General features: G+C 35.5%; 2 protein-coding genes across 2 annotated transcripts; both read right to left on the bottom strand.

Annotated features, from left to right (window-relative positions):
- Nucleotides 1–58,198: 58,198 nt before the first annotated feature.
- On the bottom strand, nucleotides 58,199–129,934 carry LOC136031467 (uncharacterized). Its single transcript, XM_065711089.1, has 4 exons — nucleotides 129,846–129,934; nucleotides 118,787–118,867; nucleotides 113,758–113,984; nucleotides 58,199–61,745 (listed from the first exon to the last, which is right to left on the bottom strand). Exons 2-4 carry the CDS (start codon nucleotides 118,823–118,825, stop codon nucleotides 61,622–61,624), a joined length of 390 nt encoding a protein of 129 aa, XP_065567161.1. The 5' UTR covers nucleotides 118,826–118,867; nucleotides 129,846–129,934; the 3' UTR covers nucleotides 58,199–61,621.
- LOC136031466 (uncharacterized) lies at nucleotides 102,945–104,481 on the bottom strand. Its single transcript, XM_065711088.1, has one exon. It carries the CDS (start codon nucleotides 104,470–104,472, stop codon nucleotides 103,036–103,038), a length of 1,437 nt encoding a protein of 478 aa, XP_065567160.1. The 5' UTR covers nucleotides 104,473–104,481; the 3' UTR covers nucleotides 102,945–103,035.
- Nucleotides 129,935–144,179: the final 14,245 nt, after the last annotated feature.

Genomic DNA, 144,179 nt, shown 5'->3' with positions numbered 1-144,179 from the left:
CTCAGTTCAAAAACAAAACAATTTTATAACAAATACGCAAGAGCAATTCGATCACAAATTTTAAGACGTTGTGCCCTCTGAAATGACAAAACCGATCAGATGGAATCCAGCTATCATTTACCTACTCTTTCTGCCCTAATGCCCTCCTGTAGGTCCATATTGCATCAAATCAAGATGTCAGGATATCCATTTATTCAGAAAAGACAAGAATACCAAAAGATGTGACTTCAGGAAAAAAACAATGGACGGATCACAACAGGTAAGGAGGCAAATTTATTCAAATTGGCACTCAAAACAGAAGTTTTTTCGGTCATTCAAACTCTATCCCCCCCTCCGCCAAAACCTGGTACAAACATATATGTTGCTCACTTTCAATCCATGATCATTTAAGGAATACTGCTAAATTATTATATTTAATTCACTAATGTTTATTAAAATTGCAAGATGACTGTTAGCATTCAGGGTTTTAAAGTTATTAACAACAAATTAGAGGATAAAATTGTATTTTGGGCGTACTATAACAAAAAGCATAGCACCTAGATTTTTAACATTATTTAACGCCGGCTACAAAATTTAACACGGTTTTTATCCAGCAACTGGTTTCCCTCCTTGATTAAAAGCCCAATTTTGCAATACAGAAGTTCAAAAGAAAATCAGAGCCAGTGAATGGATTTTGATTTCCTCAAAAGTTGGAGGACTGCCAGCCACCATTTGTACAACGTAACCCTAAATGGTAAGATAAGATTCAATCGGGTTCATTAACATAAATAGAAATAGATAAACATATATTATGCTTTTTATGCAAAAAAACGTCCCTTAAACTTAACAATTCCTCATAATTACACGCTACGGCTCTCGCTTCACTCTTTAAGACAACCACATCCCTCATAAAAAAAATAAACATCTAAAATAAAATTACCTCTAACCTCCCCGAAAGCAAAGCCACCTTAATCTTATAGCAATAATAATAATTAATTAAATAAACAAATTAAAAAAAACGCTTAATTATTAATTAACTCTATTTATTGATAATTAATTAGATAATTTTAAAATTATTTTTAAATGGCCCAAGGGAATTCCTACATCTCAGCTCTTGTGGAAGCATGTTCCACACTTTCGCACATGCCACATCCGGAGAAAAATCCGATCGTACTGTTGGTGTTCGTCTCACTAAAACGTTAGATCTAGATCTCGTATTCCTATGATATTGTTCCGATACCAAATGAAGGACCTAATCCGGAAAAAAAAATAGAAAAAGGTAACTGAGCACGATAAATGATAAAGCGAAGCAAGAGAAAGAAACTCGTCAACATTTCCAATCATTTTCAGGGCACGATTGTGGATTAAATCAAGCCTTTTCAGGTGGGATGTGAATGTTGACTTCTAAATTGACACACAATATTGCAGGTTGGGTTTGATAAGTCCATTGTAAAATAAAAGAAGAGTTTTTTTTAGGGAATGTTTGCCTCAGTTTCCTGATAACGCCAAGATTACAGGAACCTTCAGGTCAACTGCAAGGATCTGATGTAGGTGGGAATGCTTATCATTAAGGAGTACACCAAGGTACCGCGCATAAGCCGTTTCGGTCGCCTAATCGTTCCTCGAAAAGTCGTTAGTCCTGATATTTCTGGATGAAAAGCTCCAATCCTCGAGAAAAAGAGAACGCACGATTTGTCCAAATTTATTAAAAATCGATTGGCATCAATCCAGACGTAAGTCTCTTCTAAGATGACGTTAAATTTACTCTAGAGTGCTGACATGTCAAAGTCACGAAGTCTATTGTAGTGTCATCTGCAAAAGCCACAAGTTGATTCATTGCTTGAAGTCCCCACAATTTGCAGCATCATGAAGTGTTGAACAAAAAATGCAGAGCACAACTTAGATCATTCACGTAAACCAGGAATAAATGTGGACCCAGGACTGGGTTCAAGTACCAACGATTACTAGTCGTTGGTATGTAGGCTACTAATCACTGGTACGTTGGATGGTAATCGTAAGTAATCTAACGGTTACTAAGCTTAGATCAGAACCATAGCAGCGCCTCTAAAATTGGACAGATATTCAATTATAGCTATTTTAGTCTAATCAGAAGGCTTGAATAAATACCACTAGGGTCGACATGATGAGCATTACACGAACAAGATCATACGAAACCACGTTGAAAGCAGAATTATGGAAGAATTTTTAGTCAGTATAATTGGAGGGCTCTAAGTAAGCCCTAGGGCCGAAAATTCCTCTCCACGCTTGAACTTCGTCATTTTGACAAATTTCTGAATTTCTCCTGATATATTTCACATTTCTTCGTACATTTCTACTGAATCATAATCATTCAAGTGTAATTTACAATATGGTTATAAAAAACTAAATGTCGAATATATAAAAATTAATTCCAACAATATATTTACTTCAACGACACCTACTCATGCTTTGGCGGTTTGTACTAAGGAAAATTTTTACCAAGGCTATTGTGCCACTGAAGATCCCCTGTCACCCCAACTCAACACCTCGCTCTTTACGATAATTTTTGACTTTTTGTTCCAATTTTTTAAGAATGACTCCTGACACACAAGGGCCGTTTAACTAGATTAATAAACTTTTTAGAAAGTTCCTTACTTTCAACTGTTTTTTTTTTTATTATTATTATTTAACTACCATTTTGACCAGGACTGTCCCAAAGACGACCACTCTTTTGACGGCTGTTCATACCATGACTTCTGCTATAACGACTACTCCTACCATAACTACAACTGCTATTGATACTACCACCATTGCTATTACCACAATTACTTTTGCCACCACAACTAATACACCTACGACGGCTACACCTGCCACGACTACTCCACCAAAGAGATGACTGAGGTTAACACGGCTACTGTTACTACCACCGCTCTTACTATGATCATTCCAACAACAACTACTACTACCCTGTTTCCACTGTTGAAATGAACTATTGAATTAATAAAAAGTATTAACCATTGCTATTAAATATACACATATAAACTATGCCGATTAAAAAACAAACAAAAGTCAAAGTAAAAAGCCAAAGTTTTCTCATGAAAAGTAAGTGAACTGGAACACATAAAACGAGCAGGAATTAAGTTATGCAAGATTTCAAACGTAAAACGACAGAAATTACCAAGAATGACGAAATGAAATATAGTAAGAACAAAGATTACAGCGAACAATACGAACTTAAATCGCCACATCCATATGAAACGATGTATGTAGCCTATATGGAGACTATTTGACAAGGCAGTGACAAGACTAAAACAATAAGCGAATACTTCTGCTTTATGTTCATCAGCCGTCCTCGGTAAAGAGTAAAAACTGAACAATTACCATTACCATATCTAATCTTTCTTCTCATCCTTTTTGCTATTAATTAAAAAAAAACTTTCCGAAAAAGAAGTTCGTCAAAGAAAAGTAAACGCTATATTAAACTTAAGATCAGCAGAAATATAAACCTATAATAATTTAAACTTTAAACGACCGAACATTACTATTAAGGTATAAATGAAACCCAAAACGAACAAATAAGATAAACAATCACAAGAAACATACAGCAGTTGCTGATATAAATGAGTGAATAAATCATAGAATAACTAAAACTTGAATTGAATGTGTAAATCAAGCTCAGAACGAACAAAAAATGACTACCAACAAGTGTTTGGATAATGCCCCTTCCCTAACAGTAAATGCCTAAAGCCAACTGAGTCGTTGACTCTACTGAAAAATTTATGTTCCTTGAACAGTCTTGGAAATAACTAATAAAATGAAAATGAATATTTGATATATAATAATAATAATTGCTGAAAGCTCGTCAATTGAAGATTTTATTTCACTGTAATTTTTATTTTTATTTTCAATGTTGTAATAAGTACAAAAGAAAATATTTGTAATATAATTCGTTTTCAGTAAAGCACCAATAACACTGTCGGCTTTATATTTTTGCAGTTAAGGAAGTGGACAGTAGCCAAATTGTTGTTTGAGTGATTTTTTATTCGTGTGAGCATGATTTGCATATTCAAACTGAAGTTTTACTTATTCTAAGATTTGTTTACTCATTTATATTAGTGCCTGTTGTATGTTTGTTTGCTATGTTGTTTATTTAATTTGTTCGGTTTGGGTTTCATTTATACTTTAATAATAATTTTCGGTCGTTTAAAATATAGATTACTATAGGCTTATATTTCTGCTGATATTAAGTTTAATAATAAAGCCTTTACTTTTCTTTGAAGGACTTCTTTTTCGGAAAGTTTTCTTTAACTAATTGAAAGAAACAATTGACGGAAACGCTTCGAGAAACCTGACGGAAAAACCAAAATTCTAATGCACTGAAAAGTAATAGTGATCTTTCTCCCTGCTACTTTGAATTTACGACATTACTGCCCCAGGCTTTTATTTTTTGTCAAGGAAACTCTAATTTTTCAGGGTAACAAAAACAAAATTGTTTTTGGTTTTGTGCATTTGGAGATGAAACGTTTTTGTCAAAAATTACATAAAAAAAACTAGTTTTTTTAACTGAAAGTAAGGAGCGACATTAAAACTTAAAACGAACAGAAATTACTCCGTATATGAAATGGGTTGTCCCCTCCGCAATCCCTCGCTCTTTACGCTAAAGTTTTTAATTGTTTTAAAAAGCAGAATTGTGGCAAAGAGTCAAACTTTAGCGTAAAGAGCGAGGGATTGCAGAGGGGACAACCCATTTCATATACGGAGTAATTTCTGTTCATTTTAAGTTTTAATGTCGCTCCTTACTTTCAGCTAAAAAAAATTAGCTTTTTTTTATTTAATTTCTGAACGTTTTTGAATTAATGCATGTTTGATTTTGGCTCTCCACACATAAATTATTAAAATGAAATTTGCATATTAATTCCTTTTTTGGCTAAATGTCTTTCTCTTAGTTTTGATCAGACGATTTTGAGAAATAAGGGATGGGGAAGGAGGCCTAGTTGCCATGCATTTTTCGGTTACATAAAAAGGCAACTATAAATTTTAATTTTTGACGAATTTTTTTTATTAGTAAAAAATATAAGTAACTTAAGAATTAACTTACGTAACAGACTTTTATATTCTTTAATTTTTAAAAGAGCGAGGTACTCCTCCTAAATACCTCGCTCTTTATGCTAAAGTATTTTTAGAATCCCTCATATGCGTAATAATCTCTGTTCGTTTTAAGTTTCAATGCTACTCCTTACTTTCAATTGAAAAAACTTTTCTATGTTTATTTTTTCATTGTTTTTTTTATAGTAATCTTAGAAAATCCTGCACCCTTTTCATTGAATTTCTGTTCCCCCATGACATATCTCTCTAAGGAAAGATCCTCCCACATGGCCCCCTCCCCTCAACACCACCCCCAAAACCCAAAAAAATCCTCTGAAAACGACTGTACACTTCCCAATAATCATTATTATATGTAAACACTGGTCAAAGTTTGTAACTTGCAGCTCCTCCCCCAGGGACTGTGGGGGAGTAAGTCATTCCCAAAGACATAGTTATTATGGTTTTTGACTATCCGGAACAAAATTTTGATCTGTTGACTTTGGAGAAAAAATAAGCGTGGGTGGGGGCCTAGGTGCCCTCCGATTTTTTTTGTCACTTAAAAAGGGCACTAAAACTTTTCATTTCCGTTAGAATGAGCCATCTTGCGACATTCTAGGACCACTTGGTCGATACAATGACCCCTGGGGAAAAGAAAAAAAAACAAACAAACAAATAAACACGCACCCGTGATTTGTCTTCTGGCAAAAAATACGAAATTCCACATTTTTGTAGATAGGAGGTTGAAAATTTTGCTATAGGGTTCTCTGATACGCCGAATGCGATGGTGTGATTTTCGCTAAGATTCTGTGACTTTTAAGGAGTGTTTTCCCCTATTTTCCAAAATAAGGCAATTTTTTCAGGCTCGTAAGTTTTGATTACAAAGACTAAATTTGATGAAACTTATATATTTAAAATCAGCATGAAAATCTGATTCTTTTGATGTATATTTTAGCATCAAAATTCCGTTTTTTAGAGTTTCGTTCACTATTGAGCCAGGTCGCTCCTTACTACAGTTCGTTACCACGATCTGTTTGATTTAATTTTGCTTTTTATTTCTCTATAGCCTGTGTTATGAAATTCGAATTGACATTTGCACAAACAAAAATATATTTCCACGTCAAAGGTTCTGACAACCAATTTAGTATTATCCATAATTTTTGCTCTCTGATATACAGAAGAAAAAATAGAAAACATCGGCATCAATTTGAGGGTAGGGGGCGCATAACTTCTAGATGCCCTCCCTCCCGTAGACTTTGAAAAATATATTTTTGGCTATTTTCGTTGAAGGATGCCTTTTTTGGGTATTTTAACTGAAAAAATTGAAAAAAAGATTTGTCCCTAGATTTTGAAAAATACATTTTGCCCCCTCCTCTAAATTTTAGTGAATCGACGCCACTGCTAGAAAGTCAATGCTTTAGGTTCGTGTCTGGTTTCCCTTAGGAGAGGGTTCAAGAACCTTGGATTCAAAACATTTAGAATAAAAACACAGTATAAGGTATTTTTTGTTTATTACTACGACATTGCTGTTTATAAACAATGCATTTCACCCCCACCCCTAAGTCGATTCTTTACTATAGATTTTCTGGAAGTTGACCGAGTGATACAGCCTTTTGTTAACGGGATTTAACCATTCCCTAAAACACTTCAAAAAAGGGACGTACGCAGAGGAGGGGGTTCGGATATCCCCCCCCCCCCGGAATCCTACCTTTTCTTGGATTTACTGGCGATTCTAATTCAAACTATCAAATAAAATTAGTCTTCTTTTTTCGCATCCCAAACAAGAAATTTATGACATAAAAACTGCGTTCGTGCCTGAACAAAAGAGGTATAATTGAACATTAAAATCTACAATGGAAACTGGGGCTAAAGATAAAACTTAAAAAGCACTGGCCACTTCCGCGTGAAAAAGAAATAATGAAGACATGGCTTTAATTTTACATTTTATTCTGCTTGAAAAAATACACATTCGCCCCTAGCCAATTAACAGACACTGACTAAATACCGGAAAATGCTTCAGAATCTGTTGCTGCTAATTGCATCCTTTGTTACTAATGGAAAGAAAACAAGAAGATGCTCTCAGGAATCGAGGTCTTAGAATGATTTCATTTTTATGTCCACTAGATAGCTCATCTATTGACGTACACTCAGCGGACGGGGCACTTTTTCTGGAATATTTCTTAAAAGAAGTGTTGATAACAAAATCCGTTCAACGTCAGGACCGCCATTTGTGCACTGAGGGGTTTTTCTAAGGGGAAGTCATTTTAAAATGAAATAATAAACGAGACAAATTGTGAATATACAGAGATCAGGTTCTCAACTATTTCATATTGTCGTGAACCCACAACAAATTCAATGCATAAAAAAGAGAGAAAAGGATCAGCTGAATTACACAAAAAAACAACCAAAATCCCTCTTGTACAAGTGTCCCAAATTTGCCCTTGAAGGAGGTAAATGAGGGCGGGAAATCTATTTTTGTGTATATGAATGTTTTGGAGCTTAAATAGCCGTTTCCTATCAAATCAAGCTTGACAAATCCGAATACGACGTCATAAATCCAGTTTCTGTATCAGGGTATCAATTTCAACGTTCATGGAATTGGGAGAGGGGTGGATAAAGTGCGCAGAACATTATTTGACAGTAGTGTCCCTTATACTATTTCTGACACCTGTACTTCGTCGATGGTATCTCCTTCAATTAGCAAATCGTACGCCTGTTTTGTCTTTTCAAGAGGTTCTGGTAACATGTCAATGGCCTCAGACACTCTGTTATTCAATTCTGATGATAAAAGGTTCGCATAAAGGGACACCTCCAACAGACCATGACATCACACAGCACGAGAGACAGCGTGGCCTTGTAACATACTTAGCCAGTGTTGGGCGGTATACTTGACTTACGATTTCCATAAGTCCCTGTGTCAGCCAAAAGGAAGGCAATGGGTCCTAGGAAACTCATCTTCGTGTGAAATCCACCAAGGGCAACAATAGCATTTCTCAAAGCACTTGTGGCAGGCTCTGCATTGACAATACACTTTGGCTTCCAGTCAAGCATTTGGTCAAAGGTTTTTCCAGCTCGACTAGCGCGCTTGCTGGTTTTATTCTTCTGTCCTTTTTTTCGAAAGTAAATAAAACGGCACAAACCTTTTATATAGTCTTGAACCCAGTCATGTAGCAAATACTATGGTAGATGGCCCAACTGATTAGATCTGCTAAAGAATGGCAGGAAAACCGCAAACTGAAGGGAGGAGAGAATTCTAGAATACTCGTTTGAAATTAAACTGTCTGAGCCTCATATTCTAAGGCACCATTACTAGCTTGATAGGAAATGGTGAACCGACGAAAAATGATTAAAATAACTAGTTCACATAGGTCAATTTTCACAACCGTCTTAGGCAAAAGGAGGTATTGACTACGGAAAAACAAGTTATTCACTTCATTTTCGAATTCGCCACCGCTTACAGGAAACAATCAAAAAATACGACAGCCTCTTAATTTCGAGTTTTAAAACCCTCCCCATCCTTTTAGGGGAAATTAGGCATATGGACACGGAAAAATTGGAATCTAAATTCAGATTTGGAGTCAACATGCTTGATTTGATTGGAAACGACTATTTAGAGTCCTAAATATTCATAAAACAAAAAATCAGTTTTCCCCCTTAATTCCCCCTTCAAGGGCAAACTTGGGAAACTTGTGTAAGGGGGTAATTGTTGGATATTTTTTGTGTAATTAAACTGATTTTTCTAAGCATTTCGATGTAAAAAAGAATTCCGTTGCAATTTCCCGAGGTTTGACCATTTTTTCCCGTATCTTTCCAACACTATAGGGGATTTTAGCTTCCGAGCCAATAAAAAAAAAGGAACTTAACATTCAAAGAGCAATCAAACAGTTCGTGGTAACGAAATGTAGTAAGGAGCGACCCGGCTCAATAGTAACCAAAACTCTAAAATATGGAATTTTGATACCAATAGCTACATCAAAAGAATCACATTTTAATGCTGATTTTAAATATATAAGTTTCATCAAGTTAAGTCTTACCCATCAAAAGTTACGAGCCTGAGAAAATTTGCGTTATTTTAGAAAATAAGGGGGAAACACCCCCTAAAAGTCATAGAATCTTAACGAAAATCACACCATCAGATTCAGCGTATACGAGAACCCTACTGAAGAAGTTTCAAGTTCCTATCTACAAAAATGTGGAATTTCGTATTTTTTGCCAGAAGGCAGATCACGGATGCGTGTTTTTTTTTTTTTTTTTTTTTTTTTTTCAGGGGTGATTGTATCGACCTAGTTGTCCTAGAATGTTGCGAGAGGGCTCATTCTAACGGAAATGAAAAGTTCTAATGCCCTTTTTAAGTGATCAAAAAATTGGAGGGCACCTAGGCCCCCTCCCACGCTAATTATTTTCCCAAAGTCAACGGATCGAAATTCTGAGATAGCCATTTTATTCAGCGTAGTCGAAAAACCTTATAACTATGTCTTTGGGGACAACTTACACTCCCACAGTCCCCGTGGGAGGGGCCACAAGTTACAAACTTTGACTTGTGCTTAGATATAGTAATGGTTATTGGGAAGTGTACAGGCATTTTCAGGAGGATTTTTTGGTTGGAGGCAGGGTTTGAGAAGATGGGGATATGCTGGGGGAACTTTCCATCGAGGAATTGGTCATGGGGGAAGGAAATTTCCATGAAGGGAGCGCAGGATTTACTAGCATTTCTTAAAAAAAAAACAATGAAAAAATAAATATGAAAAGTTTTTTTTCCGCTGGAAGTAAAAAGCAGCATTAAAACTTAAAACGAATAGAAATTATTACCCATATTAGGGGCTCACTTCCTCCTAATACCTCGCTCTTTACGCTAAAGTATTTTTAGTAATTTCAACTATTTTTTCTAAGGCTTTTGTGATCCAGGGTCATTCTTGATGAATTGAGACAAAATTTAAGTTTTAGTGTAAAGAGCGAGGTACTGACGAGGGGGCGAACCCCCTCATACATGTAATAAAAACATGAGAATATAAAAGTTCTTTACGTAAGCTAATTTATAAGTTACGTATGTCTTTTACTTATAAAAAGATTCGTAAAAAAATAAAAGTTCTAGTTGCCTTTTTAATTAACCGAAAATCGGAGGGCAACTAGGCTTCCTCCCCCGCTCTTTTTTTCTCAAAATCATTCGACCAAAATTAAGAGAAAGCCATTTAGCCAAAAAAAAAATAAATATACCAATTTCGTTTTAATTATTCCTCTGCGGAGAGCCAAAATCAAAATATGCATTGATTCAAAAACGTTCAGAAGTTAAATAAAAAAAACAAGTTTTTTTGAATGAAAGTAAGGAGCGACATTAAAACTTAAAACGAACAGAAATTACTTCGTATATGAAAGGGGCTGCTTCTTCATCAACGCCCCGCTCTTTACGCTAAAGTTTTTTACTGTTTTAAAAAGAAGAATTGAGAGAAAGAGTCAAACTATAGCGTAAAGAGCGGGGTGTTGATGAGGAAGCAGCCCCTTTCATATACGAAGTAATTTCTGTTCGTTTTAAGTTTTAATGTCGCTTCTTACTTTCATTCAAAAAAACTTTTTTTTTTATTTAATCATAATAAAAAATTAAAATGAGAATAGTTAGCAGACCAGAGAAAAACAACTTGACAATAGCAAAAAGTAGAAGAGTAAGTAAACATAGAGAAATTCTTGCCAATAGAGAAACATACATTTAAGTTGGCCATAACGACTAAAAAGAATTCTCACGATAACAACTGTTTCAATTAAACGGTTCAAATGCCAAACTGACCACGTCCACAAAGCAAACAGTGGAAAAAACTTCTTAAGTCCATTTTAGACTAGACTTGGCCAAAGTGGCTTCTAAAAAAGGATTCACAATTCAATACAAAAAAAAACTGTTGGTGTTTTTTATCTTTTAATGATTATTTTAAACAAAATATCCTTATCACTGTAAAAAGCCAAGAGGCAACGTGTTCGATACTATGCTTCCAGAAACGTAAAAAGTAGAGTCGTTGAGGCTGACTTCTGCAGAATTCAATCAATATTTTTGTGAAACCCCAAAGAAGCTCTTAATTTTCTCAGTCAACGAAACTTTACTTTTTTAGTTAAAATGAACAAATAAAATAGTTTTAGCTATTGTTATAACCAAGAAACTTAAAGGATAAGGACAAACTCAGGATAAAGTTCATGTGAGATTATCTAGATCTGAAATAGGTGTAGGAAAAGTTGATTCCAAGAAAAGAGAGCCAGGGGAAATTAAGAAGTGAGATGTCAACGGCAGCACATCTAAAGGTCAGAAGCATACCTAGGAGTAGGGAAAGAGAGAGGTGGAATTCCCCAGGATCCAAAGAGGTCCTGCAAACGAAGTTAGCAGGACCTCTCAAGGCTAAGCCAAAGAGGTTAGCATAACAAAGTGTATCGTTTCGTGTTTCCTCCCCATCCAAAAGCTTATTACTTCTCCAAGGGCAAAACCCACATACATCATGAGCTACTAGTTCAGACAGGCACACGCATAAACCTTTCAGGGGACAGGGCAAAATTTTGAAAAAAAAAAACTTAAGCGAAGGGTATAATTTATTCAAACGTGGACAATTATGGATTTTTGTACATTTTCGGTATTCCAACGCCAGGATGCACTTCTTTTCAGCCTTCCTAATGGGAGATAATTTGTAACTCAACTAAAACCCGTCTTGTAGTTCTAATAATTTGTGTAAGTAGATAATGAGCTCTGCAACGGTGATAATGATATATTTTAAATTTTCACAAGCCAATTAATCCACTTAAAATAAATGCTAATCATCAAAAAAATATAGAGATCAGCTTAAAGATCGGCTTTAATTAAAGAGATCAGCTTTAAGTGGAAACCTGCCTTCCAAACTTCCAAAAGCTTTTGGGGACAATCATCCCGCGATGTTCACAAAACTGAAGAATTAATTGTCAAAGAGTGCTGTCACATGGACCAGTGCATAGGACCTGCTGTCGGGCAAACGCAAGGACCTGTCGGGCAAAGGACTGCATAGGACCTGCTGTCGGGCAAACGCAAGGACCTTTGTAGCCAAGAATGAAAGGTGGATCAGGAGTCAGTTCCAATGGTTATTTAAATATAATATTGTTAACTTTTTTGGGGGAGAGAGAGGGGTTGGGACACGAAGCGAGGCCTAGTGGTCAGTTCTCATATTTTTTGGAAAAAATATCGTATCGTTAATACGTTTTTGAGGGTGGGGGAGTCGGGCCATGGAGGGAGGGACAGGGGTCAGCTCCCATGATTCTTAGAATAAGATATATTTTATAAGGTTTTTTGGGAATGGGGCTTTGGACCATGGAGGGACCACCAGGTGTCAACTCCCATGATTAATCAATTAATGAATGAATAACGATTATCAGCTAATGTCATATAATCAATCATCAATTAAATATTAATTAATGAATGTCAGATAATTAATTCCGGATACGGAAAAGACCGACAAGTTGATTTGCCACTTACCCCCTACCTATCCACAATATGCTCAGGGTGGTGTTCCTACTTCCTCTAAAAAGTAAATTTGAGAAACCTGTATAACGAGGTTAAAATCTAGTGGTCAACATAGCAACTTTCCATTTCCAAATCAGTTTAAACCAAATCTGACCTATGCAACAGTTTTATTGACCTACACCAGGACTAAATACTCACTCTAACAATCAATATCGGTCTTTATCAGTTATTAAAAAATCCTTCTGTTTAATAACTGATAATAAGGTCTGATAGCTCATTTCGTTATTAAAGAAGTTTAGTCGATATGCATATCAATAACAGCAGATAGTAAGAGGCTGCTTACAGCAGAAACACTACACATTAACAACTGAAGCATTTGTCACTTCACGATTAATCAGCACCGCTCTAGCCTCCAATAGAACTGCTTCCGGAACCACAAGATCATGACTAAGGCGACCAAAGTGAGAAATTTCAAACTCAGCCTTAGTCTGTTTGAAGCTTCCCTCAAGCCAGCTCCCAAGAGCTCACTACACCTACTACTACCACAATTAACAGCTCATCGCAGCACCAATTCCCCTGAGGCCAACACAGCTGAGCACGTTCTTCTTCCACCCATAACCTATTATAAACTCCCTTTCGTGAAGTTCCGATTTCCTTTAAATCCTTTCTTATAATCTTTTGCCACTCCATTCGGAAACAACCTGCTTTTCGTTTCCCCAAGATGGATGGTCAATGAACAAAATTTTTGGCAATCTGTTAACCCTCATCCACAAAACATTGACTAGTCATCTTAAAATTTGTTCTATTAAATAAAAAAAAACAAGTTTTTTTGAAATGAAAGTAAGGAGCGGCATTAAAACTTAAAACGAACAGAAATTACTCCGTATATGAAAGGGGCTTTTCCTCCTCGACACCCCGCTCCTTACGGTAAAGTTTTTTATTGTTTTAAAAAGTAGAGTTGCGAGAAAGAATCAAAATTTAGCGCAAGGAGCGGGGTGTCGAGGAGGAAAAGCCCCTTTCATATACGGAGTAATTTCTGTTTGTTTTAAGTTTTAATGTCGCTCCTTACTTTCATTTCAAAAAACTTGTTTTTTTTATTTAATTTCTGAAAGTTTTTGAATTAATGCATGTCTGATTTTGGCTCTCCGTACATAAATTATTAAAATGAAATTTGCATATTAATTCTTTTTTTGGCTAAATGGCTTTTTCTTAGTTTTGATCAGACGATTTTGAGAAATAAGGGGTGGGGAAGGAGGCCTAGTTGCCCTCCAATTTTTCTGTTACTTAAAAAAGGCAACTAGATCTTTTAATTTTTAACGAACGTTTTTATTAGTAAAAAAAATACGTAACTTAAGAATTAACTTACGTAACAAACTTTTATATTCTTATATTTTTGATTATATATATGAGAGGGTTGGTCCCCTCGTTAATACCTCACTCTTCACACTAAATCTTGTTTTGTCCCAATTCTTTAAGAATGACCCCTGGATCAGAAAGGCCGTAGAATAGATAGTTGAAATTACTTAAAAATTTTTTAGCATAAAGAGCGAAGTATTTATCTCCTCCTAAATACTTCGCTCTTTATGCTGAAGTATTTTTAGAACCCCTCATATAAGTAATAATCTCTGTTCGTTTTAAGTTTTAATGCTTCTCCTTACTTTCAATTGAAAAAACTTTTTCATGTTTATATTTTCATTGTTTTTTTTTATAGTAATGCTAGAAAGTCCTGCGACCTTTTCATTGAATTTCTCTTCCCCCATGAAATATTCCTCCAAGGAAAGATCCTCCCATATAGCCCCCTCCCCTGAACCCCACACCCAAACCAAAAAAATCCCCCTGATAACGTCGGTACACTTCCCAGTAACCATTACTGTATGTAAACATTGGTCAAAGTTTGTAACTTGCAGCCCCTCCCCCAGGGACTGTGGGGGGTAAGTCATCCCCAAAGACATAGTTATTATGGTTTTCGACTATGCGGAACAAAATGGCTATCTCAAAATTTTGATCTGTTGACTTTGGGAAAAAAATGAGCGTGGGAGGGGGCCTAGGTGCCCTCCAATTTTTTTGGTCACTTAAAAAGGGCACTAGAACTTTTCATTTCCGTTAGAATGAGCCCTCTTGCAACACTCTAGGACCACTTGGTCGATACGATGACCCCTGGGGAAAAAAAACAAAAAACAAATAAACACGCACCCGTGATTTGTCTTCTGGCAAAAAATACGAAATTCCACATTTTTGTAGATTGGACCTTGAAATTTTTTCTAAAGGGTTCTCTGATACGCTGAATGCGATGGTGCGATTTTCGTTCAGATCCTATGACTTTTGGGGGTGTTACCCCCTATTTTCCCAAATAAGGCAAATTTTCTCAGGCTCGTAACTTTTGATGACAAAGACTAAATTTGATGAAACTTATATATTAAATATCAGCATAAAAATCCGATTCTTTTGATATATCTTTTAGCATCGAAATTCCGGTTTTTAGAGTTTCGTTTACTATTGAGCCGGGTCGCTCCTTACTACAGTTCGTTACCACGAACTGTTTGATTACGGCCCAAAACAACTTAATGTTTAATGCTCAATACAAGACCAGTCAATTTATTACCTAAAAGTATTCTTGAAACATCTTACTTACATTCTTCGATGACATTGCAATCTAAGTTATTTTAGGTAATTTTCATGACCATACTTGTGGACTCTGTATAGAACTATCCTATGGCGAAGTGACACTGATTTCCCGCCACCGGGTGTACATCTCGGAATGCAACGTGTGCCATATAATTCCACCAAGCTTCGAACACTCTCCAAAACACTTGGCAGACCCCTCCCCCTGGCTAACATGATTCATTTCATTTGTTCAATAAAGGTAACTTTGCTACATTCATTATTGCATTACTAGAACTTCAAAACATTACCGCCCAATTCGAACTGGTGCCAGCCCCCCTCCCCAAAAAATCTCATTGGGGGCTGAACTAAAGACAACTTTTTTTCTTTTTTTTTTAATCCAAAAATAGACTACTTGATTGATTTTTTCGTACTGAGACCTGGTAAAAAAAAAAAAAAAAGATCCTGAGCCGCAGTCCTCGTCAGAAAATCAAAATTCGGCATAATGTCTGAAGTCACATAGAAGTATCATTAATAACAATATGTATATAAACAAAGGCACTTAATATTAATATCTGCTCGTCTCTTGCGTGACTGAGCACAATAAATATTCATTTTGTGTATCGCTAAAGCTGGGATACTATATTTCTTCAGGATCAATCGAAACATTATTGTCACTGACTCGAAAATTCCTAGAACCCGATCTTTCATTTTCTTTATCGTTTTTTTTTTTTTTTTTTTTTTAACTGCAGCTACATTTGCAGAATTTGAATGCACCATAAGCGGAATTTTGTCAGCTCGTTAAAAAACTGAATAATCAGGCTTAAATTTCATCCCCGTTTGCAAAACAAAACGTATTATTTAATCAAACAGTTCGTGGTAACGAACTGTAGTAGGGAGTGACCCGGCTCAATAGTAACCGAAACTCTAAAAAATAGAATTTTGATACCAATAGTTACATCAAAATAATCGCATTTTAATGCTGATTTTAAATATATAAGTTTCATCAAGATTTGTCTTACCCATCAAAAGTTACGAGCCTGAGAAAATTTGCCTCATTTTAGAAAATAAGAGGAAACACCCCCTAAAAGTCGTACGATCTTAATGAAACTCACATCATCAGAATCAGCGTATCAGAGAACCTTATTGTAGACGTTTCAAGCTCCTATCTACGAAAATGTGGAATTTCGCATTTTTGCCAGAAGACAAATCACGGATGCATGTTTATTTTTTATTATTTTTTTCCCCAGGGGTGATCGTATCGACTCAGTGGTCCTAGAGTATCGCAAGAAGGCTCATTCTAACGGAAATTAAAAGTTCTAGTGCCCTTTTTAAGTGACCGAAAAATTGGAGGGCACATAGACCCCCTCCCACGCTCATTTTTCCCCAAAGTCACCGGATCAAAATTCTGAGATAGCCATTTTATTCACCAAAGTCGAAAAACCTAATAACTATGTCTTAGGACTTACTTCCACGCAGTCCCCGTGGAAGGGGCTGCAAGTTACAAACTTTGACCTGTGTTTACATATAGTAATGGTTACTGGGAAGTGTACAGACGTTTTCAGGGGGATTTTTATGGTTGGGGGGGGGAGTTGAGGAGAGGGGTTACGTGGGAGGATCTTTCCATGGAGGAACTTCTCATGGGGGAAGAGACTTTCAACGGAGGGGGCGCAGGATTTTCTAGCATTTATTTAAAAAAAAAACAATGAAAAAATAAGTATGAAAAGTTTTTTCTACTGAAAGTGAGGAGCAGCAGTAAAACTGAAAACGAACAGACATTATAACGCATATGAGGGGTTTACCTCCTCGTAATACCTCGCTCTTCACGCTAAAGTATTTTTAGTAATTACAACTACTTACTCTACGGCCTTTGTGATTCAGGGGTCATTCTTAAGGAATTTGGACAGAATTTAAGCTTTAGTGTAAAGAGCGAGGTATCGACGAGGGGCGAGCCCCCTCATATACGCAATAAAAACATACGAATACAGAAGTTCGCTACGTAAGTTAATTCGTAAGTTACGTATATTTTTTACTTATGAAAACGTTCGTAAAAAATTTAAAGTTAATGTCTTTTTAAGTAATCAAAAAATTGGAGGGCAACTAGGCCTCCTCCCTCGCTCCTTTTTTCTCAAAATCTTCCAATTAAAACTATGAAAAAGACATTTAGCCAAAAAAAAATTAATATGCAAATTTCGTTTTGATTATTTATGTGCGGAGAGCCAAAATCAAAACATGCATTAATTCAAAAACGTTCAGAAATTAAACAAAAAAAACAAGGTTTTTTAAATGAAAGTAAGGAGCGACATTAAAACTTAAAACGAACAGAAATTACTCCGTATACGAAATGGGTTGTCCCTTCCACAATCCCTCGCTCTTTACGCTAAAGTTTTTAATTGTTTTAAAAGTAGAATTGTGGCAAAGAGTCAAACTTTAGCGTAAAGAGCGAGGGATGGTGGAGGGGACAACCCATTTCGAATACGGAGTAATTTCTGTTCGTTTTAAGTTTTAATGTCGCTCCTTACTTTCATTTAAAAAAAACTTGTTTTTTTTGTTTAATAAAGAAAATAGGATCGAACAGACTAAACGACATTTAAGTCTCGCATGAGTTTCATCAATATTCTTCATATGTGCCTCTTACCGATATGGCGGCCTCCCATTGTAATTATCTTATCTGTGCTATTTTTGGCAATTTATTTTAGAAATCGTGAAGACTTTCTAGATTTTAAATGAATTCATGGCAGTTTCCGGTAATTTTTCAGGGTGGGGGGTGGTACGTGGTTCGATAGTGACATTTACTTGCGATAATTAAAATAATAGATGGCGCTATTATATATGGAAATTTTTGAATTTAAAAACCTCCGATATGTTCACTTTATAATAGTATATACTTCTTAGTTAAAAATTTCAGAAATTTTATACTTACCTTTTTGGACTTGAGGATAGCAAATGCAGCAGCAATATTAACATTTTTCCTCTCTTTTAATGGACAGGCTACGCAATACATGGATTTTTCGAATTGCTACCAACTTATTATTATAAAAAAGATGAGGGGCAAATTGACATTCCCATTAGGAATATACCGATTTTGTTTTCTCTCTGTTTTTCCCCGTTGCCCTGTTTCCCAATCATTCCAAAATAATGCCATTATTCTCAGGAAGTTCTTTTTGGTCTTTTCCATGTTTAACTGGTTGTATTTGCCGTTTCCAGTGATATATAAAAGTCTTAATATCTCGTGTACTTTCTTAAATAGTTTTTGTTTTTGGAAACAAAAATTAGTTAGCTTTGTGATATTCCGTGAGAGAGTATTATATTACAAAGGCAACAAACATAATAAAGACAAAGGAGGCAATCAATACGATCAGCTCAGTCCAATTTCCTACCCTAATTGCATTGACTAACGTTTGGAAAATGTAATTTTTACAAGGAAAGAAAAAAAGATTTTTAATCAGCCTATGAACACAGATATAGATCGTCAAACTTTTTTTCAAAGGGAGATAACGGTCCTAGAAGATCGCGAGAAACATAATTCAAGCGGAAATCAAAAGTTCTAGTGTCCTGTTTAAATTATCAAAGAGATTGGAGGACAACTAGCCCCCCTAGCACATCCATTTTTCTCCAAGGAAATCAAACAGAAAAATTGAGACAGCCAATTCGTTCAGAATAGTAGAAACAGAGGCGCCATTTGGGCCAAATCTTGGGGTGGGCATGAACTCCATCTGCCCCCCCCCCCCTGATTCACTTTGTGTCGCGTAAGAAAAATTTGGGTTTTGGCAGCACATTGATCGAATATTCTAAGTAAAAATGCATTTTCAGCACCCGTGTGTTGCTTGGAAATGTACTGCAACCAAATGTGGAACTCAGGCACACTGACCCCTAAGATTAACTATAACAACGAAAAATACAATCAACGAGGTTAAGTGATTAAACTGAAAGTGGAAATTCAACCAGACTACAGGCTGGCATTCCTCAGCGAGAAACTTTCTTATTTAAGTAAACAATACGTCGGTGAAAGTGAGCTTCATTGTTATGCTGAGGGTTGTAACCAAAATCTCAGTGTCCCTTCAGCAGAAATCTTCCAGATCAAATATATTTACAAAAAGGAAAAACATAACAAGAAAAAAAAATATAACAACATTCAAGGTAACAAGGGGAACCGCCGAGCTTTCATCTTTGCAAAATCGTCAACAAGCTGGTTGTAGTCCAGATTTTTTACTAAATCCTTCTCTGCAAATATCAAAAGGAGGTGACTGAGACGATCGTTTCCTGTTATAGACCGCAGGTAGTTTTTCACTATTTCTAGACTAGAAAACAAACGCTCATTGCTCGCTGTTGTCTCAGGAAGTGTGGCAGCAATACGAAGTACTTTAATTACCTCTGAGTAAGCCACGGGTAATGCCTGAAGATGGTCGACAATGTCTAGGAAGTTTTCCAGCTTTTTCTCCTCATTGAGCAAGAAACGCTTGGCAATACCAGCTTGAGATTCGAGAAGAATGCTGTTGACATCCAGCTCGTCGTAAAGAGAAGAGAAAAGCTTTAGCAGCTCTGTGTCCATAAACTTGGTTGAACTTGGATCCAAGGCTTAGAGCGTACTCAACACTGGCAAGATATTTGTGAACCTTCTGTCAAATTCGGCTAGTAGACGGTCAAAAGTTTTGAAGTATTCTTGCTTCATTTCATCCGCCAAAGTAGTAGTCCAATTTCCAGATTCGATTAAATTCTTTCCTAGCGTCAAAGTTGTCACAAATTGTTTCCGATGCTTGGTGATCTTTTGAATTCTTCAAGGTCGTCCTTTCTGGCCAACAGAGGAGGGTCTAGTCGCGGGTCCATTCACAGCAGGTACTTCAATTTCGAGTTCTGTTGCAAATTCTTTAGCCTTCTTGAAAAGCGATACAAATGAAGCATCTGAACGCAGGTTGGTGAGTTTGCTTCTTGTGGCCTGAATCAGGGTGCGCGATCGAGAAATAACCAAGTCGACGGCAACGGCATGGAGTTGCTGAGACAGTGATTTCGTCGGTCGCGTAATTGCTTCTATGTAGTGCAATTGGAAGATAACAAGGAACGATTCCATCAAGAAATGATAGGCCAGGAACTGACCTATTTTAGTCTATCAGCTTAGGGGAATTACTGCAAATATTCAGAATTTATAATATTAATATAATCATCTAGGAAACGGGCATTTGACAGAACTTGAGAATTAGATTATGTATCTAACCCGCTTTCAAAGTTTACAATGGTTAATAGCAAATACTGTTATTATTATGGCCGGCAAAGAACCCTTTTTGGTGGAAGCTTGGGCCCCCTGGAAAATCTGGGGTGGGCATCTGCCCACCCCTGCCCCCCCCCCCCAAATGGTGCTTCTGAGTAGAAATGTCCCATAACTCTGCCTCTAAAGATGACATGATCTCTCCCGCAGCCCCTGGGACGAGGGCTGTAAGATGTGATTTTTGCCCGTTGTTTATATACAGCATTTGTTATTGCGAAATATACGGACACTTTTCGCGAGTGGGTGAATTTTCTGCGGGAGGGAGACGCTCAGGGGGTAGTTTTCCGTGGAGGAGCAGAGGGAATTCCCGGCCTAATTTGAAAAACAATCAGAAATTCACCGATCAGAAACGGCGATTTTTTCAATTAAAAATAATTAGCGAAATTAAAACGTAAAACGGACAGAAAGTATTCCATATATAAGTGGGGATGTCCCCTCCTCAATCCCTTGCTCTTTATGTAAAAACGGACTTTGTGTCCCAAATCTTCATGAACAACTGCTCAAACACAAGAATCGTTAATTTTGAACAAGAAGCTTTTTAAAGCCTTAAAGTACTTTATCGTATCGATCGAGGGATATACGGAATAATTTCTGTTCGTTTTATATTTGATTGTTGCTCCTTACTTTCAGTTGAAAACACTGTTTTTTTTTGCCATTTAAAATTTCAACTTCGGTATGAAGGATTGCAAGGAGCTAAATTTTTCTTCTTTTAGAGAGATATGACTTGAATCTTTTTAACGCTGAAAAGGATCTTTTTGCTGAAAAGTTACTATTGGCTGTTCAGAGGTACTCCTGAGAGTAAAATTAAAATTTAAGAACGTTGTCTGAACAATTTGTTGAAATTCACGGATGTATCTCCCACTTTAACCCTTGGACAATCCTCCTCCGCTCTCCCTGCCTTTTTGTTGCTGAAAGGCAGGTATGTAGCATCTTTTTTTGAAACCGAATAATGCAAAAACTAAAAGTGGACCCGTCACTCCTCTAATATTCCCTCACCCTGCTCCTACAAGCTTTCTGCCAGAAAGGAGCACCCTTTTGGCAAGGGAATCATGCAAAAAAAATTCATCTTCTTTGGTTTATTTAAACTACCCTTACTCTATACCTATATACCTTCGTTCTAACCTAAGATGGATGATAGACTATCTATCAACAAGTAAAATCGATATTTATTTACTTTTTCAATCAATCAATATTTAATAATTCAAATTAAAAATGTAAAAAAACAATATTATGCCCCAACAGAGAGCAGAGCTCGTAAGTCAGGGGCAGTACAAATGCATAGAAAAACAAGAGCTAAAAGCTCATATGGCACTCGTGACGAGGCATGAAGAGCTAAGAGCCAAGAGATCATATGGTATGAGCTCTAACAAAATTCTATGTAAATTTATCTGCAAGTCTTGTCGAATTAAAAAGACTAATTAAAAAGAAGATTAATCAAAATTAATTAAAACAAGAGCTAAGAGCTCATATGGCACTTGTGACGAGACAAGAAGAGCTAAGAGCCAAGAGATCATATGGTATGAGCTCTAACAAAATTCTATGAATCAATAGATTGATTTAAAAGGAAAATAAGAGGCTTAATGCCGGTCAGGATTTAAAATAAGAGCTCTGAGTCACGATGTCCTTCTAAATATCAAAATTTATTAAGATCCGATCACCCACTCATATGTTATAAATACCTAATTTTTTCTAATTTTTCCTCTCCCTTTAGCCCCCCAGATGGTCGAATCGGGGAAAATGACTTTATCAAGTCAATTTGTGCAGCTCCCTGACACGCCTACCAATTTTCATCGTCCTAGCACGTCCAGAAGCACCAAACTCGCCAAATCACTGAACCCCTCCCCCCAACTCCCCCAAAGAGAGCGAATCCAGTACGGTTCCGTCAATCACAAATCAAGGACATTTGGTTAAAAAAAAACACAACTCAATCTTTGTTGAAAAGACTTTTATTTGAAGTTCCGCAATTGGCAGTAGTGGGCGTCAAATAAAAAAAAAGAAGAAAAAATAAAAAATAAATGAAGGCAAAAAATTATCAAAATCAAACTAAAAACATACGGCATTAAGAAGTTTAAAAACGTTTAACTTTCCTTTGAAAGCATTTGGAAACCAACAAATTCGTTTTGTTTAATTTCTTACGGACAAAAGCGTTGTCAAATTCTATGAGTTAGTTATTCTTATCTCATAAGCGTAAAACTACCACAAATCACCATTAATAAGTAAACGAAACTCAAAAAGAACAGAAATTACGACAAATAAACTAGTCAAACTCAAAACGAACAACAATTAACAGGAGTAGGACTGACAACACCCATGCCATCTCAAGACCAGAACATAATTTGCACTGTACTAAAACAAAAAACAATTAACTGTAGATTGCCAGTTTAATATATATATATATATATATATATATATATATATATATATATATATATATATATATATATATATATATATATATATATATATATATATTATATATATATATATATATATATATATATATATATATATATATATATATATATCATGAAAAGAGAAATCACCAATGCAACAAACTCGTAAAAAAAAAAAAAAAAAAAAAAAAAAGACAGAAGGAGAAAAGGAAGACTGTTTTCCTAATTGATTAATATAGACCAGCACTTGAATGAGGCCTTAACCCTACTCATCCATACAATCACATAGGTTAAACAGCATAGCCAAACACAATCAACCATAAAGAATAATCCATGGACAGGTAGTCATGTCGTCAATAAGTATAAGTCGTCATTTACCAAACAATAGAAAAAATAATAAAGACAAATAATTCAGAGGCAACAACCCAACACAAGGGCTCATAAGGAGAATACACTGGCCTATAGGGTTTCGCCATTTTAAATTCTCTACCCAGCCAAGTGTTGTGGCTACCACAGATTATCCATGGCATCCCCGTGTCAGGTATCCCCCCCCAAAATACATGCCTATGAAAAAAAAACAGCAAACGTAAAACAACCAAGTAACACCAAAACAAGCTTATCCTGTTAATATATCCCTCTTTTTAGCAATAATAGGTAAACTAAATATGATAAAATTTACCAAATCACAAATATTAACACATAGCAAAAAAAAAAAAAAAAAAAAAAAAAATTTAACGAACTAAACAACTATAGAATTCATCTTTACCATGTGGTTATTTTTTTAAAAAAATCCGCTCTACTAGAAACACAATTCAAAATAAATGGCGCTGCATCATCATTTGTCGAAATTAGTAACCTCCGAAATTAGTTAAAAATTTCTTTAAGTATTTCCAGATAATTCTTTTGATATTTATTTAAAAGTTCGTTATAATGAAAACTAAATTTTTTAAATTGCCAAATTAATTTATTTGCAGAAAAACCTCTTGATATCAATTTTTGGCTTAAGATTTTACATCTATTTTTAAAATCAATATAATTACTACAAATCCTTGCATAACGAAGTAACTATGAGAAAAACGCAGAATATGTGATATTTCAGTGTATATTACTTTCAGGGAATGGGAAACTAATCACTTCAAAATCAAAATCATCCGTTTTATTATACATTTTAAAACTTAATTTATTATTATCACAAATATTTACATTTAAATCTAAGAAATGATCTTCATGACCAGCGCCATTACTAGGTTCAAGAGTAAGCTCTGACGGATATATATTTTTAGAAATATCAATAAAATCCTTACAATTTAAGACCAAAATATCATCTAAATATCTTTTATTATTTGACAAAACATGTTTTAAATTATTTGGATTATTCTTATCCATCATATATTTATATTCTAGTTGACTTAAAAACAAGTCAGCTATAAATGGGCTGGCATTCCCCCCATGGGAATTCCCACGATTTGCTTGTACAAATCACCACCAAATCTTATATAAGTATTGTATAAAACAAATTCTAATAACTCAATAATCATATCCAAGCTGTAACATCTTAAGTTAACTGTGGTATTAAAGCAATTTGTCCATACAGCTTTTTTATTATAAGTGTCTATTTTTAAGAACCTTTTACTAGATAAGAGGAAAGATTTCTTGATAACAGTTTTTAAATTATCTAACACTACATTAAATGATAAATTAGTATACATTGTCGCAAAATCGAAAGAATCAATTCTTTTAGCTGAAACCATTGTTAAAGACTCTATCACCTGCAGTGAATTATTAACACTCCAATATGGATTAAAATTCGAAAACTTTTTAATACCAGAACAATAGGTTTTAAGTTTATTTACAATTTCCTTTAAAATTAAAGAGAGGTCAGTAGCAGCAATGCGGGTTGGACATTTAGCTGCTCCAGCAATAAACCGTGGTTTAGGGGGATTCTTATGAAATTTTACAGTCCAATATAGGAAAGGGAACTTTTTATCATTGTCATTTATTTTAATATTAAAATTTTTAAAAAGTATTTCTTCAGTCTTTTCAATTAAATTCTCATCCTCTAAATTTACCTTTTCGTAAACATTAGTTGTGCATAACTCCCTTTTTAAGATATCACAGTACAGCTTCTGACAAATTATGGCAAAATTATTATTAGCTTTATCCACTGGCACAATTACAAATTCATTCTGTAGATTAGCAATTGCTTGTTTAATCTTCGCATTATAAAATAATGATTAAGTGTTACTATTTTTTAAATTAGAATATATTTTATTTCTTATTCTATTAATAATTAAATTCTTCCAACTTTGAAAACTCTCTTTACTTTTATTCTCTTTCTTACACCACTTATCAATAAATAAATCAAAATCATTTTCCAAGCCATCAAGAACACTCGAAGGTTTCAGATGATGAGAAAGACGGATATTAGCCCCTTTATTCATTATAATTTGAAGATCATCTTGCTTTATTATTGACAAGTCCCCTGTTATAACATGTTTGTAAGTAGGATTTACAAATGGGCCAAGTTGCTTACAATTACAAACCGGTTTCCAATTTATATCACTGTCTAATCTTTTAAGTATTAAATTATAATTAAAAATAATTTGCCCAATAGTTTTTGAAAATTTATAAGTTAAAACTGGACTATCATTATAATTCAAATTACTAGCAAGGGCCTGTTTCACATGCCGCTGATTTAAAATTTCTGGTAAATTAATATCTTCAATCTGCTTACAAGTAAAATTAATAGGTAAATATAATCTGTTATCCTTATTACCAATCTTATCAAACTTTTTCTTTTTTGAAATAAATTTCGTTTTAGTTAGAATGCAAATTGTATCACATATTACTTTAAAATTATATTCAAGAGCTGTATTATTCTTAACAATCCAGAAAAGTTTGATTAAATTCCTCTTAGATAAATTATTTAGACATTTTATATATATATATATATATATATATATATATATATATATATATATATATATATATATATATATATATGTATATATATATAACATATATATATATAACATATATATATATATATATATATATATATATATATATATATGTATATATATAACATATATATATATATATATATATATATATATATATATATATATATATATATATATATATATATATATATATATATATATATATATATATATATATATATATATATATGGATATATATATGCTGATATTTATTCCTTAAAGTTTTAATAATCATTTATAAAAAGGCACAAACTTCTACAATGGTGTTCTCTGAATTTTTTGTACTTATGAAGGGAGGGGCGTGCCTCAAAGGGTGCATTTTAATGCCAAAATAACCTAGCCATCATACAGTCCTCAGATAAATGCAGAATTAGCTCTAAGGGAGTGACAAGGGGAGGGTGAGTTTGAAGTTGATATACAATCCACAAGGCCGTATCCAGGATTTTTGTTTGGAGGAGGGTATTTTTTCGGGGGAAGCACAAAGGAACTTTAAAAACGCATCAAAAATGTGGTATTGATATCTAATCCCTTATGATTTCTGGGAATATCTAGGGTCTGCGCTGTTATAATGTAGGTAAAGAGTAACATTAAACCCCCGACTGAACATCGTTTATTCCCTATAGGATGGGGACTCCCCCCTTCACGGGATACTTCATTCCTTTCCTCATCAATCCACGTCATGGTCACAGAAACTTCGGAGTGCATTCATAGACCAGAAATTGAGAGTTCTAGTCTTTCTTTTAAGTCCAAAGTGATTGGAGACCTACAAACCATGTAGAGTGGTATTTTCCAGGGGGTACTTTCCACGGGGAGGGGGGTTTCCAGGGGGTAGTTTCCGGGTGGTTCATAATCATAACTCACCATAAATAGAAAAACTATTATGTTTGTATAAAAAAAAATAATTTATTCACGCAACATGAGCTGCATGATTACCATTATGTTTGAAACACATTTCAGTATGTTTCTTCCACTCTTGATGAACATAAATGAGCAAACAAAAGATCTACTGAAAAAAATACGCATATGTTATATTTATGACGATTTTTATTCCTTCTCAATTTTTCCTCAAAGGGGGATTAGTCATCAAGGATATAATGGTCAAAATATATAAAATATTAACTATATATGCCAGTTTTAGTGTATTCAGGTGTAGTAGGGTCAAACTGTTCTTAACACCAACGTTAACAGTGCATGAAAGATATGTTCTAGTTAGTTTCAAAAATTGTATCCTTGATGTCGAATATTTTTCAGGTTAGCATGAGAGATAGTAATAGTGAAGAATCCAACTCTAGTGGTTTACCCTCCTCAGATTATACAACTCCTCCAAAGAAAAACAGATGAACTGTGAACCTTCACGAAGTTCAACCACCCAGATTCAATACTCCCAAAAGTTCGTTGACTCATGATGAGTCAACCAAAATTGAAGGGATGGTTGAAAAAAAAGAACTCATATCTTGGATATTGTGGAGTATGCGATACTGATCTCAAGCTAGAAAAAGTGGAAAATCAGAACTTATCAAGCACTCCAACACAAAGAAGCATACGACAAGCATTGAGACAGTAAGATCCACTTTGAATACTCTTGATCACTTTTTGCAAGGGTGATTCACTAGCCAGACAAAGGTTCTTGAGGCAAGAATCTGCAGTTTTTTGGTTGAAAACGACTTGACTATTTCTAAGATCAAGTATTTCGTAGTTTTTTTTTAATTACCTTCAAAGAAAGTAGTGAAGAATGTGCAGCTCAAGAAACAGAAAGCAACCAATGTTCTACGAGCAAGACTAAGCGATTTTTATGAAGATCGTTTTATCAAAGTCTTACGACATCGCTGCTTCTCTGTTATTACCGATGAATCCACTGACGTATTTTCTAAAAAGCTTCTAGCAGTTGGAGTAATATTTTGTAATGATGACCTTTCAGTTGAAGTTGATGTACTCTACCTTATCGAGTGTCCTGACTCTTCAACTAGGGCGAAATCTGAGGAGTTGAAAAAGTGCATAATAGAAACACACAAGCTTTCACCCTGTTAATTTCATAGGGTTTTGCTCTGAGATCACAAATTCTATGAAGGGAGCTAATCAAAACGGAGCTAACCAAGCTCAGCCACGATAAAACAAGCGTTCCCGTTGGTAGTCATAGTGAAGTGCTCTTGCCACATGGCTCATCTTGTTGCTTCGTATGCATGCAAGAAATAGCCAAAATCCATGGAGGACATCTGTCGCTCCACATATAGTCACTTCACACCTAGTCACAAGATGCAAAATGCTTTCTTTGACTTTCAAAAGTTCTACCAAGTTGACAGCATAAGATTCTGCAGGCTGGACAGACTCGATGGGTTTCAGTAAAAGTTGCTGGAGACAGAATTTTGCAACAATTGGATGCTCTTATTCCCTACAACAGACTTCTACTAGTTGAGGATCCAACAAAGCTCAATGAGCTTGCATACACAAATCTGAACCCAGTCATGAAGTGCATATTTTAATTTGTTGCCTTTGCATTGGAATTGCTTACTGAACCTAATGTAGCTTTTCAAGCTGACAAACCACTGTTCTATCGCCTGAAACTAGAGACTGAATCTATTATCAAGGAACTGTCTATGAGCTCCATGAAGAAGGACTATGTGAAGTAAACAAATGCGTTTCAACTTAATCTGGATAACCCAAATCTTTAATTTCCCCTCGAAAGTATTTATTTAGGTCCAAAAGGGCAGGACTCTCTCTCTTGACACTAGAATCAGATCTAGGTGTGTCCCATGACGCAGTTGAAAAGATACTTAGATCTACAAAATCTTATTACATTGAAGCTGTGCAGCAGATCCAAACTCGATTTCGTTTCGATGATGACATTTACAAATATGGGACTCCCTCTCTTGACACTAGAATCAGATCGAGGTGTGTCCCATGACCCAGTTGGAAAGATCCTCAGAGCTGCAAAATCTTATTACATTGAAGCTGTGCAGCAGATCCAAACTCGATTTCGTTTCGATGATGACATTTACAAATATGCAGAAATGGTCGACCCTGTATCAGGTGAGTCACAACGGCCTGATTCCCCCCAACCCTTTGTTCAAAAATATGGGAAAGTATCATGGGATTAAAACAGAATCGAACAGGAGTGGAGGAAGCAAAGTCTCATCAACGTTGAAAATATTGAAAATATGAATGCGGTTACCTACTGGCATTTGTTTTTTTTCGAAAAAACGCTTCCGGAACCTAGATATACATAAATCTAAAATTGGCAATTATATTTGTACTTTCTCTTCCTTTCTCCAGCGTTGTCGTCGATAGTTTTTTAGTGCAGTGAAAATCATAAAGACAGACAGACGGAACAAGCTTAAGACTGAAACATTATATAGAATTCTTATAACAGAATATGGTATGAAGCAGGCCCAAGAGAGTGCCCTATGCATTCGTGAAGACGAGCAGCTACTGCTGCACATGAAAAGAGTCAATGCTTCAGCTACCACCGGGAAAAATAACAAAGGTGATGAAGCTAATTATTACCAAATATTAATTATTCTTGATGTTTTATTATCAATATAACCTTATTTTGAGTCTGAGACAACTAATGGGGTTTTTCAAATTGGTGTGATAAACACTGTGCTCTTATAACCCAAATTAACCAAAATTACCATATAAAACAAATATATATTTATTTATACCACCATATCTACTGACCTACTGACACAACAAATTAAGCACTCTGATTGGTCATGCGCAACAGAAAACAGAATTGAAATCTATTTCTCTTATTAAATCTACTTCGCCTTACTATACGAATTTAGGCAAAAATGCCTAAGTATTGTTTTATATTTTACCGTTTCTGTCTTACTCAAAGTACATTTTAAGCAACTTTCTATGCTTATATCTCATATTTTCAGTAACCTTCTACAGATCCTTCAACAAATAACTTTTTCCTTTTATGAAGAAATTTTTATTGACTCAACAATTTAATAGGAAAAGAAAGACAAAACAATTTTTTTTTTCAAACTCGACTGGGTCCGTTGATTTTTGAATTGAAAAGGGAATAGTTGTGGGAAAAGTCACACATTGTCGATTTTGCGACAATGTATACTAATTTATCACTTAATGTAGTGTTAGATAATTTAAAAACTATTATCAAGAAATCTTTCCTCTTATCTAGTAAAAGGTTCTTAAAAATAGACACTTATAATAAAAAAGCTATATGGACAAATTGCTTTAATACTACAGTTAACTTGAGATGTTACAGCTTGGATATGATTTTTGAGTTATTAGAATTTGTTTTATTCAATACTTATATAAGATTTGGTGGTGATTTGTACAAGCAAATCGTGGGAATTCCCATGGGGGGGGGAATGCCAGCCCATTTATAGCTGACTTGTTTTTAAGTCAACTAGAATATAAATATATGATGGATAAGAATAATCCAAATAATTTAAAACATGTTATGTCAAATAATAAAAGATATTTAGATAATATTTTGGTCGTAAATTGTAAGGATTTTATTGATATTTCTAAAAATATATATCCATCAGAGCTTATTCTTGAACCTAGTCATGGCGCTGGTCATGAAGATCATTTCTTAGATTTAAATATTAATATTTGTGATAATAATAAATTAAGTTTTAAAATGTATAATAAAACAGATGATTTTGATTTTGAAGTGATTAGTTTCCCATTCCCTGAAAGTAATATACACTCAAATATCACATATTTGGCGTTTTTCTCACAGTTACTTCGTTATGCAAGGATTTGTAGTAATTGTATTGATTTTAAAAATAGATGTAAAATCTTAAGCCAAAAATTGATATCAAGAGGTTATTCTGCAAATAAATTAACTTGGCAATTTAAAAAATTTAGTTTTCATTATAACGAACTTTTAAATAAATATCAAAAGAATTATCTGGAAATACTTAAAGAAATTTTCAACTAATTTCGGAGGTTCGACAAATGATAATGCAGCGCCATTTATTTTGAATTATGTTTCTAATAGAGCGGATTTTTCTAAAAAATAGCCACATGGTAAAGATGAATTCTATAATTGTTTAGTTCATGCAGGTTTTTTGCAATGTGTTAATATTTGAGATTTGGTAAAATTTATCATATTTAGTTTACCTATTGTTGCTAAAGAGGGATATATTAACAGGATAAGCTTATTTTGGTGTTACTTGATTGTTTTATATTTGCTGGTTTTTTTGTTGTTTTTTTTCATAGGCATGTATTTTGGGGGTGATACCTGAAACGGGGATGCCATGGATATTCTGCGGTAGCCACAACACTTGACTGGGTAGAGAATTTAATGTGGCGAAACCCTATAGGCAAGTGTATTCTCCTGATGACCCCTTGTGTTGGGTTGTTGCCTCTGAATTATTTGTCTTTATTGTTTCTATTGTTTGGTAAACGACGACTTATACTTATTGACAACATGACTGCATGTCCATGGATTATTCTTTATGGTTGATTGTGTATGGCTATGCTGTTTGACCTATGTGATTGTATGGATGAGTAGGGTTAAGGCCTCATTCAAGTGCTGGTCTATATTAATCACTAATTTAGGAAAACAGTCTTCCTTTTCTCCTTCTGTCTCTTTTTTTATGTGTTTGTGCTGTTGCATTGGTGATTTCTCTTTTCATAATATCATTCATGCCAATCCTTCGAACCAACTCAAATAAAAACGAGGGTGCAGCAAAAAAAGTAATAGAAAAGGAAAAAATAATGGCAAAGAAAAACAAATAAATCAAGTATATTCATATGGTCCAGAATCTGAGATCTGGCACGGGAATCAATAAATCATAACCGAACTTAACTAGTGATAAATACAAAGCATTGTTTTAAATGAAGATATAAAAAAGAAAATATTTTGGTACAAGTAAAGGTTCTTGAGTTGCAAAATAGGTCGTCTTGAAAAAATGCTATTAAAAGTCAGCATAACAAGGCTTAACTTGTGATTTTGAAAGAAGTAAGAAAGTGGGGAAACCTTTAAGGATTAGGAATCTTCTGCCAGTATTTTAGGGATTTGAAAAAAATTTGAAGTGGAAACACCGGGTGTTCCCCCTTTTTTTTAAGAAAAATAAGGCAAATTTTCTCAGGCTCTTAACCCTTGATGGATTAGACTAAACTTGATAAAGGTTATTTATTTGAAATCAGCATAAAAATCCAATTCTTTTGACAAATCTCTTGGAATCAAAATTTCGTTTTTTAGAGTTTCGGTTACTATTGAGCTGGGTCGCTCCTTGCTTATAGTTCGTTACCACGAACTTTCTAATAATTTCTGTTCGTTTTAAGTTTTAGTGTTGCTCCTTACTTTCAGATGAAAAACTTGTTTTTTATTTAATTTATGATCATTATTCGATCGGAAAAATCCCTCCTCCTCACGGATTTATTCTCTAGACGCTTCAATCCTGGTGAAAATTTATCCCGAAAAAATTACCTTTAACACCTCCACGCGTAAAATTGAGTCGGCAAAGAGAAAGCAAGACATTAGAAGAATTTCTTTCAGGAATTCTGGCACATTCTCCCGTGTAAAAGTTTTCCTGAAAAATCCACTCCCTAGAAACCCCCCCATGGAAAATCCCAACAGAAGAAAACTCGCCTCCCTCCCACCCAAAAAATGTAAGCATACTTCCCAATAACAAACATTATACGTAAACAATGCGCGAATTTTGTAACTAAAAGACCTTTCCCAGGGGCAGTAGGGGGTCATGACATCTCCAAAGGAGGGGACCTAGTCACCCTCCAATTTTTTGTAACCTACAAAGGGCACTAGAACTTTTAATTTCCAATCGAATGCGCCCTCTCTATGACCAATGGTTGATACTATCACCCCTGGAAAGAAAATGAATAAAGAAACACACATCCGTGATCTTTCTTCTGGCCAAAAAATAAAAACTTCCACATTCTTGACGATGGAGCTTGAAACCTCTACACCAGGGTTCTCTGATACGCTGAATTTGATAGTTTAATTTTCACTAAGATTCTATGACTTTTAGGGGGTGTTACCTCCTTTTTTTGAAGATAAGACAAATTTTCTCAGGCTCGTAACCTTTAATGGGTAAGACTAAACTTAATGAAAGTTATATATTTGAAATCAGCGTAAAAATCTGCTTCACCCCGTTTTGGGGTGTCATGAACCATTTAGTCTTTCAGTCTGGACTTATCAAAACATTCAAAGCTCGGTATCTCTACTTGACCTGGGCTAAACAAAATTTAAGGAGTCCTGGCAGATCGAAGAAAAGTTTTTTGGCCATTTTCGGGCAAAAAAAAAAATACTTTTCAAGTTTTTTTTTTTGCATGTCCATACTCCTCTACGCTACTGAGTACTGGGAAATGAACCAGCAGCTTGAAAAGAGAATTCTTGCATTCCAAAATATATGCCTGAGGAGAATTTTAACTATAAGCTGGCAACAGAGAGAGTCACTAAATCAACAGCGGAACGGCCTAGCATCTTATTACTGTCGTTCTCAGGAAGAAGAGGTGGGAATATTTAAGACATGTATTGCAATGAAAGAAGGCTGCCTTCCTCGGACGGTTTGCAATAAGACGAGGTTGTCCAATAAACACCTTGCGGCAAACTGTTGAACGAGAATTGAGAACGTTTGAATCCTCGTTATTACCTGAATGGGAAGATGCCATCGCTGCAGCACCGCTTCGGGACAAATAGAGAGGCCTCGCTGACGCCCTGTCTACCGATGGCTCCGGAGGAATTAAGGTAAGGTCTGCTTGAAAATGGTAGAAAGGGTATAGTTTTTAATTATCTAAGCTTTACGAGGAAAGCCTATTAATATCATCGAAATTATCGAAAAGTATTTATTAAGCTTTTCAATTTCAGGATAAAATAGTCCTAGATATTTTAAGAGCGACTGCTCAATATAAGGGAAATCGAAATGGGATAAACAGAATTCTTCACAATACATCAAGAATGGAAGAGCTTATTAATGTGAATTCGCTCTAAACAATAAAATGTTCAGCACTATGTGTTTTAGGGAAGAAAGTTAGGACTGCAGCTAGGAATATTAATGAGAAAGCTATATTTTTGATAAAGAGGAGAAGAGGCTTATACAAGAATTATCAGAGTGATAGATCATATGAAAACAAAACGTATGTAAAGAAAGTCGAGAAAGCATTAAAATATGAACTAAGGAGGTGTGAACTGGAGGCCATGGATAAAAGTGCCAAGGATCTGGAAGATGCAGCTAAACGGCATAATAGGAAAATATAGTACTGGCATGTTAATAAATTGAGGGGGAGTGTGTCAATCCGGACTTGTCCCCGTTAAAGAAAAAACGGGGCTACAATTAGTGATAAGGACTGAGTTAAAAAGAGATGGGCAGAAAATCTTGAGAATGTGCTACACCGAGACAGAGTTGCAGAAAAAGATACAGAGGAAAATGAAAAAACTTGTGACACCATGGATGTGACGGACGATTTGTTTTGGGAGGAAGACTTAGAGGCAGTACTAAAAGGATTAAAAAATAATAAGGCTGTAGTTTCTGATAGTGTGATAAATGAGTTTCTTAAATATGGTGGAACTGAAGTTAGAAATAAGTTACTGATGATAATGAATATGATTTTTGAAAAAGAGGAAGCACCTAATGATTTTAGAAAAACCTTAATTAAGCCACCGTATAAGAAAGGTGATACGAGTGAGTGTGGTAATTATCGAGGCATTAGTCTGGTCTCTGAAGGTGACAAATTACTTAGTAATATGATACTTTTTAGACTGAGAGGTGCTGCAGACAAAGTTTTGAGAGAAGAACAGTGCGGTTTAGAAAAGGTAGAGGATGTGACGACCAAATTTTCGCTCTTGGGTTAATAATTGAGTGTCTGAGTTGTCAAACACCTTTGGTGCTCTGTGTTATAGATTAGAGCAAGTGTTCGATTCTGTTGACACAAGAGCTTTAGCAAAGGCCTTAACCTTGTAAGGTATACCAGACAAATATATTTAAGTGATTAGTGGCAGCTGGTTTTGTATTAAGTCAGGAGTTAAGCAGGGTTTTGTTCTATCCCCCTTTATATGGACCATTTTGATGAATTTTGTCTTAAGGAGCACAGGAAAGGCAATGGGAGACCACGGTATCAAACAGGGAAGAAAAACCCTCCTGGACTTAGATTATGCTCATGATTTAAGCATCCTAGATGGAAGAATGAGCAAAATGAATGAACTTCTAGAGGTTTTGCGATTTCGGGGTGCTAGAATAGGTTTGAAAATTAATGTTATGAAGACTAAGTCACTAAGGCTAGGAATCAGAGAAGATGAAAATGTGACGTTGGACAAGGAAAAGATTGATTAGGGTGGGCAGCTTCACTTATCTTGGTAGTATTATTAGCGAAGACAGTGGGAGCAGTGAAGATACTAAAAGTAGAATAGCGAAGACTCAGAACCAAAGGTCCAACAGGTTGAACCCACCGTGAATTAGCATAAGAGGGTTGACTCTAGTTCAGCATTGTGGAGTAACATGCATGAGAGGAAAATTGTCAAGTAAGTCAACCCGTAGTCAACCTGCGTGTGTTCCCCAGGGAGAACCTCCAACAGGTACGACTCTAGTTCGGCATTTTGAAGGGACATGCATGCACGGAGAGGTGTAGCCTAAATGGGAGACAGTAACAACGGCAATCAAAGGGGTAAAATTAACCTTGACTGGGCTGCCCACTTAATTGGACAATCTGTCTTGGCTTTTTTCTACAATTGGCCATGACTTTGACTTTTCCCACAACTATTCCTTTTTTTTAAATTCAAGTGAGTAAGTCTGCAAACCAAGATTAGAATTTTGGAAGCTGCAGTTATGACGGTGGTCAAATACGGCTCTGAAGCATGGGTGCTCCGAAAAGCAGATGAACACTCGATGTTTTCCAGAGAAATTGCCTACGAATTGTTCTCAATACCCGGCTGACTGACCGTATTTCAAACAGTAGGCTCTAGGAAAAGTGTGGTTCAATCCCACTTTCTAGAGCTGTAAGGAACAAAAGGTTGGGATGGCTAGGGTACGTTCTACGTTCTATGGATGAAGGATGACAGATTGCCAAAGGTTGTCCTTTTCAGCCAACCGTCTAGAGCTAAGCAGGAAGCAGGCCGTCCTCGTCTGGGATGGAAGGATGTCACAGAGAAAGATTTAAAGGAAATGGGGCACTTCCTAAGAGGGTGTAACAAGGGAGGCTTTGAACAGATTTGGGTGGAGGAGGAGCATGCACGACTGTGTTGGCCACATGCTGTTTGGTGCTGCGATGAGTTGTTAGTAGTAGTAGTAGTGCATTTGTTTCACTCATAAATGCTTTCAGAATAGCACAATATAATATTAGTATAAAAAGAGGAGGGTAAAGGATGGGGCAGCCCCATCCATATACTGAATCGTTCCTGTTTGTTTTAAGTTTTAATGTCGCTCTTTACTTTCGTCTAAAAAAACTTTTTCTTATTATTTAGTATTATACTACATCACATTCTCAATCTATTGTCTCCTGCAGCAAAACCATAATTCTTCTTGGACTCAAAGACCTTGATAAAATTAAAAATATTATAAGGAATGAGGTTAATAGAATTTTTTCTCTTCTTTTCTAAGGACGTAATACTGGATGGAATGGCAAAACAACAAAGGAAAGCGTACAAGATGTCTCTTGTTGGAGTATCAAGAAACAACATCTACTTTAAGGGGACAATTGAGGGGCTTATTTCAAGTGGTAGTCCCGATGAAACGTTAACCGTTTGGAATTTCATCGGAGATAGAAGGAAGTTTTGTCTTAACCTGTATATAAAGTTATTCCAAACTTGCAAATCTCTCCGTGCCTCCGAAAACCTATGCTGTGGTGCTTTCTCCTACGACAGGTGAACATTGACTAGGTGAAGTCTTTTTTTATGACGGAGGAATTCTTATATATTTACTTGCAGATTTTTAAACCAGATTCGTTACATGTAATGGTGTCATAAAGGAATGACGCAATTACCAGTTTCAGGACTTTAAAACAAAACAAAAAAAAACAGTTTTAGACGCAAACAATTTTATTTCAAAAATTTAAATGAACAAAATTCATATATTTATACGTGTATATATATATATATATATATATATATATATATATATATATATATATATATATATATATATATATATATATATTATTAAAAGTATATATTTAATATATTAAACATATAAAAATATATTTATTAAAAAATATTTTTTTCCAGTCCCTCCAATTTCATATGAGGTATTTTCATTATGGTAAATAACAAATAGTAAATAACTAAATCAAAAAGGTAAAAAATACAAACAAGGTATAGTCTAATTCTTCTTATATTCTCTTTCCCATGCCAAAGAGAAGAAAAACTATGAACAAATAACAAATAAAGATCATTTCAACCTTGAAAACTCCATCAAGGTTGAAAAAAAAAAAACATATTTAACAAGAACAATCTTGATGAATACTATAATTTATATCTCATAAATCGAATGCTTCAAAGTTAATGACAACTGCAGCAAATGAAGGGATTCATGCTTATTAAGGTCTTTGTTATGCTCCAATTTCTAGATATTGCTAAGATACAGAATTTGAAGCAGAACTGATCTTGTTAATTTAGTAAAGAGCTAGCAGCAAACTAGTAGATAGCCTACAAACTTTCCTTCAAAAGAAATAACTGATATAAAATCAATATAATATAAAAGAAATAATAAATATAAACACATAAAACAATAACAAAAGAATACATAAAAGAATAACGAAAGAATAACAATATACGAGAATGACGAAAAAAAAAATTCTACTTCAATTCGCGTGAACGGGATCATGCGCTACCCTTAACAGCTAATAGCTTTTAGCCATTACGTCGCAGCTTGATAGCTAAAAGTAGAGGCTATCAAAGGGCTTACCTCTCGACAGAAGGCATAATAAAGAATTATTGACAGAGTATGGATGGGGGGGGGTTGAAAACGAAATTTTTCGACCAAATTTATTCAAAGTTTCTTAAGGGTTAATTCGAGCTATTAGGCTCTAGGCTGAGGGGAATCTGATTCATCCTCAGAAATACTTGCGTGTCGAGATGTAACTAAATCGAGAAAAAATTCGCTTTCTTTGATTGTCATGATATTATTAATGTACTATATTATATGATTCTATATTCTTTTTTCGCTTTAAAGCTTATTTTTAGAAATTCATTGATTTGTTGTGTGAGTACTTTTTTCTTGGTTTATAGTTTATTCACAAAACCAGCTGAATTACACATTTAGCTTTTCATTTCTTTTTTTTTTAGGGTTTCAATATTTTGTTATCTTGATCACTGTTTTCTTGTTTATGATTAAATAAAAAAAAAACAAGTTTTTCAACTGGAAGTAAGGAGCGACATTAAAAAAACAAACAGAAATTATTCCGTATATGAAACGGACTTTCCCCTCCTCAACACCCCGCTCTTTAAGCTAAAGTTTGACTCTTTCTCATAACTATATTTTTTTAAACAATAAAAAACTTTAGCGTAAAGAGCGGGGCGTTGAGGAGGGAACAGCCCCTTTTATATACGGTACATTATTCTGGAATAATTCGTTTTTGAATTAAAGCATGTTTTGATTCTGGCTCACCGCAAATGAATAATTAAAACGAAATTTGTATATTAATTTTTTTTTGGCTAAATGACTTTCTTATGGTTTTGATTGGACGATTTTGATAAGAAAAGGTGGAGGAGGAGGCCTAGTTGCCCTCTAATTTTTTGTTACTTAAAAAGGCACCTAAAACTTTTATTTATTTTTTTACGTACTTTTTATTAGTAATAAATATACATAACTTACGAATTAAATTACTACACGAAATAAAGTAATATTTTTATTACGTGCATGAGGGAGTTCTCCTCCTCGTCAATACCTTGCTCTGTACACTAAAGCTTGAATTTTGTCCCAATTCTTTAAGAATGACCCCTGAATCACAAATGCCGTAGAATAAATAGTTGAAATTACTAAAAATAATTTAGCGTAACGAACGAGGTATTGAGGAAGAGACCAACCCCCTTATATACGTAATAATTTATGTTCGTTTTAAGTTTTAATGCTGCTCCTTACTTCCAACTGAATTTTTTTATGTTTATTTTCTCATTCTTTTTTTGAATAATGCTAGCGAATTCTGCGCCCCCTTCATGGAAATTCTCTTCCCTCGTGATAAATTCCTCCATGGAAAGATCTTCCCACGTAACTCCCCTCCTCAACGTCCCGCTCTTTACGCTAAAGGTAGGTAAAAAACGTTTTAAAAAGTAGGACTGTGACAAAGGGTCAAACTTTAGAATGAAAACCAGGACGTAGAAGAGGGGACAGCCCCTTTCATATACGGAATAACTTCTGTTCGTTTTAAGTCACTCCTTACTTTCAACTGAAAAAAACTTACTTTTTTTATTTAATTTTAAGTCACAAGACCAACTACATTGAACATGAGTATGATTTAGTTATGAGGTCAACGAAATTGATATAAAAGTAGTCGTTTGTTTTTTTGTTTTGCTTTTTAGGGTGTAATTTTTTTGTTGTTTGATTACTGTTTTCTTGTTTATGATTTAGTTACAAGGCAAACTGATCTAAACTGACATATAAATGATTCTTTAAATGTTTTTTCTTTACTTAGTATTTCCTTCTGGGGTTATTTGAATAATATGACCTTGTTTACCACGCAAATGGGATTGAACTAATGCACAAATAAAGCTTTTTCGAAACTTCGGAGTCTCTACATCTCACAGCGACAGCACTACACTTCAAGCATAGCACATCTGTGCTATCATAATCATGTGCATAATCATGTGATTATGGTATATTCAGACAATATTGCCAAAAGAGCATCGAAATGCAAGCATAGATGTGTAATCTTCTTCAAAATTTGGTTTTTTTTTCAAAACTGCCGATAGCAAGTCATGAATAATGCTTAGATTAGAAGGAATATTTCCTCTGCTCTTTTCTTTCTGTTCAGGAAGTCTACCTCTATACCTAATTAAAGCTGCTAATCACGAACTAAAGTCAGAAGTGCAATGCTTCAGATTTAATTATTCGTCAAAACTTAAATGAAATATTTTGTGACAATATAAAAGGGCAAAAATTTAATCTCCCATTTCCAAAAATCTACAAATCTTTCCATTTTTAGTAAAAAAAAAAAAAAAAAAAAAAAACGATCTTCGTATCGTAAGACTTAATAATTTATAGAACTTGAATTAGAGAATTTTGACAATAAGAAGATAAAATTTAATGTCAGTCTAGGGAGCAGTTGTCATAAAAAAAATACCAGCAACAGGTCGTAAGCCCTGACGTCAAACCCTCGCATTTTAAAAGAAATATCATAACTTACATTTTGTTATAACTTAAACGGTCAATATAATTTAGAGTTTTTTGTGTTTTTTGTAAGGCCTTAAGAATCCAAATAGCGACCCCGCCCCCTCTCGCCATAAATTACTTCGTACAAGCCTATACTTATCCATTAAAACCTACTAATCGTAAATCATTGAAAACCAAGAGGATGAAATGGCGTCTTTCGTCAATTGTTCATGCTTTTCAACCTATTTTTTCCAAGTCATATTTTTCAGAATCATTTTTCCTATCTCATAAACCTCAGGAGAACTCCCTAGACATTCGCTCTTTTAATTCTTATTATAAATAGAACTAAAAAGAAGATCTTCTCTTCAGATTCCACTGTAATCTTAATCCAGTAAGATCCAGTAAGATCTCCTAATAGATCTCCCGTACTTCTGCTATGTAAAAAAAAAAAAACAAACAATAACAAAATAATTTTGTTTAATAAAATCCTGATCCATCTTATTTAGCTGATATCAAAACAAGTAGGACAAGGGATCTTTGCAATAGAAGGGGGTGAGTTTGTTTTAGACCCATGCTTTTTGTTCATTTCTTTCAAAGAAATAGTACCCTTATGGTACTATAGATAGATAGATAAGTGTATTTCAAAAACCCGTGGGCCATATACACAAAAATATAAATAAATAACAAACAAGCAAGGAAATTAACAACAGTACGAACACGCACAAAAAACAGAATTCAACGCAAAAAGTACCTAATCTAACTACAAAAGAAATTAATCATATAAAACTTTTTCTTCTTATTAAAGATTTATCTATATATACTCCCACTCGAAATATTGTGGTTGGGTTACTATTTTGTAGAATACCCGGAAGCATCAAATTAACCCCATGCAAATAAATTTCCCGTAAATCCAAGAGCACCGGGCATTTCCGGAGAAAATGATCCAAGTCTTCATCATCATCTTTACAAAGGGGACAAACATACCGCCTATCAGGACCAACTATCATTTTATTTTTGTCGAACGTTTTTTGCCTGTTCTGGATTGGAAGACAATTTGCCCTCTATATGGCTCTTTTTTCAGTTTTCAGTGTTATTTTCAGTTCATTTGGGAAAATTGGCTCCAAGTTCCCAACCCCCCAGGGTAATTCTACAGACACTCGTAGCCTTATTAATTGTATACTTTTAATGAAGAAGAACTCTGCATGTACCAAATAAAACGAATATTTTACTTAATATTTATTTAAAATAAATAGTTTTCCAAATAAAATATTAAAAAAATAGCATGGGTGGAAATAAAAACGAAATTTAAAGTTTGAATTTTTGCAGACGAATAGCGCAACATAAATTTAGCTAATTCCACTTTTGACGTTTTTTAACGAAAGCAATTTTAGCTTAATCCCACTTTTAACGTTCAACGCAACAACACTGAGGAAAATAGGAAATTGCATCTGGGAAATAGGAAATTTTGAAACAACCATAAGATTAATCTTAGGTAGCCGAGTACATTAATTATCACAGTCAAACAGTTCGTGGTAACGAAAGTAAGGAGCAATCCTGCTCAATAGTAACCGAAACTCTAAAAAAATGAATTTGATACCAATATACACATCAAAAGAATCAGATTTTCATGCTGATTTCAAACATATAAGTTTCATCAAGTTTAGCTTGATTTGCCTTATTTTTGAAAAAATGGGGAAACAAACCCTAAAGGCCATAGAATCTTAATGAAAATCACACCATCAGATTCACTGTATCAGAAAACCCAATTGTAGAGGTTTCAAGCTTTTATCTGCAAAAATGTTGAATTTTGTTTTCTGTTTTGTTTTGTTTTTCCAGAAGAAAGATCATGGATGCGTATTTATTTGTTTATTTTTCCCAGAGGTGACCGTATAGATCCAGTGGTCCTAGGACATCGCAAGAGGGCTCATTTGGACGGAAATTAAAAGTTATGGTGCACTTTTTAAGTGACTAAAAAATTTGGAGTGCAACTAGGCCCCTCCCACTCTCATTTTTCCCAAAGTCATCCGATCAAAATTTTGAGATAGCCATTTTTTAGCATAATCAAAAATATAATTACTATGTCTTTGAGGATGACTTAACCCTCAACAGTCCCCGGGGATGGGTTGCAAGTTATGAGCTTTGCCCATTGTTTATATATAGTATACTATTGGTTATTGGGAAGAATACATACGTTTTCAGGAGCGATTGCTTCTTGGGGGGAGTCGGTGGAGGGGATTCGTGGGAGGATCTTACCATGGAGGATGTCTTCATGGGAGAAGGGACATTTCCATAAATGGGGCGACTGATTTTCCAGCATGATTTAAAATACGATCAGAAATTAAATTTAAAAAACCAGTTTTTTCAACTGAAAGTAAGCAGCAATATTAGACTTAAAACGAACAGAAATTATAACGTACATAAGGGGGTTCACCTCTTTGTCACTACCTCGCTCTTTACGCTAATGTTTTTTTTTAGTACTTTCAAAAGAGCTATCTATTCTGATTAAACAACCTTTGTGATTCAGGGATCATTCTTAAAGAATTGGAGCCAAATTCAAGCTTTAGAGTAAAGAGCGAAGCATTGACTAGGGTGCAAACCCCCTCATATATTTAATAATTTCTGTTCGCTTTAAGTTTTTTATATTGCTCCTTACTTTCAGTAGAAAAAACTTACTTTTTATAATTTAATTCTTACACGAGTCGTCATCAGGTTATTTGAGTGAGCTTTAATTCTTATATCGTTTGTAAATTTTCTACAGCTTTTCCTTTGAGAAGAAAAATTTTGTCCTTCAAAATTGTAAAACAGGCTTGAGTCGTGAAGAAACGAGCAAGCTTACTATTAAAACCAAGCTGATATTCATTAATCAAAATTTTTGTCAGGAATTATGGGTTAACAACCAGAAATTCAATCTCCATTAATTTAGTAAAAACAATTGTTATGATTAGTGAAGCACAAATTGCACTAATTATTTTCATTATTATCTTATTCACTTAATAATCACAGTTATTACATGAGTCGCCAACGGGATTCTCATGGCAAGTTCTACGGCGGCATTATGTATAATCATGAGCAAAATCAGAATTTATTACTTTCTCGTTCGTGTAGGGAAAAATCGAATTGGAGGCGTCGTGCAAAGGGTTGCACACTGCCTGTCAAAAATGTATTTGGTGCCAACGACCCAGCTTAGTCCTACCTCGTAACTCCAACCCTACCCCAACTCCCCTAACTTACATTAACGCTCTGATGTGGAAACCCTTAATGGACACAAGACAAATTTGTAGTGAATTTGGATACAAGATCCCCGTTTGAAATTTTATACTGTTAGATTTTCAATGAAGTTTCAAATCGCTTTTACAGCAAATAAGCTTAAATTGAATAATAAACTTAAAAATAAGATTGGCCGATCTCTTTAAAGGAAAAACTGAAAAGAATACGGTATATTATTAATCTTTGATGACAGGGCGATCTTATTTTATTTATTTTTTCTTTGGTGCAAAGTAATGTGAATCTGCCACGACGGGGTAGCCTCCTTTGCAGTAGTGGTTCTGGCTTTTTTTGGGTCCAGGACAAAATTTTGATTAGAACCCCCTCCCCTGTATTCCAGAATTTGTCGGGCCAAATTTTTATAAAATTTTCATTTATGAACAAAATGTTTACTTAATAACAAAATTTTTAATTGCTTAAATCTGACTTTTCTTACTTTAGCCTCTAAAAAATTATTAATTATCTCGACATCCTCTAAAACACGAAAAGGTTTGAGTACAAAACATAAGAAAAGACACATTGAATTCGGCCTACTTATTTTTCAAATAGTTCACGGTACCGAACTGCAAGTAAGGAGCGATGCGGCTCAATAGTAACCGAAACTCTAAAAAATGGAATTTGGATATCAATAGATATATCAAAAGAATCGGCTTATTGAGCTGATTCCAAGTATATAAGATTCATTATACTTAGTCTCACCCATCAAAGGTTCCAAGCCGGAGAAAATTTCCCCAATTTTCGAAAAGAAGAGGAAAACACCCAATAAAGTCAATGAATTTTAATAAATCATATCATCGGATTCAACATATCAGAAAACACTACAGTAAAAATTAAAAGCTACCATCTTAAAAATGGGGATTTTTTTTTCTGCCAAAAGTAAGATCACGGATGTGTGTTTATTTGGGTTTTTTCCAGGGGTGACTGTATCGAACCAGCAGTCCTATAATATCGAGACAGGGATCATCTGAACAAAAATTAAAAGTTCTTGTGCCCTTTTTAAGTGAACAAAGAGATTGGAAGGCGGCTAGCTTCCCTCCCATGCCCCTTTTTCATCAAAATAGGTCGATCAAAAATTTTGAGATGGCCATTGTGTTCAGCATAGCTGAAAGGTCCAATAGCTGTGACTTTGGAGATAACATAAGTTATGAAATTAGTACAGTGTTTGCGTGCAATATTTGTTATTGGGAGCGTGAAATTCCAGCTGGGGGATTTTCCACGAGGAGAATTTTCCATAGGGAGTGAACTTTTCAAGAAAATTTCGTATTGGGGGAATTTGGCAGAATTCCTATACGGCATTCTTTTTATTTGCCTTACTTTCTCTTTTCCGACTCAATTTTACGTGTGGAAATGTTAGTGGTAAATGTCCGGGGTAAATTTCCACCGGGATAGAATTCTCTAGAGAATCTTTCCGTGGAGGTGAAGCCGGATTCCTCGGTATTATTTAAAAAAAACGGTCAGAAATTAAATATAAAAAAACAAGCTTCTTCAACTGAAAGTAAGGAACAACATTAAAACTTAAAACAAATGTAAATTATTACGCATATAAGGGGAGTTGCCCCCTCCTCAGTGCCTCGCTCTTTCTACTGAAGTTTGACTTTTTGTCCCAGTTTTTCAAGAATAACTCGAGAAAAAAAAGGATCGGCTAATTAGAATAATAAGAAGCTTTTTTTAAGTACTAAGAAACTTCAGTGTGAAAAGCAAGGTATTGAGGAGGGGGCAGGGCCTCCTCCATATGCGTAATAATTTTTGTTCGTCTTAAGTTTTAAGTTGCTCCTTACAAATGTACGTATTGAATTCCTTATGCTTACTCTTACTGCCAATTGCACCTTCTACTTTGTCAAAAAAAAAAAAAAAAAAAAAAAAAAAAAAAAAAAAAAAAGATTATATACCAGTAGATTATTAATTTGATATTTTGCACCCCTAAAATTTCTGCCTCTATGCTCCCTCTATCCTCCCCTAAAACCACATCTTCTCCTTTGTCCCTCTCCAGCTTAAATTTGTCACATTTCGGGCTTTTTATTTTATTTGTGTTTGAAGTTTATTTTAAGTTTTAATGTCGCTCTTTACTTTCATTTGGAATTTAATGTTCTGATAAAACAAGATACTTGCTCTGCATTAAAAAACCCGGCAGTGGCAATTGAAAAGGAGTTAGTTTATTTGTGTTTTTAATTTTATGTGTCACTCTTAACGTTCATTTGAAAAAAAATAGTTTTTAATGTACTGATAAAACACGATGCTTACTCTGTATTAAATAAAAAAAACAAGTTTTTTTAAATGAAAGTAAGGAGCAACATTAAAACTTAAAACGAACAGAAATTACTCCGTATATGAAAGGGGCTTTTCCTCCTCGACACCCCGCTCTTTACGCTAAAGTTTTTTATTGTTTTAAAAAGTAGGGTTGCGAGAAAGAATCAAACTTTAGCGCAAGGAGCGGGGTGTCGAGGAGGAAAAGCCCCTTTCATATACGGAGTAATTTCTGTTCGTTTTAAGTTTTAATGTCGCTCCTTACTTTCATTTAAAAAAACTTGTTTTTTTTTTATTTAATTTCTGAAAGTTTTTTTATTAATGCATGACTGATTTTGGCTCTCCGTACATAATTTATTAAAATGAAATTTGCATATTAATTCTTTTTTTGGCTAAATGGCTTTCTCTTAGTTTTGATCAGACGATTTTGAGAAATAAGGGGTGGGGAAGGAGGTCTTGTTGCCCTCCAATTTTTCGGTTACTTAAAAAGGCAACTAGATCTTTTATTTTTAACGAACGTTTTTATTAGTAAAAAAAAATACGTAACTTAAGAATTAACTTACGTAACAAACTTTTATATTCTTATATTTTTGATTATACATATGAGGGGGTTGGTCCCCTCGTTAATACCTCGCTCTTCACACTAAATCTTGTTTTATCCCAATTCTTTAAGAATGACCCCTGAATCAGAAAGGCCGTAGAATAAATAGTTGAAATTATTTAAAAAAATTTTAGCATAAAGAGTGAAGTGTTTATCTCCTCCTAAATACCTTCATGTTTTTTTTCATGTTTATATTTTCATTGTTTTTTTTTTATAGTAATGCTAGAAAGTCCTGCGCCCTTTTCATTGAATTTCTCTTCCCCCATGAAATATTCCTCCAAGGAAAGATCCTCCCATATAGCCCCCTCCCCTGAACCCCACACCCAAACCAAAAAAATCCCCCTGATAACGTCGGTACACTTCCCAGTAACCATTACTGTATGTAAACATTGGTCAAAGTTTGTAACTTGCAGCCCCTCCCCCAGGGACTGTGGGGGGTAAGTCATCCCCAAAGACATAGTTCTTGTGGTTTTCGACTATGCGGAACAAAATGGCTATCTCAAAATTTTGATCCGTTGACTTTGGGAAAAAAATGAGCGTGGGAGGGGGCCTAGGTGCCCTCCAATTTTTTTGGTCACTTAAAAAGGGCACTAGAACTTTTCATTTCCGTTAGAATGAGTCCTCTTGCAACACTCTAGGACCACTTGGTCGATACGATGACCCCTGGGAAAAAAAAAAAAACAAAAAACAAAAAACAAATAAACACGCACCCGTGATTTTTCTTCTGGCAAAAAATACAAAATTCCACATTTTTGTAGATTAGACCTTGAAATTTTTCTATAGGGTTCTCTGATACGCTGAATGCGATGGTGTAATTTTCGTTAAGATCATATGACTTTTAGGGGGTGTTACCCCCTATTTTCCAAAATAAGGCAATTTTTCTCAGGCTCGTAACTTTTGATGACAATAACTAAATTTGATGAAACTTATATATTTGAAATCAGCATAAAAATCCGATTCTTTTGATATATCCTTTAGCATCGAAATTCCGTTTTTTAGAGTTTCGTTTACTATTGAGCCGGGTCGCTCCTTACTACAGTTCGTTACCACGAACTGTTTGATTACAAAAACTGGCTGTGATAATTCAAAAGGAGGTATGTTTACAAGACGTCACGGAAATGTTTGTGACTTTCTTTTAACTTCTACTAATAACTAGTCAACTTTAATAATAAGATTTTTGCTTATTTTTGTTCATTTATTCATATCGAGCAGTAACTGCTATCTTTGTGTTTCACATGATTTTTTTTCTAATTCCTGTTCGTTTAAATTTGAATTGTTATAGGACTATATTCTGCTTTTATTAAGTTTTAATATGTCTTTTTTTCTTAAAAAATAATTTCCCTGAATTATTTTCTAATTAAATTTTGTTTGTCTTTCATTGACATAGTTTTATTGTTGATTGATATTTTTTGGTCATCAGAGATGCAGCAAAAATAATTTGGAAATTCAAAATTTTATTTTATACCTAATCTTGCGAGTATCCTCTCCTAAAAAAAAAACAAGAGCTAAGAGCTCATATGGCACTTGTGACGAGGCCAGAAGAGCTAAGAGCCAAGAGCTCATATGGTATGGGCTCAAACAAAATTCTAAGAATCAGTAGATTAATTTAAAAGGAAAATCAGAGGCTTAATGCCGGTCGGAATTTAAAATAAGAGCTCTGAGTCGCGATGTCCTTCTAAATATCAAAATTCATTAAGATCCGATCACCCACTCGTAAGTTATAAATACTTCATTTTTTCTACTTTTCCCTCTCCCTTCAACCCCCCAGATCGTCGAATCTGGGAAAACGACTTTAACAAGTCAATTTGTGCAGCTTCCTGACACGCCTACCAATTTTCCTCGTCCTATTACGTCCAGAAGCAACAAACTCATCAAAGCACTGAACCCCTCCCCCCATAAAGAGCGAATCCAGTGCGGTTAAGTCAATCACGTATCTATGACATTTGGTTATTCTATCCACCAAGCTTCATCCTGATTCCTCCATTCTAAGCGTTTTCCAAGATTTCTGATATCCCCCTCCAACTCCCCCCAATGTCAACAGACCTGGTCGGGATTTGAAATAAGAGCTCTGAGACACGAATTCCTTCTAAATATGAAATTTTTTAAATGGAACGGCGTTGAGTAGCTTCCAGTTCCATTCCTCTATAATATTAAATAAGAAAAACAAGTCTTTTTAAATGAAAGTAAAGAGCGACATTAAAACTTAAAACGAACAGAAATTACTCCGTATATGAAAGGGGCTTTTCCTCTTGAATGCCCCGCTCTTTACGCTAAAGTTTGACTCTTTCTCTTAACTCTACTTCTTAAAACAGTAAAAAACTTTAGCCTAAAGAGCGGGGCGTTGAAGAGGAAAAGCCCCTTTCATATACGGAGTAATTTCTGTTCGTTTTAAGTTTTAATGTCGCTCCTTACTTTCTTTTAAAAAAACTTATTTTTTTATATTTAATTTCTGGACGTTTTTTAGTTAATGCATGTTTTGATCTTGGCTCTCCGCACATAAATAATTAAAACGAAATTTGCATATTATTTTTTTTTCTAAATGGCTTTCTCGTAGTTTTAATCGGAAGATTTTGAGAAAAAGGCGAGGGAGGAAGCCTAGTTGCCCTCCAGTTTTTTGATCAATTAAAAAGGCAACTAGAACTTTTAATTTTTTACGAACATTTTCATTAGTTGAAAAATATACGTAATTTACGAGTTAACTTACGTATCGAACTTCTATATTCGTATGTATTTATTGCGTATATGAGGGGGTTCAACCCTCGTCGATACCTCGCTCTTCACACTAAAGCTTAAATTTTGTCCCAGTTCCATAAGAATGACCCTTGAGTCACAAAGGCCGTAGAATAAATAGTTGAAATTACTAAAAATACTTTAGCGTAAAGAGCGAGGTATTACGAGGAGGTAAACCCCTCATATGTGTAATAATTTTTATTCGTTTTAAATTTTAATGCTGCTCCTCACTTTCAGTAGAAAAAAACTTTTCATATTTATTTTTTTATTGTTTTTTTAAATAATGCTAGAAAATCCCGCACCCCCTTCATTGAAAGTCTCTTCCCCCATGAGAAGTTTTTCCAAGGAAAGATCCTCCCATATAGCCCCCCACCTAAACTTCCCCACCCCCAAACAAAAAAAAATCCCCCTGAAAACGTCTGTACACTTCCAAGCAACCATTACTATACGTAAACACAGGTCAAAGTTTGTAACTTGCAACCTCTCCAACAGGGACTGCGGGGGAGTAAGTCTCCCCAAAAGACATCGTTATTAAGTTTTTCGACTATGGTGAACAAAATGGCTATCTCAGAATTTTGATCCGGTGAATTTGGGGAAAAATGAGCGAAGGAGGAGGTCTAGTTTCCCTCCAATTTTGTTGGTCATTTAAAAAGGGCACTAGAACTTTTAATTTCCGTTAGAATGAGCCCTCTCGCGACATTCTAGGACCACTGGGTCGATACGATCATCCCTGGAAAAAAAACAAACAAACAAAAATAAATACGCATCCGTGATTTGTCTTCTGGCAAAAAATACGAAATTCCAGATTTTTGTAGATAGGAGCTTGAAACTTCTACAATTAGGTTCTCTGATACGCTGAATCTGATGGTGTGATTTTCGTTTTTTCTCATTTCTAAAATGAGGCAAATTTTCTCAGGCTCGTAACATTTGATAGGTCAGACTAGTCTTGATGAAGTTATATATTTAAAATCAGCATTAAAATGCGATTTTTTGATGTAACTATTGGTATAAAAATTCCCAAATTAATCGCAAGAAAATCCATCGCAAATCAATCGCAAATCAGAAAATCAATCGCAAGAAAATCAGCAGCTGAATTGCCTAAAAAGACAACTTTCGCCACCGAAACAACCTAGATAAAAGAAGCATCAGCCATTTCGCCACAAGGGGAATAAGGAAGCATAGTTACCGTCTATTATTGTCTTAACTTCTATAAACTGTACAAAAAAAACCTTTGACCCAAAATATTAACTACAGACCAAAAAATACAACGATGTGCGTGATTGATAATACCCAAAGCTACCTGACACTATCTGGAGTGCATTAGACTCAACCGCAAATTTCTGTTAAGTAGTTAATTAAGATATGGTTATTTTGTTACGCTCATGTCTCTTTTTCAAAGAGATAACACAAAATAATTTTGAAACAAACTGGTATGATAGAACTATTCAGGAGACAATTATATATATATATATATATATATATATATATATATATATATATATATATATATATATATATATATATATATATATATATATGTGTGTGTGTGTGTGTGTGTGTGTGTGTGTGTGTGTGTGTGTGTGTGTGTGTATGTATATATTATATACATATATATATATATATATATATATATATATATATATATATATATATATATATATATATATATCTTTATAAGTAAGCAATAATTGTTTATTTATTTGTTTTTCTCAAAAATGACTCCATATTTTTCCGGGAAAATTGGCATCCTGGGCTATTCTTTCATAAAAAAAACAAGAGCTAAGAGCTCATATGGCACTTTTGGCGAGGGCTGAAAAGCCAAGAGCTTATATTGCATAAGCTCTAGCAAAATTATAAGAATCAACAGATAGATTTAAAAAGAAAATCAGATGCTTAATGCCGGTCGGGATTTAAAATGAGAGCTCTGAGACACGAGGTCCTTCTAAATATTAAAATTCATTAAGATCCAATCACCTAATCGTAAGTTAAAAATACCTCATTTTTTCTAATTTTTCCCCTCGTTTCAGCCCCCAGATGGTCGAATCGGGGAAAAAACTTTATCAAGTCAATTTGTTCAGGTCCCTGACACGCCTACCAATTGACATCATCCTAGCATGTCCAGAAGCACCGAAATCACCAAAGCACTGAACCCCACCCCCTAACTCCCCAAAAGGGTGCATTACGGATTCAGTACGGTTACGTCAATCACGTATCTACGACATTTGCTTATTCTACCCACCAAGTTTCATTCCGATTTTTCTACTCTAAGCGTTTTCCAAGATTTCCGGTCCCCCCCCCCAACTCCCCCCCCCAATGTCACCACATCTGTTCGGGATTTGAAATAAGCACTCTGAGACATGAGTTCTGTCCAAATATCAAATTTCATTAAGATCTGGTCACCTATTCTTAAGTTAAAAATTCCTTAATTTTTTTAATTTTTCCAAATCAACACCCCCCAGCTCCTCCAAAGTGAACAGATCCGTTCCAATTATGCCAATCACGTATCTATAACTTGTGCTTATTCTTCCCATCAAGTGTCATCCCGATCCTTCCACTCTAAGCGTTTTCGAAGATTATAGGTTCCCCCCCCCAACTCCCCCATATGTCACCGGATTAAGAGCGGATCCTTTTCTGTTATGTGAGTCACGTGTCTGGGACTCGTTTCTATTCTTCCCACCAAGTTTCATCCCGAGCCCTCCACTCTAAGTGTTTTCCAAGAGTTTTGGTTCCCCCCGCAATTCCCCCCAATGTCACCGGATCCAAGCGGAATTTAAAATAAGAGCTCTGAGACACGATATCCTTCCAAACTTCAAATTTCATTAAGATCCGATCACTCCTTCGTAATTTAAAAATACCTCGTTTTTCAAATTTGTTCAGAATTCACCCTCCCAACGCCCCCAAACAGAGTGGATCAGTTCCGGTTATGTCAATCACGTATATAGGACTTGTGCTTATTTTTTCCACCAAGTTTCATCCCGATCCCTCCACTCTAAGCATTTTCCAAGATTTTAGGTTTCCCCCAATGTCACCGGATCCAGTCGGGATTTAAAATAAGAGCTCTGAGACACTATATCCTTCCAAACTTCAAATTTCATTAAGATTCGATCACTCCTTCGTAAGTTAAAAATACCTAATTTTTTCTAATTTTTCTATATATATATAAATCTAATTTTTTATATAATATATATATATTATATATATATATATATATATATATATATATATATATATATATATATATATATATATATATATATATATATATATATTTCTAATGCCGTGTGCCGCTTGATGGGGCCAGGCAGCGAAGCCGCCAGGTCCCAGCTAGTATATATATATATATATATATATATATATATATATATATATATATATATATATATATATATATATATATATATATATATATATATATATATATATATATATATATATATATATACTAGCTGTTGGGGTGGCGCTTCGCGCCACCCCAAAACCTAGTTGGTGGGGGCGCTTCGCGCCCCCCCAAGCCCCCCCGCGCGCGTAAGTCGTTACGCGCCATATTAGTTACGCGCCATTGTAGTTGTGTCCCTATGTCCCACCTGTGGATATAGATATATATATATATATATATATATATATATATATATATATATATATATATATATATATATATATATATATATATATACATATATATATATATATATATGTTTTTAACTACGTAAAACTTGCGAATATACAACATTCTTTGCTGTCCCATTGTCTGTGCATATAAATAGATTGTCAGGTTTACCGACTCTTGAACATGCAACATATAATGGTCCATGGGAAAACAATCCGTATTCAGATCTATACATCATGATTCTAATGATTGCCCTTGAGCTTTGTTGATGGTGATTGCTAATCGACCATTCCCTGTGTCACCGTCGTCATTTATATGTCCCCCTGTGCCCCCCGGCGTCCCCTTTGTAGTTGTGTCCCTGTGTCCCGGTCGTCATTTATATTCCCTGTGTCCCGGTCGTCATTTGTGTCCCGGTGTCCCAGTCTGTGATTTCTCTTTGAGTGTCCCGGGCGTCATTTATATTCCTTGTGTCCCGGTATCCCGGTCGTCATTTATATCCCCCTGTGCCCCCCGGCGTCCCCGTTGTAGTTGTGTCCCTGTGTCCCGGTCGTCATTTATATTTCCTGTGTCCCGGTCGTCATTTGTATCCCGGTGTCCCGGTCTGTATATACATTCGTTTTTTTAGTTTTGTTTTTCTCCTTGATTTTTCATTTTTTTTCCTTTTTTATTTTTTTCTTTTTTAGTTTTTTTAGTTTTTTAGCTTTTTTAGTTTTTTTATTAGTTTTTAGTTTTTTTTTCTTTCTAGTTTTTTTGTAGTTTTTACCTTTTTTTTAGTTTTTTTAGTTTTTTTTACTTATGTCCTGGTCGTCATTTATATTCCCTGTGTCCCGGTCGTCATTTGTGTCCCGGTGCTTTGTTGATGGTGATTGCTAATCGAACATTCCTTTTGTCCCGGTCGCTTTCTCTTTGAGTGTCGTCATTTATATTCCCTATGTGCCGGTGTCCCGGTCGTCATTTGTGTCCCGATGTCCCGGTCTATAATTTCGTCAGTTGAAAACATGACGTCAGTCGACACACAAACATGACGTCACCCGACAGACAGACCCACACACACACAGACAACTTATTTATATATATATATATATATATATATATATATATATATATATATATATATATATATATATATATATATATATATATATATATATATATATATATATATATATATTTATATATATATATATATATATATATATATATATATATATATATATATATATATAACTTTAACTTGCTAACTTGCTTGCTATTTGTATTTAACTTGCTATATATATATATAACTTGCTCATATATATGGACATATATATGTATATATATATATCAAGAATATGAGCAAGTTTCTTCTTCACCAATCCAAACAATCAGGCTTACAAAATACTTTTAAAAATGAATCAAAGGTGTGTTTTTTTGGTTTTTAGTACGTTCTTATGAGTCGGCCAAACATTTCGGAGGGGGGAAGATCAACCCCCCTAACCCCTCCCCAAAGTACGGCCTTCTCCATGGCTCTGTGGACGTTTTTGGGTGTGCGAACATGATTTAGCAGAAAGCGGAAGAAACACGTCCTAGCCGCATACTTAAATCACTTAGCTCTTTTTACAATTTGACACTGTTTTGTTTCGACATTCTTAGGTAAAACAAACTTAATTGCCATCACTTTTAAAGTTGAAATATAGCCAAAAGACTGCATTGTGTATAGAACTAAAAGGCTCTAATAATAGTACTTATATACAATTGCAATAATTGCATCGTTTAGCAGTAGTTGAACAAGAGTTAATTAAAGAACCAGAAGCTGTCACAACTAATTTTTTTTTAACTAAGGCTTTTACCTACATTGGAGCCTGTCTCTTTTTTTTATGTTTCTTTTAGCTATTGATTACTTAAGACCAGAATTGAATACCATTTAGTGGGAAAATCAGGGTTTTGAGTCAGACATAAACACAAGAATTTTTTCAGGTGAGGCAACATTTGCGAGGATGGCAAACTTTAAAATGCAAAATCAGCAAATAATAAGACAAAAGTAGTGGATTAGGAAGAAAATTGTAAAGATCTTCAAATTATTCAAATTAAAGTGAGCCAACTCCAAAGCTCCTCCTCCTACCTGCCCAATTGTCTGCCTTTTACATGCCCTACACACCCTTATTTTTTCTAGAATTTACAAGAACTAGTGTCATTCGACAGCTTAAAAAAGGTAACACGTGCAATATCTTGATAATACATCTGCACACGAGACAGAGTCTTAGGAAGGGAGTGCCGGAAAATGTTTCCAAAATGGGGAAATTAGCATGTATTCCACCCGGATATGCAGGTATACTTAAGTTATATGTTGCTTCTGAAACAAGCCATTACACGACAATACTGCCACTTGCTCAAAAAGAACAAAATAATTACATGATTGGATTCATTAGTCTCAGATCCGTCCTTTCACCGAGCCAGAATTAAAACATTACTTAATTTTTTGCTTAGGGAAGAGTTTAAACTTGCTTAAAAAATAGGGAGGTTGTTCTTTTTCCAACGATTTTCAAACGGTTGTCAGCGTACTTAAATCTAAAAACCGGCCCCAATTTCAAAATTGCCAAAGATTGTCCTTTTCGGCCAACCGTCTAGGGCTAAACGGAAAGCCGGTCGTCCACGGTTGGAGTGAGAGGATGTCGTAAAGAAAGGTTTAAGGGAAATGGGTACTTCCTGGGAGGGCGTAAAGAGGGAAAATTTGAATAGATTAGACGGAGGTGGAGCGCACGTTGCTATATGCCCTAAGGCGACTTAGTACTGCGGGGAGTTGTTAGTAGTAGTAGTAATTCAGTAAATGATAAAGTTGAATGACAGCAGTTATGATATATCAAAATTGTCGTTTGTCGTTGATATATGGAAACACACAAAAGAGCGGAAAAAACACAGTAAAAATTAGCAGGGAACATAAGCCTAAAAATACCCTTTTCAGTGTCATGACGAAGTATCATTAGAATAGGTTTTTCATGTGTTTTAGAAAAAGGGGTCAGATACGAAGAAGTGCAGTAAGGTAAAATCTTACTGCACTAGAGTAAACTATATAAAGAAAAACAGAACAAGTAAACGTGTTGCAAAAATCGCGGTATTTTTCTATAGAAGCACGAGACAGTTTTAAAATAAAAGATATAAAGCCAAATTGGCCAACCAAATCAAAACCAAAGAAGTAACTTTTGCAAACAACGTCTCTATGGTCACTAGAAAAAGAAAGAAAAAGAATGGGATTAATACTTGGCCTGTATACAATTAGGCGTCCTCAGTGTTGAAAATCGGAAAGATTTTAAATCATAACAAATTCAAAAATCGAAACATTCTAAAATCAAAAGAGCCTAAAAAAAATATACAATAACTAGTCAATGTGAAAATCACGAAAGTAGAATTGACCAATCAAAGGAACACAGCTCAATTGATTTTGTTCTTGTTAAGAGGAGTAGCACTTTTTAAGGATTGTTGTGGTTAAATTCTTTCCTTTTTCAAAGCTGAGAAGGGCTAGTTGTACATAACCGAAACTTTAATTTGATTGTTCTTCTTCTTCTGTTCGATTCTGCTGGCCAAAAGTCCGTTGTTTCCAAGATTTACTTCTTTGGGTATGATCGTATTAAAAAATTCAAAATAGAAGCTGACCTCAAAAAAGGTTGGAACCCCCTGACCTAAATAGAACCCATAACATCTAAGGGAGGTCAAAACAAGAATAAAAGAAGGGTAGAAGTCCTATCGCTGGTTTTAAATTAAAATCACTCCCTTTTTAAGGGTTTTTCCGAAAAAAAAAAGAAACAATTTCAGTCTAAATCTTGGGCGGTTTAGATGATTAGGAAAAGGCGGGTAAGTGGCCTTCTAGTCTCGACAACGATTTTATAGTAAGCTATGCCTTTATTTTTTTTGGTTCTGATACACAAAACTGGTTGGATAAATAAGTTTTCCCGTTGTTTCCTTTTTTCAAACCCTCCTATTTCTCTCCTATAGCCCTCCCCCCTCCTCGGAATAGAAGTTTTTGTAAATAGCTTGCTGGCCATAATTTGCGGTGAAATATGGGATATTAGTTGTAGGATAAAAGTTCAACTGCCCTCTGCCAAAACAATGTATCTTCACAAAAAATAGTTAGGCACGAACCTCTCTTAATCTTGACACGGCCAATCCAATGGCGTAGTTGGACTGTTTATATTTGCCAGACTTTCTGAGATACCACAAAGTAAATGCAGGGATAAAATCGGACTTCACCGGTTTTCTATAGCCAAAACTTAGCACAGACATACAAGAATTATTAAACCGAATATCCACGTCCAGCAGGAAATAGAGCAGCAAAGACGGGAGGAAAACAGACTTCAGAAAGCTTATTGACACAATTCAGTACATTCGTTTATTTCTTCCGTTCCACATATGAAAAAAAAATTCACAATTCCAGGATTTGTCTCGAAAACTTGAAAATACTATTCTAATGTATAGGAAAGGCGAACTAAATTGGATAAAATGTCTTGGAATTGTTTACACTGGAATATCTTCAAGAAAAAGTCAAACAAAGTCACGAAAAAATCAGGATTGCATTTGGTTGGGGCAGCAGGGCCAATTCCCCTTTAGAAAAATCCACTAATCATATAAATAAGAAAAAATAAGGTTTCCTGCAATCTTTGGACATAGTAGAAAAGTTCCTGCCAATTTTCCTTCCTAGAAAAAGTAAAAAGGTGCCACAGGAAGAGATATTGAGAGAATCCAAAGAAAAATCGAATATATGAAAGATGGACAAAACAAACACGAGTTTCTGTTGCAATTCTATCGAGTATTTTATTTGACTCTTTCAAGGAGTTTGAAGTACTTCAATATTTCCACCGCGTGATTCTTTCTTATTCTACTTGTTTTTAATTGTATGCGATTGTTTGCTTTGCGTTGGTGGATTTGCGTTGGCGATATTTGTCATTGCTTGCTTTCTATTGGCCAATTTCAGCCGGAAATGGAACATTTTTCTTAACAAAATTGAAGAATCTACTCTTTTTCTTGAAGATAGCGATTAATTTATTCACTGCTTTGTTTGTTGCTATTTTTTCGTTTGGCGTTTTTTTTTTTCGTTTTGCTGTTGTCTAACCAATCAAACATGAATTTTATCTGTTTATAATGTTTTCTTCGGAAGCGCTTGGAAGTTTCCTATGAACTTCCATCGGGTCCTTTTTAGTGGATGAATTAATATTTTTACTGCATGATTCATTCTTGTTTTTAAGTTTGTCATTTTCAGCTCAGCAACAGCGGAATTCAGCCTCTTTTCTTTCTAATGGCCTTTTCCTTTTCCTCTAATTCCTTTTCTTTCTTTCTTTCTAATTAAACACCGATTGCTTGACTTAAAGACAATTCATGCACTCCAGTTTTTTAATGTTGCGTATTCAACTAAAGAGTTTCTTTTTGTTTTGATCGTATGTATTTGAAACTTTCCGATGCACTCTCGCCGAGTTTTTCATTCGGCTGTTTCAAGCACAGCAAAGGTACTGTACATTACGGCATGTTTGTTTCAGATATGGGATTAAATAAAAAAAACAAGTTTTTTTAACTGAAAGTAAGGAGCGACATTAAAACTTAAAACGAACAGAAATTACTTCGTATATGAAAGGGGCTGCTTCATCATCAACGCCCCGCTCTTTACGCTAAAGTTTGACTCTGTCTCTCAATTCTTCTTTTTAAAACAGTAAAAAACTTTAGCGTAAAGAGCGGGGCGTTGATGAGGAAGCAGCCTCTTTCATATACAAAGTAATTTCTGTTCGTTTTAAGTTTTAATGTCGCTCCTTACTTTCAGTTAAAAAAACTTGTTTTTTTTATTTAATTTCTGAACGTTTTTGAATAAATGCATGTTTTGATTTTGGCTCTCCGCAGAGGAATAATTAAAACGAAATTTGCATTTTTTTTTTGGCTAAATGGCTTTCTCATAATTTTGATAGAATGATTTTGAGAAAAAAAGAGCGGGGGAGGAAGCCTAGTTGCCCTCCGATTAAAAAGGCAACTAGAACTTTTAATTTTTTACGAATATTTTTATTAGTAAAAGATTTACGTAACTTATAAATTAGCTTACGTAAAGAACTTTTGTATTCTCATATTTTTATTACATATATGAGGGGGTTCGCCCCCTTGTCAGATCCTCGCTCTTTACACTAAAGTTTAAATTTTGTCCCAATTCATTAAGAATGACCCCAGAATCACAAAAGCCGTAGAATAAATAGTTGAAATTACTAAAAATACTTTAACGTAAAGAGCGAGGTATTAGGAGGAGGTGAGCCCCTCAAATGGGTAATAATTTCTGTTTGTTTTAAGTTTTAATGCTGTTCCTTACTTCCAGCTGAAAGATTTTTTCATATTTATTTTTTCATTGTGTTTTTAAATAATGCTAGTAAATCCTGCGCTCCCTTCATGGAGATTTTCTTCCCCCATGACAAATTATCGATGGAAAGTTCCCCTGGCATATCCCCCTCTTCTCAACCCCTCCCCCAACCAAAAAATCCCCCTGAAAACGCCTGTATACTTCCCAATAACCATTACTATATGTAAGGATTGGTCAAAGTTTGTAACTTGTTGCCCCTCCCATGGGGACTGTGGGGGAGTAAGTCGTCCCCAAAGACATAGTTATAAGGTTTTTCGACTACGCTGAATAAAATGGCTATCTCAGAATTTTGATCCGTTGACTTTGGTAAAATAATTAGCGTGGGAGGGGGCCTAGGTGCCCTCCATTTTTTTGGTCACTTAAAAAGAGCACTAGGACTTTTCATTTCCGTTAGAATGAGCCCTCTTGCAACATTCTAGGACAACTGGGTCGATACGATCACCCCTGGGAAAAAAAAACAAAAAAAAACAAATAAACACGCATCCGTGATCTGCCTTCTGGCAAAAAATACAAAATTCCACATTTTTGTAGATAGGAGCTTGAAACTTCTACAGTAGGGTTCTCTGATACGCTGAATCTGATGGTGTGAATTTCGTTAAGATTCTATGATTTCTAGGGGGCGTTTCCCCCTATTTTCTAAAATAACGCAAATTTTCTCAGGCTCGTAACTTTTGATGGGTAAGACTAAACTTGATGAAACTTATATATTTAAAATCAGCATTAAAATGCGATTCTTTTGATGTAGGTATTGGTATCAAAATTCCATTTTTTAGAGTTTTGGTTACTATTGAGCCGGGTCGCTCCTTACTACAGTTCGTTACCACGAACTGTTTGATAGTGTTTCAGATAGTGGTCACCGGAGGAACTAGCTTTGGAGACTTTTTTTTAAACCATTCCTACCGCATGCAGGATCAGCCACAGATAAAACTTGTCATTACGCACGCGTCAAGGAGGAGCCAGGGAGAAATGCCGACACGTGATGTGCCCGGAAACACCAGAATGGGTAAGATAGGAACGCACATTACCGAATATATATACCTATATTCGGTATATACCTATATTATATACTTATACATATATATAAATATACCTATATATAGGTATATATAATATACCTTTGCCGTGATTTCAAAAGTTTGTAGGATATATATCAATAGTTCTCCACAAGCTTTCGAGGGGTCACCAACATTCAGAAATCACGTACAACAGGTGGCGTGAGCTAAGCGCGGCGAAATTGTACAAAGCGTTAAGGGAACTGTGCCAATCGCAGCGAATATGTGTGGCACTGCGAGATGCACACCAGGTGGCAGAAAATGGGAGAACCCTCGCGTGCTTCATCCTTGTTCTGCTTATCTTTGACTTTTTCATTTTTTTTCTCTGTTTTGGCCGGGAATATTAGGCTATATTGTTTTTTTCTGTTTTTTTAACAAGCTATAATGATTATCTAAATTTATAGGGCCAAAATAAATACAGAGAGAGGTCAAAATACCACCCCCCCCCCTTCCGTGCAAAGGATATGATATTACCTGGAAAAAAAACTAAGTGGTTAATCACAATACTTAGAGACAAATATGACAAACAAATGTGTGAACAATTTTTTTTTCGTGTGATAGAACCGTTAACTCAACTTGCGTCTGGGGACGTATGCAGGAGGAGGATCTCTGTGTCATGTCCCTTCCCTTAAATCCTAATATTTCTTGAATTTCAGGCCACTTTTGCACTATCGGCACTATCGAACACAATCTTGTTTTTATCACCCTAACCCCAAAAGAAATTAATTTATTCCTTCCCCCCAAAGAAATTCCTGAGTATACGCCTGCTTGTGCCATAGGCTACGATCTAAATCGTAGCCTATGGCACTTTAAGTCTTGATCCCAAGGAACTAAACACTCTCTTCCTCGTAATTCTTTCTGTTTAACAATAACTTCAATCCAAGAAATACCCAGATATCGGTTTTCCCCTAGCGGTTGGCGAGAACCGAAACGCCAGCGTATCAGAGTAGCTCTAACAAGCAGTAAATTTTGAACTAGTTCATCGGGGAAGGGAGGTGGGATGAAACTTACAAATCTTACCGAATCAATGTGTGATTTCACCAGATCTTAAAATTTCTTAGACAGAATTTTTCAACAATTTTACCAAGATATTAGCCTTTTGACAAAATTACACTCACAATCAAAAACATTGAGAATTGGAAGGTCCTTCTCTCGTTCCCTTGTCCTCCAATTTTATTTTTTGGTGAGTTTTCTAGGCCCTCCCTGAGACTTCTATACTATGTGCCCCATAAGTAGGTACATAAGCAAGTCTTGACACGGTATGCGTACAAATAATCACAAATTAGATTGTGCGATACATCACAAGACAGATTCAACATACCTGCCATGCTTCCTGTTTCGTTTCCTAACGGCCTTCCTACGCTCCGCTGAGTATGGAACCGGAAGCAGATTTTCATTTTCTTCACTAACTGGTGTGGAGGGAAACCCCCCACTGATTGTCTCAATTTGTATTGAAGGAGTATTAGTTGCTTCTGACTTATTAGTCTCATCGCAAATTGGAATTAAGGTAGCGCAACTAGAACTAGGGTCCCGTGCGTCAGAGTGACAATCAACAGTAGGGGGGCCACTCTTGAGTGAATCAAAAACCTCATAATCGCCTGTGGCGGATTCATTTGATGATAACGCATCTAAAAAGCCATCTAGAAAACTTTCACTTGGCACAAATCCAAATTTTCGGGTTCTAGACACACTAGAACAACTGTCTCTTTGTCCCCAAGTGACATCTTCCGACAAAGGGCTTGCTTCTTTACTTTTTAAAGCTTTCAGCTGTCGAAACTTTCTACTCTTTCGCCGTACAGCATAGTGCCGACGATGTGGAAAGGGTACACAGACATAAGATGGCCGGCGCTGACGATCAGCCATTTCCAAAAAGACTTTATCCGATTTCTGGAATCAAATTCACTTCATCACAATATATTTTTCCCACTAAACAATAACACACACAAGAATGGTCATTTAAGAAGAGACGTATTTAAGGAAGTAGCTTTAGCACTACTAGATACAAAACTTAAACATATTACTTTAACCAAGCAGAAGCATCGAATTCAAATTCTATTGCCAAGCCTAACTGGCTAAGGCGATACTAATTGGCACATCTACAGTAAATTTCGTTGCAACATTATGGTACGGCTTTACGTATTAACACCAATTCATAAATTTTACTAAGTTTGTATCATTAATATTTTGACTTATGTTTTTTTTTAAGAAAAGAGAAAAGCGAAAATTAAAAGAAAGAATCTAATGTTGGCAGGGTCGTAGTCAGAATTTTTTTCGGGTGGGAGGGGGTACAAAAGTTTTTTTTCGGGGGGATTTTACAAAAAAAAATTAAAAACGATTCAAAAATTTTTGTTTATGTTCATTTTTGTTAGGCTACGTTCTTACGAGTCGGGCAAACATGTCGGGGAGGGGGTCCAACTCCTACCCCCTGGATACGGCCTTGAATATTGTTTCAGGGACGTACTCAAAATCAAACTTGAAGAGAAAGGAGGGGGGCAAAGACCCAATACGAAAAAATCAAGTAAATATTGTGAAAAAAATACAAAATCTTCGGGGAATTCCTGAGAGATTTGAAAGCCCACCTCCCCCTTCCACAACTACAGTATGGGATGGCAGAAACAACCCAGAACTTTTCGAACTGATTATAGCAGAAACCTGGACATCGTGTGTTTTTTTAATCCCCAACGTTTGCGAAATTTCTAGTAATTTTCAAGAAAATTCTCTTTTTAAGCAAATTAATAATATGAACAAAAACCAAATAGAAACTGTTCTTTGGCTCCGACACAAAACTTCATAGGGATCAGGTAATGCAGGATTCGTGTAGGACATAAAATTATTTGTTCAAGCCATGAAATACATATTCTTACATCAAATTTTCTAGTAAACACAATTCCGGAAAAACCAACGCGGATATACCAAATTGCAATTTTTTGTGTGTTCACTTTTGATAGACTTTTTAGATATTTAGTGTGCTTATATAAAGCTTAAGCTTACAACTAGGCAGAAAAAAGTCTTGCTGCGATCCAGCTCATAGGTGGGGGGAAGGAAGAAGGGCTTTCGGAAATACGGTAAGTCGTATATTTACTTGACAAACATCTACTAAGCGAGTATTGGATCTTAACCAAACCTGATGATAAGTAAAAACTACCGCGTCTTAAGCCTTTTGGATTTCCGGACAAAATTCTAGTGTCCGGGACAACATAGATTTAGGACAACATTTACCATAATAGGTTTTTGGGTTTCAACTAACTTTACTGGGTAACAACAGTCAGTGTTTTTAGTTGAGCCTTACGGGGGTTCATACATGATGTGATCTCTGTGAGAGGAGGGGACTCCTAAATTATTATCACCATGACATCTACCAGAGCGGGCTGTTGGATCCCAATCAAATCTTATTGGAATTACGATACAGCGCCCTCTTACTGCCTTTTAAGGAACCTATATTTACGTCTAGTTTGGAACCAAGCCCTATACTATATATGTGGCAAGAAAGAAGTTTAGGTCCCTGTAACAGAGACGTCTATTAGAACGCATTGTCGAACATTAAAAAAAATTGGCAAAATATGGGAACAAATTTTTAAATTATGCCTTATTGGCGTCCAAACTCGGTCCAACCTTTGTCAGGGGAGGAGGTCCCTAAATCATTGTCATTAAAATGTCTACCAATAGGTGGTTTCCCAGATGTGTAAACCAACGTTGGTGGAAAGTAAAGGTAAGCGGCCTAGTTATCCTATTTGAGAGTACGTCACGGATCCAACGACTACGGAGAGGAAGGGCCCAGAAGTATTTTCCTTGCGTATATCAGGACACCTAGTCAGATCAAAATTCAATTTAAGGTGTAAAAGAGCTAGTGTCCTACTTAGAAAAATTCAGGGTCCAGGCGAGATTCTATCCTGGGTGAAAAATGGAGGGAAGGAGGAAGACTGCAATTCTTGTAATCGGGGGACCTATCAGAATGGCTGTTGGCTTTGAGTAAAGTTTGCTGAGAAGTCATAGGTAATTTCCAAATGGTAGGGGTTCGATGTCCGGACCCTAGTCAACCTGTGTATAGAGAGAGGGCTATTGCGGCATAAGCATTTACGGCACTAAAACTTAAGCAAAAGTAATTTAAAACGCTTACGTCTTTTTACATTTTTTCTAAAATAAATAGAATTTCTGTATGAGACCTTTTAATTCTTATTTTAACTGATTTCTCAGTCAGTCTAAACCACAATTTGAGCACTCATCAACTGTAAAACTGCACCGAAAAGGAGGTAATAGCAACAGTGTCCTTGTCGCTTTATAATAATAAACTAACTGAACTGCGAAAAAGACTTATGATTATATTAATATGAACTAAAGTTCAAAAGATCAGTTTAAAATGGTAGAATGCAATGGTGCATTGCCGCTGAGAAATTTATATCAAGTTTTTAATTATGTGCTAAAATAAGAACAATGCATCGATTTATTTTAGAGAAATTAGTGTTGAGGGGAGGAGACGACCTTGTCAAAATAACTATAAAGGTTTTACTCGGGTTTTGAGTATCTACAAGCGATAATTACAAGTACGAAGATTTACTAGCCTTCAGCTTTTGTGGTGGCCAAAATTATTAGAAAATTCTTATTTTTCTTATTAGAAAATTCAGCATTTCTGATCCTGTTCTTTGTGTAGAAAAACAGATATCTGTGCGTAATATTCGACTGGAGGATCTAAACCGTCCTTGGCCTTTAGTGATGATCCAGGAATTTATCTAAGTATTTGTAGTGTTTTAAGACCGTGATTAAGTGAACTTGAAAACATCGAGATTCAAAATTGAAGTTAGGGTAGCCTTCTGTCTCTCAATTCTCTAGAGACCGTCGATTGTCAAAAACTCTTCAAATAGCACTTATTCATTGGCGGAAATAGTAGGTTAATTATACCAGCTTGCCAATCTAGTCTCTAGGGCAATCTGAAACGATTCTTTCTGGCAAAAAACTTGTAAAAATTTCAGGCAGCTGAAAATATTCTATGGGACTGTTAGAAAACAGGAAAATACACCGAAAAAATGGTTGCAATCATCTTACAGGTTATTGTCTTCTGCTCATGATAGTACCGATTTTGCTCTAAAAGCAATATCCTTCATAGGATATACTTGTGAAAAAGAGCTATACATTTTCTAAATTTCTAAATTAGAGGAAATAGAGCAAAATCTTAGCAAACATTTTGTAGCATCTTCAAGAAGCTACGGCCTGATATTAAAAGCGGTATCTTCCGCCAATGAATATTAGAGTACTTTTTAAATATAAATTTTCAATTTTAACATGGGATTTTTGAGTTTCATCAGTTCACTTAATCATGGCCTTAAGCATTTGTTTTTGATTATTGAAATTCGATTGGAGTTCGGTACTGACCCTGAATTTGATCGCAGTGTTAGCCCCGTTTTCAATTGTTCACTTTCCGTTCATCTTTTCTTTCCTTTTATTTTCTTTTGGCACTTGTCTATCATATAAAACACACTCGAGAAGTGAAGGTCGTTGACAATAAGATATGATGAAAATAGAATACTTTATTAGCAAATTGTGAAGGTCATTTGTGAATTATTAAATTGGGAGCCTCAGCGTCGACTGATCGTCTCAAAGACAAAGAAAAGTTCATCATTAACGCGGTTCTTGACCTAGTTCATTGTTAACGCGATTCTTGAGGACACTGGTTAGTTTCCTTTGATTAGTGATAGAATATAGTGTCTTACCATGGATATTCAAACTAATATTTGGAAATGCTAAGGACCGAAGAACAGACAATTATATTTTTTCGAGGATAAGGGGTTGCCCAAAACAAAACACTGCGTAAATGAACACATCGTGCCTATGTACGCTTACGAGAAGCAATATTCTATTTTCATCATATTTTTTTTTTCGTTAGTGTTAACCAAACTTCACTTCTCGAGTGTGTTTTATAGGTACTTCTTAATTATTCAGAACACACTCAAGGATTTTGATCTAAATGTAAGATCGAGAAAACTGGTTTCACAGCCACAAAGACAAGTGACGGGGTGACAGAATACATTGGTCTTACATAATGTGGCCTATATATTTGTACATTAGGGGGTGGGGGTAGAATACAGCGGGTCTGCATGCTAAATGTGTTAGCTACAGTTATTGTGCATATTATGAAGTAAGAATTTTTTTTCTAACTGCACGCTGTCCAAATACTTTACCCCCACCCCTAGTGTGCAAATATATAGCCCAAACCATAATAAGCCTGATGCATTCTGTCAAACTTAATAAGTCTTGTGGCTATGAAATATGAAACTGGTTTGTACAGATCAAAATTCTTGAGTGTGTGTCTGAATAATTAACAAGTATCGTTTTATATAATAGACAAGTACCTTTTTTGATACTCTGTCTTTTTCCTTTTTTTATGACAGATTTTGAAATAAGATAAATAAATTAATGATTAATGAAGTCACCGAGGACTAGTTTCTGAATATCCCTTTGAATCAGTAAAGCATTCTAAAACAGAGTCGGGCTTTTTAAAGCCGTTAAAAAATAACTTGTAGTTAATGCATACGTCTCTGAGAAACTCCGTAGGACTAAGACACGTACACCGGGAATTTATTCCAAGAGAAGGACAAATTTGACAAAAAAAAGTAAATTGTAGGTTGTTGGAAATTTATCAGAAACAGAAAAATATCCACAATTCAGAGTGCTAGACCCCCTCCCCCCGTGTTGAGTACATGTCTGGTATGAATGCAACTTCTAAAAATCCTACACAGAACAAATTTTACTGAAATACAATTAACTATAATTTATATCATAATAAATAATAATCATATATGGTAAATAATAACGCTCCCTGAGTAAGTGCCTGGCTAAATTGCTGTTTCAATACTACCGTAATCACACAAATATAATTGATTGTCGTTTATATATATACACAAGTATATGGAATTCAGGTACTGTTCTGCTATAGCGACCCCGCTCAAGAATTACGCCGTACAAAACTCGAGAACATACCGGTTTGATATGTCTGTATTAAGAGACAATTAGCTTACGCCCAGTAGAAAACAATTGGCGAATGACAGAACACAGTAGGCTTGTATAAATTGGGCTACACATTTGCACATTAGGGGGTAAGGGTGGTAAATTATTTGGACAGTGTGAAGTTAGAAAACAGTTCGGTAAAATTTTCGTAGTTCATGTAATTGACTTACCAATAAAGTGAACATACCACTCGATGCCTTTTTTTATGTTCTTTACATATATAATAATCGCTTATTTAAATTTAATCACTTTTTGAGCTCTTAAAAATTATGAATTTTCAATTAAAGTGTGAGTTATCGCCCACCAACAATTCTTACTTCATAATATGCAGAATAGTTGTAGCCAACACATTTTGCGTGCAAAATCGCTATACTTTACGTACCTAAAATAACATATACTTAGTTACAAAATGAAGCAATCCAAATAGTCACTTTGGTTATTTTTTCTCCTTTTGTTAAGGTTTCATACATTAACTAAAAAAGATAAAATCATTTAGATTCGACCTTGTCTACTTCTGGTCATAAACTGAACTGAGGTTTCCAGGTACGGTGAGAAAGATTGCATGTGGCGTAGAATCGAGTTCGAGGACAAAGATGAAATATGGCTGATTTAAAAAGAGATCAAATAAGCCAATTCATATAACTGGATAAGGGGACTATTAATCCAGCAGAGGCGTGTTTACTGAATGATAAACTGTTCGAAAACATGAATCAGTTAAAAGGTGATCAAAGGAAAAGAATTTCTAAATAGTTAAGTTCACAAAAGGTTAATGTAAAGGTCTTTCCATTCAGAATGTGGGTTCGAGCATTAGATCATCAGCTAAACTTTCCACAGTCCAGAGAGTTTTTACAGGCGTGTAACTGAGAGGATGTTTTATGGCCCCCACCCCGATGTTTCAAGTTTTTGCAACTATTCAAATACATTATAGATATTTTCATATCACTGCCTGCTGCTCATTCTACTTCAAATCCATCCCCCACCCCCCAAAGAAATCCTGTCCGCGTGCCTGGTCTTTTACACTGTAATGTTCCATAGGACTATAACAAGCGAAAATGGAGTTTGGGGAAAAAGGAGCGTCAATAGGAAGGGCACAGGGGCAATTACCCTCTTTCTGTTTTTTTTTTACTCCCTTAAAACCTTTTTTTTGGTATTTTCACTGAAAAATATCTCTTTTCAGTATTTTCATTAGAAAATTGAAAAAAAAAACCAAAATTGCAACCCTAGATTTTGAAAAATACATTTCCCCCTAAATTTCTAGAAATACATCCTCTCCCCCTTTGTTTATACGAATTGACACCCCTGTGGTGAAACCTAAATTGTGCCAAATTCTTGTTGATTAGCATCTTTAAAAACATTAGCTTTGCTTGACTCTTTTTTTACAAGCAATCTACGAATTAAACTTTACGCAGTATAATTTGGTGGTCTTCGTTTTTTTTTTACTTATATAAATGATTGGTTAATTATTATGTGTAAACATATAGATGAATTATATAAAATATTTACTGATAGAAGATGTAGAACAATCCGAAAAGCTGCCTTCCTTTGGATGCCACACAGGACGGAAACAATCTTAGATTCGGTCTGAACAACTTCTTTTGAAACACTGAACTCAGGTTTCCAAACACGATGAGAAAGGTTACATATGGCTTGGAATTAAGTTTGAAGACCAATCCGAGATATGATGGACTTAAAATGAAATCAAACAAGCGAACCAATATCACAAGACAAGGGAGATATAAACTCAACGGAGACAAATGTGCTGAACGATAAATAGTTTTGAAACACAAAGGGGCTACCCTCCTCCAAAACATTCTAAAGGCCACATTAACATTTGCCCTTTGCTGAAAACGAACTTTATTCTAAATATCCTTTTTTTTTAATTATAGCTACAACAATTGTTGAGACGTGAAGGAATTACATTACTGTTTACAATAAAACACAAATGATACTTTTACAATTTAGAAGGTTTTAGAGGGAAGGGGGTAGTGCCGCTTTTATTTGTAACTCGAATTAGCCTTATGACGTCATTTTGTTGTTGATGTTATGACAAAAAAAAACAATTCAAAAACCAATGGTCTTCGTAAAGAGCAAATGAGGATGTAGTATATAGGATATTTAGGGACGGTAGACTAAATATACCTTTTTCGTTGAGATGTAGCATGCTTCACATTGGAGTTGGTGAGACGTCTTCTACCCTTCCTAAAACCACACTGCTCTTCTCTTAAAACTTTGTCTACAGAATCTCAAGTCTAAAATTAGCATCATATTGAGTAATTTACTACTAACAGAAACCAGACTAATGCCTCTATAATTATCACACTCACTCTTATCACCTTTGTTATAAAGGGGTTTAATAAGGATTTTCCTAAAATCTCTAGGTACTTTAGCTTTTTCCAAAAATAATATTCATAATCTTCAGTAACTAATTTCTAACCTCATAACCACTATTCTTTTATACCAAATTTGGTTGGGATTTCCAAAAATGGAAACTTGTGATTTCCATTTTAGAAGTCCCGAAACGGTCATGTTCTCTTTTCTAAATAAAAAAAAAACAAAACCTTTTTGTTAACATTGGGCAGCTTGCATAACTTACAGCCCATGCCTTGGGGGCTGAGAGGGGTTTTGTCAACCCCCAGTTATATATATATTTGACCTTTCGTCTATTTTGAATAAAATTGCTATCATAAAATTCTCATCGAATGTATTTGGGAAAAAAGGGCTTGGAGAGAGGAGCTGGTTGGCCTCCGATCTCTTTTGAATCTTAAAAAGGCACAAGAACTTTCAATTTGCAATCGATAGAGCCCCCTCAAAAGTTTATACAACCACCCCTTCCATAAAATACATGAAAACTATATATTAACGATGGGCAACTAGCATAACTTAAAACCCTTGCCCAGGTAGATGAGGGGGTGTTGTTAATCCTGGAGGCAGAGTTATTTGGCCTTTAGACTATTTTTAATAAAACGGCTATCTCAAAATTTTGATCAGATGCATTTGGGAAAAAAGGTGTTGGAAGGGAGCTGATTACCCACCGATGACTTTTGACTCTTAGAAAGGGAACTAGAACGTTCGATTTTCAATCGAATGAGTTTCCCCCAAAGTTTGTATGACCACCGTTTCCATAAGAACCTTATATGTTATCAATGTATAGCTTGCATAAATTACAACCCTTGCCCCGGGCTGAGGAGGATTTTGTCAACCCCAGAGTCATAGTTATATGAGTCACAGCATAGTTATCTCAGAATTCTAATCGAATACATTTGGAAAAGAGGGTGCAGGGGGAGCTAGTTGCCCTCCAATCCCTTTTGACTCTTAAAAAGGCATTAGTACATCCGACTTCGAATTGAATGAGCCCCCTCCGAAGTTTGTAAGGCCACATCTTCCATATGAAGTGCATCTGGGAAAAAATAGTAACAAATTATAAAACATTGAAGTTTTATGGTTCTTTACTACAGGCAACAATATAGCGCTGCCTCTAATCGGTTATCGATATATTACCCGGATTTTTTTCTAGCTTTTTGGTGGTTGCAGGTCGGGGGTTCAATGACAACATCAACTTTTGGGGAAAATAAAGATTAAATGGCAGTATTGTTTACACCAAATTAAAAATATAAAAGTTCCAAGTGCAAGCACATAATGGTTTATCTTTGATAGATTCTAGTAGACTGTAAGCCAAACTATTTTTATTTAAAGTCATAACCATGTTTTTAGGTCTGGTAGCAGCACATTGTCTTACCTATACCTCAAACACCACCAACATAACTGTCCTATATACTAAAATGGTACCACATTATTCGTCTAAACTCCAAAATTTACAAATTCTCTTTCGCTTATTCCTTTCGTCAATTTTCTTTCATAACACTTTCTTTCGTAAATTTTCTCCACAAATTTGGGCCTTACCCAAAAGCTGTCCCCACCAAAAGCTTAAAAATGAATTTTTGATCTCCAGAAATATAATAAAAACGTGTAATACATCCTTGCAGTCTGAGGACGACAATACATACCATAGAATCAACTTTCGTACTGTCAATGTGCACGGGCATTTATGGTAGGCATTAGAAACGATAACAGAACTCCAAAATTCAACCCATGAAAGATTGTGAAATGTTCTTTGATTGAATGAAAGTGATCGCACGACACCACTTTGAACTGCTAAGAGATGTTTCCCACTTACGTAAAGTTATAGAAAGAGAAAGTGTCATTTTAGGATTTTAGTCAAAGCATCACTGACAACCAATGAAAATCACTCTTTCTCGAGTAAATTCAGAATCCTACTCTACTGTTGGTTAATTTTCTTAAATTTTCTTAAACAGTCTTAAATTTAAAATCAAATTGGCAAACCACGTTAGATACCCTTGTAATTAAATAAAAAAACAATTTTTTTTTTTTTTAATGAAAGTAAGGAGCGACATTAAACCTTAAAACGAACAGAAATTACTTCGTATATGAAAGAGGCTTTTCCTCCTCAATGCCTCGCTCTTTACTCTAAAGTTTGACTCTTTCTCTTAACTCTACTTCTTAAAACAGAAAAAAAAAACGTTAGCGTAAAGAGCGGGGCGTTGAGGAGGAAAAGCCCCACTCATATACGGAGTAATTTCTGTTCGTTTTAAGGTTTAATGTCGCTCCTTACTTTCATTTAAAAAAACTTGTTTTTTTTTTATTTAATTTCTGGACATTTTTTAATTAATGCATGTTTTGATCTTGGCTCTCCGCACATAAATAATTAAAACGAAATTTGCATTTTTTTTTTTTTTTTTTTTTGGCTAAATGGCTTTCTCATAGTTTTAATCGGAAGATTTTGAGAAAAAAGGAGCGAGTGAGGAATCCTAGTTGCCCTCCAATTTTTTGCTTACTTAAAAAGGCAACTAGAACTTTTAATTTTTTTACGAACATATTTATTAGTAAAAAATAGACGTAACTTACAAATTAACTTACGTAACGAACTTCTATATTCGTATGTTTTTATTGCGTATATGAGGGAGTTCACCCCTCGTCGATACCTCGCTCTTTACACTAAAGCTTAAATTCTGTCCCAATTCCTTAAGAATGACCCTTGAATCACAAAGGCCGTAGAATTAATAGTTGAAATTACTAAAAATACTTTAGCGTAAAGAGCGAGGTATTACGAGGAGGTAAACCCCTCATATGCGCAATAATTTCTGCTCGTTTTAAGTTTTAATGCTGCTCCTCACTTTCAGTAAAAAAAAAACTTTTCATATTTATTTTTTCATCGTTTTTTTTTAAATAATGCTAAGAAATCCTGCGCCCCCTTCATTGAAAGTCCCTTCCCCCATGAGAAGTTTTTCCATGGAAAGATCCTCCCACGTAACCCCCCACCTCAACTCTACCTCCCAAACCAAAAAAATCCCCCTGAAAACGTCCGTGCACTTCCCAGTAACCATTACTATATGTAAACACAGGTCAAAGTTTGTAACTTGCAACCCCTCCCACGGGACTGCGGGGTCCCCAAAGACATAGTTATTAGGTTTTTCGACTATGATGAATAAAATGGCTAGCTTAGAATTTTGGTCCGGTGACTTTGGGGGAAAAATGAGCGTGGGAGGGGGCCTAGGTACCCTCCAATTTTTTTGGTCACTTAAAAAGGGCACTAGAACTTTTCATTTCCGTTAGAATGAGCCCTCTCGCGACATTCTAGGGCCACTGGGTCGAGACGATCACCCCTGGGAAAAAAACAACAAAAAACAAATAAACACGCATCCGTGATTTGTTGTGGAATTTCGCAAAAAAAGCGAAATTCCACATTTTTGTAGATAGGAGCTTATAACTTCTACAGTAAGGTTCTCTAATACGCTGAATCTGATGGTGTGATTTTCGCTAAGATTGTATGACTTTTAGGGGGTGTTTTCCCCTATTTTATAAAACGAGGCAAGGCAAATTTTCTCAGGCTAGTAACTTTTGATACATAAGACTAGTCTTGATGAAAGTTATATATTTAAAATCAGCATTAAAATGCATTTTTTTTATGTAACTATTGGTATTAAAATACCATTTTTTAGAGTTTCGGTTACTATTGAGCCGGGTCGCTCCTTACTACAGTTCGTTACCACGAACTGTTTGACAATAATAAATTCCTGTCGTTACGGTGCACGATGATGGTAAAGTGAACGAAAACCAAAAATAAAAGAAAAGTTATAACAGCATTGTCAATACAGATTGCACTTCTACAATCATAATTATGTGATATTCGAATTTGTTATCAAGCGTGAATAACACGGACTAGAAACAACTGTAAAGTTTCAATTTGGCCCAATTCTTTAAAAACGGCTCCTGAAACACAAGGGTCGTTTAATTAGAACAATAAGTAACTTTTTTTTAAAGTGCCGAAAAAATTTAGCACGAAGAGCGAGGTGTTGAGGAGGGGGCAACCCCCTCACATACGTAACAATCTCTGTTTGTTTTAAGTTTTAATGTTGTTCCTTACTTTCAGTTGAAAAAACTTGTTTTTTATTTAATTTCATGGTAAAAAAGGGGTCTTTAAATTCCATTGGTTTGTAGCATTCTTGAAAGCCATATCATATTATTTCCAACTTCCGGATAGACAACTCATCTTTCTTATAACCTGAATCTTTTGAAACCTCCTGGCTTAAATTTTAAACCAGTAAAAAGAACGAAAAATTTAATTCAACTTGAATTGTTCTGCCATGTGTAATTCTAAACCACAAAAAAGTACAAACAGTTTTTGACTGAAATAATTATTTGCAAGAAGTCCTCCCTTTTCTCAGTGAATGAATTTTTATTTTCAGTTACGAAAAGAAAAAAAATCCACCAAAAATTGCTGTCACTGATCAGCAAACCAAGATCTTTTTCAAGTATATATAAAACAAGAGCCAAGAGCTCATATGGCATGAGCTCTAGCAAAATTCTAAGAATAAATAGATTTATTTAAAAGGAAAGTCAGAGGCTTAATACCGATCAGGATTTAAAATAAGACCTCTGAGACACGTGGTCCTTCCAAATATCAAAATTCATTAAGATCCGATCGCCCATTTGCACGTTAAAAATATTTCATTTTTCCTAATTTTTCATTCCCTCCAGCCCCCCCCCCCCAGATGGTTGAATCGGGGAAACAGACTATCAAGTCAGTTTGTGCAGCTCCCTGACACGCCTACCAATTTTTATCGTCTCAGCACGTCCAGAAGCACAAAACTCGCCAAAGCATTAGACCCCCCCCTAACTCTCCCAAAGAGAGCGGATACAGTCCGGTTACGTCAATGACGTAACTACGACATTTGCTTCTTCTACCCACCAAGTTTCATCCCAATCTCTCCACACTAAGCGTTTTCCAAGATTTCCGGTTTCCCCCTCCAACTTCCCCCAAATTAACCATATATGATCGGGATTTAAAATAAGAGCTCTGAGACATGAATTCCTTCTAAATATCAAATTGCATTAAGATCCGGTCACCCGTTCGTAAGTTAAAAATACCTCAATTTTTCTAATTTTTCCGAATTAATACACACACACACCCAACTTCCCCAAAGAGATCGGATTCAGTCCAGTTATGTCAATGATGTATCTAGGACTTCTGCTTATTCTACCCACCAAGTTTCATCTCGATCTCTCCACTCTAAGCGTTCCAAGTGTTTCGGTTTCCAAAATTTATGTTTCTCCCCTATGTCCCCAGATCCAATTCAAATTGAAAATGGAGCATTTGAGATATAAGATCTTTCTATATATTAAGTTCCATTAAGATCGAATCATACATTCTTAAGATAAAGATACCTTAATTTTCACGTTTTCCAAGATTTCCGGTTTCCCCATCCAACTATCTCCATTGTCACCAGATCTGGTCAGATTTTAAATAAGAGCTCTAAAGCATAAGGCCCTTCTAGATATCAAATTTCATTAAGATCTGATCAACCGTTCGTATGTTAAAAATACCTCATTTTTTCTAATTTTTCCGAATTAACCCCCCCCCCCCTATCTTTATCTCGGTGAAATTGGAGAAAGTTACATTATATATTGTTTATTTTTGTTTATATTGTTTATTATTTATATTTTTTATTGTTTATTGCATTATTTATTTTTGGCTCAATATTTGCTATCCCACCCCAGCGCGTGACAATGACAGGAATCCATTCCGATGTTGTTGTTTTTTTTTGCACTTACGTGATGAAAGATGTAGAATTGTTTGTTAAGCTGTTATCCATTCAAAGGGCAGATTGCCGTCAATAATTACTTATTATATATATATAGGTTATTTTATATATTATATATAGTTTATTATATTTATTATTATATAGTTTTTTTATGCAACTTCACTTTTCTTTAAATTTCTTTTGTTTATTTATTTTATTTAATACACTAAGTATTTAATACACTGGGGGGATATTCTAAAGCTTCAGAAACCCCTTGGAAGTATATCACTGAATAAGCAATATCTATTATCAAGTTCAAATCATACCAGTATATTTCCAAGTGTTTCCAAAAATTACCTATAAATTAACAAAGACCGTCCTCGAATGGGGTAGGAAGTGGCTGTAATGAAAAATGTGTTAAAAAAAATGTTTAAAATTGAGGAATATTTCACTTTCCTTAATTAACGTTTATAGCCTCTTAGTCATTTTTTTATTCATTTAAGTGTCCATAAAATTCGAATATGAGGGGCCTCGGAATTAAAATTGCAGTAATTGATATGAAACAGGATTTCACAGTTAAGAGACATATCTCGAAGTAAAAGAGATGTCTTGCCTCGACAAGAGTTAGTTCAGTACTGAATACAATCTGAATACAAAGACTGAATGCAAATAGGATAATACAATGAACTTTTGAAAAGTTAATTATAAATTGGGACTATGTAAGTTCCATTGAACAGAGCTGGAATTAATTGCAAGGAACGAGCTCTGACCCATCATAACTGAAATATAAATTATCTATGGTTTTTGAGTACCCTTCTAGATGCAAAGAAGGAAAAAATGGAAAACCATGAGGCAGTCGATGCAGTTGATGCAAAATTTTCCCAAATTTTTACGAAATCTTACTCGACTCTATAATACCATTCATTGGGACTACCAATTACAACATAAGCAAGTTTTAAGATTAAAGACTTAAATAGCCCTTCTAAGCTCAAAAACTAAAAATTACAGAAACAAAAATGATTAAATTCTTTAGGCAATGGACGGTAGTAAATCAAAACACAGATTTATGAAACATATGCCTATTTTAATACTGAGAACTGAGAGCACCTGATTTCTTGTTTTTAATTTCCGATACTTAATTACTGTGTTTATGTTCTTAGCTCAAAAGTTTGTTTCTTCAAGGCACTCTTCTCATTCCCGTTCCTATGCCTATCAAATAGATACCTTTACATTTTTAATAGGGACTAATCTCAAGAGAAATAGTGACGTCAATTGGAGGTTTACTTTCCTTTGAAGCTTAATAAGGAAAGGTACAGGATAAGCTTATAAAAAAGTAGCCGAGAGTAAAAGAGAGGATGTTAGTGTAGGGATCCAAAATGTAGGGATCGTCGTCAGACACGTACACAAAGGAGAGTTTGGCTCTATACCCATCCCCAAATCTTTTACAGGTTTATTCATAATTTCCTAAATTTTCTGTATGATTTGCTAGTGCTAGCGTTTTTCCAATACCCCCAGCCCTTACTACCCCCCGACCCGTAGAAAACTTGGGGGAGATAACAGAAAGGGTGTGCGAAAGCATAGGATGCTTGGCCCCCCAACCCCCCATTGCACTTCCTGGCTCAAGGGCCATGAAACGGAGACCAGCACTGCCGTTTCGGACTATGAAGTCAAGTGCCGTTTCATCCCCCCAGGCTCTCACACAACAGAATATGCAAACAGAAAGAAGTACATAGTAAAATATATGATAAGTGCAGATTATCAAAAATTTGCATGTGAAACAAGTTTCTAAAAGATATGTCGTAAATTTTGTTTCCAAGGTTGAGTTCCAGACCGAAGAGGCTGGGAACACAACAGGGTTGAATCATCTCCAAATGAACATAGAAAGCCATAGAAAAAAAACTAATACGCGCCGCTCCCAGTGTAACGTCTGGTGACTTCATTAAAAAGTAGACAATCGAATATTTGACATGATAAATACGATGCAATAAATTTCAGTTAAAAATTTTTTATAGGTGATAATTACTGGGCATTTCTTTTCAAGGATTACTTGAAGTCAAATCAAGTCTGCACAAAGCGGGCCTAGGTTATCTCAAGAGGTACTACAGGTTAAGCAAGCTAGTTTAAGACGACATGCCTACTAGTGACAGAATTCTGCTTTCTATACCCTCTCCCGCATTTTGAACAACCTGAACAGACAAATATGCAGCAGTTTTGGGTCGTTGCACAACGCTAGATGACGCTAGTGGTTTTTCTTTTCGACACGAGTGCCAGTTTCCAATCCTAAAAGTTTCTTATGACCTATGTTCCTGGCTTAATTCTCAGCTACTCCATGACAACTTTGTTCAACTCTCACGAGAGTATAAGCAAATAGTAGAATACCTACTCTACCGTATACTGGATGGAACACCAGAGAATCAAATAAAGAGTTAGAAACGTGGTGCCACTAATAAAGGACAGCACTGAGAGCCAAAACAAAAAAAAATTATAGCAAGTCACTAGGCTATAGTTAATATAAAAGAATCATTATTAGCAGAAACAATTTTCCCCGTGCATTTTATTCAAATAATATGAAAAAAACTTCGTTTTCTTAAAGAGTTAAAGAGGCTGCGTCCCAAAGTCGAACCTTAAAACGTACAGGAATTAGAAGAGGCAGTTGGGGGGCTGCCGCCCCCCAAACCCCCCGCTTTTAAAGACTCTTTTGTACAGGTTTTTTGTTGTGGGGGGCTACCGCCCCCTAACCCCCCGCTCTTGGCTTCGGAAAGGCCCTCTTTTAATTAACAAAACAAAAAACCTGTACAAAAGAGTCTTTAAAAGCGGGGGGTTTGGGGGGGGCGGCAGCCCCCCAACTGCCTCTCCTAATTCCTGTACGTTTTAAGGTTCGACTTTGGGACGCAGTCTCTTTAACTCTTTAAGAAAACGAAGTTTTTTTCATATTATTTCTGTACGTTTTTCTACAATCCATGGTGGATGTAATTTAATAATTCCTGTACTCCTCGTACAGGAATTAGGACTGCCTCTCCTAATTCCTGTACGTTTTAAGGTTCGACTTTGGGACGCAGCCTCTTTAACTCTTTAAGAAAACGAAGTTTTTTTCATATTTTGTGAAAAAAACCGCCCGATAAGGGACTTGAACCCTTGACCTTAGGATTAAAAGTCCCACGCTCTACCGACTGAGCTAACCGGGCATGATTGAAGTCGAAATACCTGCATGTTTATAAATATAACTTTTATTTCAAAAATTAACATGGGCTCTTATGGGGAAATGGGTTTTTCTAAGCTAGAAAATTGGGGGGTTAAGATTTTCCGACGAAGCTTTCCAGGAAAATTACTCGGAGAATTCCGCGTCGAATGAGTCTTCGTACACCGAGATCCGATGTCGGCTGTGACCTGTAGGCACGGCAGAAAAAAACAAACAAAAGGAGAACATGAACATTAAGTGGCTATGCGTGTTTTCTGGAAAACAGGGAAGGAGTTATCGGATCGAGCTGAAACTTCGCGGATAAGCCCCTGGGCCCCAGGGGACCTTAACTTGTGAATTTCAGCCCGATCGGACAACGTTAAAGGGGGGCTGGGACCACTGCGACCACTGGAACCGAAGATCGCTTAACATTGTCGTGGTTCGCCTCTTTAAAGAGGCACGAGTGTGCCTCCTTGATAATCGATTTCAAATTGTTCTTGCTTCTCATTATCATTAGGTTGATCAGTCAATACCACTTTAGTCCAAAAGAAGTGTGGGGCTTTTTAAGGGAAAAAGTATCATGTTATGCCACATAAGGATGCGGCATTTTTCGACGCAAAAGGTGCTGTCAACCGGCTAATTGGATGGAAATCACATATTGTTACAAATAGCCCTACCTTTTTAAGACCATCCCTACATGCAAGTCTTCTCGAAGAGATAATTTCTAAGACCCATCCCCCAGGCCGTATGTTACATACTAACCATTGGCATATATAGGAATTGGGACAGTTTTTTTGGAGTTCGTTGATTTACTTTATTATGGAATCCGTAAAACAACTTCAATCTAGATACGTTTTATTCAAATGGCGCAAAATTTTCTGGATGCTTTCAAAATTTCCTGGATGCTTTCTGTACAGCTTCCAGCTGTGCTGGAAAAGAAAGAAGAAAATAAAGAAGGATGTGACGTAGAGATAAAAGAAATTTGTACAAGTTCTGTGCAAATCTGGACGCTTTCTGTAAAGCTAAATTTCAAATAACATAAAGTTTTAAGTTTATTCATTAATCTTATAGCTAATTAATATAATTTATTTTAGAGATTTATACATTCAGGCGCATTACTCCTTTTGAATCATTCCCTAAGTAATCCTGGATTGTCGAAAGTGTTGGGGGTATACTTTAACAAAAAAAGAATATTCAAAGAATCCTTCCTTGAAAAATACGATCGGTTTATAGCTCGAATCTCTGACCCATTAAAAAGGTTGAACCCAAGTCAGCTACAGATGCTACAGACCGTACAACCTAGAAATCCAAATAGTTTTATATTTAAAACATTTGCCGAATGCACTATGTAAAGAGTGACTGTCATGCTAGACTTGAAATCCTTTCTCCCTTAGTACTGGGGTTCAAGTCCTGGTGTCGATGGTTATTTGGTTTGGAAAGAGGGTCAGTGGCGTGGCTCTCTCAGCTCAGCCAGAGCCTACCCAGCGCTAAATGGATACCTGGAGAAATCTGAGGAAGGCAAATAGGAAAGCACAGGATGGCTGACCCCCAACCCCCATTGCACTTCCTGGCTAGAGGGCCAGGAAATGAATATCACCACCGTCGGTAGGACTTCAGAATCCAATGCTGTGTTCTTTACCTTTAGTTTTTACTATCTATTCAAAACAGGTATTACTAGCAATGTTTGGAACATCCTTCTCCCAAGATATGCTAAGTTGTTAAAGCAAAAAAAGCATCCGACTGGCTTATATCTCGGAGAAATGACTCAGTCAAAAGGTGGAGCTGATGTTAGGCACACATGCTAGGGAACATACCACCTAGAAGTTGCAATTCTTCTACAATTATTCCTACACCACCCTTTAGATATTAGCCTACTCTCATGTAGATGCCAGGTACAGACCCAAATTAATTTTCGGAAAAAAAAATATTCATGCTAAAAGGAACAATATTTCACTAAATTCCTTCTGCTACCGCAAAAATAAATAGCAATTTCCTTTTCTTTATAGAATTAAGTATAGCGTGTTCTGACACATTTATGTAAAGCATTATCTATTCATAACAGCTATTATTAGTAATTTGCGGCTTTTAAAACAGAAGAAATTGTTTTTCAGGAAAAGGGTTTATTGCTCAAGTTGAACTACTAGGTCAAAAAACTGTCCTTTTTTGTAATCAAATGTTGCATTGTTTGAGGAGCATTAAAGCTAATGAAATAGTGTTATAATGTTTTCATAAAGCATTATTGTACAAAAGAAGAAATTTGCTGCAAATAATGATTTATGGTTAAAAGGAACAGAAAAAGAGATTTGGTAAAATGTAATCTGCAATTACAAAACAATCAGAAAAGGAATCTTGTAACAACTTTGTAATTATGTAAAAAAAAAAAAAGGTAACAAGAAGATGATAGAGACAAAAGAAAGAAAAGCAGTTAAATCTTTTAATAAACTATGGATGTTTCAGGGTTAAAAAACGAACAAATAAAGATAAAACCTAGTAATGATTTCAGAGGTCAAGAGTCTAAATGTGGAAGATTGAAGACAAAGAGACGAGACGAAGATAAACAACTGGCTGCTTAGCTTCATTAGCCCTTATTTCTTGATAACTAGACATAGCTTTCAGATACTGACAAAGAATTGCTTTCTAAAAAATGGCAAAGAATAAACAAAATTACTTTCTAAAAAATAGGGAAAAATCTATATTTCCCAAGTTAATGTCCAAGTCATTTAGCTTCTTTGGAGTATTTTTTTGGTACCCCCGTACAATCCAGAACACACTCGAGAAGTTTGCTTAATGAAAGATCTAAGATAGCCAGTTTCAGAGCTGCACAGGCAAATAACGGGTGACAGAATACATTTGAATTGTATAATTCGGGCTATATATTTACACATTAGGGAGAGGGGGGTAAGTTTAGGTAAGGTTACTTTACCCCCACCCCTACTCCTAATGTCCAAGTATACAGCACAAATTATATTATTATATAAACTAAAGAAATATATTTTCATGATGTTTTGGTATATTTCATTGTGATTAACCTAATTTCATTTCTCGAGCGTGTTCTGGATTGTACGGGAGTACCATTTTTATGGTATTAACTTGTATTAACCACTTGGTATTAACCAAGTGACATACAGCAATCGCAAATTCTGTCGGTCTGTCGGTCCCGGTTTTGCTACTTTAGGCACTTCCAGGTATGCTAGGACGATGAAATTTGGCAGGCGTATCAAGGACCGGACCAGCTTAACTTAAAAATAGTCGTTTTTCCGTTTGACAATCGGGGAGGGGGGGAGTGGGGGGCCTATTAATTCCGAAAGAATAGAAAAATTGAAGTATTTTTAACTTCCGAACGGTTGATCAGATCTTAATAAAATTTGATGTATGGAAGAATATCGTGTCTCAGAGCTGTTATTTTAAATCCCAACCGGATCTGGTGACATTGGGGGAGGAGTTAGGAGGGGGAAACCTAAAATCTTAGAAAACACTTAGAGTGGAGGGATCGGAATGAAACTTGGCCGGAAAAATAAGCACAAATCCTAGATACATGATTGACATAACCGGAACGGATCCGCTCTCTTTGGGGTAGTTGGGGGGGGTTTAATTGTGAAAAATTAGAAAAAATGAGGCTTTTTTAACTTACGAACGGGTGATCGGATCTCAATGAAATTTGATATTTAGAAGGATATCGTGTCTCAGAGATCTTATTTTAAATCCCGACCGGACCTGGTGACATTGAAGGGGGAGCTGGGAGGGGGAAACCTAAAATCTTGGAAAACACTTGGAGTGGAGGGATCGGGATGAAACTTGGTGGGAAAAATAAGCACAAGTCCTAGATACACGATTGACATAACCGGAATGGGTCCGCTCTCTCTGGGGTGGTTAGGGGGGGTATTAATTCTGAAAAATTAGAAAAAATGAGGTACTTTTAACTTACGAATGGGTGATCGGATCTCAACGAAATTTAATATTTAGAGAGATATCGTTTCTCAAAGCTCTTATTTTAAATCTCAAACGGATCTGGTGACACTGGGGGGAGTTTGGGGTGGGGAACCTAAAATCATGGAAAACGCTTAGACTGGAGGGTCGGGATGAAAATTGGTGGGAAAAATAAGCAGAAGTCTTAGATACGTGATTTACATAATTGAAATGGATCCGCTCTATTGGGGGGGATTAATTATGAAAAATTAGAAAAAATGACGCATTTTTAACTTACGAAGGAGTGATCGGATCTTCATGAAATTTCATATTTAGAAGGACCTCGTAACTCAGATCTCTTATTTTAAATCTCAACCGCATCCAGCGTCATTGGGAGGGCAGTGGGGGGACCAGAAATCTTAGAAAATACTTGAAGCGGAGAGATCAGGATGAAACTGGATGGCAAGAATAAAAACCTGTCTAAGATACGTGACTGACATAACCGGCTCTCTTTGTCTCTGACATAATCTGCTCTCTTTGGCGGAGTTGTGGGAGGGTTAATTTTGAAAATTGAGGTATTTGTAACTTACGAAAGGGTGACCAAATCTTAATGAAATTTGATATTTAGAAGGATCTTGTGCTTTAAAGCTCTAATTTTAAATTCCAACCAGATCCTGTGACATTGGGAAGAGTTGGAGGGGGAAACCGGAGTTCTTGGAAAACGTGAAAATTACCTACGAATAGGTGATCGGATCTTAATGAAATTTGATATTTAGAAGGAATTCATGTCTCAGAGCTCTTATTTCAAATCCCGACCAGATCTTTTGACATTAGGGGGAGTTGGGGGGAGTCTTGGAAAACATTTGGAGTGGAGGAATCGAGATGAAGCTTGGTGGATAGAATACGCAAATGTCCTTGATACGTGATTGACGTAACCGTACTGGATTCGCTCTCTTTGGGGGAGTTGGGGGGAGGGGTTCAGTGATTTGGCAAGTTTGGTGTTTCTGGACGTGCTAGGACGATGAAAATTGGTAGGCGTGTCAGGGAGCTACACAAACTGACTTGATAAAGTCGTTTTCCCAGATTCGACCATCTGGTGGGCTAAAGGGAGAAGAAAAATTAGAAAAAACTAGGTATTTATAACTTACGAGTGAGTGATCGGATCTTAATGAATTTTGATATTTAGAAGGACTTCGTGACTCAGAGCTCCTATTTTAAATCCTGACCGGCATTAAGCCTCTGACTTTCCTTTTAAATCAATCTATTGATTCTTAGAATTTTGTTAGAATTCATACCATTTGAGCTCTTGGCTCGTATCTCTTCTTGTCTCGTCACAAGTGCCATATGAGCTCGTAGCTCTTGTTTTAATTAATTTTGATTAATCTTCTTTTTAATTAGTCTTTTTAATTCGACAAGACTTGCAGATAAATTTACATAAGAAATAAGAAAATGATTTTGCTACTTAAGTACCAAGGACAATGAAAACGGAATATGATCGTTTGAATTAGTTCAGCGGGAACTCAAAAAACAATATTAATACAATAAAAAACAATATTAATACTGTTATTAATATTAACAATAAAAAACAATATTAATACTTAAACAAGAGCTAAGAGTTCATATGGCACTTGTGACGAGGCGAGAAGAGCTAAGAGCCAAGAGATCATATGGTATGAGCTCTAACAAAATTCTATGAATCAATAGATTGATTTAAAAAGGAAAATAAGAGGCTTAATGCCGGTCAAGATTTAAAATAAGAGCTCTGAGTCAGAAAGTCCTTCTAAATATCAAAATTCATTAAGATCCGATCACCCACTCGCAAGTTATAAATACCTAATTTTTTCTAATTTTTCCTCTCCCTTTTGCCCCCCAGATGGTCGAATCTGGGAAAACGACTTTATCAAGTCAAGTTGTGCAGCTCCCTGACACGCCTACCAATTTTCATCGCCCTAGTACGTCCAGAAGCACCGAACTCGCCAAATCACTGAACCCCTCCCCCCCAACACCGAACTCGCCAAATCACTGAACCACTCCCCCCAACTCCCCCAAAGAGAGCGAATCCAGTACGATTCTGTCAATCACGTATCAAGGACATTTGTTTATTCTATCCACCAAGCTTCATCCCGATTCCTACACTTCAAGTGTTTTTCCAAGATCTCCCCCTCCAAATCCCCACAATGTCAAAAGATCTGGTCGGGATTTGAAATAAGAGCTCTGAGACATGAATTCCTTCTAAAAATCAAATTTCATTACGATCCGATCATCTATTCGTAAGATATAAATACTCCAATTTTCCTGTTTTCCAAGAATTCCGGTTCCCCCCTCCAACTCCCCCGAATGTCACAGGATCTGGTCGGAATTTGAAATTAGAACTTTAAAGCAAAAGATCCTTCTAAATATCAAATTTCATTAAGATATGGTCACCCTTTCGTAAGTTACAAATACCTCAATTTGCAAAATTACCCCCCCCCCCCCCAATTCCACCAAAGAGAGCAGATCCGGTCCAGTTATGTCAGTCATGTATCTTAGACAGGTTTCTATTCTTCCCATCCAGTTCCATCCTGATCTCACCGCTTTAAGTATTTTCTAAGATTTCCGGTCCCCCCAACTGCCCCCCCCCAATTACGCTTGATCCGGTTGAGATTTAAAATAAGATATAGGAGTTACGAGGTCCTTCTAAATATGAAGTATCATGAAGATCCGATCACTCCTTCGTAAGTTAAAAATACGTCATTTTTCTTATTTTTCAGAATTCCCCCCCCCCCCCCGCAATTGAACGGATCCGTTCCAATTTTGTAAATCACGTATGCAAGACTTCTGCTTATTTTTCCAACCAAGTTTCATCCCAATCCCTCCAATCTAAGCGTTTCCCATCATTTTAGGTCTCCCCACCCCAAACTTCCCCCAATGTCACCAGATCCGGTCAGGATTTAAAATAAGAGCTTTGAGACACGATATCCTTCTAAAAATCAAGTTTCATGGAGATCCAATCACCCGTTCGTAAGTTAAAAATACCTCATTTTTTCTAATTTTTCAGAATTACCCCCCCCCCCAACTACCCCAAAGAGAGCGGATCCGTTCTGGTTATGTCAATCACGTATCTAGGACTCCCGATCCCTCCACTCTAAGTGTTTTCCAATTTTTAGGTTTCTCCCTCCCAACTTCCCCCCCCCAATGTCACCAGATCCGGTGGGGTTTAAAATAAGAGCTCTGATCCCCCGTTCGTAAGTTAAAAATACCTCATTTTTTAATTTTTTCAGAAATCCCCCCCCAACTACCCAAAAGAGAGCGGATCCGTTCCGTTTATGTCAATCATCTATCTAGGACTTGTGTTTATTTTCCCCACCATGTTTCTTCCCGATCCCTCCACTCTAAGTGTTTTCCAAGTTTTAGGGTTCCCCCTCCCAACTCCCCGCCCCCATCACCAGATCCGGTCGGGATTTAAAATAAGAGCTCTAAGACACGATATCCTTCTAAACATCAAATTTCATTGAGTTCCGATCACCCGTTCGTAAGTTGAAAATACCTCATTTTTCTAATTTTTAAGAATTACTCCCCCCCCCAACTACCCCAAAGAGAGCAAATCAGTTCCGATTATGTCAATCATGTATCTGGGACTTGCGCTTATTTTTCCCATCAAGTTTCATCCCGATCCCTCTACTCTAAGTGTTTTCCAAGATTTTAGGTTTCCCCCCTCCAACTCCCCCCAATGTCATCAGACCCAGTCGGAATTTAAAATAAGAGCTCTGAGACACAATATCATTCCAAACATCAAATCTCATTAAGATCCAATCACCCGCTCATAAGTTAAAAATACTTCATTTTTTCTATTTTTTCCGAATTAACCGGCCCCTACTCCCCTCCCCAGATGGTCAAATCGGGAAAAAGACTATTTCTAATTTAATCTGGTCCGGTCCCTGATACGCTTGCCAAATTTCATCGTCCTAGCTTACCTGGAAGTGCCTAAAGTAGCAAAACCGGGACTTTAGGTTTTCCCCCTCCAACTCCCCCCAATGTCATCAGATCCGGTCGGGATTTAAAATAGGAGCTTTGAGACACAATATCATTCCAAACATCAAATTTCATTAAGATCCAATCACCCGCTGATAAGCTAAAAATACTTCATTTTTTCTATTTTTTGCGAATTAACCGGGCCCCCACTCCCCCCAGATGGTCAAATCGGGAAAACGACTATTTCTAATTTAATCTGGTCCGGTCCCTGATACGCTTGCGAAATTTCATCGTCCTAGCTTACCTGGAAGTGCCTAAAGTAGCAAAACCGGGACCGACAGACCGACAGACCGACAGAATCGGCGACTGCTATATGTCACTTGGTTAATACCAGTGCCATAAAAACAATATTAAACAATAAACTCAATAAAAATTAAGAAAAAATTAAAAATCCAATCTTCAATGAAACCTCCATATGCAGCTATGCAGTTTTTGGTTGTGGAGGGCGCTAAATTCACAAAATAGAAACATGGGTGAAAAATCTGCAAAATAAGCTAGAAATAAATGTTATCAAATCGCTTAAGAAGATGGAGCTTTCCTTTCAAGGTTAATGTTTAAATTTGTATAGCATAAAGCATTTAACTCTTTAGTTTTGCTTATTTATTTTCACGGTTTAACGTGGCAAAACTGACGAAAATATGGTACTGCTCTGGAAATCTTATCATTTTGAAATGAAATAAAGAAAAACCATAGAAAATAGGTAACCGAAAGTGACCCTGTGACTCGGAAGGAATTATTTTACTTTGTATAAATATAGTTTATTTTAATTGTAATACTTTAGTTTATCTGCTGATGGTGATAACTCATGTATGTGGTCAATATATCCATAATTTCTTGTATATGTTCTTCAATATCTAACAAAAGAACTTATATCCCTTGAACTTTTATTTGTTCATCATAGTGGTTTTCATGTATGAATAGGCTAAACGTAAAATTGGTCGTGGTTTTCGTAAAAGTAACGTGGTTCTCATGTATGAATAGGCTAAACGTAAAATTGGTCCAATGGGCAAAATAATTTTTTATTTTGATGTCCTTGGTACTTAAAATAATATAACTAAGTAACTTATTTTGAAATGACTAATCTAGTTCACTTAAAAAAAAAATAATTTTCAAATGGAATTCTTTAAGCTTAAATTGTTTTAACAATATCAAAATTTCAGACTATTCATGTTTAAAGTTAAAAGCAAAAAAGCATTGTCAAATTTAACTATTTATTTTTGCTTATTTATCTTTGCGGTAAACGTGGCAATACTGAAGAAAATATAGTACTGCCTTGAAAACCTCCTAATTTTGAAACGACCCAGAAGAAAAATCGCAGAAAATCAGGTTTTCAGGCATTAATAGACCTAAAATTGGTCCATAGGATAAAAAAAGCTCTTGTTTTGATGTCATTTGTACTAAATATCAAACAGTTCGTGGTAACAAACTGTAAGTACGGATCGATCCGGGTCAATAATAATTGAAACTAAAAAACGGAATTTTGATACCAATAGATATGACAAAAGAATTAGATTTCTATGCTGATTTTAAATATATAAGTTTCTTAATTTTAGTCTTACACATCAAAGGTTACGGGCATAAAAAAATTGCCTGATTTTCGAAAAAGGCGGAAAAACCTCATAAAAAGCATTAATTCTTAATGAAAATTGTACCATCAGATTCAGCGTATCAGCGAACCCTACAGTAGAGAATTCAAGCTCCAATCTTCAAAAATGTTGAATGCTGTATTTTTTTTTCCGGAAGTAAGACCAAGAATGCGTATTCATTTGTTGTTGTTTTTTCCCCAGGGGTGATCGTAACGATCCAGTGGTCCTAGAGCATCGGGAGAGGGCTCATTTTAACGGAAACTAAAAGTTCTAGTGCCCTTTTTAAGTTACCAAAAAAATTGGGGGGAAACTAGGCCCCCTCCCGCACCACTTTTTTTCCTAAAATCGTTCAATCAAACTACTGAGACAGCTGTTTTGTTCAGCACAGTTGAAACGCCTAAGAGCTATGTCTTCAGAGATAACCTGACCCCCAAAGCCCCTGGGGAAAGCTATTTAAGTTATAAAATTTACCCATTGTTAACGCACAGTATTTGTTATTGAAAGCAAAATTTAAATTTTTCCACAATTCTTTAAAAAAAAAATCCTGAAACACAAGGGTTGCTTAATTAAAACAATAAGTAACTTTTTTAGAAGTTCCAAAAAACTTCAGCGTGAAGAGCGACGTGTTGAGGAAAGGATATCCCCCCTTATATACGTAATAATTTCAGCTCATTTTAAGTTTTAATATTGCTCCTCACTTTCAGTTGAAAAAACGTTTTTAAATGGAAATTTTTAAACAACTTTTCAAACAGTTCGTGGTAACGAACTATAGTAAAGAGCGACCAGGGTCAATAGTAAAACGAAACTCTAAAAATCAGAACTTTGATGCTAGTGAGACATTAAAAGAATTAGATTTTTATGCTGATTTTAAATATATAAGTTTCATCAAATTTAGTCTTACTCATCAAAGGTTACGAGCTTGAGAAAATTTGCCTTATTTTGGAAAATAGGGGTAAACACCCCCTAAAATTCATAGAATCTTAACGACACCATCGCATTCAGCGTATCAGAGAACCCCATTGTAGAAGTTTCAAGCTCTTATCTACAAATAACTTCGCATTTTTTGCCAGAAGACCGATCACGGGTGCGTTTTTTCTTCAGGGGTCATCGTTTCGACCAAGTGGTCCTAGAATGTCACAAGAGGGCTCATACTAAAGGAAATTAAAAGTTCTAGTGCCCTTATTAAGTGATCAAAAACTTGGAGGGCACCTAGGCCCCCTTTCACGCTCATTTTTTCCCTAAAGTCAACGGATCAAAATTTTGAAATAGCCATTTTGTTCAGTATTGTCAAAAAACAATGCTGAAGTTTTTTTACTGTTTAATAAAGTAGAACTGAAAGAAAGAGTCAAACTTTAGCGTAAAGAGTAGGGCGTTGAGAAAGAAACAGTCTCTTTCATACACGGAGTAGTTTCTGTTCGTTTTAAGTTTTAATGTTGCTCCTTTTTTTCAGTTAAAAAAACTAGTTTTTTTATATTTAATTCTAAACAAGTTTCAACAGCAAAATATTCAGAAATACCCTTGTTTTGCATTGGAAATGAAAATCTGGATATCGAAGTTGAGGAATTGCGGAGAGCTATATTTTTCTCAGAAGAAAAACACTTAAATAAGTTCTGTAGCTAAAACGAGTCCATTTATCCTGTTTCTATATAATTTCTTTGGCGACACTGTCTGTCCATTTATAATTGCCATTCTATTAGAATTTCGTATCATGCAGTTACGGACATACACAATATTATCTTCAAAAGGTTATATCGAATCTGTTCAAAAACAAAACTGTGGGTTTAACATTTTCTTTCTTTCATGCGATTTTTAATGTGTAGCGTTTATGTTGTTTTTTTTTTTTAAGTGATTTTCTACTGTGTTGTTTTGCTATATTCTTTTGTTTTCGGTTTATTTCTATCTATCTATTTAATATAGTTGTTTTCCTTTTTTTTTTCGTTGATAACGGCTTCTGTATGTGAAACCGAAAAATTAAGAATTTTATTGTTATATGTATAGAAAATCTTCCCAGTGTTCACTGACTTAATGGAAAGTTTTATCCGTTGTTATATTTTCATTGTGTTCTAATTGCAATTCCATTTTACGAGCTTTGTTTTGTAGCGAACAAGCATTGGTAACTGGACGGGCACCCAAGAGAAGCAATTAAAAGTCGGCAATCAATTTGTAAAAGAATAATTGCTAATCAAGAAATGCATAAAGCGACAAGCAAAAATCATCCATAATTTACTTCGTGTAAGAAAAGTAATTTTTCGCTGTTTCTTCTTTTTCAAACTTAAATATAATTAAATTCAAATGAAAATATACAAAAACAGGTAAAACTTTTAATTAAGACGGTCTTTTTCGCTGCTTTAATTGCAGATTTTACCCGTTATTATACATTTCCATTATATCTTAATTACACTCTCGTTTTATGAGCTGTTTTTTCTTAAAGCGAACAAGAATTGGTCACTGGCTCTGGCACCCAAGAGAATTAACTTAATGGCGCAATTAATTAATTTTGAAAAGAATATTTACCGAACAAAAAACCAGTAAGCAGCTAGCGAAAATTGTACATAATTTAATTTACGAAAAAGCAGTAGTTTTGTGCTTTTTATCATAAATATAATTAAAATCAAATGAAAATATGGTATAGCAGGCGAAAATTTTATTTAAGCTAAATGAATTATTTTTCTTTTTATAAATCGAAGTTTCATCCTTTATAATATATTAAATAAAAAAACAAGTTTTTTTTAGCTGAAAGTAAGGAGCGACATTAAAACTTAAAACGAACAGAAATTACTTCGTATATGAAAGGGGCTGTTTCCTCATCAACGCCCCGCTCTTTACGCTAAAGTTTGACTCTTTCTCTCAACATTACTTATTAAAACAGTAAAAAATTTTAGCGTAAAGAGCGGGGCGTTGATGAGAAAGCAGTCCCTTTCATATACGAAGTAATTTCTGTTCGTTTTAAGTTTTGATGTCGCTCCTTACTTTCAGTTAAAAAAAAACTTGTTTTTTTATTTAATTTCTGAACGTTTTTGAATCAATGCATGTTTTGATTTTGGCTCTCTGCAGAGGAATAATCAAAACAAAATTTGCATATTTTTTTTTTTTTTTGGCTAAATGGCTTTCGCTTAGTTTTGATCGAATGATTTTGACAAAAAAAAGGAGCGGGGGAGGAAGCCTAGTTGCCCTCCTATTTTTTGGTTACTTAAAAAGGCAACTAGAACTTTTAATTTTTTACGAATGTTTTTATTAGTAAAAGATATACGTAACTTATAAATTAGCTTACGTAACGAACTTTTGTATTCTCATATTTTTATTACATATATGAGGGGGTTCACCCCCTCGTCAGTACCTCGCTCTTTACATAAAGCTTAAATTTTGTCCCAATTCATTAAGAATGACACATGAATCACAGAAGCCGTAGAATAAATAGTTGAAATTACTAAAAATACTTTAGCGTAAAGAACGAGGTATTAAGAGGAGGTGAGCCCCTCATATGCGTAATAATTTCTGTTCGTTTTAAGTTTTAATGCTGCTCCTTATTTCCAGTTGAAAAAACATTTTCATATTTATTTTTTCATTGTTTTTTTTTAAATAATGCTAGAAGATCCTGCGCTCCCTTCATGGGAATTTTCTTCCCCCATGACAAATTCCTCGATGGAAAGTTCCCCCAACTATCCCCCTCTTCTCAACCCCTCCCCCCAGCCAAAAAATTCACCTGAGAACGTCTGTACACTTCCCAATACCCATTACTATATGTAAGCATTGGTCAAAGTTTGTAACTTGTAGCCCCACCCACGGGGACTGTGAGGGAGTAAGTCGTCCCCAAATACATAGTTATAAGGTTTTTCGATATAAAAAATAAAATGGCTATCTCAGAATTTTGATCTGTTGACTTTGGGAAAATCATTAGCGTGGGAGGGGGGATAGGTACCCTCCAATTTTTTTGGTCACTTAAAAAGGGCACTAGAACTTTTCATTTCCGTTAGAGTGAGCCCTCCCGCAACATTCTAGGACCACTGGGTCGATACGATCACCCCTGGAAAAAAAAATAAATAAATAAACACGCATCCGTGATCTGCCTTCTGGCGAAAAATACAAAATTCCACATTTTTTTAGATAGGAGAAACTTGAAACTTCTACAATAGGGTTCTCTGATACGCTGAATCTGATGGTGTGATTTTGTTAAGATTCAATGGCTTTTAGGGGGTGTTTCACCCTATTTTCTAAAATTAGGCAAATTTTCTCAGGCTCGTAACTTTTGATGAGTAAGACTAAACTTGATGAAATTTATATATTTAAAATCAACATTAAAATGCAATTCTTTTGATGTAAGTATTGGCATCAAAATTTCAGTTTTTAGAGTTTTGGTTACTATTGAGCTGGGTCGCTCCTTACTACAGTTCGTTACCACGAACTGTTTGATATTCAGTTAATTTTAATTATGAACAGAAAGTCAGTATGGTCCAAGAAATTATTAATCCATAACCTATGGATGGCAAAAGAATAATATTTTCTCATTAATTTTGGATTCGGGGGAAAAAACACACTAATATAATTACTCAACAAAATCTTTTAGAAGACCGTTAAAAATACAAAATGATACCAAAATCGTTTCGATTCAAATTTCATTTGAAAAAGCGTAACGAATCTTTTCACAGTCTTTATTATCAGCTTAACAAAATTGAAAGAAAAGACGCTAATGCAATTAATCACCAGATTTTTTTGTATGATTGTAAAAAAAAAAATGCTAAAATAACTTCGATTCAACTTTCACTAGAACAAGTGTAACGAATATTTTCACTGTTTTAATTAATAGCAGTGGTGTCAGTTGAAGAGGTGGCACTTACAGCCAATTTTTTTCGCCCCCTTCCCTTCGACTTTTGAAAAAATACCCTTTTTTGGGATTTTTACTGAGAAACTTTTGTTGTGTTTTCATTGAAAATTTAAGAAAATTGTCCCCCCCCCCAATCCCACTGGATATTGAAAAAGGCATTTTTGCCCCCATCCCGCTACATTTCAGTCAACTGACGTCAGTAATGTCTCCATAGGCACTTAAACCGGCTCATAGCCGCTACTCTTTTCTTCCTTAATGATTTAGGATCACGAAGAAGTTTCACGGCGATTCCCTCAAGACGCACGTGTTACTAATTTTTTTCAAAATGCAGGTGTTTGTTACGTAATAGGGAATTTTTCTAAGAGATGCTGGTGTTTGTTACATAATCGAGTGTTTAAAAAACCCGCGAAGGCCAGGAAAAAACTTCAGGGACCCGCTGAATCAAGATGCAAACAAAAGCAAGGGGCGCCAAACAAACATGTAAACGTAGGCGTTACATCATAAGGAGTTTTTTCTTCAAGTCATTTTTAAGACGCTTTAAGACATTTTTTACGAAATTTTTCTTCAAGAAGTGTTTCAAGACATTGCAACACATTTCGAGACATTTTTTGAGACATTTTTCTTCAAGAGGTTATTCAAGAGATTTCAAGATATTTTTCTTCAAGACGTTTCAAGACATTTCAAGTCCTTTTTAAGACTTTTCAAGACGTTTTTTAAGTCCGAAGTTTTCCATGTTCTTACGTAATAGGGAATGTCTACTTATGTTAAGGATAACGCATTATCTTGTGACTTGTTTCTTTGGGGCAAGTGGGGAATCCCCGCAGTAATTGACGAGGGAAAACACGTGGGGTTTTCCGTAGAAATGACACACAGGTATTTGTTACATAATGACGGCGCAAACATGGGATATTGTGTAATGCTTTAAAATATTTTTTTCTTCGACAGTTTATTTTTCTTTCGTGCGTTTTATTCTTCGAGACTTTCTTTCAAGATTTCATTTTCTTAAAAATTTTATTTTCTCAGGGAACCATTATATTCCAAAGATTTTTATCCGCATTAGGATTCGAAATAAATTTCCTCTCAAAGGAATGGAGCACTAGACACCTGAACCACGAAAGACTTCCTATTATTTTAATTCGGGAAATAGATTCTACGAAATAACCTATTCTCTGCATGGAGAATTCCCTGCACACTTTCTAGAACTATTAAATGGATCGTGTGTTTTCTGTGTGTGGAATAATTGACATGCAGGATAAAAAATCAATTGCTGGAAATAGGTTACATTTAATGCAAACCTGCCTGCTAGAATGTTATTAATTTAAATGTTGGTACTAGCAATCACATTTTGAATGAGCCTTAAGTATTACGCTTTATGCAGAAGAAGTCTCCTTACTTACAATAATAATAATAAGAAAAACGTCAACTTCACAATACATATTCTCGCTAGTAAATGAAACACGCTAACGAAGAAAAAAGAGACACTTTTCCTAGACAGGTTAAGTTAGGTATTGAATCAGTGAGATGTTACATACCATTGGCTTTAGATATTTCATTACGTAAATAATTAGGCATTGAAGATTCATCGTGGAACAAGAAATCTAAAGAACGAAGGCTTTTTTGTACCTACAAGTTTTTATTAATAAAAAAATTTACAAACGTTATTAAAATACTTTATTCTTAGGACAATGAAATTAACATTATACAGCTAGGAAGGAGATATTTTCAAATAGAAAGTCCTTCAATCGAGGATTATCGGGGGAGGCTTATTACTAGAGGTAAATTTAAATTCTATTAAGAGATATTTCTGAGAGGTTTTAATGAAAACGCCTCGTTTCTATTGTTCTATTAGACACACCTGCATGCTACATTCATTAAATTAAATCTTAGTATTAGCGATATCAGATTTTGAATGAGCCTTAAGTTTTATGCTTTATGTAGCAGAAACCTCATTACTTACAATAGTAAGTGCATTTACTTACAATTACTTACAAAAGGAGGGCAACACCAAAAGGAGGATTACTTACAAAAGGAGTTTCATCTTGCTAGCAAACGAAACGTGCCAACGAAGAAAAAAGACACTTTTTTGCATTCGGATTAAGATAGACTTATAAATTTTAAAATTCCAACTACAAGGAGGGCAACCATGAACAAAGGATGTTTTCTCAATAGCAAATGAAACATGGAAAAGAAGAAAAAAGAGAAACTTTTGCATTTGGTTCAAACTGGGTCATAAATTTCAAAATTCCCACTACGAAGGTAACAAGGAACAAAGGAGAAAAAATACACACAAACACATAGAGTCGGACACACAAATACACAAAGATAGGCACAGATAAATACGAACAGGCGCTCAGTCACATAGACCCGTTGGGAGAGTGACAAAAAAAACACACACAAAACACAAAGTCAGAGACACCAACACACAAAGACAGGCATAGACACATACAAACAGACACTCAGTCACACAGACACGGTGAGAGGGAAACAAAAACATAAAAATAAAAACACGAAATTAGACACATAAACACACAGTGACAGGCACAGAGACATGCAAACAGACACTCAGTCCCAGAGACACGGTGGGAGACACAAAAAAAAACACAAAGTCAGACACAGAAATACAAAAAGATAGGCACAGAGACCCTGCAAAGAGACGCTCAATCACACGGGCACAGTGGGAGAGAGACAAAACACACACACAAAAGCAAAAAGTCAGACACACAAACAAACAAGAACAGGCACAGAGACATGCAAACAGACGCTCAGTCACACAGGCACGGTGGGAGAGAGACAAAAAACACACACAAAAATGCGAAGTCAGACACACAAACACATAACGACAGGCGCAAAGAAATGCAAACAGACACTAAGTCACACAGGCACAGTGGGAGAGACAAAAATACACACAAAACACAAAGTCAGACACACAAACACAGCACAGAGACATGCAAATAGATGCTCTGTCACACAGGCAAAGTGAGAGAGGGACAAAGTGAGAGAGGGACAGTATCAATTCAGAGTTCAAAGTGTCAACATCTAAATTGGATATTGCATGGACGTTATTAATTCAGTAAGTTTTTTGTGAAGATACTCAAAATTTCGCAATAGGGATTATAGTGACGCATAATCCCTACTATACTTATTGACCTACATAAAGGATTCTATTGCATTATAAGCTTAATGGAGCGCTAAAGGCGATTTTATTTTTTTTGGCCTTGCTTATTTAAACCCAGACCTAAGGAGTGAGAAATGTCAATATTTATTTGTCCTGGTTGTGGTCGATCTTGTGGCAAGGGGATTACCCTGCAATGCACAAAATGTCTCGAGATGTTTCACCCACAGTGTGCAGGTATTTCCCCAATTGAACGTAAAGAAAAACCGAATTGGATTTGCTTAATCTGTTCAAATAACGATGAAGTACATGAATCTTGCATCTCAAATAATAATCCCTGTATATCCCCGATAATCAGCAGTCAAAAATCCATTCCCGCTAATACTAATTCTGTAGCTGAAAATTCATGCAGTCGAAGCGTGGACCTGTCAATCCAGTCTATTTCAAGACCAAATAAACATTCCACTGAAGTAATTGTAAGTGACAATATATCTGACGTCACAAGCCAGCCAGTCAATGCATGCGATTTTGATAAGACTTTTGTGTCAGAGACAGAAATTTCGCATGTCGTAGTTAATTCGATATTATTCTTCGCTCTTGATTCGTTGAAAGCAGGAATAAGTGTTGATGAAACATCTAACGCAATGGCAGGATTATATCGTTTAGAGGAGTTGAATGTAGCAAAAACGCTGCTCGCATGTCTGTGTCGTAAAGCTGGTAGATTGCAAGAAAGGAGAGGACAAACAGCTGAAAAGACTACTGCCTCGGACATAATGCGTGTTATCATAGAACTTGATTCGAAACAGTTCATATGGCCTGTAATCGTCCCACGGAGCTTTAATGAATGTCCAGTATTAAAGCCTGACATCAGCGTCCAGCTGGATAAACTTGTTTATGACTATTCCTGAAAGCTTGAAAAAACACTTTCTTCTATTTAGCGTATCGAATCTAATTTAGAGAAAAAAATAACGCCTGGCAATGATCTTGATCTCAATCCCCCCAGTGTGCCCTACCATGAATAGCCGCCTCTCCCACTAAAGACTGTCCCATTAGAGACCACAGTGATAAAAAACCCACCCACTCTCCTACTGAAGGATCCTGTCTGCCGCAAGAAAGAATTTGATAAGACAGGGTGTGCAAATATTCTTTATGTTAAAGCAACTAAGGATAGTGTTATGGTATCGGTACCATATCAAGATGCATCGAAGCTCAGTTGTGATCTAAAGGTTAATTTTCCTGAAACCATAATAACTTCCAAGCCTCGGCGATTTTTTAGAATTATCAGGAGTGTGGACATTGATTTTGATGTTAGTGCCTACGCATTGGACTTTCCGGGTATAATCGAGTTTAACCGGCTAGGAAAATCGCAAACTGTAAGAGTTATTTTTCAAACAGAAGAATACCTGCATTTTTACATCAAACATGGCATCAAATTCGGTTATGAGCTTTTCCGAGTGGAACGTGATCGTATTCAGCCTAGGCGTTGTTTTAAATGTCAAAGTTTTAACCATGTTCAAAATCAGTGTAAATCTGAATGTTTTAAATGTGCCCGAAGTAACGGTAATAACATTTCGACTAAAGACTCCCCATGTCAAGCGCCAGTTAAATGCGCCAGTTGTGGCTCGAATGATCATCCAGTTTACAGCTTTAGGTGTCCGATTTTAAAGAAATTTTGTAAATGAATGTATTACTTTGTATTACGTCCTTTAATTCAAATGGTGTGTTAGGGAAATTACCTGTACTTCATAGTTTTTTGAATGAAAAATCATCGTTATTATGTCTTCAGGAACACCACCTCCTTGATCATTTGTTGAATCTGCTTTCTAGTCTGTCTACTGAGCAGGACATTTTTGCTGTTCCCGCTACACCGACTGGTGGACGTCCCTCCGGTGGTTTAGCTACTATTTTACCCAAGTCTCTTAATGCAGCTATTCTAGCAATTGATACAAATTTTTTAGCTTGTAGTTTTTCAAACGTAGTTTTAATTAATTGTTATTTTCCGACTGATTACCCTGAAGATATTTCTTTTGATGCGTTTACACAATGCTGTTTTAATCTTAGTCGTTTTGTCTCTAGTCTACAGTCAAATTTGCGTACTTATATTTTAGGTGATTTTAACTGTGATCCAAATATAGCAAATGAAAGGGGTACAATTTTATCTTCTTGTCTTCCAAATTTTTCTGTTTTACCGAAGTCCCAGGATTTTACTTATATTCATTGGAGTGGTAGTACAACTAATATTGATCATGTTTTTCTTCTAACCCAAGTGATCCTTTGCCTGTGGTTACTGTAATCGAAGATTTCCCCGTTAGTGACCACATGCCGCTTCAGTTCCTTATACCCCCTTTGGCTTCTCGTCCTTCCCCAGTTCGTTTTTCTGGTAATAAGCTTCCTAAATTTTTTGATCGGGTTGATTGGAATCCAAATTTTAGACCGCTTTACCAAGAAAGAGTTGGGACTTTAATTGATAAAGTTTATATCCCTGATAGTTTGGATTCAATGGATAGTAATCCCTCTTTGACTATTAATTGTCTTTATTTTGAATTAATCCATTGCTTAAAGTATGGTGCTGCGGCAGTTTTTCCTACTAATAGGATAAGATTGGGCGCGCAGAAACCTTTTTGGAGCCTCAATTCTTTTTTGGTAAATTCTAATAAGGCGGCTAAACAAGTGTATTGGGAATGGTGGGTCCTCGGTAAGCCAAGAGACTCGCATCCAGTTTTTTTTGCTAGTGAAAAAGAGAAAGGCTGAATTCCAAGCGGAGCTCCGTCGTCATAATAACCTGGTCATAGAAGAAGCTTCTTCAAACATTGATAGCGACAAGGACAAGAATCTCCTTTGGAATGTTCTCCGAGGCAATAGGCGGATTAACATGCCTGATACTAATTCCACACCATCGCTAAAAGAGTGGGAAAATTATTTTTCTAAGTTGTCGACTTCGTACGATTCTAACAGTGTTGTGTTGCAATTAGATGAAAGGTTGAAGAATTTTTCAACTGATTACAGGATTTCTGAGGATATGTTACGTGGAGCAATCAAAACGTTGAAGGCGCAGTCGGCTAAGGATCATGATGGCTTATTTGCTAATCACCTAAAACTTGCTCCTTCTTCTTTTCTTATTACTCTACTGGCATTTTTCAACCTTTTACTTACTACTGGTTTAGTACCATTGTCATTCTATATTGGCATAGTTACGCCTATTCCTAAGAGCGGGAAAAAAGACTTGTCATCTTTTAGTTCCTGGAGGCCAATTACTAGTGGTTCTATGATTGGGAAAGTGTTTGAGTTGTGTTTGAAGGATCTTCTTGAAATTCTTGACACTGGTTCTAATCAAGTTGGTTTCAAGAGAGGTTTGGGATGTGACCATGCCCATGCATCTTTCAGCAAAGTTATTGAAGAAGCGAGAATCTCTGGTCAACTGCTATACGCCCTCTTGATTGATATCAAAGGGGCCTTTGATAACATTTCTCATGCATCCGCTCTGCTCACTTTAATCCATGCTGGATTGCCCCTAGCTATCATACGAGTCCTTCGCTCTTGGTATTCTGGTTTAAAGATCCGTATCTGTCCGAGTTCGTCTTCATCTCAGTCCCAATTAATTCAAGTGGGTAGAGGAATTAGACAAGGAGGAATTATTTCTCCTTATATATTCAATTCTTGTTTAGCTACTGCCCTTAATTCTCTTTCTTGCTCGTTTGTTTCATTATCTCGAAATCTGTCTTACATTGCATATGCTGATGACATTATCCTTCTAAGCCGGTCCAAGTCTAGTCTTGTTTCTAATTTTAATATTGTAATTAATTTGTTTAAAAGGTTTGGGCCTTTCTATCAGTTTTGAAAAATGTCAATTTTTTGTTGTAAATTGTTTAGAGGATAATGTCAGGGCGACTCTCGATTGCGGCAATGGTGTTATTTTTCAGTCGTCGCCAATAGTCACTTATTTGGGATTACCTTATGCTGCTTCGAAAAGAGATTTCAAACCAGTCCTGGTTCAGCATGTTCAGATGAAACTACGGAAGGCATTCGGTCTTTTAATTCGTTTTCGGGGTCTTTACCGTCGGGACGTCCTTGGTCGTATGTATAGCGCTGTTGCTCTGCCTCACGTATTGTTCCCGTCCCTCCTCTTCCGAAATTTCAGACCTTCTGATCTTTCGCCCATTAAAGTTTCTTATTTTAAATTTTGTAAATTTTTACTTGGTTTCCCCCTTTCTTTTAGTAGCACTGAGATTGTTTTAAAGCTTAATGTGAAGGATCCTGTAGTCTGTATAAAGAAAAAATATAAAACGTTTGAAGATAGGGCGAAAATTAACCTTTTAGGCCACAATTTATTTCCGTTTTTTAGTAACAGTTCTGGCTCTTCATGATTTCTAGGCTAATCTATTTAGCAAGTTTTTTTTTTTTTAGTGTTGGATCAATATTTGATAGGTTTTGATTGTAAGTGTTATCATTTGTTTTTTCTTTATATTATATTGTAGCGTACTCCTCATTTTTTGAGGGAAATAAAGAAAATAAAATAAAAATAAAACATACAAACAAAGGCACAGAGACATGTAAACAGACACTCTGTCACACAGGCACGGTGGGAGAGAGACAAAAATACACAAAACACAAAGTCAGACACACAAAGCCGGGCACAGAAGCATGCAAACAGACGCTCTGTCGCAGAGGCACAGTGGGAGAGAGACAAAGAACACACACACAAAAGCACAAAGACAGACACACAAACACACAACGACAGGCACGGAGATATACAAAGAGACGCTCAGCCACACCAGCACGGTGGGAGAGGGACAAAAACACACACAAAAACACAAAGTCAAACACACAAAGACAGGCACTGAGACAAGCAAACAGACGCTCAGTCACACAGGCACGGTGGGAGAAACAAAAAAACACACACAAACACAAAGTCAGACACACAAGCACACAAAGAGACATGCAAACTGACACTGAGTCACACAAGCATGGTGAGAGAGAGACAAGAAAACACATTAAAACACAGAGTCAGACCCACAAACACACAAAGACAGAAATAGAAACATGTAAATAGACGCTCAGTCACACACGCATGGCGGGAGAGAGAGAAAAACACACACAAACACAAAGAATCACACACACAAAGATAGACGCAGAAACAGGCAAACACACACTCAAACACAGAGGCACAGTGAGAGAATCAAAAAACACACAAGCACACAGAGTCAGACATACAAAGTGTGCAGGGAATTCTCCATGCAGGGAATAGGTTGTTCCGTAGAATCCATTTCCCTAATCAAAACATTAGAAAGTCTTTCTTGGTCCAGGTGTCTAGCGCTCCATTTCGTTGAGGAGAAATCGATTTCGAATCCTAAAGCAGACAAAAATCTTTGGAATACAAAGATTCCCCGGAAAAAAGTATTGAAGAAAATGGGATTTCAAAAAAACGCCTCGAAGAAAAAAAAACGCTTCGAAAGAAAATTAAAATCATGAAGAAAAAAGTTCTTAAAGTATTACATAACATCCTATGTGTGCGCCAGCGCTACGTAACACTCGCGTGTGTACTATCATTACGTAGCAATCACGTGTGCACCGTCAATAACTTAACATTCCACGTGTGTGCCCTCCTCAGTTACAAGCGGAGATTCCCCACGGGTTCCGAAGAAACAAGTCAAGCGAGAATACATTACACTTAATATAAGTAAACATCCACTATTACATAAAAACCAAAGAGATCTTGAAGAAAAATGTCTAGAAGAAAAATGTCTTGGAATGTCTTGGAATGTCTTGGAAAACATCTTGAAGAAAAACGTCTTGAATATTTCTTGAAGGGTTTCTTGGAGAAAACGCTCCCTATGATGTAACGCCTACCTTTATATCTTGATTTGGTGGTACTCCCTGAAGTTTTTTCCTTGCTTTCTCGGGTTTTTAAACAATTGAAGAAACTATTACGCAACGCGTACGTTTCCATCTTTATTCGACGGGTCCCTGAAGTCTTTTCCTGGTCCTCGTGGGTTTCTTGAATAATCAAAGAAAAAATACTCTATTACGTAACAACACCTGTATCTTTTAGAAAACATTCCCTATTATGTAACAAACACCTGCATTTTGAAGAAAATTAATAACACCTGCGTCTTGAGGGAATCGCCATTAAACTTCTTCGTGATCCTAAATCATTAAGGAAGAAAAGAGTAGTGGCTATGGGCCCGTTTAAAGTGCCTATGGAGGTACTACTGACGTCACCGATTAAAAGTTTGGTTTAGCTATAGATGGATAGACAGAAAGGTATAAGAAATTACTTAACCTTTAGTACGGAACTTTCGTATTTCTGTGAATGAAAACATTCTCATTTTCACTGAATCTATGAAAATTTTTGCCATTTTTTCGATAGCATACATAGCTTTGCTTTATTTCACTACTACTATCGCTAATACACCTACTGCTAGCAGGTCATTTCAATGCTAAGGCATCCAAGGGCATTACAGCCCCGCACGCTCCTCCTCTACCGAATCTATTCAAAGCTCCATTTTTACTTCCTCCTCTAAAGATCTAATTTCCCTTTGTGCTGAACATAATTTATTTGGCCGTTGTTTCTTAGAGACAAGAATCGGCTTCAGGTACTCTTAAGTAAATTCAACTACATTACTCTTAAGTAAATTCACATTACTCTTAAGTAAATTCAACTTCTACAGAAATAACTAAATTCATTAGAAATACGAACTAACAATACGAATTGCGAACGAACAACGAAATATGAAAAACGATACGACTACGAATACAATGACAATACGAAACGACTAACGAACTACGTTACGAATAACGAAATACGACAAAATACGAACTAACGATTTATGTTAGCTAATGTTCATGCCTTTTCTTTCTTTTTTTTTACTTCCTTTAACTATATTTTACAAGATCGTGAATAAATTTAAGTAAAGAGGTAGAAAGAGAGCTTATTTACTTTAAACAGTAAAAACGGCGTTTGAGCAATTATTAAAAATTAGTAGTCTACTAATATGAATCTAGGATCTGCTGGAAAATTGTCTTATGGAAAATTGCCGGAAAACAAGAAATGCTACGAAAAACGGACCATTACAAACAAATCGCACGGACGGACACAAGTTTCAAATTAACATTCGAGGATTCTGATCCATATAAAAAAAAATCAACAAGTGTTCCAATTATGTTCCGGTTATTTTTGACGGTTGCGTGAGCTACCTCAACCTGAAGGGTTATTCCCTCTCCGCCACCTGGTGTACATCTTTGGGTGTCACTTGTTCCATTCTGAGTGGCACAGTTTCGCCACACCCCTTTGTAGCAAGCGTGATCTAGCATACGCGATTTTTGAAAGCGGACAACCCGCTGGACAAATCCCCTAGGAGTAGCGTTTAATTCTTACTATTGAATTGAATTGAACTGGATGATTCCTCCTCTCTTCCCGCAAGGACTCAGGAGGCTTCTTGTACTATGATCACTATACCACTTGGTTCATATAAGATTTATCCGATTAATATCCTTTAAAAACTTGCATATCAACTTAAGTCCATCAGCACAATCACTGTTCAAGCCTGCTCCGCTTAGTATGTCACTATTCTGTCGAATTCTGTTTTCCCTAATAAATTTTCGAATATCCTTCCTACTGTCTTCTGTTCCTTCACAATCGAATAAAAGATGTTCTACCGTTTCCTCATTTCCACAAAATGTACATCTCGGATCATCATTATAAAAACGGGCTCTATATGCCTGAGTTCCTGCATGACCTGACCTTAGTCTAAATATCACCCTGGCTTCAGATTTACATAGCGCTCCATACATTTTCTTTTCAAATCGCCTTTCTTTCTTTTGTATAATAAATTTATTTGTTGAGAACGCACGAGTGTCCTCGAGTGTCCTTATTTTCAATTTCTTTATCACTTCTCCAATTTGATTAACCATCCTGGGCGTAACACTTGCAAGTGGTTGCCCGTCTTCTATGGATGCTTGTTTTGCTGCAGTGTCGGCCATTTCATTTCCCCTAATGTTCGCATGTCCAGGTACCCAATCCAATGTGATAGTTACTCCTTTTTCCAGTAGTTTCTGTAATTCTTCATGGCAATAAATCACTTCGGGAGCTACTTTATTTTCTACATAAATATTCTTTATTGCCTCCAAACCACTCTTTGAATCCGAGCAAATTCTATAATTTTCACCTGCAGATGCAGAATCTATTAAGTATCTCACTGCTTTGGCTATTGCAACTAATTCTGCTTGAAACACTGTAGTTATGTCACTTAATTTGATTAATTTAACTATATTTTTGGAGGGGATTACAAAAGCAGCCCCCACTTTATTGTCCACTTTGGATGCATCTGTGAAGATATCTACAGTGTCAAGATATTGCATCTCTTTTGTCATCTTGAATGATTGATCACAATCTAGATTATCCCACTTTTCAAATTCAGTATTGCACTGGTATGGAATGGATTCCCACTGAGGGGTTATGAACATATTGGGCACTCTCAACATTGATGTCAACTGACAATCCATTTGAAACTCTTCCATTATCTCCTTTGCCCTCACAATACCGAACTGTTTTTTCCATGAACACCACAATCTTCCCTCTTTTAGCATTCTTGATTTAATTGGGTTTGACTGGTCAGCTATCCATGTCTTCTGTAAAAACTTTAATGTTGCTATGTCTCTCCTGCTGGCTAGCTTTTCAATTCCACTCTCTGATTCCAGAAAGCTCCGTGGAGTTGTCTTTCTTGCTCCAAAAGCTGTCCTTAAAGCGTTGTATTGAATAGTTTCCAGCTCCTCTAACAACGACTTTGACGCTGCCATATAAATTATTCCTCCGTATTCTATTTTTGCTCTTATGTATTTTATATAAAATTCTATCAAAAAGTCGGGTTTTGGGCCAAAATTTGCTCCACTTAACATTTTCATAATATTTAATCTTTTGGCACATGCTCTCTTTAACTGTCTTATATGAGTTTTAAACGTCAGATTTCTATCAATTGTAATTCCAAGCCATTTGAATTCATTCACGATTTCAATTTGCTCCCCATTTAGAAAAAGGAGAGGAGTCGCATACTTTTTCCTTCGCGTGATTATCATTGCTTTTGTTTTATGGACCGAAAACTGCACACAATTTACCTTGGCCCACATTTCCACTAATTTTATTTTCTCCTGGGCCACCCTTTACCCCTCCTCAATACTATCACACACTATCCACATTCCATTATCATCAGCGAAAATTGCAGCTCTATCCTCTCCTGTATCCAGTGGTATATCAAATTCACTTATGTTGTAATAATCAGGCCCCAATGAGGAGCCTTGTGGAACACCGCGTTTTCTCAGTACCTTTCTTTCCGAGTATGCTTTGCCCACTTTTACTGTCACTTCTCGTTCTTGTAGATAATCATAAGAAAATCGTAGTAAACGTCCTCTAACATTTGCTGCAATCACTCCTTCTAATATATGTCGATGAACCATACTATCAAAAGCACTACTCACATCGAAGAAAACTGCTAAACAGATTTTCTTATTTTCCAAACAATATACTGCGTCATTTACAAACATTTGTAACACTTCTGTAGTAGATCTGTTCTTTCTAAAACCACATTGAACATCTTTCAAAGTGTTAGTTTTTTCCACTTTCCATGTAAGCCTCTCCTTAACCATTCTTTCATAGACTTTTCCTAAGACAGGTAGTAGAGTAATCATCCTTAAGTTTTCAATTTTTGAATTATCTTTGCCTTGTTTAGGAATCATAGTCACTACCCCATCCTTCCATTTTTTCGGAAATTTTCCATCTTCCCAGGCCTTGTTAATGATTTCTAACAATGTCTTTATCCATTTGTCACTTAAATGTTTGATATACTGTGGGTAAATCATGTCTAACCCCGGTGCTGTTAATGGTAACTTTTGAATCACTTTGTTTATCTCCTTTACTGTAAAATGTCTATTATAATCTATATCATTTTCTATTTTAGAGAGTCTCATTACCTTAGCAAATGTAAGTTGTTCCTCCTCATTAAAATCCTCTGGTCTTCCAGTCACTGACTCTACAAAATCTAATGCTTTATTCGCTTTCTCTTGTTCTTCCACTATCTCCTCTCCATTAACAATCAAGGGTGGGTTACGATTATCTTCTTTATTCCCTGAAATCAGTTTTTTCACCGTTTTAAAAACTCTACTTGCAGGTTGTCTAAAATCTAACTTCTCCAGAAATTCTCGATACGAATTTTTCTTTGCTTCCAATGTTTGTCACCTAAAGGCTGCATATTGTCTTTGAAACATTAGAAAGTTTTCAAAGTTTGGGAGCTGCCTATACCTTCTTCTTGCTTCTAATAACTGTTTCTTTGCAATTGTACATTCATTGTTCCACCAAACACTCAGTTTGCGGTGACTAGGAGCTCTTTCACTTTTTGGAGCCAGTTCTTGCGCTATTTCTAGGAGTGAATTTTGAAATGTCTCTATTTTCCCATTGACATCTTCATAACAGTTCACTCGTGACTGAACGTCTGTCTCTTGTAATTTATTCTTAAAAGCTCCCCAATTAATCTTCTTTAAATTAACTTTACTAGATACTTCATAATTTGCGTATATACTATTATCTTGAGAAATCTCTACCAAAATGGGAAAATGATCACTATACAGGGTAGATTCCTTATCACTTGTTATTGATACTTTTGATGCTAATGAGGCTGACCCTATGGTCAAGTCTATGGTCACTGATCTTCCTGTTCTGCTATTAATTCTAGTTGGTAAATCCTTTGGGGTAAGCAGGCAGATATCTGAGTTTTTCATTAAAAATTCATAGATTGTTTTTCCATTTCTATTATCATTTCCACATCCACACCAAAGACCGTTGTGTGCATTTAAATCTCCTATAATCAATACTTTCTCCCCTCCAGGCACTGTATCTATAATTTTTTCTAGACCACGGTCACTTAAGAGTAGGTTACCGTCTGGTATATAAATATTGAATATATTCAGCTTTACTCTATTTTTAAGATATAGTTTACATCCAACAACTTCCATTTGGTAATCCTCCTGCATTGACAAATAAATTGGGGTATAATTGATTTCCTTATTAATTCCAATAATCACTCCACCTCTCTCTTTATTCCATCTATCTAATCTCACTATTTTATAATCTCTGAATGATGGATTTATATATGGTTTCAGATAAGTCTCTTGAATGCAAAAAACGTCTATATTATTCTTAATGCAATAGTCTAGCACTAGATCCTTATTCACTTTAACCAATGATCTTGCATTCCAAGACATAATTGTTATGTTTGATTTAACAGTCATTTATTTATGCACTGATTCAAAATATGGCTGCTATTCATTTGCATGATTCCCAAACTTTCAATAAAACTACAGAGTTTATCGACTTTTTCTCTGATAGGCAGGTTCTCTATGCTTAAAATTTCTGGTGACAACACTAGACCAATCACAATCTTATTTATAGTATTACTCACTATTCTTTGCTGCATCTGACTATTTTCATTATCCCTAAAAGGCACGTTGATTTTTGCTTGTTCTTTATATGCTTGTTTGTTAGTCACTTCAGCATATGACCTATAAACTATTTCTGCTCTTCTAAAACTCATTTGATGTCTTTCTGCAACTTTTAGAATCTCAGTATTCCTTTGCCTGACAATACATTGCATTGAAGTTGATGGATGGTTACCATTACAATTAATGCATTTGTATAGTGATGTTTTATTTTGTAGATTGTTGTTCTTCATTTGACACAGTCCAGATGCATGCTTTCCAGCACATCGTAAGCAAATTTCTTCTTTTGCTGGGCAATATTTCTTTACATGTCCATATCTTTGGCACTTATGACATTGTAGCAATTGTCTCTTATATTCATGCACAATCCGCCTCCTCCCCCCCATCCAGACCACTGGAGGAAGGAAATTATTTTCAAATGTTATCAGTATTGCTAGACTGTCTTCCATTTTTCTAGTCTCTCTGTTAAATCTTTTTTTGCCTTTTGGCCCCAATTATTGTAATTGGGCTATCTAAACTATCTAAAACATCATCCTCTGAAACATCAAGGGGTATTCCCTTGATTATCCCTCTTACTGTCTCACCTCTTCTTTTGGCTTCTATTGCCAAACCACACATTTGACTTTGCTTCAAAATTTTCTCAGCTGCCACCTCATTTTTTACAAAAATAACCATTTTCCTTCTTTGGGCAAAAACTTCAAACTCAAACTTGTTTTCTTTTAATATTTCTTTCATGCACTTTGAAAGTCTGAAATCTTCTGGGAATCTTTTTGATTCCTCTTCCTCCTTTACTTCAATGACCATTCCAATCTTGAAAAGTTCTTCTTCTGGTATATCAAATTCTTTATTAATATTTAATTTGGTTGACACCCACTGTCTCTGGTTTGGCTCCTTATTTATCCCTTTCTTTCCATCTTTTGGAACCTGGGATGAGAGTCCATCCTTATTCACTACATTATGCTGTTTCGATTGAGGTTGTTGACAGTCAGTATCTGTAGCTCTTCTTTTTGTAGCTAATTTGTTGTCTATTTCAGGGTTCACACCTTCTACAACATAAGGGTTAACACAATCAAACATGTCTATTTCCTGTTCACTATATGCTTCTCTGCTTCTTGGTAAGGGTGGGTACTCCTGATCAAGTAGTTGGCTGTATCTATTTTGCGTGGGTACCATTGGTACATAAGATGATACATTAGGCAAGCACATGTTATTAGGGCTATTAGAAGGTTGGATTGGTATAAACATTTGCCCGTACTGGTTAATTACAGGCACTGTTGTTAGTCCTTGCATATTTTGGTAGCCATAGGGGATTTTGACTGGAGCCCCTGATGGCTCCATTATTGGTCACTTTCCTCTTCTTGCAAAATATATTCTTTAAGTCTTTCCAAATTAACAATATTTAATCTCCTTCCACACTAAAACTCTAGTCCCTACTTTTCAACTTTGTGACGTTTGAATTGGATAACTTTAAAGTCTTTAGAATTCACATTCAATAATTTGCTTTTCGTCCATCCAACTCAGAGCTTATACGCTTGTTATAGTTTTTTTAATTCTTACTATTCCACGTGGTCTATTTAAGATTTAAAACACACCTGTTTAGAATACCTTTAGGGATGGAAAGAGAGAGATGCGCAAGCATAACCGTCGGGAGGAGCGTGAACATTTAGGGGATGGTTACAGAAAAAAACTGTTTAACTATTTTTAAGGCCGCGTTTTCCGGATGAAGAATGACAGATCGCCGAAAATCGTCCTTTTCGGCGATCCATCTAAGGCCAAAGGAAAATCCATTTGGTCGTCCAAATCGTCCTTTTCGGGGATTCATCTAAGACCAAAGGAAAAGGAGGTCGTCCCCGAATGAACTGGGAAGAGGATGAAGGATTTAAAAGAAATTATGGATATTTATCTGTTACCCAGTACACACTCGAGAATTTGGATCTACAGGTACGGGGTTAAAACAATTGAGACGCTTGGGAGATAGATAGTATATATGTAATTTGGGTTGCATATTTTCACATTAGGGGGGGGGGGTTAAGCAGAGCGGGGCTGCATGCAAAATGTAACCTAACCTAACCGAAATACCAACTAAATATTTATTAAAATATAGCTACAATGTAGATTTTCACTGAGCCGAAGCTACTTGTCTCCATATACAAACAGCAAGAAACCGGTTCAAGTGTGTAAATAATTTCTTAGACCACACTGCTTTTCCATTTACGAAAAATTAAGCAAGAAAAAATGGGTTTCAATTTCAACAAAGCATTGAACAGAAAATAAAAACAAAACAACACTTTAATAAAAAATATTCCGAATATTTCGGCCTCACGTCCGGGAGCCTTTCTCACCGGAAAAAAACGACTAGAACAAAAAACAAAGAAAATTGTTCTTAAAAAATAAAACACACATAAATAACAGGACAACTAAACACATGAAGAAGAAAAAATAATAATAATAATAAATAAATAAGAACAACTCACATTATAAAAAAAACTTCCAGCACTGATGTTGCAACATAAGAATAAAATCAAAGCGAAAGTCTATAGTGAAACCTTAGGTCACTCTCCTCTCAACATTCAGTGTATAAAAAGAATCTATATAACTTTTAATAGATTCCCATTTATACACTGAATGTTCAGAGGAGAGGGACCCATGGTTTCACAATATACATTCGCTTTGTTTTTTTGTTCTTTTCTTATGTTGTAACGTCAATGCTGGAAGTGTGTTTATAATGTGAGTTGTTCTTATTTATATTTTTCTTCATGTGTTTAGTTTTCGTGTTTTTCTTGTGTGTATTATTTTTTTTAAACAATTGTTTTTTCGTTCTTTTCGTTGTTGGTTTTTCTGTTGATAAAAGATCCCGGATGTGGGGCCGAAATTTTCGGAATATTTTTTAATTAAGGTGTTGTTTTGTTTTTATTTTTTGTTCACTGCTTTATTGAAATTAAAACCCGTTTTTTCATGCTTAATTTCGCGAGTGTGTACTGGCTAATAGGTAAGTATCGAAATTATAACTTCTTGAGAGGGGTGTAAAGAGGGAGGCTTTGAACAAATTGTAATGAAGGAGGAGCGTGCACAGCTCTGTTGTCTTCAGGTAACATGGTGCTGCGTTGAGTTGTTAGCAGTAGTAATATAGTCAAATAGCGCGTATTTTGGAGGTTTTCATATTGCAGAAGGGAGAGAGGTCAAACCATGACCCACTCCGCAGTCTGGACACTGCATTGAATATACCAATACTAATTATTAGAAGTACAGGGGGAGACAGTGTATATAGGGATAAGATAATAACAATCCGCTATGATGGTGCAAAGGTCTTTTCAAAAGTGATAGAGCTGAAAAAAAAGTATTCAAACAGTCAGTTCACTGAAATGACTGGACTGAAAAAACCTGTTCGTTAGCTGTAAATATTCGTCAGAACATACATGACAGGGTAATCCTAGTCAGCACTTCCACTATCACTGAATTTGTCGAGGCTTTTCTGAAAGATCATTGGGTTCTCAAAAATCTCCCAAAATTATAAGTTCGTCAACATGCGAACATCAACACAAAATATTTGGGGAAATTTCGAAGAACCCAATTTTGCGGGGGGGGAATTCCGGAACGCCCCAAAAAGTCTGGGGCTACTGAAAGTGCGGATCCTACTCAAGAGTAATGTCCATGCCCCCTCTAATCCTCTTCTTAGGTCCCTATATAAAATGGTCCCTATATAAGATTATTCTGCACACAAAGATAACCATGACGAAGACCACACTGTCTTCCCATAAAATAATATAAGAAATTAACGAAGGATTTTCTAAAGACGTAAAATAGAAGATACAACCTAAGCAAATATTTCTTTTCTTTTCTTTAAAATATTATTTCACTGAAGACGACTATTGGTTATATAGCCAAAACATTCGCTTATTTCTATATTATATTTTATTCATTGACTTAAGAAAATTCCTCTTTATCTTCTTATATTTTGTACGAAAAAAATACAAAAGGACATCACTTAAGACAGCACTGCTCGAAATTTTTAGGATTAGTGTATTTCCTGGGGAGGGGGATACAAAAAGTTTTTGGCAACTGTTTTTCGATTTTTGTCCTTTATCTTGAAAACCCTATTTACGCCTTCATTTTGAAAATCAACCTTGATTACTTGAAAATTGATCGAAGTAAGCGCTTCCTTGCTGAATGTAGGGTTAACAATGGTTTCTGAAATAACCTATGCTTCAAGTACTACAGTTTTCTAAAATGAAGTTTCTTAAACTATTTTAAGTCCCGCCCATTTTTGGCATTGATCAAACTAAAAAAAAAACACACAAACAAAAATGATTTTCAAATATAAATATCCGGATTTCATCTGTTTTTGCTTCTTTTTTTTAAACTATCCCCCAGACTCAATTTCTAAATTATTATGTAGCCTATATGTTTTAAATATAGCTTTAAAAGCATTCAAGCTGCAATCGCTGGCTTGTTCTGGCAAACTGCCAACTGCCTTTAATTTTTATAATAGAACTATTTATATAAATTGACCTTACCTGCTAATCAAATAAGAAATCCAATCTGGATTTTCAGTGAAAATATTTCCTTCAATGTCCATAGTCTTTACTTAAACGAATAATTCTGCATTTCCTGTCTTGTTCCTTTAATATTTCGTTAAAAAGGCCAAGATAAAGAAAGATAAAAAAATCTATCATCTTTATCTGATACAACAAAAAAATTTGAGCCAAATAAATTATTATTCGACTGAGAGGAACGGGTTGGGGGTACGGAGAGGAAATATTATCAAATTATTCTTCCGGCTTTAAATTGGATGCAGGTGTTTAAGCTCACCTACAGCCAGTGGCATCGTTTCGGGGGCGGGGGGCAGTTGCTTCCAATACTTTTGGAGAAAAAATTATAAGGGCAACACCTTTTTTGTTATTTTTTTTTTAAGAAAAACCAACCCATGGTACACTTTTTGGGTGCCATATAGCACTTTATGATTGTCTTGATCAGATTCATAAAAAGCAATTAAATAAGAAAATTAGTCGAGTAATGAGCCCATAATTAGCTCTCTATCGCGTCCATGTGTCCGGCCCAGCCTCTCCATTCAAAAAATGTCACCCAAACTGCACTTTTAGAGTACCATGTGGCACACTACGTGCCACATTAGTGTCCTTTTCATGCCACGCTAGTGTCACGAAAAGCTCCGTAAGGTTTTCGAACGCTCCGTAGTCAAGTTAATAAAACTGTATCAGCTCGATTTTTTCTACGGCTGTTTACTAATAGTGAAACCAATTACTGTTGGTCAATTTCACTCACAGGAAAAGTGTTAACGCCTTGGTTAGGATAAAAACAATTTTCTGTTGCTAAGCAACGGAGGGTCGTACAGAGTTCAATAAGGGGGGGATACGCCGAATGGCAGAAGATCTCTATAATTTTTGTCCCTTACGGAATACGATAATGTCATCCTCACGTCACGATATACAGAAATTGAACTCGAACAAAGTATTCTTAAGAAAATATAGAGCAGAGAAATTTTAACATCGAAAGATGACGAATCAGAGGTTGGGGACAATTCCTAGGCGATTCTCCTGCTCTTCACACCTTCATAGGAGGAGGTAGATTTTGCAGCAACGAAAAAGTTTCAGAGGTAGAAACTTAAAAAAAAACAATTCTCAATTCAAGATAATATTTTTTTCTAAAAATACCTTGAGCGACAGTCAAATGCTAATTCCACAAGCACAAAGAAAGGCAGAAAACCGTAAATTACAACAGCAGAAAAAAATTACATTTTTATGTAATACAAATTACATTTAAATAAGTAATAAATTACATTTAATCACATTTTGTAAACAAAACAAATTACATTATTACATAATTACAAATTATAATTACAAATTACAAATTACATTTTGTAAACAAATTACATTTAAATTTATTACATTAATAAAAAATTACATTTTTATGTTTTTATTTTTGTAAAAATTTACATTATTGTTGTAAATTACAACAGCAGATTACAAGCAGAAAATTACAAAGCAGAGTGCAAAATCCTCTAATATTAAATAAATATTATAAATATTAAATAAATATTAAATATTAAATTAAATAAATATTAAATTAAATAATATTAAAATCCCCAGTCAATCAAATCTTCCATCTCGGCTAGTTCCAGGAATTTTTGTGGCGGAAAAGAAAAGATTCAAAGAAGTGGAACTTTCAAAAATTTGACAGCTAAATTTATTCTTCACAAAATACAAAAATTTTCTACAGAGGGTGAGCTTGTTAGGCTATCCAAAAATCCCAACAGTATCACTAAGGCAGTATTCAATGGATGGGTTAGGGGTTCTACCCCCCCCCCTAAACGTTCGTACGGCTCGTAAAAACGTAATGAAGATGAATAAAACACATTTTGGTGCATTTTTTAAGTTTTGTACCCCCCCCCCCCCCAAGCAAACCCTGGATACAGCCCTGAATATCACATTCAACACCAAATAAAAATAGTCAGCTGAATTTACTTTAGGCCCAGTGATGCAAAAGAAAAGCTTTGCATCAAATGTGAAAAGTCATATTTAAATTAGCGCCAAATATAAATTACCAAATAAAAAAAAGTCAGCTTACCGTATTTTAGGCCCCGTGATGGAGGGGTAAAGTTGAAACGAACTATCCCACCTCTGATCCTGCCTTCATATTTAAATTACCGCCCAATAAGTATTATCAAATAAAAAAAAGTCAGCTTACCGTACTTTAGGCCAGGTGATTGAAAGGAAAAGTTGAGCCAAACTATCCCGCCTCTCGTCCTGCCGCCCCGTACACTCTACATGCCAATTTTCACTTTCACAAGTTCTATTTTCTATATTTATCACAGGTATTTCACGATATGGAAGGCCATAAAATTCACTTAAGGCACTTTTCTCAGGTAGCAAGTCAGGAGGAGGCGACCACATTGCCAGAGATTTTTTTCTTACCTAAAATTTACAAATACAATGTGTCATTGACGGTAGAAGCCTAGAATTGAGGCTGTTGAGAAGGAAACATGTTAAGAAAAAATCTTTGCTTCATAATGTGAAGAATAATCGTAGTTAACACTTTTTGACTGTGACTCTACTATACGATTATTGCCCTAAGCTACTTAATAAAGCAAGAAAAATTTTTTCCAGCATTATTCTGGAAATCGTTCTAACAAGAAGCGGTGTTGCCAGATGGAGGTAATTTTTTTATTATTTGGTTGCACACTGAATCCTACGTATAAGTCCATTTTTGAAGCAATATTTTTTTTCAAATTGCACCTTCAACCAAAATTTTACCCCAAAATGGCGCCTTCGATGATCGCTTTCATACATGCCTGCTATGTTCTCTGTGCAATTTTTAGTGTTTTTTTTTCTGCTCTCGTACAGTTTGATACATCGAATTTGATATACAATAAAAAAAACATTAATTTTGATATCATTGTATAGCTGTGATTCATGACCATCCTTTTACCAAAACACATTTTTGGAATTTGGTGCACATGGTCATAAAGATTGAAAACACATTGAATATTGGCTACAGCTCTGGTTCAAGTGAAAAATTTGTTCAAAGTGATCAAAGACTTGGAAGCCTAATTAGAGTAAAGCCCAAGACAGATAGTCTCTGTGAGAGGCAAAGCTGGCATACCTTTTTCAGATTTGTATAAGAAGAATGGTTGTTTTTCACTTCTTCATGATGGTCTATTACCCTAGGCCAGAACTAAGGAAGATAGACTTACCCTTACTGCTTACCGGGAACATTTGCCTTAGACCAGACTTCCGATAATACTTGGAGGCAAGTAAAAAGTCTTATGCCTGGGCTATATAATAGTCGCATCTGCTAATAAGTAAAATTACGCATGCTGACAATACCAGAAATATATCCCGTTGGTAATTTCTTAGTCGAACCATTTTCAACTTTCAAGCGTAAACTTTTAGAGTGATGATTAAAGGCGCAGTGTCTTGAAATTAGAAAAAAAAAAGAAGCTTAGAAATCTAGTTTTTCAAATTGTAAAATTTGCTTAGAAACATATTAGCGTTCTCAACCAGTTTCTTGCCATTTTAATATTCCGCTTCTTTAGTACAAGTGTACCGTTAATGTTAATTAAAAACTAATCATTTAGTTAATAGCATTAATTAAAATTAATGGAAAACAAATGTCATTTCTAAATCTTGGCTTTATTTTATCAACAGGTGTAATTATGGTGCGGGTCGGGTATTAAACTTAACATTACATTTTTAGGAAAAATTGAGGGAATTGTATAATGAAGTTTGAATAGTAGTTTCTCACCAATAAATTTGACTCTTGACGAAACATCTTAAGCTCAATTTTTTTTATGTATTTTATTTAGTTATGTTATTAAGCCTATTGTATATCAATGCTTTGTTCCATTAGTTGAAGTATTTTGTTGTTTTAGCCATTTTATTTATGTATTTTATATAGTCCTCGGTTTTGAGGGAAATAGATAAATGTGATAATAGCACTTAAGTACTACGGATACAAAATAAAACCTTTTTCCCTCCCAGAGCCATCTTGGATTTATCAGTGTTGCCAAATTGAATCGTAAAGTAAAAATGGCAAAAGTAATTACTTAAATTTGACAAGACTTTTCCATCCATAGAAGATTTTATTTCCACTGTCATTGGTACTTAATATAATACAAAACTCCCAACAAAAGATAAAACAATGAAAATGAAAATATATAGTGGTTTTTTTTTAAAGACCTACGAAAATGTTGGATGAAACAAGACGAGTATCTCAAGAAGACAACCGTTTCCCTTCTTCATCTTTCTAAGAGACTTTTAACTTTCGAAGAGAAAGTTACAAGGAAACATGCTCACATTTTCTAAACGAAAGTGTAAACGAAGCAATCCGGATAAAAATAAAACGGATATTACAATTTTAGCAAAAGTTGATTGAATTTCCGATTGAATGGAATTCTGACGTTAATCTTTTAAGCAAAGACTTTGACCCTGACAAAAAAAAAGATATTAAATTCAAAATTTAATTACTGCCTAAACAAAATTCTTCAATGCAAATATCATAATGGCGTTAAAGCGCCAATTTTTTTTAAGAAAGAAAGGATTTATTCATCAGCAATAAACATAATAAAACCTGAGTCAAAGCTTTTACAAACTAGGCCTAAATATAAATCCACTTATGAGAGGTGATGACAATCAACCATCAAAAACAAAAGGAAAAACGACAAAAAATCAAATAAAAAACCACTCAGTACCTCCTATCACCAATCCATCAAACCAAAAAATCCAACAAATTTAAGATCCATCAAAAGCATTTTAACCAACTGGACCCATCTTAGACTTGATAACGCTTTTCATCCGTAAAATTTCACATTTATTTTATATTCATTTTTTTAATTTTAATTTATTTATTTCATTCGTAAAAAAAAAATGAACAGCTGACCTTTTCTTAGATTTTTTTTTTAATTTATGATTGGGTAATTTTCCGCCTCACCAATCAGATTTTATTTTCACTCTTCTTGGTACTTAAATATTAGACGAAAACTACATGCATAACAAACAAGTTTACAACTTTAGTAACTAAAACTACCACTTTTCAATAATCACTCTGAGACCTACCTTCATCGAATATCGAGTTTGATTCAAGTTTGATGCGAGGTCGCCGTAATAAACTTATCAAAAATGGAATTTTTAAGAGATATAGTCGTTTTTTTTTTTTTTTTTTTTTTTTTTTTTGCGCGAACAGAAAGTTCAAACTTGTGGAAGAGGAGCCATATCTATTACTGTGCAAAATACAAAGAGGTCACACTTTTTCTGCAGTTAGCTAGCATTGATTCAATTTAAATTAAGTTGTAATTGTTTGTTGGTTGGTGACTCTGATCCCACAGTATGGACACGGTATGTACTTGCTTCCCCTGTAGTGTTATTATTATTTTACACATTTTATACACTTACTTCCTTTCTTTCTATCTGTCTTATTATAGCGAATTTAAATGATGGTATATGTACGTGTTTTTCTAACTGATTTGCCCCACGTCACTTCATTCGTTTGGTTTTGGGTGAATCATATTGATTTGTATGTAAATTGTTGTTAAGGTTAAATAAAAATATCATATAAAAAAATATGTCACATTATGCCCCAAAGAGTCAGCTTACAACTCATACTATTCACATTTCCAGAATAATTTTTGCTTTGCAGGAGGTACGGGAGAGTAGGTATGATTAGTATAGAATATGCTTGATTTTTTCAGATCTAAAACCTCCCACGACTAGGGTCCTGTTCAAGTATTTTCTTTTAACCCTGTACGTTGAGTCGACAAGGGGTTTAAGCCGAGGACTTATAAATATAAATGTGTGTCCTAACCAACTGAATATGGCTTTTAAAAGCAACAGCACATAAGATCAGTTCGCCATAGTCGACCTTTATCAACATCGGACTCTCTGCAACATTTTTCAGCATGGTAACTTTTACAAAATTTAGGATCAGGAAGGGGCATTTTGTTGCTTTTCTCTGTTTTCATAATGAAAAAAAACCAAAAAAAGCCACTTTCAAAATTTAGAGAGGCCGATTGCCCCCTCCCCCATTGGCTTCCTTGTTTGTCATTCTATGTACCCTTCAATTAATCTATTTACACTTCCATTTTGATTATTAAACTTCATTCACCATTTTATTTCTTATTTAAAAACAAATGGAGCTTTGAAAAAATAGAATAATTTCCAATTAGAAAAAGCAGACATGGTGTTTTGCACTTCATTTTTTTTTCTAAGAAAAGAGAAGCATGAAAATTTGCACAGACTATATTCGAAATTATATTACTTTAATACCTTTCAGTGTTGCTACCCGTTGACCCCTCTAGGCTCCTAGCAAAGGAGTCAAATTACGAAAAAATAGAAGGGGGAACAGATTACGATTTACTCTTCGATTTTTTCAATGATTATACAAAAAAAAAACTATTTTTCAAAATCCAGGGGGAGGTGATTCTAATTTTTCGTTTTTTTTTTACAGAAAAGCCAAAAAAAGAACTTTTTAAATTCTAGAGGATAAACCTTGCTATAACGTGCATCAACGTCCTTCCAGGACGTTTTCCCTCTTTTTTCCCAAATTAATCAAAAACATACAAATTCGTATTTTCTCCAAGAGTGTGGATTAAATATTTGATCAAATATCAAATATTTTTGAGTTAAATATCACATATTTATTAACTTTTTATATGTTATCCATAATATTATATATATTAATAATACTTGCGAATACTAATGTTTAATACTGATAAATATTTTGTAAACCAATGTAAATTTTAGTTATATGCTTAATCAAATATGTGAACAATAATGGGTGATATCCTTTCTTTTTCAATTACTCCCCTTGCTTCCTCTGACGTATTTTTATTATTCCCCTTCGCTGTAGTATTTCATTACCATCATTATAAGAATCCTTAGAGAACCATTAATGGAAGAAAATCAGAAAAAGTTAATTTTTAATAAACTATTAAAATTCTAATAAACTCCTAAAATTCTTCTAGAAGGAGGAGGGTTGGTATCACGCTATATAAATATATAGTCATAAATGTCTGTTCTAATATATACTATGTCATGACTCGGGTAAAAAAAACGTACTACTCGCTAAAAAATTTGTAAACACAATTATATGTGTTATTTCCATGTGCCTTTTTTTCATTCAGCAGATCTTATTTTTAATGTATAATTTGAAATCATGAAAAAAGACGAATCCAAACATTTAACAAAAAAACAAGACCTTTCCTAAAAATATATGGACTTACATTATCTGAACCACTAATACGTCTTCCTTCTGTATTCATAGGGATTCAATACGCAGGAGTATTGATATTAATTATGGAAGTCTGAAAGTAGAATCAAAATTAGAATACAAATCATATTTCTCTTGATCAGGCCAGTACAAGATATTGTCAAGAGGATGAGAGTTTTTGCAAGATGTGCACTACCCCAACAAATGTAAAAATAATATTTTTTTAAATATTGAAATATATTTTTGAAATATAATAATATTTTTTGAAATATTTTTAAAAATATATTTTGAAATATTTGCTTATAAGCTTTTCTTATTTATTTAATCCCTTAGAGCAACACAATTTATATACATAATTTAGTTAACACAAATATATGGTGTTCTGAGGATCAGAGTTAAAAATTTCTGTAGAAGTTTTCTCTAGGGGGCAAAGGATAACACAACTCTGCATTTTGTGTTGGAAGGCAGGGAGCAAAATATTTTTTCTCTACCCCTCAGAAAAGAGTATATACCACATTTTTGTTATGCCTGTTTTATAACAGGTTCAGCTGTTAGTTACCGAAATTAGTGTTAAATGTCAATATCTAATATTTATGTAACTTAGATGGCAGCACTTGTTGACAAAGTTTTAACGTGTTGAATATAATCTTGCAAATGTGTCCTTAAAAGGTTATACCCAAATACACTATTTCAGACTAAGTACTAAAAATTATAATTAAGCTCATTGATGCCTGGTAGCCTTTTGGAAACCTTCTTAAGCAAGACAACCTCATACTTAGATCCTTTTCTTGACCTACTAAAAATAGTTATTTCATAAACAGTCTATTGTCCCTATACCACGTCATATATTGTTCATAAAACAGTCCCATGGGTGTACATAGGGGGAGAGGTCTCGGGTTGAAATCCTCGTTTTCCACATTTCTAGGTTTTTTTTAACGAAATTACCAAATAAAACTTGTTTTTTGGCATTGCTCCCACTCCCAATAAAAATTTTCGTGTGCCTGGCCAGTCCTGTTTTGAACGTAACCCTAAACTATTATCTTACCATCAGATATGACTTACCAAGATGATTTAAACAAGCAAGATCTAACCTACTTAGACAAAAGCATTGTAAATTGATTCTGTATAACAAGAGCAATTAGAACTGAATAACTGTTGAGTCTAGTGCCCCAATTTTCGTGTTTTACCTTCACTCCTTACCGAATATTGTCCTTCACTTCTCACAGAAGTAATGATATAAATTTCCTTCCCGTGTACAACTATATTTACTTCTTCATTAGTTACTCCTTCATTACAAATTAGCCAAAGACAACATGTATAAAAAAGAAATAAAACTGTGACGTCTACTGTTGGTTTTTTTTTACTGTTTTTCTGCCTTCCCCCAAATACGTGTCCCCTTGCCGATATTAATTAATTCCCCTTATATTTCTCCTCCCCCCCCCCAGATTTCAATAAAAAATATTGTATTTTCATTGAAAAATCACTTTTTTATTTTCATTAGGAAATACCCTTTACTTTGGCATATTCATTGAAAAAATTCTCCCTTCCCCAAGAATTGAGTTTGAACAAGCCCATTCTCTGTTCTTTTCATGTATATTTCCATATCAATATAGTATGAAAATACTGGAAATTAATTTTGAAAAAAAATACAAGAAAATACTGAAACAATACTGAATTATTTTGAACTGTGTGTTTTTACATGTCATAATATCAACAACAACAAAATATCTTATCTGCTCTATCTAAAATATCTCTATCTGCTGTTTCTGAGATATTGCAGATACACCCTTTTGACAATCTTGGATGCACAGTGTCTTTGGTTTCATCCAAATCACCCTCAGCATACCCAGATAGCTTTAACCTATTACCCTTAACTGAATCTGAGAAATTATAGATGCGTCCTTTTGACCCTCTTGATGCACTTAGCATCACTTGATTTAGTTTAACATCCCCTGAAAATTTCAACTTAATAGCCCTCAACCATTCCCAAGATATTCAATATGTATGGAAAATACCCCTTGCCCCCTGTGGAGAATATGGCTTTCCAAATTTGAGAATTTTATTTGAGCTTTATTTTTTTTATTTTCCATAGGGGAAGGAATTTTGGTACTGGTATATTATATGCCATTCACTCAAGTTTTGCTGAGTAAAACTCAAGAACAAATCAATTTCTTCATTAGTTTCTTTCAGCTTAGCACAAGACAAGACAAAGACAAGTGACAGAATAGGTGAGAAATATATATAATTTTGGTTATATATTTTCACATAATGGGGGGGGGGAATAAAGTATTTGGATAATTTGAAGTCAGAATACTACATAACATGCAGAATGATTTAACCTAACATACTTGGCATCCAGACCCACTATACTTTACCCCCCCCCCTCCCCCTAATGTGCAAATATTTAGCCCAAATGTTTTTCTTAAGTAACAAAGAACCCAGTTTGTTCTTGAGTTTTGCGCATTGTAAACTTGAGTGAGTGGCATATAATACACAAGTATCATATTTTTTCATGGAGAAAGAGAGAGGCAGATACCAGGGAATCCAGCTCTCTCTCCATGAAAGATTCTGGTACTTGTGTATTATAAGCCACTCACTCAATTTTATGTTGTGTAAAACAAGAGAACAAATTGTTTTCTTCATCATTAGTTTCTTTGTTACAAGTGGGTGTGCATGCAAAATGTGTTAGATCCAGTTATTCTTCATATTATGAAGTAAGAATTGTTTTCTGACTTCAAACTTTCCAGATACTTTACCCCCCCCCCCTCTTATGTGCAAATATGTAGCCCAATTTATATATTTCCCATCCATTCTGTCACTTGTAACCTGATTGATTCCTGAAAATTTCTTAATGAACAAGTATCAAAATTTCTTCAGCATAAAAAAAAAAAAAACTAAAATAAAATTCACAAATTTGTAAAACCTTATTTTCCATAAGGGGAGGGGTATTTTCTTGGCAAGAGGTGGTATTTTCTGCAGGGGTGTATATTTCATGGGGGTGGGGTAAACACTGGGGGTGAACCTTGGACAGACAATTTAAAGCAGAATAATTGTATTTAAACAGGCTAGGCTGTGGGGGTAAATTTATTCTAAATTTGAATCTGGACTGATTTTCCCAGGTTTTCCTATCTCTTGCTGTTTGGAATCCATGCAGTAAAATCCATGCAGTCTTTTCATCTTTTTTGCAAACAGGGAGTTTGGCTGAAATTTTCCAGTCCTCTGGGAAATTATTGGTTTTCCTTATTTCTATAAATAAGAGAAGTAACTGGTTTGCAATCAGGTGGGGGAGCCTTTGTAAATTTTAGGCAAAATACTGTCCTTACCAGGAGACTCATGTTGTCTTAGATTTTAGATGGCATTGGTGATTGCTTCAAGATTTGGAGGAAATGCGTTTATATCACATAACTCTTTTAAGACCAAGGGTGGTATGTTCTCTACTTCTATGGTTGCATTTGTGTTGAGGTTTAGAAGTTGAGAAAAGTGCATTTTTGCTCTTGCTCATGCATTTTGGGCACAATCAATATGCCATGGTAAGAAGCAGTTTCCTGGATTAAAACAACCAAAATCAACCTTTATAAAGTAGTACCACATAAATAACAACACCCTCTTAGTGTTTTACAAAATAGCACACTACATCACTAGGACCAAAAAACCTCCTACTATAGCCAAGAAATGATTTTGCCAGCAGCTGTAGATTTAGTAAATATTATTGGCAAGAAAGCTGCAAAAAAGCAGCCATGTCAAACAGCAAGTTGAAAACATGACAGATAATATAAATTGCCTTCAGTATTAAATCAGGTAAAGAGTTTACACTTCATTTGGACAAAGCAGCAAAAATCCTGCTTTCAATTTCCTATGTCAGATTTATTAATTACCTTAAATTACCTTAAATCGCACTGGCCGGCGAATAAGGTTGGGTGAACATCCTGTAGATTCGCCGGTTGAGTGATGGAGGTGGAAGTGCGTTGTCTAGTTCCGTTGAGTAGATCCACTGGCCTCCCAGTGTAGTTTCCACTCCATCGCTGCCCAGTCTCGGTCAATTGCTTTTTTGAAGTTGTCAACAGTTTTGGACTGAACTGTTTCTTCACTAAGGGAATTCCACAGTGGAACAGCACGAGTTGAGAAGAAGTTGGAACGTTCTCTCCGTGAGCTTCTTTGTTGCTGGAGCTTCTTGGTGTGGCCCCGGGTGTGGCTAGAGAGCGACTTATTAAAAAGCCCTGGTGTGACACCATTCTCCAGCAGCTTGTGGGTCAGGATTGCATCTCCGCGTTTCCTCCTGTACGTCAGGGTTGGGAGCTTGAGTTTCTTGAGGCGTTCAGGGTACGAGAGGTTCTTACATTTGGTTGGTAGTTTTGTAGCCCTCCGCTGAACGCTCTCAAGGATCTTCTTGTCCACGACATAGTGGGGAACGGCAAGAGAGACTCCGTACTCAAGTTGCGGTCTGACCAGTCCTGTATATAGCTTCCTGATTGTCCTGGGAGATCTACTGGTGATATTACGTTTGATGAGACCAAGGGACCTGTTGCCTTTTGCAGCTAGGTATTTGCTGTGACTATGGAATTTCATTTTGTCATCAACAATGACCCCAAGGTCTCTTTCTTCGGTGACAGTTTCCAAAGTTATGAGCTTCCCAGTACGATCTGTCATTGTATATGTCATTCCTGGGTTCTTAGGGCCAAGATGTAGGACTTTGCACTTTTCAGCATTAAACTCGAGGGACCAGGAAGAGGACCAATTGTTGAGGGTGTGCAGATCTGCCTGCAGAGCTGCGCACTGTTGGTTGTTTGCGACTGGGCCAAACAATTTCGAGTCGTCTGCAAACAGTTTAAGGTCATTTTGCACTGACTGGGCTGAGTCATTGATGAACATGTTGAAGAGGGTAGGTCCCAGTTTAGTTCCTTGCGGAACTCCGCTGAGCACTGGAGTTGGGTTTGACATGATTTGATTCCCCTCCTCATCATACATCATCACCCTCTGTATTCTATCCTTGAGAAACTGGATAATCCATTCCCTTACATCTTGGTGGAGTTGATAGAACTCTAGTTTCCTTTCCAGGTACGAGTGTACTACCTTCTCGAAAGCTTTGGCTTGGTCCAGCAAGAGTACGTCAACTGGAAGGCCTTCCTCAATCATCTTGGTGATTATGTCATATGATTGAATTAGGTTTGTCTCCACAGAGCGACCCTTCCTGAAACCATGTTGTCCATCGTATAACAGGCTGTTAGTTTCCAGATGTGCAACGATTGCATCATTTAAGACGCCTTCCATGACTTTTGATGGGACAGAAGTCAGGCTGATGGGTCTGTAATTCTGTGGTTTATCTTTCTGTCCTTTTTTGAAAACTGGCATGACATTTGCTGTTTTCCAGTCAGAGGGAATAGTTTTGGAAGCTATTGACATCTGGAATATTCTTGTCAGGGGTTCCGCTATTTCAGCTGCGGTCTCCTTCAGCAACCTAGGATGGATGCCATCGGGTCCCTTTGCCTTGGATGGGTCCAAAGTTTTTAGGCGCTTGTAAGTATCACAAGCTGTGAACTGGATCGGTGGCATAGGGTGTTTGATGTGGGTGGTTGGCATATCCGGTGGGGGGCATCCAGGGTCTTTAGAGAAATTTGACGAGAAGCATTGATTGAGGGTATCTGCCATTACCAATGGGTCGGTTATTTTGGTTCCATCGCTGGAGGTAAAATGATGGATCGACCTGCGGCTTGGGTTGTTTGAAGTGACATATCTCCAAAACTTTTTTGGATTGGTTTTTGCCTCTAGTGCTATCGACTCCTCATATCTTATGGTTGCTTTTCTGGTCGCATTTCTCAGTTTGTTCCTGGCCTTTTTATACTGCTCTAGATGGGCTGCACTCTCACAATTTTTATACTTTTTCCAAGATTTCTTTTTCTTATTAATGACTTTTTTTAGCTGTGGTGACATATACGGAAGGGTTCTGGGACGTTCTGAGAAGTAAGTTTTCGTATGCTTCAACTCAAGACTCAGTAGTATGTCCTTGAAAAGCTCCCAGGATGCTTCAGTGTCTTGTTGCAAGGAGTTTTCCCATTCAATCTCTTGTAGGTCCTGGCGTATTTTCTTGTAATCAACAAACGTTCGTTTGATTTTGTTGGTTGGTATCTGATTCAAGATTATTGCACTCAGGATACAAAGATGGTCGCTTGCTCCAAGGGGGGGTAAGTTTGCTGTTGACATAATTTTTTCGGGGTTGTTTGACAGAACGAGATCAAGGAGAGATGGAGTTTGATGATCTCTATGTCTGGTAGGGAACTCAACTGTCTGGACCAGCAGGTTATCAGCAAAGGCTTCAAGAGTTGGATTGGTATAGTTGTTTTGAAGAGTAAAGCCTAAACCATCGACCCACCTGGTGTCCGGCATGTTAAAGTCTCCTGCGATGATGACATTTTTGGGGTTACATATTGTCATTTCATTTATAATATTTGCCACATACTGAAATGATTCTTCGGAGCTGGGGGAGGAAGGGCTACGGTAAATCACGCCAATTCTAAACTTTTCAGACCCTACTGTCAATTCAACCAGGATAGACTCTACCCAAAAATAATTGGCACTTGTGAAAAGGTCAATGTTATTTACCTTCAAGGCTGACTTGATGTATATGGCAACTCCTCTCCTCACATTGGGTCTGTCCAGATTCGAAATGACTGTGTATCCTGGTATCTGAATATGGCTATCCTCCAGTCTATTTTGAGAGTTTTTTGGGCAAATTTCACTTAAGCACACAACGTCTATATCTTCGTGAGCCAGCAACACTTTTAGCTCATTCAGCTTGTTTGGCAAGGAGTCAATGTTTGTTGACAACACTTTCATCACTTGTTTCTGTCTGCTTCTTCTTCTTCCTGAGCCCGCTGGAACTAGCACGTCATCGTTGGATGACGGACTTTCGTCTGCTTCGCTAGATGCTGCGTCAGTTGAATAAGAATCTGGCGAGTTGTATTCCGATTCAACAGAAAGAACGCAGCTAGTGTCAGATTTGGCAGTTTCAAAACTGTATTCCGATGAATGTTCTTGAGCTGATATGGAACTACTATATAATACACTGTTAAATGACACTAAACAACTATTTACATGTCTTTCGTCTGGCTGTGCATCTAGTGCTCCATCGCCCCCAATGCTGGGGGTGGAGCTTGCTGACCGTTTTTTGAAACGACTTTGCCGTTCCGTACTCCGAGGTCAGTCTCACCGTTTGCAATCCGTCTTTTAAGTTCCTCTGTAGCGCTCTTACGTTTAGCTCTGTCCTCTCGGGACTCATCGCTGTGGAACTGTATGTCTGCTTTCAGCTCGACGGATTTTTCAAGATCATTACCTTGGTGGCAATGTCTGTAACACTAAAAAGAATCGGGGGAGGGCGGTCTGGGACTTGCTGGGTGGGTGGGTTGTTTGCACCGAGTCTTTTCAGGTTCAGAATTTTGACGCCGGGGAGACTATAATCTGAGGCTAGGTGCTGGATCACAAAGTTTGTATCATCGTCTGTAGGTGAGACACTGTAAGCGATGAGGTTCAGTTTCCTGTGTTGTCTGTCCCTATCCTGCCTCATCACTTTTAGGACTTGGTCCTCTAGGTCAGTACCAACTTTTCCCTCCGCGACTAATTTAGAAATTCTGCTATCAACATCAGCAACAGAACACTTAGATGCCATGTCTCTTTCAATGTTGGAGATCCGATCACTGAGTGGGTTTACTGCCTCGCTTATTTCTTTTGTGATACTGTCCTTAAATAAGTCGAACGAATCATCAAACTTTTTTGTGATTCGATCTTCAAACTCGGAAAGGAGGGTTTTTACTTGGTTACCAATGTTACTTTGATTGGACGACTGCGGTGCCCTGAGTTTGCACACTGGGCATACCCACTGGCAACCAATTCGCCTTGTCATCTTCGTGAAAAGATTGTACTCAGCTAGGGGCATCTCCAAACACTTTATACATAGCCAATTTTCACAAGAATCACATTCAAGGGCAGATGAGTTAGGGTCTAATGCTACCGCGCACGCTGAGCATTTGTCTTGGCCTTTAATCGGACTGTCTTTCTTCCGCTTAGATGACTGCGATGCCATCTGTGGTTCTTTCTCGAAAAGTCTGTAATTAGTTCGTACTCGTAGGTGGCAGCACTTTTATTCACAACCGCGGTTCTGGAAGTCTAACACTGGTCCATATTACACAGGAAAAGTTCTTTTTTCTGGTTCTACAGTTTTGGTTTAGTATATTTGCCAATTTTGTTCTTTGGTTAGTGTTCTATGTCCGCCACAATTCACTATTATTCACAGAGCAAAAAAACAGCTGGTGTTGCCATATTGCATCACCATCATCACTCCTAATGAAGGCTGATATGTTGAGGACATTTTATTTTGCAAAGAAATCAAAGGAGGAACAACAGGCCCAAATCTGTTTGAGATTGTTGATGATTTTATAAAATAAACTAACATTGACTGGGAAAAATGGGTTCAAACAGCCCAACACCTCAGTAAGGAATCTCACAAAATAATGAAGACTGTCATTAGTGTAATTGACTTTGTCAAAAACATTCCCAAAAAGCGACTTCTTGAACAAATGTCTAATGACATAGGATTGGAACATTCTATACTCTATAGTAGGCATTACTCTATACTCTATTAATCTACAGTATAGGCATTACTCTATAGTAGGTTCTTGTTGGTTGTCACTTGGAAACTGCTTTTGTAAAGTATTCAAGTTGAGGCTCAAAATCTACACCTACGTAAATGAAGTAAAACAAACCAGTGCTGAGAGTTTTATTAATATGAACTTTTTTTCAAAGCTAGCCTTGCTTACTGGTATTCAAATTTCATTTGAAACATCCAGCCTTTGTGAGGATAGATTCCTAGATATAGCAGTTATAAAATCAAAATATAGAGCTAGCTTCAAATTAGAAAAAGAAATACAAAGGGCAATTTCCAAGATTACTCCATGTGATGATTTAATGATGGCAATGATTGTTTCTAAGTTTGATAATTTAATCCAAAATAAGCAACCATATCCTTCTCATTGAACTTTTTGAATTGACTTTCTAAATCTTGTGGATGTAGCCTAGTAGATTTTTTAGTCATATTTAGGAATCTGCATTACCTTAAATCACATTTAAAGCAAGATAAGGTGAACTGCATCCTCCTGTAGAACATCTTGCTGTTGAATTGATGAGGTGACACAATTAGTGGGTGTGATGGGGTGTGGTGTCCCACTGGTACTTCCATTCCATGTTACTCCACTCCAAATCAACTGCATTTTTGAAAGAATTAATCAATTCACCAGTGACAGTCTCATTGGAAAGACTGTTCCAAGTTGAGACAGCCCATACTGAGAAAAATTTTGTCCTCTCTCTGCATCTGGAGTGCTTCCATTGCAGCTCCATTGAGTGGCCTCATGTCATAGTGGCAAGGGAGGGAGTAAAAATGGAGTTAGCCATGTTGTTTTGGTACATTTTCTTGACAAAAATGACAACTCCTCTGTGCTGCCGGTAAACCAATGTGGGTATCTTTAGGCAATGCAGATGTTTGGGGTAGGGAAGCTGTGTGTGTGGGCACAAAGCTTAGTTGCTTTTCTCTGTAGCCTATGCTCTCTAGGGCTGTCACATCTCCCTTACATTGAGGATTTGTAACAGGGCTGCCAAACTCCAAATTTGGTCTTACAAGAGCATTATTTAATTTTCTTATTATCAGAGGATGGTGCAATAATATGGTTCATTTAATTAGTCCCAGTGCTCTGTTGGCCTTAGCAACTTGTTGCATAGTGTGTTCATGGAACTTAAACTTCCTGTCAATAATCACCCATAAGTCTCATTCACTCTCAACAGCCTCAACTTGGATACATGTGCTAGATTTATCCAGCATAAAATATGAAATCTTACTTATCCAGCATAAAATATTAAAAACCAATTTTTATTTTTAAACTGTAATTATTCTTAAGATATTTATAAAATACATGCATTAAACTTTTCTAAGGCATAGGCCTACCTAATTCATTTTTTACTTTTCTCTAATTATCTAATTTGTTTTTATTAATGATAAGTAACATAAGAGTGTTTGTATGTTAAAGGTTTAATTTGGCCTAAACTAGGGTACATATATTGCCAAACCAATTAACAAATCAGACAAAGAACTCTAGAATCTGTTTAGAGATGTATAACTAAATGCACCAGAGGTCTCTATATCCCTTATCCCTCCCAGCTTGAGAAATTGAATTTACAAACACTGGCTTATCACAAAATGGGAAACAATATCTACTGGTTTTATCCTTGAATAAATATGAAACTGACCATGAAACAAAGATTTGTCAGCCAAATAATTCTTTAAGAAAAAAACTTTTCAAGAAGTGAGCCAACACATGGTTGCATACAACCTTGTTGAAAACAACCTTGAAAAGAACAATTTTTTCTAATTGGGTGGTGAGTTTGTGGAACTTGTTAGACCAGGATACTTTTTATGCCAGTACTGGGTCAATCAAATCATTAGTTGACATCAGATGTAACAAGCCTTGGTAAACAGTTTGGGACTCAGCCCACTATCTTCACTGGCCAGTGAATAAAGGATCATTCTATCACCAACATTTCTAGTTTAGAGTCAGCTTATATTCAGTATTTGGCATAGGCCTACCTAAAAATACTGTCATTTTTACTGACAGTAAGCCTGACATAACTGAGAGCAAAGGAAGTGCAAATTCTGAATTTTTACAAAACACTACCTAACAGTGCAGTTCTAGCTGAGGCACCTCCCAGAACTTAAACTGGAATCTAAGCACAGTTGTGATTTTTGTTCTGTTTGTGATTTTCTGGAGCTTAGGCTATATTCAGGGTTGTAGCTCCAGCATTTTACTGAGGGGAGGAGGGCAAAAAGAGTCCATATCTGGAGAGTTAAGGGATGTTGACTATATAATAATTTTAATCCATATTATTGGGAAGGGGGAACTGCCCCTCCCCACCCCCCAATGATGCCCCTGCTTATATTCCTAGTACCTTTCAAACCTTTGAAGTATGGAGTGGAGCAATAAATTATAAAGGACTTCTACAAAATGTTTCTGAGTCTCATTTATCTTTAAACTCACAAATGCGGGTACTCCTGCAACAAGGGCATCAAAGACATACAATTTCAATAGAAACCAAAAAGCACATTCCCTAAATTTTAAAATGTGGCGCGACTTTTGTTAAACAGCGTTTAACAAAACGACCATCAAACGACCTATAAAATCTTTATCAATTTTCGGTAGAATATTTTTATTGTTAATGGCCATCTAAAAATAATACACTTATAAGAATAAAGTTTACATTTTTACGGACCTTAATGCTTAGAGAGCATTCAAAATAGTCTATGATTCTGGATATTGGACTTCAGTCTTCGCTAAAGCATTTCATAAATAGATTTCTGCACATTTTCAACTGACATAGTTTTTCTTATTGCTTAATGATAGGATTTTTCTGATTTTGCAGCCTTTTTGTTTGCAATTTTCTCAACTTGAAATAGTTATAGATTCCTCAGAGGTAGTTTAATTATAATATTTTGTGTCTATATTTGCTTTAGTGAGCATACAAGATGAATTCTATAAACAAACTAGAATATAAAAACAGAGTAAGCTACGATCGAGGTTTGGGAGTAATAAGACCGAGAGATGATAGAAGCTCTTCGACACATTTATCCACCATTTTCACAGTTGGTTATCTGGAAAATGAAAGGCTGAGCGAGGGTCCTTAATAAGATGCTAGACTGTCCAGAAGTATTAAAATATGACTTGGAAACATATAAATTACAACGTTTCTTATATTTTTTTTCATATATTTTTTTTTTATATTTTGTTGCATATATTTTTCCGCAATTTCTCACAAAGTAGCAAAATGGTAGTTTAGAGGAAAATTTGGTCCTTAAATGAAATATTTTAAAAAAATGGGATACCCAAAACAGTATAATTCTATTTTTCACATTCCATACTTTTCCTTGTTTGGAATGCTGAAACGCTCAGGACTGATAAGTTTAAACCTAGAAATGTGTAATTCAATTTCTTCTTCCTACATATATTCTTTTATAAGAAAGTGGTCCAAATACACGGAGATGTAAAGGAGGAAAGAGCTTTCATTTTTTAAATGAAAAATTAAAAAAAAGGAATCGTTCAAATACGGGGGAGTTTTCTTTTGTTTCTTTTAAATTGAATATGAGTTTGAATATGAATTTGAAAGTACTCAAAAAAATATTTCCAGTATCTTTACAAAAACGATTTTTATTGTTAGCAACGTGTTTTGTTTGTCACAACAAAATAAAAAATAATATTGCGAGGCTATTCAAGACTTAACTACCCTTAGGTTTACTACCCTCCCTCTTTAAAGTACTCGAATGTAATTTGCGTTTTATTGAAAACGATAAATATTTTTGAAAAATGGGGGTTTTGTATGTCAAAAATAATCAATAACAACAAAAACAAAAAGAAAATCATGATAGTAATTAGAAATACTGAAAGAGTTATTTTCGGCATTTTTAAACACTACGGTGATTATCTTTTGTTGTTGTTGGTGATGTTTTGGAAAGTAAAACCATATTTTTCAAAATACATATCAATTGACTTTTTAATGCTTAATAGTACTAAGTCCTTGATGTTCTAAGAATGTCTAATTTGTTAATATTATAACTACAAAAGAGGGGATGTTTAAATTATCATTTACAGGAGACACTTTACCCTTAGAAGGTTTAGTGGCGATAGTTGGGATGCAGGAGGAGGGTATGTAGCTATGTCGGCAACAGACAGCTTGGTGCAGCAGTAAGTTGTCAGTAGTAGAAGTAGTAGTATTAGTAGTTCAAGTTAGAAATAACTATTCAATGTTCTTTCTGTTCATTTGGGTTTGGTTTATTCGTTGATAGTAATCATTATTCATTTTACGCTTAAATTTATTAAATAATTTTATTTCTGCTCATCTATGATTTTATCATGGCTCCTTACGTCTTAAAAAACTATCAAAAAGGTTACTGATATATTGACATATTTATAAAGTTTTTTTCAGCTTGTCTGCTAAAGAATAGAGGTTTGAATTTAAAGAATAAAGGTTTTAAATTGCCACTTAAGTTTTCTGTAAAAGTTGAAATTTGTTGAAATTTTTTGAATAACAATACTTTTGTCCAGTGAATTTTACCATTAATTTTACTATGTGACTTTGGGGATTATTAATCAAATGGATACAAACATACACAATTTTAGCTCTTCTAATAGACTGGTGCCATCTATTATAAGAGCCTTATTTTGTTATCTTTTCTTGTAATTGTTTAGTTCTGTATCGTTTTTTTTTTTTTTTTTTTTTTTTTTTTTTTTTTTTTTTTTTTTTTTTTTTTTTTTTTTTTTTTTTTACTTACACAAAATAGGACTTCAAGATTCAATCGAGCCAGACTCATTTTCCCAATTTTGTGTCTTAGTTTAGATTTCGTTGATTCTGAGATTTTCTTTGACCTGTCTACATGGCTAAAAAAATTTAAACATATCAGTGTAAAAAAAAAGACCAAGCTCTTCATGCTAAGAATGGATAGTACCACATTTCTCTTCCAAAACTCATTGCCCTCGTTAAGCTCCCTCACACCATTTTGTATACCATGAAAGTTCCACAAAGATTAGAGAGAACTAAGGTTTAGCCTATTTTAGGGTTTCAAGTACAGATACAACCCACTTTTGCAAGATATTCCTTTCCTCTTGGGTTCGTCAAGCCCATAATACATGTCCGGTAACTTACTATCCCTCGGAGACCAAAACAAAATGGCCTACTTTATGTTTCACACATGAGCACAACATTTGCTTCCAAAGCTTATTTCTGAATTGAGGTCCCCATATCTCTGTCTCTCTGTCCTTTAAGTCTAACCCAATGTAGCAAAACTAAATTTTTTGAGTCATTTTTAGGTGTCAAGTGTAGATATAGTCAATCTTCAAAATGTGTTTTTTTTTTTCGCCAATATCTCCCTGGCCCAATGAAAAATCACAGCCGCAGTGACAAAATCAGAGAAAAATTAGAGACAAAAGAATTGGTACTTTTTTCGGGCATCAGAAATTGATGATGCCAAATTAAAATTTAAATACACTAGACGAGTTATAAGGTAAATCGGAAACACACTATTTTGCACCTAATGTCATCTCCTTGTAAATGCAAAATATGAAGTCCCTTTTCATCCCCTACTTCCCAACATTCCAAAAATTTTAGCTCAATCCTTTTCTTTCCTTCCTGAAATGTTTCAGATTCATCTCTTTGATATACTGGATGAATAGTTTATTTTGTTTCACCTCTGAGTTTCCCCCAAAGTCAAGCTTCGAGATCCACTTGGCCTCCTAACAACCCCTGAAGATTACAACTCTATCCCATATGGTGTTGATGAGATAATATAGTTACGCTATTTAGATAACATGGGTACGCAAGGTTTCTTTCGGTCTACATTGCTGCTTCACAGGAGTAGATTCTAGTCCAACAGGGACTCCCAGTTCTAAAAACCACAAAGGATTGGTGACTAAATTTGTAGACCCTAACCCTCTAGCCCCTGTTCCCTAGTAAAATTCAAGGTCCACTTCCCCCTCACCAAAACTCCCTGAAAGCTTCATCTTGATACCCTAAGCTCTTCCCTGGATATTCCAGAACTATGTTTTGATCACTTTGCAACACATAGCGTCTTTTGATTGCTCACCATTTAATCGTGACTAGACTGCAGGTCCCATAGATGTTTATAGTGCATTCAGGTAGATCGAAGAAAAAACAAAGCTAGACCCCGTCTTCTCTATCCCCAGGTTAAGAATTGAGGTTCACTCCCCCCTACAATGTTCACTGAAAGTCTCAACTTGATACCCCAAGCTATTCCAAAGACACAGTATTTTTATAAACCTGTGCCACATTTTGTCGTTCGATTTACCCCACTACTAAGACTTGAATATGTTTTAATTTCAAAAAGGGATTTGTTTTACAAAAAAACTCAGATGAATCGTACACATAACACTTTGATAATAATGTCCTAGCGAACGAACCATATGAGCTCCTAACTTATACGGATTGGAATTTTTTTGTATACTAAGTTTTATTTTGGGCGAATTGCATGCAATTTTTTGTTTCAAACTGGTCAGTGATAAAAAGATTTTTGGCTTGTTTGTGTGCCTTCTACCCCTTCTCCCTCATAGGACAGAATATCTGATCTTTTTGAAGTAAAGACCGATACCAGAAAGTTTTGACCCAATCAATCACTCAACATCAAACGAGCTCCCTTTTCCCATTACAAAAACCTATTTGTAAACAATATAATTTCCGATTTCTGGTTAAATGAGCCCCTTCCAAAGTTTTAACGACCATTCCTTTCATGCGAAGTAGCTGAGATAAAAAATAAAAAAATAAATACTAGATTCCAGGTATATTGCTTTTTACTTAGGCAGGTCTATAGCGCTGTCTCTGACTAGTATCTTGCTATAATAACCATTCTTTCTAATTTACTAATCGTTTTTGGTAAATTGGTCTGATAAGATCTTCTCCCCTTAATCTTGTACCATTATACTCAGATTGTATTTTTTTTGTTAAGATCTTAAAACTCACTGATCTCTGTCAAAAATGAACTTCATGTTGATTAATGGCTAAAGCTTACCAGCTTGAAAATAATAGAAAGTACTTATTTTATAGTTCCAATTTTTTCTTGCCTTTTTCGGTTTTACCTCCTTAGCCCCTTTTTTAGTGGATCAATCTTCCAAGATCTGACTTCTCTGATATCATATTATTCTGCTAATATTTGCCTTTTTGCTTAATTAAGTTGTTAATTCCTTACAGCTAACTGATCTCGTTCAAAAGTAGTTTAGTTTTTTTTTGTCTACTCATTACAACATTGAACAAACTGGATATTTTAGAGGTATCAGGTTTGTGATGCCCCCCCCTCCCCTTTGAATTTTTTTTTTCACTTGGAAAAAAGCAACGAAATGTAAATAAATAAAATTTCGTGCGTTTTTTGTGCGGACTTTGATGATATTCTAGATAAAATTCTTAGACCATTGATCAGATCATAATGAACTTAGAGTTGCTGAAAATTGGTATGAGAATTAAAATCTTCAACATCTTTGTTAAAAGATTTCAGATTTTAGCGGGTTGCCTAGCTAAGAAACTTTGCCTATGTGAATCGTGAGGAAAAGACCCCTACACCACGTCAATTTATCGGCAATGCGTTGGGGTGCCACCGGTACCATCAGTTCGGCGGCTTCCTGCAGTTATATCTATATTTAACCTTATTTGATTTTTTTGTAAGCTAGCGCGCTAAGTAACTTTGTAAAATTCTGTCAGTTTTTGGTCGAACTCGAAACACCTGCAAATCGGGTTCTTTGATACGCTGAATCAAATGATATAGTTTTAATTGAGATTCCTTGTAATTTTACGGGTGCTTCCACCCTTTCTCAAAAATCGGGTCAATTTTTCGAGGGCCTGTAGATTTTGATAGGAAACTGTAAACTTAATGACTCTTATATGTTTGGAATCAGCATTGATGTATTTATTGATATAGAAATTCCATGTTTTATGAGTTTTACTTAGTATTGAACTGAATCGCTTTGTATTTGCAGTTTGTTATTGTGAACTGTTTGATTGAAAAAACTACAACGGTCTCTCTTGTTCCCTTTCATGGCACATTAACATCAAGTGTTCTATAATTTCTGACGCACCACACTCAGGACACTCCTCACTCTGTCCCAAAAATATTGCTTTGTAAGAACCAACTCCAGCATGGTGTGATCGGAGTCGAAACAGTTTCTTTGCTTCATATCTGGTGAGATCTTTATACACCTTCAATTCTATATTTCTGTGTTTTTTCGTTGTCACAAAACTATTTCCAGTCAAATCTCTATTCATTTTAAAACCCTGATGATCAAATGTCAGAACTTCGTAAGGAGTTTCAATGTCGGTTACAAGTATTCTTGACTCAACTGCGGATTTAGCCTTCAAATCTACTATTTCATTTCGAGTGATCCCAATGTGGGCGGGAATCCACTGAATAACTACTTTCTTCTTGTTTAATATATCTTGTATTTTAATACAACATATAAGGACATCTCTTTTTAGTTTTGCCATAACATTAGCATTTACAACTGCTTGAATTGCACTTTTTGAATCAGAGCAAATTATCACATTGTCCTCTTCAAAATATTCCTCAATAAACCCCAGCGCCCTCTTAATGGCGTAAACTTCTGCCAGAAATACGCTGCTCTCTGAAGTAATTTAAATTTTTTGGACAGATTTTTGAAAGGGGATCAAAATGCTGCTCCTATGCGCTTCATTTCATCTACTTTCGATCTATCAGTGAATAATGGAAAGTATCCCTTGTTTTGTCCATCATCATGCAGAATGCCAAGTCTGCTGGAGTATCTTTTTCCATATTGAATTCTAATTTTGAAATAATCCTGTTTTCCTCCCATAGTGGAGGGACACCTATTTCACCGACTCTTAAAATTTTGGAAAATATCAATTCCATAATTTCTATAAGTTTCTATCGCTGCTTCAAGACATTTGGATTGATTTCATGCTATGTCGGTATATATGTCGGTAGTTGCTTGGCGACCAGGTTTGATGATTTTTGACTTAGCTGGGTGGTTATTTTCGTAAGTCCAAATTCTCTGTTCATATCTTAAAAATTTGATCTTTCTTTGTGTTTCTAGGTCTGCTAGACCACTTTCTGATAGAAGGAAACTAACATGTGCTGTTTTTCTTACTCCAAATTGTTGCGCAAAACTCCATTTTAGGTTATGCGTATTTGATATAACACTGGATCAAAAGTTCTACTTGTAATCCTCTAGCCATATAGGCCAAACTCTTTATAACATTGAGTCTTTTCATTCATATTGATTTAAGAGACATCACATTGGGTTTCCAGGTAAGTTTATCGTCAACCACTACACCTAGTATTTTTACTTTGCTAACATATTCAACTGAGCGGTCACTTAAATACAGTTCTGGAAGGGCTCCAACTCTTTTCCTAGTGACGACAATTGCCTTCGTTGCAGAAAACTTTAAGTCTGCTTCTTTGGACTATTTTTCTAACTTTGCAATGACTTGGGTTATTAGGGTCTTTATTTGGTAGGTGTGCAACCTAATGACGCACCCTAATGGTGAGTCTTATTTACAATTTTGGTTTAATTTAAAAAGAGGATATGTGAAGCTCATGATAAATTACTCTTTTCAAAACTATAAATTTTAAGCAAAATATTATTATTAATAATTGTTTATTGATTTGACGTATCTCAACTATTACCAGTAAATACGTATTAGCAGAATCCAATCGCCCAAGAATAATCAAAACAGAAGTTTGTAAACAAAACTAAACCACTTAGGAATAATATCAAAGGATTAGACTAAATATGGTATGATATTATTTGATTGTGTAATATTTGAAGAAAAATTTTGCTTAGTGGCTTTTTTCTATAGACAATCATTAAAGGTAAATTATAGGCTAGCCTAGGAAGAAAATCAGATAGGCCTATGAAAAAAATTAATCTAGCCTATCAGTAGATTCTGTGTTCTCCTCTTTCAAAATATGATAATTAATGTTGATGCCATTGCATACCAGCCTCCCCCTGATTAAGTAATGTATAACCCTAGGCTATGTGCAAAATGTGGCTGGTTTTATGTGTTTGTCATTATCTTTTATGCTTGCTTTACATTAACCATCAGTTTACAATGTCAGTTAAAGGTTATAACAAGGACTAAATTTTAAGGAGACTCCAAAAATGCTTGTGGTGGTAAGCCACCACAAGCATTTATTTCATTCCTAAATGCAAATTGCCTTACCTTACCCTCTCCTGATTGACTATAAAAAAACAACTGGATAAGGTTTATATTTAAGGTAAGGTATTAACAGATTGTTAAGGTAGCTAAGAAATAAACTTACTTCTATAGTCAGAAGAATTGCATCCTGAATCTAAATCTAACATGCATTTGCATCCTAACTGAATTTTCCCCTACTCCTATATGTACCAATTAAGAGTAGCCTATGGTAAAATTCTAGTTTAGTGGCTTCTTGCTATCTTGAAAAGGGGTTAGATTAGGAAAATGAAACTTTTGGGGATAGGTCTACAGGCTAAAGTAGGCCTATATCCCAGCAAGGTATTCTAAAGTACCCACCTCTACTCCTTCTCCCTCTTGAAGGTCCTGAAATTCACCTATATTTATTGAAATTTTGACAAGACAACATTTTACCTTAATTTTCAGTTAGCCTACCAGGTACTAGATACTAAGTATATAATTTTCAGATACTAGTTGCTTTTTCTCTGCCTTTAGTTCTGAAAATGCAATTCCTGTTATATGAGTAGAATTCTGAGCCATCAATTTTTTTTTCAAAATTTAGGAAACAGCATATAGCAAAATTCTTATGATTACATATTGTTTCTTTGTCATTTGTTAGAGAAGCACATCCATCTCTGGTTGATCCTCCTCCTCCATGGGGCAAACTAAAAATGTGTGAAGTGGGCTTGCTTACAGGTAACATTAACTATAGAGCAAAGCATATTAGTCCATGAGCCCTACAGGTAGCAGGGTGAAGTCTGTATTCTATATTCATTCAACTAAGAGTAATAAAACTAAAAAAAAACAAAAAAAACAAGGATTATTTAATAAATATAGAATACAGACCTCACCCTGAATAAGCCCAATCAGACATCAGAATAGGAACAAGCCCAACCAGAAATCTTGGAAAATGTGAAAATTGAGGCATCTATATCCTATGAAAAGGTGATCAGATCTTAATGAAACTTGGTATATAGAAAGATCTTATGTCTCAGATGCTCCATTTTCAATTCAAATCAGATCCGTGGACATAAGGGGTTGGAAAGGGGAAACAGAAATCTTGGAAACTAGCAATCTTGGAAAATGCTTACAGTGGAGAGATTGGGATGAAATTTTGTGGGAAGAATAAGCACAAGTCCTAGATACACAATTGGCATAACCAGACTGGATTCACTCTCTTTGGGGCAGCTGGGGGTTGTTAATTTGGAAAATTTAGAAAAATTGAGGTATTTTTAACTTATGAACAGGTGACCAGACCTTAATGAAATTTGATATTTAGAAGAAACTCTTGTCTCAGAGCACTTGTTTCAAATCCCAACCAGATCTGTTGACATCAGGGGGATTTAGAGGAGGAAATCAGAAATCTTGGAAAACACTTTGTGGAGAGATAGGGTTGAAACTTGGTGGGTAGAATAAGCAACTGTTGTAGATACCTGATTGACGTAAATGGACTGGATCTGCTGTCTTTGGGGGAGTTGGGGATGGGGTTCACTGCTTTGGCAAGTTTGGTGCTTCTGGACATGCTAGGATGATGAAAATTGGTAGGCATGTCAGGGACCTGCACAAATTGATTTGATAAAGTCTTTTTCTCTGATTCAACCATCTGGGGGGGGGGGGGCTGAAGGGAGAGGACAAATTAGAAAATTGAGTTTTTTTAACTTATGAGTGGGTGATTGGATCTAAATGAATTTTGATGATTAGAAGCACCTCATGACTCAGAGCTCTTATTTTAAATCCTGACTAGCATTGAGCTTCTGATTTTCCTTTTAAATCAATCTATTGCTTCTTAGAATTTTGCTAAAGCCCATACAATATGAGCTCTTGGTTCTTTTGAACTTGTCACAAGTGCCATATTAGCTCTTAGCTCTTGTCCATGGTTGCTTTAGCTAGTCACATTCAACTCCAGATTTCACCTTACCTTGATCACTTTAATCCATCTGAGAGCTTTAAGGTCCTCCATACCTGTAGTGCTCTTGAGTTGATAACTGCCAGTTTAACCTCCACTGCTTCTTCTTCCACTTTGAATGTATTTAAGACAGCACTTTATGAAAGAAAGCTTAAATTTGGTGACAACACTGTATGATTACAGGATGAGAGTCATATGATGGCTCCCAACAATCAGTTCAGTGGCTGAGAGAGTTTTGGAAATTATCATTAGGAATTCAAACTCCATGATCATGTACAAACAGCAGTAGCCAAGGTTTTTGGAATGCTTTGGCCAAATAATTGTTATTAACAGCAAAAAATGTTCAGGCAATAATTTTTATTTTATGACTCATAGAAGGATAGAAACTGGTACTTTGCTGCTTGGCGATCTCTTTTGTTTCTTAAAAATGAGATGAGACCTCTAAATTTCTCTTTGAGATGGTTCTATCCCAGTAATCTTTGACCACTGGCTTTATACAACTACCCTTGAAAGAGAATGCATCCATGAACATCCTTCTTAAAAAGACCAAATTTTGTATTTCAGCTTAAAACCTCTGGTCCAGGGTTGAAGGTTAGTTTGAATTTCATGATATTATTTTTCTAGGGTTGTTCTCCATTTTGGGATGTTTTTCCCATTTTTCTGCATTAAGTTTTCATCATGCTAATGAATTTTTATTGGCAAATTTGAATTTGATGAAATTTGTATATTTGGAATCAGCATAAAAAGTAATTTTCTCAAAACTGTTTTTCATCACAAATTAGAAGAAATTAGTAGTGTACCCTGAAGAGGTGTGGCTGTTTTGTTATTTAAATATGACATTTTAGATTTAATTTTCTGTTTAAATAAGCCCTCTTTTGCTACTCTATGACTATGTGGTGGCTACGATCACGCCCAGGGAAAATCAAATAAAAAATATAATAAACAAGTATTCCCAACTATCCCCCTCAAGAAAAATGCGTAATTTTATTTCTATGTAAATACAGACTTGAAACCTTTGCTCGAGGATTCTCAGACATGCTAAATGTGATGGTGACAATTCTCATCATTACATCACATCCCTTCCAAGGGTTGCTATCCTTCTTTTTTTAATTTTGCACTTTTTCTTATACTAATAAAGTTTGAATGGTAGTTTTAAACTTATTGATTTGTATTGGGAATCAACATTTGCTTTTCTAGAGTGCAATTATTACTGGAAGGGATTGCTCTTTACTTACAGTTTTTTGCCATGAAGTTCTTGATTAGTATTGTCATAGCCAGGAGCACAAATTCTTTTGAGTTTTATAGGTTCCTCTCAATGGCTTGCATTGAATTTTTCTTCAAATCTGGAAACTAGCAGCTTTTCTTTCTTGTGAGTTTTGGATTGATTTAGAAAGCAGTCTCCAATACAAAGTCTCCTTTTTCGGAACAATTTGTCTTTCTATCTTGCTCTGTTATTTTCTACAAATCTTGTAAGTGTTCAAAAGCTTGTTTGTATTGATTATGGAAAAGAATTCAGTTTTTCTATAAAAAAGAAAGTGTGTTTTTTTTTCTTTGGAAGAACTGCATGGGAATATTCTTGAAACTGAAAAAAACTCCTTCAAACTGATTAGCTAATTCTCTTGGAATTGCTGAAGAAACTGAAATGTAGAGAAAGGAAAATGAAATGCAATGAAAGGAAAATGAAATGTAAAAGATAATGGATATCAAGACAGTTCAGAAAATATTCATGGTGTAATTTCTTGGCTTAGCTTTGCACATCATAAAGGAAAACAAAGACGAATCATCCTATTTGTGCAATTCGTCTCCAAGCATACAACTGGAACATCTCTTCTGAAAGGCAATTTTTTTACATTGTTTAAATTACATTAAAGGTTTCTGGATGCAGAGATCTTCTAGCTTTGGAAACCTGTATATAAGATTGGTTTCTACTTCGTTTGTATGTAAATTTGACTTAATTGGCTTCTTTGCTTATTTACCCTGTATGATATTAAAAAAAAAAATCAACTACAGATGGTAATTTAAGCATATACAAGGGACATATTGCTGGGGCGTGGGTAGTTGCAAATACGTGCTTTTGATTGGCTGATTCATTTAATTTTTTGAAAGTGTCAAAAATAGCGTAGTAAATTATTCTGAAAATACCGTTTAAAAATGATTCTTTATCCTTAAACCTAATCCATCAAAAAATTACCACCCATTTATGTAATGAAATATGAATTATAAGTTTTTTTTGTATTCTCTCCAGTGATTTAATAGAATTGTAGAATTTTGTTTTGATCTATCTTGGATTTCAGTTTAAATCTGAAATTTCAACTATCAAGCAATAAATATCAAATTTTTTGTCGATTTTTTTATTTGGTCTATGAAATCTAATAGATACGAGTTTGTTTCAAAATTTTGTTTAAAATTCCAAAGACAGGTTTTATTTGCAATATTTTATTTTCTTTTCAACAAGAAAACTACAGTTCGCGCTGCAACGATTGATTAGAAATATTAATCCTAGGATTATAATTTCAACTTTACATAGGTATTGTCATATATCAAATTGGAGATAACTAGCCTATTATAGTTGGAATTTTTACTGTTAAACCACATTTCATATTTCCTTATTGAATTTTCCATAGGTTTATTTTTGTTTAAAATTGAACATACAAGTGTAGTCCTCAGTATTTTACTTTCTGTTCAAAAATATGCTTTAAAATTGAACAGACAAGTGCAGTCCTCAGTATTTCACTATCTGTTCAAAAATATACTACAGTACTCACTGCAACAACTTCTACCTTTACTAACAACTCCCTGGAGCCCTAAGCTGCTTGAGACTAATGCAGCTGCATATGACCCTTCTCCACCCAAATGTATTCAAAGCTTCACCTTTTACCCCATCCCACGAAGTCCCAATTTCTTTAAATCCTTCATTATGACCTCTTTCCACCTTTTCGGGGACGACCTACTATTCCTTTGGCCTCAGATGAATGGCTAAAAAGTAGAGTCTGTCATTTTTTTTCTGTAAAACGTTTACTGGTCATTACGATCTTTCTTTCACCATAGGTATAGAAAGGGAAATCAAACCATATTTTTTGTAAATCTTGTTTTTGACGTATGGCAGTCAAACGGGTATCTGAAGCAACACTTACACAATTCCTCTTGAATACAATTAACAAATTTTGCTCTAACTTTCAAAGAGCACACGTTTCAGGACCATATTTGAGCACTGTTATTACCGTTGCTTTTAATATTTTAATTTGATTTGTACACATGTCTTCCTATTCATCCAAACTTTTTTCAACTGCAAAAAAAAAAAAAAAAAAAACACCCTGAGCCGTGGCTATTCTACTTTTTATGCCTTCGCTGCATCCAGCATCTTTGTTCATAATCCTATCCATGGGAGTGAAGTTATTCACTTTATCGTTCCTTTAGTCAGCCAACTTTATGTCTACATCCTATTCCCAGTCAAAGTGACTCAGTCATCTTAAAATTTTCAAACCTATTCCTGCACCTTTAACCCCAAAACTACTACTACCACTGCTACTAACAACTCACCGCAACCCCAAGCCGCCTGAGGCCAACACAGCCGCACATGCTCCTCCTCCATCCCAATCTATTCAAGCCTCCCTCTTTACACCCTCCCAGGAAGTTCCCATTTCCTTTAAATCTTTCTTTATGACATCCTCCCATCCCAGACAAGGATGACCTGCTTTTCATCTAGCCCTAGATGGTTGGCCAAAAAGGACAATCCTCGACAATCTGTCATCCTTCATCGGCAGATAGTGCCCTAGCCATCTCAACCTTTCTTACTTTATAGTCATAGAAAGCGAGATTGAACTGCATTTTCGTACAGACTGTTGTTTGAAATACAATCAACTCCCAAAACCTTCAAAGCTCATTATTCTTCTCAACATTTTTATCCTAAACACTTCAATCATCATTATAATCTGTAACTATGACTGGGAAGAGTTTTACCTTCCCACTTGATTTCGTGCTGTCCCATACCCTTTGCCATTTTCCTTTAGGCAAAATCCATCAAAATAATTCATATAAAAGTGGATAGGACATATCCCCGCTCAACTTTACAGGGATAGGACCTTCACTAAAGCTTTTTGATCGTCTGAGTCAAATGTCTCTTCATTATATTTGAAACTAAGGACTAAAGGGGTCTAATGATTCAGACACTTCCCATCTATCAATTTTTGAAATTCTTATCGACGCTTTCTCTTTCTTCCTAAAACTACACCGTTCTTCTCTTAAATTTGTATCTACAGTGTTTGTTAGTCTAAAAATCGTTTGACCTTTCTTATAAAGAGTTATTAAATTTTTCTCAAATCACAACTTGCTTACTCTTTTGAGAAATTATATTCATAATCTTTAGTAATTTTTCTCAAAATTTTCAGCCACCATATTTCAATAAATCATTTACCATACTATCAGTACTTGAGACCTTATTGTTGTTTAATGCGTTTGATACTTTCTTTAACTCCCCCTGGTAAAATAAACCGTACTTTTCTTACAAATCGTCGATTTTTTTTCAATGTTTCCTTTATCAATTCTTACAACTTTATCACGGTTCTTCCTATCTCTGTTTAACATTTTCCTTATCACTAATTGAGTGCCCGCTCCTATCTTTAATTGGGATAAGTCTATGCTAACTATTTCCTCTCAGTTTTTTAATATTACAATACACTTTCTTTCTATTATTTCGTCTGGGTGCATCTCAGATCCTTGTCAATTC

Source organism: Artemia franciscana, chromosome 9 (assembly GCF_032884065.1).
Source record: "Artemia franciscana chromosome 9, ASM3288406v1, whole genome shotgun sequence".
NCBI lineage: Eukaryota > Metazoa > Arthropoda > Branchiopoda > Anostraca > Artemiidae > Artemia > Artemia franciscana.
The sequence above is the reverse complement of the archived record's forward strand: the minus strand, read 5'-3'. Positions and strand labels throughout refer to the sequence as shown.

What these genes read in the sequence shown, in the direction of transcription:
- LOC136031466 (XM_065711088.1), bottom strand. Translation starts at nt 104,472, where the DNA reads ATGAAAATGTTAAGTGGAGCAAATTTTGGCCCAAAACCCGACTTTTTG.
- LOC136031467 (XM_065711089.1), bottom strand. Translation starts at nt 118,825, where the DNA reads ATGAATACAGAAGGAAGACGTATTAGTGGTTCAGATAAT. An exon ending in GTATTAGTGGTTCAGATAAT is followed by an intron (nt 113,985 to 118,786) that starts GTAAGTCCATAT and finishes TGTAAATTTTAG; the next exon opens with GTAAGAAAAAAATCTCTGGC. An exon ending in ATCACCTGGCCTAAAGTACG is followed by an intron (nt 61,746 to 113,757) that starts GTAAGCTGACTT and finishes ATTTGATTCCAG; the next exon opens with AAATCGGATAAAGTCTTTTT.